General features: G+C 38.1%; 1 protein-coding gene across 1 annotated transcript; it reads right to left on the reverse strand.

Moving 5' to 3' along the window:
- Window positions 1-32,108: 32,108 nt before the first annotated feature.
- RPS6KA6 (ribosomal protein S6 kinase A6) lies at window positions 32,109-119,320 on the reverse strand. The gene is made up of 21 exons (XM_044682724.1): window positions 119,268-119,320; window positions 97,330-97,449; window positions 84,005-84,086; window positions 82,517-82,597; window positions 81,252-81,331; window positions 77,427-77,533; window positions 77,106-77,143; window positions 74,220-74,362; window positions 71,965-72,035; window positions 71,605-71,693; window positions 67,104-67,168; window positions 64,757-64,859; window positions 63,937-64,061; window positions 63,281-63,406; window positions 62,647-62,736; window positions 61,800-61,958; window positions 57,894-58,055; window positions 55,170-55,246; window positions 52,632-52,749; window positions 40,612-40,752; window positions 32,109-33,917 (listed from the first exon to the last, which is right to left on the reverse strand). The coding sequence occupies exons 1-21, from the start codon at window positions 119,307-119,309 to the stop codon at window positions 33,792-33,794; spliced, it is 2,145 nt and encodes a 714-aa protein (XP_044538659.1). The 5' UTR covers window positions 119,310-119,320; the 3' UTR covers window positions 32,109-33,791.
- Window positions 119,321-139,970: the final 20,650 nt, after the last annotated feature.

Consider the following 139,970-nt stretch of genomic DNA (forward strand, 5'->3'; position numbering starts at 1 on the left):
AAAATATATAGTCTATGTGTCATAGATTATATACTATATATAATGCATACATACAAAAATATATAGTATATAGCATATATACTATATATAATTATACATATTATATATATATTTAAAATATATATATATAACATGTTGAGGTAGGTTACACAAGCATTATCACCCTCCATTTTACAGATGACATCAGGGGGCAATGACTTGCCCAGGATGACAAGAGGGGTCTTTGCACCCATGCTCAGGGACTTGGTAGAAAAGAGGGCTGTATTGCTTGAGAGCTTGGACTAAGTCCCAGGGATTCTTCCATCTTTTGGGGGGTCCTGGACTGCTTTGATGATGATGTGATAAAGCCTATGGGCCGCTTCTCACAAATCTGAATAGTTTCTTTAAATGTGGACAATAAAATGCATAGGATTACAAAGGAGACCAATTATACTGACATACGATAATTAAAATTTGAAAAAGAAAAAAAAAGGAAAAACAACAACAAAAAACCAAGTTCATGAAACTCAGGTTAAGAACTCCTGGGCTCGGGAGGCATGTCAGGTCCATTTCATCTCTCCCATTCTGTAATTCTATGAGTCTATGAATTATTATTTATCTTTTCATATGTATATAATGTCTCCAGTTGGATTGTAAGAGTCTGTCTTAGGCTTTTTGTATCTCTGACAGCTCCTTTGCACAGGGTTAGATACTTAGAGGTACAAGAGAAATATTTACTAAATGAATGAATGGAACTGAACCAGTTACAGGGCCCCTATTGCCTCTTGTCTATTGAAACAGACAAGAGAGATGCATTTTCCAAAGGCCATTTTCTTAGCATCTCTGTGGCACTAAAATGCAGATGCTAAATTATTGGGCAAATTAACAAGCACACTCAGAATCAACCACAGAAGATGTTTTGTTTCTCTCTTAATTATATACAATGCATTATGAGGGCCAAAGAAAAGACGAGAAAGGAGATGGTGAACCCTGCCTAGTAAGGGGGGGCCGGGGGAGGGAGGGAGCATGGAGGAAGCTTCCTTGTCTTTCTTAGACCATGTGAAAAATGAACAAGATAAGCCATTTTCCTCTCTCTGTAGCAGCCGACTCTGTATTATGGGAGATAAGTTGTTTTTCTTTGTCCTCAGAAATGAACCTCATTTAGGTCAAGGTGTACCCTTGAAAAATGAGGCACTGGGTACATTGTGCCCCTGCTTCATGAAAACATCTTTCTGAAGTCTTGTTACTCAACAAAGAAGAGCTCATTGAGAGCCTGCTGCTAGTCCTGAGATTTCAATAGAGTCATAAACCCATTAATGATTTAATAAGAGTTAATCAAATCTTCGGTTGAGTCATTTTGTTATTACATTCAAATGATTTAGGGCCATGTTTTGAACAAAATGCAGCAAAGGCAACTATATGTTTTAGAAAATAAATCACGTTCTGGTGCTTATTGGCATTTCTGTTTAAGACACATTTTATAATTCATGAAACTACCTTCATACAAAAATGTATTTCTTTCCCCTCCTTTCTCGAAGGCTTACAGTATGTTTGGGTAAGAAAAGTGTGGTCAAGAAGAAATGCTGTTGTAGCAGGAAATATCCATGTGTCTATTGCACCAAAGGATATTTGTGTATCTCTGCATATATGGTTTGTTGTTCAAACGTGTCCCCGCTTTGGGATTTTCTTGGCAAAGTTACTGGGGTGGTTTCCTATTTCCTTCTCCGGCTCATCTGACAGATGAGGAAACCGAGGCCAGTAGAGTGAAGTCACTTGCCCAGGGTCACACAGCTAGTAAATGTCTGAAGCCAGATTTTAATGGGTTGTCCTGATTCCAGGAAAGTTTCTCGGTCCACTGGGCCACCTACTTGCCCATATACGTATATACATAGACACCCCAAAATGTTTGGTGCTACAAATATATATGTTTGGTTCTTTCTTTCTTTCTTTCTTTCTTTCTTTCTTTCTTTCTTTCTTTCTTTCTTTCTCTATCTATCTGTCTGTCTGTCTGTCTGACAGAGATAGATAGACATAGCTAGACAAGGGAGATAAACAGATAGATAGATAAATAGATATTTATCTTCCTTCAGATACACAGACAGACAGAAAGACAGATGGACAGAAAGACAGACAGACAGATAGACAGAGACAGATGTAGATAGGTAGATAGATAGATAGACAGACAGACAGACACAGACAGACAGACAGACAGATAGATAGAGATAAGACAGATAGATATATAAATAGAAAGATATCTGTCTATCTCTGTCTTAAAGAGATAGACAGGCAGCTAGATAGAGAGATAGGCAGATAGATAAACAGACAGAAAAACAGATCTATAGACAGACAGACAGATAGATAGGCAGATAAATAGACATACAGATAGACAGATAGACACACAGACACACAGACAGATAGACAGACAAGATAAACAGATAGACACACAGACAGATAGACAGATAGATATATAAATAGAAAGATATCTGTCTATCTCTGTCTTAAAGAGAGAGATAGACAGACAGATAGATAAACAGACTGATAGACAGACAGACAGAAAAATAGGTAGGCAGATAGATAGACAGTCAGAGATAGACAAACAGACAGACAGATAGACACACAGACAGATACACAGACACACAGATAGACAGACACACAGATAGACAGATAGATAGACATAGATAGATAGATAGATAGATAGATAGATAGATAGATAGATAGATANATAGATAGACATAGATAGATAGATAGATAGATAGATAGATAGATAGATAGATAGATAGAGATAAAACAGAGATAGACAGATATATAAATAGAAAGATATCTGTCTGTCTATCTCTGTCTTAAAGAGATAGACAGGCAGATAGCTAGACAGATAGATAAACAGACAGAAAAACTGATCTATAGACAGACAGACAGATAGATAGATAGGCAGATAGATAGAGAGACAGACAGATAGATAGACAGATAGACACACAGACAGATACACAGACAGACAGATAAACAGATAGACACACAGACAGATAGACAGAGATAGATAGAGATAAGACAGACAGACAGATAGATATATAAATAGAAAGATATCTGTCTCTCTGTCTTAAAGAGAGAGATAGACAGATAGATAAACAGACAGAAAAACAGATTGATAGACAGACAGACAGAAAGATAGATAGGCAGATAGATAGACAGACAGATAGACAAACAGACAGACAGATAGATAGACAGACAGACAGATAGACAGACAGACACACAGACAGATACACAGACAGATAGACAGATAGATAGACATAGATAGATAGATAGATGATAGATAGATAGATAGATATAAAACAGAAATAGACAGATATATAAATAGAAAGATATCTATCTCTGTCTAAAAGAGAGAGAGATAGATAAACAGACAGATAGGCAGATAGACAGAAAAACAGATCAATAGATAGACAGCAGACAGACAGACAGACAGATGGACATAAACAGATAGACAGACAGACAGACAGACAGAAAGATAGACAGACAGACAGACAGACAGATAGACACACAGACAGACATACAGACAGACATACAGACACATAGACAGATAGACAGACATACAGACACAAGACAGATAGACAGTCAGACAGACAAACAGATAGACAGACAGGTAGACAGACAGATGGACATAAACAGACAGAAAGATAGACAGACACACAGACAGATAGACAGACAGACAGAGGGATAGACAGACAGAAAGATAGACAGACAGATAGACAAACAGATAGAAAGACAGGCAGATAGACAGACAGACTAACAGATAGGCAGACAGAAAGACAGATAAACAGACACACAGACAGATTGACAGATAGACAGACAGACAAATAGACAGAGATAGACAGACAGATAGACAAACAGATAGACAGAAAGACAGATAGAAAGACAAGCAGATAGAAAGACAGACAGATAGACAGACAGACAGACACAAAGACAGACACAAAGACAGATAGACACACAGACAGATAGACAGACAGAGAGATAGACAGACACACAGACAGACAGACAGATTGACAGGCAGACAAATAGACAGACAGGTGGACAAATAGACAACCAGACAGATAGACAGACAGATAGACAGATAGGGCAGACAAATGGACAGATAATCAGAGCGACAGACAGACAGATACACAGACAGTGTCTGTCTATTTGTCTGTCTGTCTATCTGTCCATCTATCTGTCTTTCTATCTGTCTGACTATCTGTCTGTTTGTCTCTCTAATTTGTCTCTCAGTCTATCAATCTGTGTGTGTGTGTGTGTGTGTGTGTGTGTGTGTGTGTTTGTGCTTTTTCTGCCTATCAGAGTATAATCTCTGTGAGAACAAGGATTTTATCTTATTTAAAGGCTGTATCTCCATCATAGATTCCTGGGCACAGTAAATACGTGTTAAATGCTTGTGATATCAACAGCATGGAGGTCCATTCACTGAAGAATGAGAAGTGATCTTGTCTCAGTCACCTAGAGGTCAATTGCAATCTCATTTCTCTTGTTGCTCCAAATTTTCCTTCCATTTGCTGGGTGAAATGGAAAGCGCTTTGGATTTAGAGTAAGTGGAAGGGAGTCGAAATCCTTCCTCTGCCATCTGCCGTTCATGTGCCCTTACGTCCCCTCTTGGTGCCTCATTTTCCTCCCGTATGAAATGGAGGGGGATTGACTTAGAAGGTTTCCAAAGCCCTTTGCTACTTACAATCCTGGGTATCTCCAGGCTTGCCAAGGCTCTTTCACAGGAAACTTTTAGCACGGCTATCTACCACGAGATACGTTCTGGATCTGGTTTGTGGGAAATCAACCACATACCAAAGCCAATGAGAATACCACGTGACCTAATTTGCTTTTTTGAAGCCCCTCTCCTTTTCTGATCACACCCCTCCTGGTGGATATCTTTGATGCTACTTTGTGCTCAAAAGTCATCAACGGTCATTTGCCACACTCCATATATCTCCCCGTTGTCCTCGGTGTCACTTGCAATTTTTAATTCTTGGAAGATCGTGGTGATTACTATGATTGCAAAACTGTAGCATCATCAGGAGAAGATCACTGTTAAAATCAGGGACTTTAGTGCCAAGTAGCAGCTGAAAAGTCAACCCCAGGAAAGTTTTCCAAATAAGATTTCACCTGCTCTTTTCCTCCTATTCAAATCTAAGTCTAGCTCATTGGCCCTCTGCAGTGCTTGTACAGGCCTAATAATAATAACAATAACTAGCATTCACCTTACAAACATCTCATTTGATTTTCACAATAACCCCGTGAAAGAGACGCTACTATTATCTCCATTTTACAGATGTTGAAACCAAGGTAGCCAGGGGTTAAGTGACTCGCCCAGAGCCACCCAAGTGTCTGAGGATGGATTTGCACTCGGTCCTTTATGATTTCAGGTGTAGCGCTTCACCCACTGTACCATGTATGTACTGATAGACTAACTCTAAGGACTGGCTATCCAACGGAATGCCATAATCTGGGCAATCTGAAGTTGGGATCCACTGGCTCTTCTCCATATACACTGCTATGCTGATGTCTCTTGAGTGGCCACGGACCTCAGCAAGGACTCTATTCCAGAGCGGGGGGCAGTTGGGGGATCCTCGCTATCTACAGGTAACACTTGGACAGAAGACGGTTGGAGACATCATGGAGCAAACACCTTTGGTTGCTGTCCCTGCTTCACAATGTTAGAATAGCACTGAGCAGAGTCATGTTTGAGCTTGTGTCACTGAGGGAATCTAACATTATCTGAACATATTCATGGAAGGTGTCTTGTTGCAGGAGAACCTTTCGAAAACATCTCCCAGTCACCCAGGCTGCAACCTAGCTGTTATCTTCGACTGCTCATGATCTGTCTCCAGACTCATCCCTGGCTTTTAATCACTCAGAACCCAGCTTCCTTTATGTAAAACTCTTACCTTCTGTCTTAGAATAGATACTGTGTATTGGCTCCAAAGCAGAAGAGCGGTAAGGGTTAGGCAAGGGGGGTCAAGTGACTTGCCCAGGGAAACACAGCTGGGAAGTGTCTGAGGCCGGATTTGAACCAGGACCCCCTGTCTCTAGGCCTGGTGCTCTATCCACTGAACCACCCAGCTGCCCCTCAGTTCTTTTTAAATAGCTTTTCATTTTACCTTTCTGGGGTCATCAGCTACAACTTTGCCATCATTGGGCTCCATGTCCTTCCTTCTGGCCTCTCTTCTGTTTTTATCATGAGAACCATATTTACTTACTAAAGCACAGCCTTCTGTTGTTTGCGGGTTAATTGGGACAGACCGGGGTTCACTGAGCCCAACGTGAGGAGAATCAGCTGTGATGTTAGGGGAAAAGCAGGAGGCCTAGAGCAGTGGTTGGGGCAACCTTTTGAGCTTGATGTGTCAAAATTCGCCAAAAATCCAAGCCTAACTCGGGTGGTGTGTCACTTTGAGAAAAAAAAACACTATAATTTCTTTTTTTAAATTTTTTTTAATTTTAAACCCTTAACTTCTGTGTATTGACTTATAGGTGGAAGAGTGGTAAGGGTAGGCAATGGGGGTCAAGTGACTTGCCCAGGGTCACACAGCTGGGAAATGTCTGAGGCTGGATTTGAACCTAGGACCTCCTGTCTCTAGGCCTGGCTCTCAATCCACTGAGCTACCCAGCTGCCCCATAATTTCTTTTTTTTTAATTGATCTTTTCTTTTCTTTTCCTTTTAAAATTTTCTTTTAAATATTTCCCCCTAGTTACATGTTTCATGTTCTTTCCCTCTCCCCCAAGCCCCCCTAAACCCCCTTAGCCGATGCACAATTCCACTGGAAAAAACCATAATTTTGGCATGTAGCCCCATACTTCTCTGTATGCAGCTGTGTATCATTGAAAATGGCTACGTGTGTCAGTACTGACATGTGTGCCATAGGTTTGCCATCAAGGGCCTAGGGCCTGGTTCCAGTTTTGTACTTCTGCTGGGTCATTTCCTCTCTCTGATCCTTCATTTTCTTCTCTGTAAAATGAAGGGGATAGACTAGATAATCCCCAAGGTCCCTTCCAGATCTAGAATACCAAAGAAAGTGTAATGCACAAGATAGTGCTGTATTTGGCACTGGGAGAGGAGTTCAAATTTTGGTTCTAATTGTGTGACCTTGAGCAAGTTATATATATAGCATCATCCATATGATGGGAAACATACTATTTGTACCACCTACTTTCCAGGGGGTGTCATGTGGGAAAAGAAGTAATCATGTTTCCCCCATAGTTCCAAAGCAATCGTCTATCTTGAAAAAATAAAAAGAATGGTTATGATTTCTTGAATTTCCCTTTTCAAGGCCATTTCTTAGCTGGTCCTTCGCATGTCTCATCGCCTCTGCTGGCTCCACCCATCCTCCCTAGGCTGGACTGTCCCCAACCTGAAATCCACAGCAGGCTACGGCTCTCGTTTTCCTGTGTCACGATAATCCAGGGCACCATGTCCACAGCAGCCTGGTCAGTTGCTACACGAGGTTTCATTTCCCCTCTGGAGTCTTGGTACCTTATTATCTTTGTATTCAAACTGAATGGATGTTAGTCACAACAGCTAGTGGCCTTCCCCTAGACCAGTTACCCTTATCCCTAGTTACATTTACTCAGTTACCCAATAAAGTAGTTAGCAAATGACTGCTCTATGCCAGGCACTCTGAGAGGTGCTGGGGATACTCCCTGCTTCAAAGAGCTTACAGTCTAGCTGGGGGAGACAACATGAATCTACACCTACATACATACATATCTTTCTATCTGGCATCATCTATCTACTGTCCAAACACTACAGTAGAAACAAGATAATGATGGGAAGAAAACACTAGTACCTGGAGGGATCAGGAAAGGCTTTATTAAAAAGATGGTGCTTGAAGGGCAGCTAGGTGGTTCAATGGATAGAGAGCCAGACCTGGACATAAGAAGTCCTGGGTTCAAATGTGACTTCAGATACTTCTTAGCTGTGTGACCCTGGGCAAATCACTTAACCTCCACTGCCTAACTCTTAACCACTCTTCTGTCTTGGAGTATTGATTTTTTTTAAATTTTTATTTTGAATATTTCTCCATAGTTACATATTCATGTTCTTTCCCTCTCTCCCAACCCCCCAGCCCCCCTTAGCCGACACACAATTCCACTGGGTTTTACATGTATCATTGATTAAGACCTAATTCCATATTATTGATAGTTGGACTAGAGTTATCGTTTAGTGTCTCCATCCCCAATAATATCCCCATCAGCCTTTGTGTTCAAGCAGTCGTTTTTCTTCTGTGTTTCTGCCCCCACAGTTCTTCCTCTGAATGTGGATAGTTTTCTTTCTCATAAGTCCCTCAGCCTTGCTCTGGATCCTTGCATTGCTGCTAGTAGAGGAGTCCATTATGTTTGATTTTACCACAGTGTATCAGTCTCTGTGTACGTTGTCCTTCTGGCTCTGCTCCTTTCACTTTGCATCAATTCCTGGAGGTCATTCCAGTTCACATGGAATTCCTCCAGTTCATTATTCCTTTGAGCACAATAGTATTCCATCACCAACAGATACCACAATTTGTTCAGCCATTCCCCAATCAAAGGACATTCGTTGGGGTATTGATTTTAAGATGCAAGGTAGGAATTAAAAAAAAAAGAGATGGTACTTGGGCTGAACCTTAAAAGGATCTAGAGAACCTAAATGGCATTGGTAAGGAAAGAGTACATTCAAGACACATGGGACAACTATCCCAAGGGCCTATAAATGAGAGATAGAATGTTATATATGAGAAAGAGCTAGGACAGTGATGATGAAACTTTTAGAGACCGAGTGCCCAAACTGCAACCCTCATGCCGCATGAGGCTCCCCCCCCACCTCCACCCCTACCTTACCCCAGATAGGGGAGGGAAGAAGCACTCCCATTGGGCTCCTGGGCAGAAGGGTGGGTCACAGGAGAAACATCCTCAAGTGCATGGAGAGAGGGAAGGGAGCAGCCCACTCTGTGCCACTGGGGCACATGTGCCACACCTTCACCAACACAGTCGTAGAGGTAACAGAAAACTCCAGCCGTGGCTACAACCATTTGTTTGTATGACCATAGGCTTTGGAGCTAAAAGATAAGGAATATGAGATTAGGAGGTCATTATGAGACAATACCTAGTCCCAAACTCTTCATTTTACAGAGGAGGAAACTGAGGCTAAGAGGTGAAATAACTTGTGTAAAGTCACACAGGTAGGCATGACTTTATTCCACAGAATTCCAGAGTTAGATGGGACCTTAGAGGCCACCTAGTCAGAACTGTTCCCTCTTAGCCTACTTTCTTTCCAGACTATAGTCAAACTTACAAGACTAACATTCAGTCCTAAAATTGAAGCATTGTGCATGATTTTTGATGCAGAAGGAAAAGGCTGAGTCAATTTTTTAAAATTCTACCTTGCTCTTGTCTCATCCACTTAACCTTTGAAAGAAAGCGGGAGAATGACTCACTTCCACCTCCTTTCCAAGTAATCAGTGTGTCCAAAAGCCCTACGATTATGACGAATTAAGGCTTTTTCTGACTTGGAAAAATGATTAAATTGTGGTCATTTTGACCCAAGGACATGAGCTATTCATTCCCTGTTATTCATGAAAGTTACTTCGATTTTAGCTCTAATGAAGGCTTTGCTCCAAAGAGTCTCATGCTGCTTTTAAGGACATCTCTTGAACTCTAGACGGGGAGGGCTGGGGGAGGTGGTGAACAGGGGGCTGAATAAACAAATGCATGTCAGGGAACAGGACAGTGAGAACAAGGTTTTATCACTGAGGCTTTTAATCCCGAAAACCTAGTTGGGTCCTTGGTTCCCTCCTTTCCTGTTGCCCTCCAATTCTACCCTTAATAGTAATGGGAAGAAGAAAGCCTTCGATTTGCATCTGATGCCTAATTCACTTTAGTCCAATCCAGTGAGCATTTATTAAATCCCTCTTCTGCCCCAGCTGCAGTGTTAGGAGCTAGGGATACGAAACAAGAAAGAAGTCATTCCCCCTTACTTTTTCTTAGGGTGATACAACACATACTGAGACAAGTACACATGAGATAGAGAGCCACAGGAACAAGGAGGACAATGAAGGAAGTAATCCACAAAAACTCGAAGTGGCAAAGAACACTAATATGGAAGTGATGGTGGGTATAATCAAGGAAGGCTTTGTGAAGTATTCTGAGTCATGGATGAGGAGGAAGTATATTCCAAGCATGGAGGAGAGATTCGGCAAATGCATAGAGGGAGGAAATATAGCAATCTCGTGAAGGGGAGGACTATGAAACAAGAAGGAAAGGAAGATAGGAATCAGGTTGGGCCTTAAATGCCAGGTTAAGAGGCTGGTATCTTATCTTATTGGTAGTGGTGAACTATTGAAGATTTTTTGCCAAGTTCATTGGACCTTTGCCTTAAGAAGATCATTTTGGCAGGGCGGGGCGGTGGCTCGGAGGATTAAATGCCAGGCCTGCAGATGGGAGGTCCTGGGTTCAAATTTGACCCCGGACATTTCCTAGCTATGTGACCGTAGGCAAGTCACTTAACCCCAATCGCCTAGCCCAGTGATGGCCAAACTATAGCCTGCTGAAATGTTCTATCTGGCCCTGCAACATTATTCCTAATCTGATGAATACAATGAGTAGGATCCAATACAATGAAACTTTGAAAGAGTTGCCTTAGAAACAGACTGACAGAGGAGCAGTTCCTTTCCTTTGGTCCCCTCTTTAAAAAGTTTGCCCATCACTGGCCTACCCCTTACCGCTCTTCTGCTTTGGAACTGATACAAGGTATTGATTCTAAGATGGAAGGTGAGGGTCTTAAAAAATTATTTTGGTAGCTAGAGACTGGAAACAGGGAGACAGAACAGTTAGGAAGCTATTATAATAGTCCAGCTGAAAGGTAATAAAGCCCAGGTGGGAAGAAAAGTAGGAATGGATAAAAGAGTATGTAAATAGCATTAATAAGACTTGGCAGTTGACTGGAAGTGCTGAGCGATGGAGAGGAGGAGGGAAGAATTAAAGATGAGCCTGGGTGCCTGGGAAGGTGCTGGAGCTCTCAACATAAACAGGAAAGTTGAAGGGAGAGCAAGTTTTCAGGAGCTGGAGATGAGTTTGGTTTGGGACACACTGAGATTGATCTCCAAGGCCAGAGAGCAATGGATCCACAGACACTTATGTCTTAAGGGTCAGACACTATGCTGTGAATGAAAAACATAGGATTGGTGCTCTGTGGAAAGCTTGGAGGCAGAGATGGACACACAAGCATGCCAGAATCTCCAAGCTGTAAGGGATCTCTCGATAATCTCTCAGTGATCTCATCAGCTTGCTTTCCTGGCTCTTTTCTTTTCTTCTCTCTTTCAATACTTTCTCTCTTTGGCCTCATCATCTTTCTGGTTTCACTTATTAACTCTGCTTAAACAACTTCCAAATCGCCACGGCACAAGAGAATCTGAATCTTTCTCCTGAACTTCAGTCCCAAATCATCTCCACGTGGAGGCATGATAGGCACCTCAAACTCAATGTGTTTAAAACAAACCCCATCCCTTCGAAACCCATAGCTCTTCTTCATATTCCAATTTCTCTTAAAGCTAATCCTATCCTTCCAGTGAACCAGGAAAATTATCTTGGACTCTTTGCTCTCACTCCCACCCTGATTTCCAATCTGTTGCCAAATCTTGTCATTTCTACCATAACCCGACCTCACATGGATCCCCTTCCATCTCCTTACAAGGCTGCCCTCCTAGGGGAGGCCCTCCTCATGGCTCACCTGATTCATGGCAAGGGCCTTTTTGATTGCCCAGTTCATCTTCCTCTAAAGCAACGGTCGGCAACCTTTTTGGCCGTGAGAGCCATAAACACCTGCGGAAGGAGGAGGATGGAGGTGGAAGGCGCTGGAATATGGGGTGGGGGCTGAAGGGCCCCCTGGGGCACATCCTGGGGCTCTGCCCGGACTGGCTGGTCAGGAGGTGGAGCCAGATATGGCTCGAGAGCCATACGTTGCCCACCCCTGCTCTAAAGTCTATTGCTGGGTCAGCTATGGGAGGTGGAAGGTGGGAGTGGAGGGAAAGAGCATGAATCTTGTAACTATTGGAAAATATTCTAAATTAATTAATTAAATAAATGGAAGTTTTCCAAAAAATAAAAAATAAAATAAAGGAAAATAATCAGCAAATAATAATAATAATAATAATAATAATAATAATAAAGTCTATTGCTGGACTTGATGGTAATGCTGTAGACCAGTGGTTCCCAAACTTTTTTGGCCTCCCACCCCCTTTCCAGAAAAATTATTACTTAGCCCCCTGGAAATTAATTTTTAAAATTTTAATAGCAATTAATAGGAAAGATGTGGCCATCACCGCTTCCCTGGATCGCTGCAGCACCCACCAGGGGGCGGTGGCGCCCACTTTGGGAATCACTGCTGTAGACACTCAACATGTGTCTCAGTCTTCTCTCTTCAACTAGAGGCTCAGTGGAAGAGATGAGAACTGCATGTTTTCCTTCCTCTCTAGCCTCCACATTGCCTACCACAGAGTCGGACACTTGATGGAGACTCGAGATATGTTGGTCAATCATTTGGTAAAGAAGCCTCATTTTCTTTTTTACTCTCTCTGTAGGAGAGTCTTCCTGGGCACCAAGGCAGACCGAAACTCGCCCAGTCATTTGGTTGTTTCCGATAATGAGCTATGAGGCACATGTAGTTTCTCTCAGTTCCTCCAGGGTTTGATAATGCCTTTCGTTCTTACAGCACGTTATTTCTAAAGCTACCCCCGTGCCCCTATTACTCCCTCTCCTGTTCTGATAACAAAGAAAAACAATTAAGTAAAACCACTCCAAATGGTGACTGAGTTGGACGATGCAGACAACTCTCTGCCCAGGTAGAATCCCACATCTCGGGTGAGGGGAAGGAGCTTTGTTTCCTTATCTGTTCTCTGGGACCTTCCCAGCTCAAAGGGAGCTGAGAGCTGATGGATACATTGCTTTCTTTATTAAACGAGGGAGGTAAAAATCAATCAATACAGAAATGAAAATTTAAAAAAAAAATAAATGAGTGGGGAGCCTGCCTGAGGATCCCTACTGGCCCTTCCAGCTCTGATTGTCCATTTCTACAAAATAATATCCAAGGAAGGGTCCTGGCTCTTGGGAGCCAAGGGAGCTACTTCCAGGAAAAGTTCTCTTCATGCCTTGTGCACATCTTAATGTTTGGTGAATGAATGACTGATGGAAACCTACTCAGTTTTCAATTTTGCCTTATGGCTGCTAACAGAGGGGCCAAGCCTGTTCCAATTATGTGTCAGGGCCAGAGAAATTGATAGTTCTAGGACTCCGTGAAGAAAGATTACAGGAATCTATGAGTGTCACAGGAATGCATACTTGTCCTGCTCTCAGAGTAGCTTGAGGCTTTCAAAGTGCTATCCTGATAATAACCTGATAATATAATAGTAATAATAATAATAACAATTATTATCATTAATAATAAGTGTAAGAATTAGCCCCATTTTACAGACGATAAAACTGACTCAGAACAGAAAAGCCCAAGGTCATCTAGTAGAACAAATATTATTATTCCCATTCTTACCGATGAGGAAATGGAAGCTCGGAAAAGGGAAATGACTTGGGGAGGGTCCCCTAGCCAATAAGTATCATCTGTCATGGCTTGAACTAAGATCTCCTGTATCCTAGAGCTGTACTCCTTCTGCTACACCATAGTGCGGACTATCAGGAATTCTCTTCTCATGTTCTGAGCATCGGGAGATGAGTCAGCTTACCCGTCCAGAGCCACAATCATAGATAGGGGTGACCCGGACCTCGAGATTTTCAGATGACTTATTCTTGTGTCATCTCATTCCAATTATCGTCACCATTTGAATAAGCCCCCAGCCCCCCCCTCCAATATCACTCCCCAGGAAACAGCCAGTCGGTGGGGCATCCTAGCTGGGGAGCGGGTCTCTTAGGACAGGCAGATCCCCCATGCCTCTTGTAGGCCTCTGTCCATTTCCCAAACTCCAAGGATAGGGAGGCGCAGGAGAGGAAAGGCCAGCAATATGATCTGGATCTTTATGTGAAATTGTCTCAAGGGAGGGTATGTACTGCCCTGGGGGCTCTGCCAGGCCTAGAACCACAGCAGGAAAAGGCTGGCACAGGTTTAGAAGGAAAGGCATCGAGGTCAAAGACTTCCCACCAAGCCTGTTTCTAAATCCTTCTGGGTCCAGCCAGACTCCCCCCTTCCCCCCCATCCCACCTTTTCTATGTCCTTGGAAAAGCCCAAGAAGGGGCCAGCAAAACAAGCGAGCCTTTTGTACTAGAATCGTCTAGGGCAGCCCAAGCCAGCTGCCAAGTGTGAGGAAATGCTACCATCTCGTGGCCAAGAAGGGGGAAGCACATACCAGGGAAAGGAAAGAATCAAGTCTGTGCAGAGGCTGAAGGAGAAGAAAGGGGCCAAAGGAGGAAAGGTGGGGGAGCTTCGGGGGGAGGGAAAGAGAACTGCAAGGAACAAGGAGACGGAAGAGGAGAAGAGTCTTAATTCAGGCCCTGAACTTCTAAGCTTGCTAAGTTTCCCAGGACCATTCCATTCAGTGGAATGGGTGCCAGAGAAAACAGGGAGGCCCAATCAGAGCTCTGCCATGGGCTAGCCGTGTGATCCTGGGTAAGGCACCTAACCTCTCTCTGCCTCAGTTTCCTCACTTTCATCTAATGAGGGAGTTGCGTTGGACTGGGATCCACGACATACTGAGAACCAGTCTAGCAAGTATAAGATGTGGCATTCCAACCTAGTCCTAGGCTGTCTGGAAGTCTGGTGTGGTCCCACTCCCAAAGGTTCCTTTAGAACCAAGCTGCTTTTGTAGTTCGCCCCACTCCCAGAATCTAGAAAATGGCTCCCCTCTCAGCTCTCTCAGCACTGTTGCCCGGTTGAGCCTCTTCCCAGAAGGCATGATCTGGTCACAGTGATCTTGCACTACTACCCTTGGCCCCACTCGTACATCTGAACAGCACTCTGGAATCTGCAAAGTGCTTTAGGAACATGATCTCTTTTGGTCCTCACAACAGGGAGGAAGGTGCTCTTCTTAGCTCCATTTTACCAGTGAGGAAACTGAGGCTCCAAGAAGTTCAGTGAATGGACTCAGAAAGCTTAGTGGCAAGATCACAGTCTTTATCTCCTCCCCAGGTCTTGCCTTCAGACCAGGGGACTTCAGCACATATACTGATACTCCCTCAAATCTCCTTACCTCCTACTTCTACACCATGCTCATTTCCCATGATGCATTCCTCCACCTCTCCCATCATACAAAGGTGGCCATACCCTTGATCTTGCCATCCTTGCTTTCCGTGTTCAGGAACTCTGAAAATCCCTCACCTGAGCACAATCTATTTTTAGTCTCCTCCTCCCTCTCTTATAACCTTCCCCCCCCCAACCCTATTCTTTGTCTTCATCTTGACCTCCAGTCTCTCAACTCCTCAGCTCTTTCCTAGGCCATCCCCCTTGTACTGGCTACGTTCTTCTTCCAGCTCCATCCCCATCCTCTTTAGTGGACCAGTTCAACTCTACAATGACCTCTTCTTTGGAATCCCTATCCTCTCATCAATTCTGGCCTGCCAAGCCGTGGCCCTAGATTAATCCCACCATCTGCCTCGGTTCCTGCTCATGTGCTGCCGAACAAAGCTGGAAAAAATCAAGAAACCATACTGACTGGCTTCACTACAAAGATGTTGGAGAATCACAACTGGGCCCTTGCTGCTCCCAGAAAATCCTTCCCTACTTCCCTCATTGACTCACTTTCCCCCTCACCACAGTGGCTTTTCCAAATCTTTTCATTTCTTCTTACATCTCTCCCAACTCTCCTATCCCCTCCTCTCAAAGTTTGCCTCATATTCCATCGAGAAAACCGAAGCTGTTCACCAAAAGCTTCCTCTTAGGCAGTGCAGTGGAGAGGACACGGGGCCAGGAGTCAGGAAGACCTGAATTCAAATTTAGCCTTGGGCACTTTCTAGCTGTGTGATACTAGGCAAATCACTTGATTCTGTTGGCCTCGTGTTCCTCCTCTGTCAAGCGAGCTGGAGAAGGAAATGGCAAACCACTTCTGTGTCTATGCCAAGGAAACCCCAAAACGGCATCACCGAGAGTTGGACACAACTGAAAGGAATGCAAAACAACAACAAGGCAATAATAATAGCATCTAACTCCCAACGTTGTTGTGAGGATTGTGTAAGATAATCGTAAAGAACTTAGCACAGAGTCTGGTCCTTTGTAAGTGTAAGTATTTATTTAAAAATTCTTACCTTCTGTCTTAGAATCAATATTGGGTATCGGTCCCAAGGCCAGAGAGGTAAGGGCTAGGCAACTGGGCTAAAATGACTTGCCCAGGGTCATACAGATAGAAGTGTCTCAGACCAGATTTGAACCCAGGACCTCTGTCTACCCAGATTTGAACCCAGGACCTGGTGCTCTATCCACTAAGCCACCCAGCTGCCCTAGTGTTGGCTATTATTATCATTATCATTATTATTATTATTATTACTATTCACTCCTCCTCAACTTGAATTCCTCAGATGCCTTCCTCTATTAACTTCTTCACCCTTGTTTCACCCCAAGTGGTAGCCATTTTCCTTAACAAGACAAACTCTCTACAGGCAGGTGATCCCATTCCATCCACCCTTTTCCTTTCCCCCTCTGGTATCCCTACTCTATTGCTTATTTTCATTTTCACCCTATCTGTTGGCTTCTTCACTATTGCCTACAGACATGTTCATGTTCTCCCATCCTTAGAAAACAGCCACCTTATCCATATACCCCCGCTAGCTATTGTTCCATTTCTCTCTTCCCTTTCATTGCCAAACTCTTTGAGAAGGTCCTTTATGACTGGTGCCTCTCCTTCTTCTCCTCTCACTCTCTTCTCGTCTCCAGTTGGGCTTCCTTCCTACGTCATTGTTGAACTGAAGCTGCTCTCTCCAAAGTTGTGAATGATCTCTAAACTACAGCATCCAGTGGCCTTTTCTCAGTCCTCATCCATCTTGACTTTTGTAGCCTTTGATAAGAGTGGGTCACCCTCTTCACCCTGATGCTCTCTTCCCTCAAGCTCGTGTGACATTTCTTTCTCCAGGTCTTCTCCGATCCCTGTGACAGCTCCTGTCTTTCCTTTGGTGGATATTTATGCATGTCTCACTGGCTAACCCCAGGAGCTCCCCACGGTCTTCTGTCCTGAGCACTTTTCTCCCTTCTACAGTTTCACTTAATGATTTCATCAGCTCCCATGGAATCCGTGAGCATCTCTACGGTGGCGATTTTCAAATCTACTTATCCTGATTTACCTTCTTCACAGACCTCCAGTCGTGCACCTCCAAATACCTTTAGGCCATCTTGAACTGGATGTCCTGTAGACATCTTAAACTCAATTTATCCAGAAGTAAACTCATTCTCTCCCTTCAAGCCCTCCATTCTTCCCCAAACCGAAGTGTCATCTTTGGTTCCTCATACTCCCTTCTCAATCCCCCTCCTCCCATAACCAATCTGTTGCCAAGGCTTGTTGATTGCATTGTCACTCCCAACACCGCCATCACTCTAGTGCCGGCCCTCATCATCTCACGCCTGGACTATTTGATGGCCTGATGGCAGTTGGGTCCGCCTCAGGTCCCTTCCCACTCCAGTCTATCTATCTATCAGCTGTCAGTGATCTTCCTAAAGGGCAGGTCGCTTGTCTACTCAATAAACCCCAGGGGCTCCATATCGCATCCGGGATCAAATATAAAATCTTTTGGTTAGCATACCGTCATAACCTGGCCCTCAACTTCCCAGTCATTATATTCCTCCAAATTTGGGATCCAGTGACCCTAGCTTCCTTGCTTCTCTTCAACAAGACACTCTATCTCTTTACTGTGGGCATTCCCATTGGCTGTCCCCCATGTCTGGAATGCTCTCCCTCTCAAAGCCTTTTGGCTCCCCTGGTTTCCTTCAAGTCTCAGCTAAAATCCCACTTTCCTGGGAAGTTTTTCTTGTTCTCCCTTAATTCTAGTGCCTTCCCTCTGCTGATTATTACCAGTTTATCCTGTCTATATTTATTTGTAGGGAGTTGTTCATATTTTGTGTCCCCCATTAGACTGTGAGCTCCTAGAACACAGGGGCTACTTTTTACCTTTTTTTCGTATCTCTAGCACTTAGCACAGTGGCTGGCACATAGTGGGCACTTAGTGTTCCTTGACTAAGAAAACCAAGACTTGGAGCTGTTAACTGATTTGTCTAGGGTCACACAGCTAATATCTGAGACAGGATTCAAATACAAGCGTTAGACTAGAGTCCTAATTCCAATAGCTATATCTTGTTGCCTCTCAAACTCTAGCTATATTTCCACTAAACTGGACAACTCATTTTTTTGGGCAGCCTCTCAATCTTCCCCAGGGTATCTAGATGGTTCAGCGGATAGGGCCCTGGGCTTGGGTCAGGAAGACATGAATTCAAATCTGGCCTCAGATACTTACTAGCTGTGTGTCCCTGGGCAAGTCACTCAACTTCTGCTTGACTTAATCCACTGAGAAGGAAATGGCAAACCATGCCAGTATCTTTGCCAAGAAAACCTCATGGACGACATGGTCAACAGGGTCATGAAGGGTGAGACACAACAACCTCACCCCTTTGATCATACTCCCGTTCCTTCAATTTGCTGACATACTCTTTCCTCCAAAGGTAGCTTCAAATGCCCTCCCTGATCTCTTTAGCAAAAGTCAGGGCTCCCTCCTAGGGGCACTGTTGGCACTTCAGTTAGCCTCAATCACATCCGACCTTGGATTCGAGATATTTCTATATCTCTTCTCTCTTACTAGTCTGTAAACTCCCTGAGAGCAGGGCCCAGGCTTTATTTGACCGTGTATCTCTGGTACAAACCCTTGAACTAGAGGACTCCAGTCCAGACAATCACAGCTAAAGCCCTCTCTCCTCGGTGCCCAATTAGAATAATGCTCTGAGACTTGGGAGTCCCTCCAATCTTGTGATGCTCACAGTGAGGGAATGGGAAAAATACCAAGTTGTGTGGAATATTAGTAACGAAGAATGAAGGAAAGGGTGTCAAAAATAGAAAGTCACAGTGGAGGTGCTCATCACGGCACACTCAGAGCCCGAAAAAGTAGAACTTCCAACAAAAGAGATGATCAGAGGAGAGTGACAAGCAGCAATTAGAAGACACTGTCTTTAAACAAGAGAAGAGACTGAGAATAACAGAAAAGCCGTGCTAGGTCCAGAGGCCAATGAATTTCATTAGTAGAATCCTAGCTATCGAGCTTGAAGGAGCCTTTGAAGTCATCCTGTCCAACCACATTTGACAGATAAGGAAACTGAGGCCCCGAGAGTTTAGAAAACCTGCTCAAGGTCACTCAGATAATTAATGGGGCCCCAGGCAGGATTTGAGCCCATGTCCCAGAGCTCTCAATCCAGTTCTATTTCCACTGGGCTATGCTGCCAACAGACAGTTATCAAGAATCCATTATGTATACGTACTGGGTGCTGACATTACAATGACAAAGAATGAAGAGGACCCTACCTGTCTGGAGCTGGCCTTACATTCTGCTGGCCTTACGCTACGGAAGGTACAGGGTTCACAGGCCCACCTGGTGGCGTGTTCACTGTGGACAGTGGGGAGAGCTTTACTCTGCGACTAAGGCCTGCCTTTCAGCTGGTGGCCGAGCTCCCACCACCCCTGGCAGTGTCATCTCAGAAAATGGTTCCGTATTGTCCCGGCTGGGGCCCCAATTCATGGGCCTCCAGATAAGGGGTGAATCAAAAATGAATTTAAAAAATAACTAAATGATGCATCATAGCAAATCCTAGCTCCCCAAATCAGACTGCTCCTGGGGGAAGCTAGCCTTGCCCTGGCGTCTCCGTCAAGTGGCTCAGTGCCTCCCCATGCCATCACTTCTGGTGCCGAGCACTGAAGAATGAGAAGAAAATGGAGATGACTAATAACTAGAGGGCAGGAGAGGCTGTCCTTGGCAAATGAATAATGTGACAGGGAATAAAGTGCCTTATTTTCCTAGGGCACAAGGGTAATTTTGTCCTCAGACACTGCAATCCTTAGACGCAACTCTGGAGGGTGAGCTGGCTCTGCCTTCACCACTGTGTCTGGAAGGAAGTGCTGCTGAAGGAAGGCAGAATGCAGATGCTACATCCCTATGGCAACCCAGCACAGGGACGACGGCTTCAAGAGCCTAGTGATGAGGGAGGAAATGGGTCGGAGATCAGATGGAGGGGAGGACACCCATAGTCAGGCCCTCTGACCCAGCCACAAGCTCCAGAGAATGGGGAATCTGCCGTCCTCAAGGGGGAGACGCCCACCATGGAGCCACAGGCCCTTGCCCAGGACCTGAACTCAAGTGGTCTTTGGAGGACATGTACCCACTTCTGGTCATAGGAAATGTGGTTCTTTTCAGTTAAGCAGCATTTTACCCTTTGGAACCATTTAAAAGCTCATGAAGCTCACAGTAAGTGTGTGCCAAGGTTGTTAAACATCATTTTACACATTTGGAAATTGAGGCTACTGAAATAGAAATGATGAAACTGGTTGCTGCGAAAGAAATGTTGGGAATGTTGTGGGGAAGTTGCCATTCTTTTCTTTGTGAGAGAGGAGGGAAACTAGGCATAGTTTAAAATGTGCCCTAAGTTTGAGGAGGACAGCTGTCAAAGAATCCTGAGGAAGACGAAGTAGCATCCCATGGAATGAAATACTACAGGTTAAGTCAGCCCAGGAGGGATGGTATTCTCAAGAATGGAAATGTAAGGACACAATTTGACAAAGAAAAATAGAAATTGTCTATTGCAGGGCTTCTATGCCTTTTTTGGATTCTGAACCCCTTCGATAGAATCCTATGGGGGCAACTAGATGGTTCAGTGGGTAGAAATCCATGTCTGGAGATGGGATGTCCTGGGTTCAAATCTGGCCTCAGATACTTCCTAGCTGTGTGACCCTGGGTAAGTCTCTTACCTCTAGTTGCCTAGCCCTTACCATTTTTCGACCTCAGAACCAATATTTTAGTATTGATTACAAGACAGAAGATAAAGGTTAAAAAAAAAGAATCCTATGGACCTCTCCCCATCTTCTCAGAATAATGTTTTTAAATGTACAGAATAAAATATGCAGGATTATAAAGGAAGATGGAAACACAATTAACAAAATATATTTTATTTTTTTAAACCTTCACCTTCCATCTTGGAGTCAATACTGTGTATTGGCTCCAAGGCAGAAGAGTGGTAAGAGTAGGCAATGGAGGTCAAGTGACTTGCCCAGGGTCACCCAGCTGGGAAATGCCTGAGGCCAGATTTGAACCCAGGACCTCCCATCTCTAGGCCTGGCTTTCAATCCACTGAGCTACCCAGCTGCCAACAAAATATATTTTAAAAGTTGGTGGAGAAATCTCACGTGAGGAAGAGAAGTATTAGGAGTGCTGAAGTTTCGAAGAAGTTTAGTGAGGAAAGTAAAGACAACAAAAGGGGGCTCTCCAAAGGAAAAGAGGCAGCCACTATGCAGGGTCCTCAAGTGCAATATCTGATGACAGAGAAGGCCAAGTTGTTTTTCCTCTCTTTGATCTTTTGTTTTCTATTCCAATTTATGAGGACTAATCTTTGGAATGGAAAGGACCAAACAAAACTTACTGAGACAGCTGAAAAGCAAGTCAAAATGGGAAAAATAAAAGAACCGTGCTGCTCTCGTCATTTGAAGTCCCTGGGCCAGGATGAACTGTATCCCAGGGTACTAGGACAATTGGCAGACGAGAAAGCTGAGCCCCCATCAGTGAGCTTTGGAAGAAAGAGGAGAAAGAGATAGGTTCTACAGAACTGGAAGACAAACAAATGCATCCATTGTCAAAATAGTAAAGGCAGTGAGTGTGTACATTACAGACGCATAGGCTGGATGAATTCCTGGCAAAATCCTATAATATATCATTAAAGCGATGGTTAATGAACATCTAGAAAAGGAAGCAGTGATCACAAAGCACCAAGGACTTTGTCAAGAACAGTGCATGCCAGGCTAACGTCACTTCCTTTTCTGACAGAGTTTATATGCTGGGGAACGCTATATAGTTTACTTTGATTTTAGACGTGATTTGCCCTTTCTCATGCTGTCCTGTCAGACACTTAGGTGATTTTGGAACTAGATAAATAGTTAACCAATGGTTGAGTGTCAACTTGGAAGGAAGTCTATAGAGGTGGGCCCCAGGGATCTTTGCTTGTCTCGGTGCTCTTCTACCACTTTTATCAAGGATTTGAATGTGGATCCAAGCCTGTCTGTATATCTGGTAGCTCTTTTTTGCTTTGTTTTTACTGACCAGTATTCTGCCTAACGTTTGCTTTTGTGATGGGCATACTGCATAGCACACTCATGGTTGTGAAAATAGTAGAGCAAAAACAAAATCCCTGGTTATTGACATACTAGATTTGTGTCTGTCTTTTAAACAGTTCTAGTTTCACCTTACATGGAATTATCAGGAAGAGTGTAAAAGAATTCAAAAGTGAAATAAAAAAATGTTATCAGTTAAAAATATAGATAGAATGCCCATCAAATATACAGACGACACAAAGCTAGACAGGATAGCTAACTCTGACATCTGTCAGGATCCAAAAAGACTCTGACAAGGCTGAACATTAGCCTGAATCGAATACAACCAAATTCAGTAGGGACAAATGTAAAGGCTTACACTTGGGTTTTAAAAAAAATCACCTTCACAAGTACAAGATGGGGAAGGTATGCCTAGCTTTCAGTTCATCTGGCCCTAGGGTTTTAGAACAGTAATAGCTAACATTTATATGCCACTTTACAAATAATCTCATTTTATTCTCACAATAACCCTGGCAAATAGGTGCTATTACTATCCTTATTTTTAAAGATGAGGAAACTGAGGCAGGCCACAACTAAGTGAGTTGCCCAGAGTCATACTACTAGTGTCTGAGACTGAATTTGAACTCAGAACCAACACATTATCCATTGCGCAGCCTAGCTGCCTTCAATATAAGGGAACTGAAAACTCATTATAATAAGTTCATTGTTTTGCTATTAGATCTCATTGGCATAGGGAACACCGTCTGGGAATTCTCTCTTGGAACCTACTCTACCACTTTTGTGTAGAGTTCCTGAGGCACTAAGAGGTTAAATGATTTGCCCAGAGTCTTTTTCCTGTAGGCGGGTAGGAAGCAGCTGAATGACTTTTTAAATCAGGGATGGCCTGTCAATAGAAATTAATAGTGCACTGTGCTAGCCAGAACCCAAAAAGGGGCTCAGGCCATGTTGAGAGACATCCTTTCCAGGAATAAGAGAGTGAGTTCCATTGTGCTCTGCCCTGGGCAGACAACATTTGGAGGGTGTATTCAGTTAAGGGAACCACATTTTAAGTAAGAAGATTGACAGGCCACAGCCATGCATGCCTTGGCAAGCATGGAGGGGGCTGCTCTCCTCCCTCTCTCCATGCACCCGAGGACATTTCTCCCCATCACCCCCTTCAAGCAGCCCACTTGTCTGGGGTAAGGTGCTGGGGAGTGGGGTGCAGCATGAGGATGCAATTTGGGCACTTGGTCTCTAAAGGGTTCACCAAAGCTGGGCCACAGAGATCAGGAGAATAAACAACAGGCATTATCATGGCATATGACAATTGGTTGAAGGAAGTGGGCATGTTTAGCATGGACGAGAGAAGATCTAGGAGGGCTATGAGAAACGTCTTCACATAGAAATGTAAATGACTGTCAGGTAGATGAGGGACTGGATTTATTCAGTTTGGCCCCAGAAGCTAGAACCAGGAGAAGTAGAAGTTTCCAAGAGACACATTTAGGCTAGATGCCAGGAAAACCTTAACTTTCTGAGCTGTGCAAACATGGAATGGCCTGCACTGGAAGAGATGACTTCCCAAGAGGCCTTTGGGCAAAAATTGGATGACCACTGCTTAGAGGGGATTCGGTTAGAGACGATGCTTCTTTGGGTACAGGTCCCTTCCAAATCTGATGTTCTATGATTTGGGGAGGCCAAGATAATTGCTCAAGATTAGTCAGCTCATATGTGTCAAAGCTGGGATTCAAACCCAGTAGTACGCTTACCATTATACCATACACTCTCTCTGCAGAGGCAATATGGCTGAGGAAATGCCTTCCACACTCAGCTTTTCCGCCAGAAGGTAGAAGTAGCTATGCGCTGTCCAAGAAAAAGGCTTTCATTAGGACTAACCTTTCCTTTATGATATTACCTGCATAGGGAACTCCCAGTGTATAAACTTTCCCCCTGGTGCTGATCTGTGCTTGAGTATTTAAATCAGAGGTTAAGTGACTTGTCCAGGGTCACACTGCTCAAATGTATCAGCACTGGCATTCAAGCCCAGGTCTTCCTGCCTTTGAGCATGGCACTGGATCCACTACATCACACTGCCTCTCAGTATTAATGACGTCAGATCACATTTCCATGTTACTTAAGGTTTACAAAGCACTTCCTTACAAAAGCTGCGTCCAGTAGGCAATGCAAATATTAGCGGCTTCACGTCAAAGCCAAGGAAACCAATTATACATATCAGGCTGTGCCACTTGCCCAGATCGCACATCTATTTATGATAAGCTATTGTTTTTTCATCATGACAAGCCTGTAAAGTGCTACTATTATTATTCTTCACATTTTACAGGAGGGAAAACTGAGGCTGAAGGAGGTTGGGTAATTTGCTTAGGTCACATGCCTAGTAAGAGACAGAGCAGGGATGTACCCCCCACCTCGTCTCCTACGTAAAGACCCAGTGTCTTTGCCACTAGACTAGGCTGTGTTTACTCAAATAAAGTAATCCATGGAAAGCAACAGTTCCTTCAAATCACTGCCAGGTGGCATACTTGACTTAGCAAAGACTTGCTGTTCTAAGACTCCCAGAGCCTAAATCTCACCAAGCTGTGTCTGATTGTCTGAGCCCGCTGGCCCTGCCTCTCTCCCATCAATCCGTGGTCTGACCCTGTCTCATGGCCCACCTCGTCCCAAGGGTAGTCGGCTCTGTCGCCCATGGCAAGGCTAGCCCTACAGAACCCAATCTCTGCTCAGGCTCTGGTTATACAACGAGCTGTGCCTTGGGAGCAGCAAGATGGGGTTGGTGAGAGAAACACAGGATGCCAAAGGCATCTCCCAGGAAAGCCCAGAAACCCTCATCTTTCATTTGAAACAGTTGTTGCCTCGGGTAGTATCTATGACGGGGGACAACTAAGACCTCCTCTGGGGCGGCTTTAATTGAACTTACTTTGGGACAAATTTACTAATACGAAGCCTCAGGGAGCAACATGGATGAAAGATGACGTGGCTGTTGTTTTCGTCTCTTCATTTCTAGCCATCTCCCAGCTAAGAAGGCAGTCAACATGCAATGCAGCAGCTTGGACAGGACCAAATCTGCCATAGGGTGTTAGTGAACAATCCGGAACAGAAGGAAAAAAAATCACGTACACTAGCTTAGGAATGGTGGGGCAGAATTACAAACCACAGACTGACCGCTGCTTGGCAGGCACCTGCAGCTGGCCATAGCAGGGCAGGGGAATGCTCTGGCTGCAACTTCCTGCCCTCTCTTAAACCACAGGCATTTGTGGTAACCCATCCTTTAAGGCAAGGCCTTTGACTCTGGTTTCTTTTCATCAGGAAGAGTCTAGCAGCATAGGCTCTGATCCTGGTCCTGGAACTAATTGGCAGGGAGACCTCAGGGAAGTCACCATACCTCCCCAAGCCTCCTATTCCCCGTCTGTAAAACAGAAGAAACCAGCTCCCCCTACCCGTACCCTCACCTCCAGTGGTGAGAGGGGAGTGACAAAACCGTGTATCTATCTATAGACCTAAGGTACCTTCATTATTCCTCCTGGGGAAGCTACGGGAGCTTAATGCCATGCTAGAGCTACTGCCCTTACAGTCCTTTTCCTCCCCCCCGCCTGGATTGATTTCCTAATAGAATGGGAAATGAGTCAAACCTGCTGCTGTTGCTAATTAAAATGATCTTAGAGCTGAAGGAACACAGTGGCCACCCATGGTTGGGGGTGGCAGTGGTGGAGGATCAATTCATTGTGCAGAAAAACAATTTCCTGGAACTCCTGAAGCCTCTGAGGCTCCTTTTGTCCCAGCATCAGAGGAAGCTACTTCAGTGGTTTGCCAAGCAGTTTTCTCTTCTGCTTTGCAAAGGTAGCCGAGAATGGAGGGAACTTTATAGCATGGAGATGTATGAAAGAGATCCCCTGAAAGAGCAGTCCACTGATGTTCTAAATTCTTCACTGGCCATGAAACGGAAATGTGAATGTCCCAGAGCAGTGGTTACCCTACCTTAGTCCACCCCCTGCATGGGGGTCGATGGGGAATTTTCATACATTGTCTTCCCATTCCTCTTTTGTGAGGGACGAGAAATAAAAAATTCCTTTTATAGTCTCTCCCTGTCCTACCCTTGCAGCTTACATGTCCCACAGGTACATTGGCCAAGAGCAGGTATGGCTTGGGACCAGAGGAGCGTGTGAGGAGAGCGAAGAGAAACAGAAACAGGGCCACTTTCCTCTTGTCATCTTTCAGCATGTGTGTGCGTGTGCATGTAGTGGGAGAGTAGGAGAGAGTGGTACTGCTTCTACCATAGGGAGGTGCCGAGGCAGATCATCGGGAGAGAAGCCAAAGAAGTCATTAAAGGGGATGGAAAGAGAAGCAGAGCCGGGGCGAGAGGTTAAGGATGAAAAAGCAATGGGGGAGGGCAGAGATATTTGAATGAATGGCTGTGATCCAGCCCACCCAAAAGGCCAAATTGGTAGATATTTCATTTTTCCCATACCCATTTTAGAGTAAAAATAGGGGGAAGTATTTAGCTAAACATGATGTTAATTGGACATTTTATTTAAATTGTTACCTTCTCATAACAACTGCTTTTAGTGCGCTTTTGACAGTAAGGAGAGAAAAGGACAGCGAGCCTCTCTGTGATGAGGGGGAAAAAAACCAAATCAACATGGCAGACCTTACACCTTTTTCCAGGGACTGCTGTTTACCTTGAACCGAGCTGGGAGAAATGTATGTGGAATATGTAACCACATACATCTGTAACTGAATTTTTCGGTGTTTTAATTTTTTTGGAGGGCTTGGGTATATAGGGGAAGGAATGATGACCACTTTAATATAGAGGCCCTTCTTCGTTCTCTGGGGATTCTTTATATATAACTGCAGATCACAGGGCACCACAACCTCCAAAAGAATCAAAATGATGGGTCATCCAAAGGGCAACGGAGAAGATACGGTGGGTGTGAGAAGGCTACAGCACATTACCAACAATGACTCACACACTCTAGGGGCAAAAAATCCATCATCCAGAAAATGTATAATCAAAAAAGGTGTCAAATCAGGAATAAGTTATGAACAGTCTGAGTATTGCACTGGTGCCCATGGACTATTAAAGGATGCGGAGGAAGGCCCGTAGTACAACGGACATATCCTTCACAGAGGATTTATGGGAGGGCACAGGATAAGAAGGCCAAACATAAGTGTGCTCTGCCCCGCTAGAGAGAGAGCACTCACACTGAGATCACAGATTCTAACTAATGCAATGCTCATTTTTCACTGACTAGTCATGTAGCCCTCAAGGAATGCTCGATTTCTATGACAATATTTGATTCAAAGCATTAATAACTATGAACCAATGCCACAACCTCACCTTGATTAGTATTTACCCTAGGAAAGAAGACTGGTTCTCCAACATGAAGTCATGCTGATAGCCCCCACCTGAGGCCTAAACATTTCCTGTGCTCTCATACTTCTAATAACTCGAGTTCTCTCACTTTGTAAATAAAAAGAAATCAGTGGAATGTCCTAAGAGGAGAGAGATCGTAAAAAAACAAAAACAAAAACAGAAGTAAACAGCTATATTCTGAAACACTTTCACAAGGGGATTGTGAACACAGGGTAAAGGGTGAAGAATCATCCGGTGAGCAGTACGAGGTTAATGAAAACAGTAGTCTCAAAGTTTGATACCCACATACCCATAAATGATCAAGTGTGGTCAATTATAAGGTATTATAAAGTTGCAGCCTTTTTATTCTAGTACCCAGAGAATGCCAGTAATTGAACATGGTATCTCCAAAATTGTAGATCACAGAGTTTCAACAAGAACAAAAATAAATACAATTTCTATGTTGTCTTTGGCATGTTGTAGATTCAAAGTGAGAGCTGTTTCTCAGCAGCACTGCACAAGGAGAGACAAACTGTAAAATGCACTATGGATTCAGCCTGACAAGAAGAATGTAGTACAATGCAAACTCGAATGTCAACATGTACAGTGCTTTAAAGAAAACATTGAAAAATTAAGCAAAATAAATATGATATAAACTCCACCATATATTTATAGAAGGAATTAAGAACTACAATAGCTAAACACCGGGGACCCTTTATTCCATAGCAGTTTTTAAGTACCATAGCATGTACATTAAATTGCATACAACTTCCACTTAATGCCCTTTTCCATATTGAAGATCGCAGTGAGAACATGCCAGTACAATACTTCAGTCTAATCAGAGTATCAGATGTGCAAGAATGCCAAAGTGCTCGAGAAATGTCAAGAAAGCAACAGAGAGATCCTCACGGAACAAATGTGCCCAGAGAGCCTACCGAACTCAAGGAGAACAGAGGGCTTCCTCTGGAAAAGAACATATTCTCCTTAAACTTTTGGACTCTGTGGAATTTAGCTCAAAATCCCTTTTTGTTTTGGAAAAGCCAGCATGAAAACATTTCACTGAAGGGGAAAGATAATGCATGTGACATCCTTACAACTTGTTTCTGTGGAGATTGTTTTCACCGACTTTAGGTGCTCAATAGAGAATTGCTGAGCTTGGGCGAATTCCTGAGGTTTAAAAGCAATCAGATGTCACACAATGCATGAAACTTACACTTCCGTTCAGCGTTTGTTTTTTGTTTTTTGTTTTTTGTTTTTTGTTTTGTCTTGTTTTGTTTTTTGTTTTTTAAGCACACGGTAACTTAGGAGGATGACAAGAGAAGGGATTCAAATATTCAGAACACAATCTAAATCATATTGACAGAGGAGGGCAGAAAGAGGCCATTACACTTAAAAGGTCATAGTTTTTAAGATGTTAATACACGTTAGCAGTTAGTACAATGCCTACTAGCATGGCATCTCACAATTAGCTCCTTAATGTCTTCAAATAGTAAATTAGTTTATGTAATTAGACAACTAGAAGGAAATAACCCCAGTATCCAAAATAAGTCTGGTCTGTAAGTTTTTTTGCCTATGTGTCTGCCTCTTGGGGTTGGCGAGTTTTGTGAATAACCCTAAATAGGACATTACAGAAATATTTATAAGTGTTTAGCTAACAAACTGCCTTGCTCTTCAGTAAACACGGAGGTGACACCTTGCATATACAATGTAAGCAAACTTAACTTTTAGGGGATTTTGTTTGTTTTCAACTGTATTTTCTTTCATCTATAGGGAAGCCTACATAATAAGTTAAAGTTTCAATATCTACATTCAGGAAACACTGCTTCTTTAACGATACTTTCTATAGAATATCCACATGGATTAGTAACCCAAATGAATTGAGGGGGCCAAAATCATGTGATATTGTTTAGCATCAGCACTTGATTTTTTTAGTTATATAATGCACTTCAATAAAATATATTAACACCAAAACCAGAGACAGCACATCCTCAAAGGTACAGTGTGGGTTGCTAACATTTCCTTGCAAGGGATAGCAAGTACCACTACACACACACACACACACACACACACACATACATATAATATATAATTAAACATGACATTTAATTATATGTAATATATAATCAAAATTATATATAGTTATTCTGCAAATGCATGAATCAACTGAAATTTAGAATGCATTTTTCAAAGCATTTAATAGTAGTTGGCCCTCCTAGGTTTAGTATTGCTTGAAATCTTACTGAAAAGGTAATGAATGTCATGACAGGATCTCCATGACCAAAAGAATAGCTTAGTGGACAGAGCACTAGACTCAAAATAATAACAGGACAGTCCACACTTAAAACACTGAAGTTTAAAAAGCACTTCTGGAAACTTGACCTCCAATGCCAATTCACTGTGTGAACCTCTCAGGCCTGTTTGTAAAAAGGACAATCTTACAGGAAAGCTTTGTAAGGAATTGGAACACAGACCTGCTTCAACTGACATTTCTCCTATCACAGAAAAGCTTTTAAATAATCCTTAGGATCAAGAAAGTAAGAAGGGATGAAGTTGAGAAAAACCAAAGCACTTTAGGGCAGATGACTGGGGGACACACTCCCAGATAGGGCTGGCCTCCTCTATGGGGTAACCCATTAGACTGAAAAATAGCTCCCTCTTCTCAATCAATATTTTTTCATTTTCACTAGAGTGAAGTGATCTAATGAGTTTTTGTCATTTAAAAATGCAAATTCCTTTTTTAGTTACTCACACATTAATGTGAATTCGTTCAAATAAGATCAGATTCTTCCCAATACTTGGTGCACTGAGAGAACGGTCATTTTGACTGAGGAGATGGGAGGCAGAAAACTTTGTATCTTGGAACTTTGGAGGGCAGGGGGAAGGTAAGCTGAGGCAGTGGTATCCCTGGGGAAACATCAGGTCACATGAGAACATTGGTAGAGAAGAAGTACAGACAGGGGAAGTAGATGACAAAGATAATCTTTGTCCATTTCAATTTTTTTTTTTTTGCCTAGAGCTTAGCCTGTACCCAGAAAAGGAGACTGAGGGGCAGGGAAGGGGAAAGGGGGAGGACGCTTTTCTTTTGCCTTTCCCCTCTATCGTATGGCCCTCTGTCCCCAGAATGTAGAACTCAAGACCAGTACTCTAGTACTACATCATAGGTTAAGCCGTGTTGATGGAAAATGGATTTGAATCTTCAACTATCTTAACAAATGAACTTTGGGAACACAGCCTGTGTTTTCTAGACTGGGGAATACTGATATATGTGAAAGCTCTTTGAGCTCCCTGGAAGAAAGCTGCTATCAAATCTACATTTTTATTGTGGAAAATGTTTCACTGTTTTGATACCAACCATAAGAAAGTATATGAATTCAATGCATAAGCATTTCTGGGTCTAAAAAATAGGCTGAAGCTTAATCTTCACAGAAGGACAGAAGTCGTTTCCCCCCCTCACGAAATTACTACCACCAGCACTAGACTTACGTATATCTTAACTCGTAAATATTTTCCTGAGTTTTCTCATGGTAAGATGTGCTTTAGGACTTAAAGATAGTTGTTTTGAGCAAAACTGGTATTGGTTTGAAAAAGATAAATTAAATGTTTCCTCTATATATCCCCTTTCCCACTCCAATAATGCAAAACTTAACTGTCATTAAATACTTCCAAGAACTCCATTTTTGTTCACTTGAAGGAAGATCCCACAAAAAGTGAACATGTCAAAGAGATAACAAAAGAGATCACAAGAGGAACATGGTGAATTTTGTAGAATGTGAAGATTAGTTCAACAAAAAACCCATGTCCTGTCCTACCTTAGCCACTCGTATGCCTTCTTTCAATTTGCATTTGTAGAAGTGAAAAGATGGTCGACCAACTAGGCATTCCTTTTACAAAATGAGTTCTACATTCGTTGAAATAAATCATAGTTCAGACTTTAAACTGCTAGATTAGCATGTCTGAATTTACAAGGAAACTTTGGGTAATCCAAACACCAGAAAGTGGCACATCTAAGAGATTATCTATGTGCTCCTTACAAAGTGTCAACTGGAGGGATCACGTCAGATGAAGAATCCTTTGTCTAATACCGACTGTGTGCTTTTATAAATAGCATGATTGTATGACATAGTCCTTCTGGATATGAAATAAGTTCCATAAAAATCCTCCTTTTTTTCTTTTTGTTTTAAAACAAAAGATTGCCTGTAGGAAATTGGCAAGTTTTAGGATTGTTTCCATTTCCTTTCCCAATTTTATTCCTACAGAAATATGCACAAAAAAGGATCTTTAAATTCCAAAAATCCAACACTGAAGCTATACTTTTGAACTTTTGATCTCAATTTCAATAGGACGATGACCTAACAGGACAAGTAAGATGATGACAAGGTGGGTAATAAGTTGGGAGATATGAACAGATTGTTGTCACATGCAAGCACTTCCAATAACAACAAAACAAAATGAGAGAAGAAAAAGCCAAAGTGACAGAAAAAGCCACCAGATAAGACACCAGTATAGCTGTTTCTAAACGATGTATTCCATGTGGCATTGGATGCTCTTTAATGTCTTTCAAGTATTTCAAATAGACAATTCAAAATAAGAGATACAAACTTTCACACAACACACCCAAGAAACAGATCTTGGTGCACTGGGCATATATCATTTATATAATGAAAAGAATATGTTTTCCTTTATTAAATATCAAGCCTCCAAGTCTCTCAACCTAAATGGCATATTTCTGCACGCAGAAGTAAATTTCCTGCTCTCAGCTGAATAAAATTAACACACACAGCAAACAGTACTCCTAGCACACACAAGTAGTTCACAGATATTCACAAAGCAAAATCTGAATATCTTCCAGTTTACATTCATGAGTTCCTTCTGCCAGTAGTAATAGTAGTTATGGCATCATCTTAAAAATGTTTCACTTAGTTTTTTTTTTCATTTTTCTTAGAGAGTCCATCACTGAGAAAACAATACCCACTACAGAAGTGGTTCTGAATCATAAATTCAATGACCTCAGACCAGTTTGGCTTTTTGATGAAGTCTGATTTTAAAATGTGCTCAAATTTAGATGTTCACCATTAATGTCTCTATTTAAAATACTATTCATCTTAATGAATTTAAACTATTATGTAATATTTTCTAAAATTCACTGAAATGCACACTATATCACTTCTGCAAAGTGCACAGGCATACTACATTAAGATGTCATGTAGATTACCATACATTTCAGGGAAGATTACCATGGCATACTGCAATCCAAAGCACAAGGCAGTCAGAAAAAACAGCAGTGTGATTCATGTGTAAAGGGGGCAGGTAACAATTCAAGCTGGCTGGTTAAGTTGAAAGAGTGACACATAACCAAGTCAGTGCCAACACTAGACTCAGAGTCTCAAAGGTTGAATCCTGTTTAATATATTGTACCATTTGGCAAAAGACTGGTGGGGAAAAGTCTCTGGTTTTCCCAGAAAGCTCCCAATTAAGATTTAAATTTTATAGATGTTTGATGGACTCCCTTCTATCTAGATAAAGTCATTCAGTGACTTGACTTGACTTGACTAGATAGCACGCAGACTTAAGTAGCATGTCTTGTCTTAGCCAATCCTTGTACTGAGGCCTTGGCACCAGGCAGACTGGGAGTTCTCACACTAGCACTAATGCAGTTTGCACCGGCACCAAGTTGCCAAGTTTACACTTCAGCAGCTATCGAGTTAAATAGAGTTCACTGATTAGGGAAAACAACAAGTTTCTACACTTGTTTAAAATAGACACCGAATTTTCTAGCAGGGCTTGAGGTTTAAAAAAATACTGATACTGCTTGGCATCATACTTCTTTATGTGCAACCTGGTCAATGGAAATGGTCACCCCCAAACCATTCTTTACGAAACCAGAGAAACCAATAATAATATATCCATAGCTGGAACAAACTTCTGAGAAGTCAGTTTGCTGGATTTCTTTTAGGGTCTCAACATACCCTATATGTTTAACTTAAAACACACAGACACTGCCGTGAAACAACATTGTATGAATTTTGTGGACCTGTGGTGGTTTTTAAAAATTGTTTTCTACAAAAAAGGACTTATACAGAATTTTCAAGTAGTGTAGCAGAAAACTATATATATGCCTTTGATCACTGATTAGGCAGAGAGAAGAGAGAGCCATTCCTTAGATTTTCCCTTCCTCCAGTTTGGCAATCTTACAAGTCTGTGGATGTTAGCTTTTTCATGCTCCTCCGTTGAGCTAAACTCGAAGCAGCAACAGGCTCCAAGACTGGCTGAAAGGTCTTGTGATTCAGTGCTGAGTATGTAGCAGCCATTGCTCCCTGAAATAATAATAGAAAAACATTACAATCTGAAAGACTGCTGAGAGAAATAAATAACTTCTATATTGATTTTTTTGCATTATTTAAATGAGAACAAAAGCCACCTTCCCATGGTCCTGGCCTGCTCTTTTCCACCACTTCCTACCATTATCCTCAAAAACTTGGACACACACAAACATTGGTGGCCTATCCAACACAAGGGCCATAATTTTTTGGCCAGTGTCACTACTGTACTTTGGTTACTCATCAGCACAGAGGTACCCATAGTCTCGTCATTTCTTTACCTTCAACGTCTTAAGTTCTCCAAAATTTCCTCTCTGACCACATCATTTCCCTCTCTTCTACTGAACCTGTTGTTCCATTTCCTCCAGGGCCTCCAGTTACTCAACACTGCCCTATTATCTTAACCACCCCAATTTTTGCTTCACTTAGTTTTCTATTTAACAGCAACCCCATAGTTTCAAAGACATGCTCCCCCAGCACCTCAGAATCCTGTTTGACACCTTGATCTACCATTATTCTCCCTTTGCCAGTCCAAAACTTTGCTCTTTTTCCTCTCATTTACCCAAGTGTCATTGCACAGAGTTTGTCAATCTTGCTGGGGGCTTTGCAAATTCATGCTAATAATCATCCTCTTCACAGTAATTATTCTGAACCTATCCCCAATTCTCCTAGAGAGACTAATCATGTTCCTCTCACTTTGCAAATAACCTTACCTGTTGCTCTGAGGCGACTGACTTCCCTCAACTTGTTTCCAAATTTTTCTGGGTCTTAATTCACCCTTTCTTCTGAATTGTTCTGAAAAAGGTTTCCTTCCTTGTCAAAGCAACTCCTCTCTCTGCCTGAGCTCTTCTTCATATTCTCCATTATTAACTTGTCAGGCCCTCTTTTCTTTCATCACTCTCACCAAAGAGGCAATCTCATCCATTCTCATGACTTCAATGACCTTATCTTATCTGGAGAACTCCCCCAACTCGACTTTATGAACTGTCCTTTCTCCTGAATTTCCTACTATTTGCTGAACTTCATCATCTGGATGTCTTGTTGGCTCCTCAAGTTCAATATGTCCAAAATGGAAATCATTCCATTTCACTCAATAAATAATAGCCAACTAACCATAGCTTCCTTCTGACATCTCTATTTCTGCTAATCTTCCCAGACACAGAGAGTCTTTGGTTCCTTCTTCTCCCTTACCCTAACGTCCAATCACCTGTCAAGTCCCCCTCCACACATTTCTCAAATTTATTTTTTCCTGTCCATTCCCACTTTTATGTCTCTAGTTCAGGTCTTTATCTCTTGTCTGAACCACTGTCATAGCTTCCTTTTGTCCCAAAGGAAATAAATTATATTGAAACACAATTATTAATTTTTTAAAAAATCCATCTCCAAACTTCTCCAAACTTAATTTTTCTCATGTTTGGACCATTCGGTGCCAAGCCTATACTTGAACTCTTTAAATGTAATCTGACCTCAGGGAACATGAAAAGACATATAATGTCCAAAGGAAATAAATTGAATAAAAACTTATTAAGTGGCTACTATGTGCAGAGAAACAATAGGTGCTGAGAGAGAAACCACGGCATAAAGATTTATTGAAAGAAAAAACTGAGGGTGATTAATCTGGTGAAAAGAAACTTGGGAACATAAGCATTGTTTTTAAATATCTGAAGGACTGTCCTTTTGAAGAGAAATTAGCTATTTTCTTTGTTGTATGGAGGGAAGAATTAGGAAAAGTTAGTGTTAACAGGAAGGTATATGTAAAACTCAGTATGAACAAAATTTAAATTAAACTCAACTTTCATGTTCATGAACTCTGAAATCCTCTTTTCTGAACGACCTATTCTCAGTCTCTCTCTCTCTGCCTTGCAACCACAAGTCCTTTTCTTTGTCCCCACTGTGACCTTCAATCCCTTCAGTTCTTAGTTCTTTCCCAGGTCACTACTCTTATACTGGCTACACTCTTTTCTCTTCTCCATCTTAAGTCCTACGTTCCCTTACCTATTGAGGCTCTTCCCTGCTAAGCTTCAGCCTTAGATCATTACTACTAGCCTCTGCATTCATTCCTTCTTCTGCTGCTGGACAAAGCTGGAGTAAATCACAAATGATACTGGGCTGAGTCCACTATGGAGGCTCTTGCAAACCTTTTCCTCCCTCCTCAAATTTCCCATGGCTTTTCCCTACTCCTACCATCTCAGCAGAGAACCTCGACTCGTAATTTACTGAAAAAATTGAGACCATTCACCTGTGAGCTTCCTCTTTTCCCCTCTTACTCATCTCACATCCTTCAGATGTCTTCAGCCATTATCTTCTGCACCCATCTCACAAGAAAAGCTGGTCCTTCTTCTTGCCAAGGAAAAATCTTTCTACATGAATAAGCAATCTTAGTTCATGCCATTTCTTTCACTTATCGTCAACATCTCCTTGTCTACTGCCTACAGACCCACTCATGATTCCCTCATCCTCAAAAAACTCTCATTTGATGCATCTATTCCTGCTAGTTATCATGCCATATCTTTCCTACAATTCATAGCTAATTCCTTGATATCTTAAACTCAATAAGTCCAAAAATGAATTTATCTTTCCCCCTAACCTCACTCTTTCATTCCTTTCTTATTAATACTGTAGGCACAATTATCTTCTCTAGGCTTGAAACTCTTGTGGAAAGTTAATATTAATGTGTACCCCTTTTTTGCCCCCCCAAACAAATTAGATTTTAAAGCTAAAACATTTGATTTTAGGGCTGTAGCTCCCTGAAGACATAAGTAAGTTCTCTCTTCTGTCTAGAACATTTGTCTTTCATAAGGGCTGGCAGGGTAGGACCTGTTCTTTGTTTATCTGTAAATAAGAAGTCTCTTGGTTGGTGAAGTAATTAAATGAGCTAGGCAGATCTAGGTGAAAAGTGCACATGAGCCATTCTAAATGCCAGTGTGGTTACTCCTAGCATCCAGAATACCTGTCTCTTATCCTGACTAAGGTCTAAGTCCTCCAATCAGAGAGTATTGGAAAAGTGACATCACTGTACATTTTCTGTGGTTCCTTAATTACTTTTTATGCTTCCATTGACTCCTGTGTTTGTATGTAAATTTTCTTTTTGGCTCTTGCCTTTTTGTCAATTAATGCTTAGAAGTCCTATGCTGTTCAAGGTCCATTAAGGTTGTATTATAGACAGTTTTGCTGGTTAAGTTGCTGTTGTTTTGAGACTAGATCTTTTGCTCTCTGAAATATCATATTCCAAGCTCTCTGTTCCTTGGGACTGGTGACTGCTAAGTCTTGTGCAGAGTGCAGGTGCAGGAAGAGATAACTCTTAAACTCGGTTGCCTATTATCCAGTTCCTGATCAGACTGAGTGGGGAAGAGGGAATCTTCGAATCCTCAAGGATCCTATCTGTGTCCTCTCAAGTTCTTTAATTCTTTCTTTCTGGCTACTTGCATAATTTTTTTGACCTGTGAGCTCTAGATTTTAGCTACAATATTCCTGTGAGTTTTCATTTTGAGGTTTCTTTCAGGAGGTAACTGATGGATTCCTTCAATTTCTAATTTGCCCTTTGGTTTTAAGAGTTCTGGGCAGTTCTAACTTATAATTACTTGAAATATGATGGTTGTTGCTCTTTTTTAAGTCATGACTTTCAGGGTCTATGCTCTTTTATTATCTTGGCTTTTGGGTATCTCTCCTCTCTATTTTTTCTAGGTCAGTTGTTTTTCCTCTGAGATACCTCAATATCTTCTTTTTTTCAGTCTTTGGACTTTTAAAAGAATGTTTCTTATAATGTCTCATGGAGTCATTAGATCCTGTTTTATCCATTCTAATTTTCAGACCGTTATATTTTCTTGGGTAAGGTTTTGTACCTCTTCCAAGGTGTTAATTATTTTTTCATCTTTCTTTCACCAATCATTTCTTTTCCAATTTTTTCTACTACTCTCATTTTGTTTTTAAAATCGTTTTTTCAGATATTCTTTTTTAAACTCTTGATTTAATTCTTCCAGGAATTCTTATTGGCCTTTGTGCCCAACATGCATTTTTATTTGAGGCTTTTCGTATAGATTGCTTTCTTTTGAGTTTATGTCTTAATATTCCCTGTTGCCATAATAGCTCTTTATGTTGGGATTTTTTGTTTGTTCACTCATTGTTTCAGCTGACTTCTTAACTTTGGAATTTATATTAGTTCTAGGAACTGTTTGGCCTGGGCATCTGTTTTTTTATGCCCTTCTGCTGCTTTCACAACTTAGTTTGGAGGCCTGCAAGATTTAAGTGTGCCCAATGTGATGTGAAAGGGATAAAGTCACCTTTGTGGCCCACATATGAGTTCTGAAAGTTCCTAACCGAGGTTTGAGTTTTTCAGTTTATCTTGGTTAGGAGTTTCTGTAGACTACTCCTGGATTTAGCCACCATTAACCCATCAGGACGCTCTGCAAGTTCAGAGGGACTGACCTGTAGGTACTCCCTTGGTCTAGGACAGTGATGGTGAACCTTTTAGAGACAGAGTGCTAGGCCCCACCCCTGCTCCCCCCACTGAGTGCCGGGCATGCCCTCCCCATCTTTGGCTCCTGTGCCATAGGTTTATCATCACTGGTCTAAGACTTTTTCCCTGATTAATTTACTATGGGCTCCCATCCTAGGCTGGAACCCCTGTTCTGCTGCTGGGATCAGAAACACACAGAGCTCCTGGTAGCTTCCAAACCTGTTCCTTGTTCAGTACACAGCTAAGGACCAATAATGATTGAGATCCTTTCCTCCCTAACCCAGTCTGACCATCAAGTGGATAGTGTGCAACTGAGCTACCAGACAGTACCTGTTACTGTACCCTGTCCTATTTTAGGGATCCTGTGACTTCTCTTTCTGCCCAGGTGCCCAGTATTGGCTCTCTTTGCATCTCTTAGCACTAGTGCATACGTGTCCCCAGCATGTACAGAAATCTTTCTGTCTCCACAAACTGTCCTGGCTGAAAAAAATGACCTTTTTTCTTGGCTTTCTTGATTCACAATTTAGTCGTGTGGTTTTTACATCTTTGTGAAGGAGGTTTGGAGTTAGAATTAGGCTAACCTTCTTCCTCCTACCATGTCATGTTGATTCAGCCTTCTCTACTGTCATAGCCTTTTCAGTGGTCCCCTCCTGAAAGGTACAGCATTTGTACCTTTGATTATTTCTTTTTTCTGCCTGGAATGTTCTTTTTCCCATTACTATTGTGATATTGGAAATTTGGGAGTCCTTGGACTTAATATTGAGATCCATGATATAAAATTCCTGTGGACATTTAGGGGACTTGAAAATTACATTTCCCATGATTCCTATTACGTAATACAGATGGGCAGGAAGTGTGATTACGTGGACAGAGGTATAAAGACTCAGAACTTGATTGGGATGTTCTCATTCCTATGAAGCAGCCAGGGGGAAAGCATGGCAGGGCATTTGAATTAGATCTTAGCAGGCATGTGGTTTTTTTTTAAATTATCAATATGAGGGGCAGCTGGGTAGCTCAATGGATTGAGAGCCAGGCCTAGAGACGGGAGGTCCTAGGTTCAAATCCGGCCTCAGACACTTCCCAGCTGTGTGACCCTGGGCAAGTCACTTGACCTCTATTGCCTACCCTTACCACTCTTCCACCTATAAGTCAATACACACAGAAGGGTTTAAAATAAAAAAAAATTATCAATATGGATTACAACAAAATCCTAATATTTTTAAATATATCCTTCTATATTAATTTTATTTGTAACACTATGTGTCAAAAATTTACCCATTATTCAAACTCAAATACCCAACTTCTCCATGAAACCTTTTCTAACGCTCTCCAATTGGATTTCTATCCATGATTTCTCCATATTATGAAATCTTTTTAACATTTAGAACCTATCTTATAGCACTGAATTATAATATGATGCATCAAAGTAATTGAAGAAAAGAATAGGCCGTGAGATTTGTTTTTGTGTCAGACTGGTTCAAAAGACTGTTTGGGTGATAATTTAATCATTAAGTCTAATTTGGTTGGAAATTTAAAGCATAACACACAGGAGTCTAAACTAGTAAGTTTGTGTTCTATGACGAATAAATTAGTACTAATTCCTTATTTGGTAATATCAACTTATGTATTCTTTCCCCATTGATATCTAGACTGAGCAGTATACCTCAAAAGACAGCATAAGACACAAAAACAAATGGTCAAAGTGAAGTGATATTTGAAAAAACAACAAACTAAAATTAAAGTTCAATTTTTGAAGAAGTACAAAAGAAAGTTGTAGGGAAGATTTTCTATCCTTAGGCAGGTCACTTCACTACTTTTATTCCATTAACACTGTAGATTTTCCCCATGACATCCTTTATTCTCATACTGTATACGATGGAAGGAACAAGCCCTAGCTGTCAGTTGTGTCAATAGTTGTGTCAGTTTTCATTTCCTTTGTTCTGTCCACTGCCACAAATAATCTACTTAAAAGAAAACAAAAGCAGGATCTCTTAAGGTGTCCAGAAGCTTTTCTTTCATTACAAGGAAAAGAAAAACTAAAGAATGCCAAGAAGTGTTTAAAAGTTACTGTTTAAAAATAAGTTTAAAAAGAAGTTAAAATAATACCTCAAGGCAGCTTTGTATCTGTTAAAATAACATTTTAAGAGAATTATCTTTCTGTGGTCAAAACAATGACTTGTTTGGATATTAAATATAGATTATTAAATATTAACAGTTTAAAAATAATTATTTTACCTTTACTAGATGTGGTGCATCTTGCCTGTTGAGCTGATAATGGGGTAGCTGGTCCCTACAGGTTATCCATGAGTGTTTTAATACTTGTTCAGCAGTATACCGTTGATGTGGGTCTACATGAAGCATATGGGAGAGCAAATCCTAAATAAAAATGAAAAAAAATTTAGTTGAACCAAACATGAAATAAATAAAAGACATCATTTCATATTTTCTTAAATATAAATGTCTGGAGTTTCATAACTTCTCTTTGGACATCAGCTGAGAGGACTACCGCATATATTGAAAATAGTCAAATGGTAAAAGACAAATTCCTAAAATATATCCACTTTGGTTGTCCTCATTCACTAGGAAAAGTCACATGTGTGAAGTTGTGATTTGGTAAGAGAAGGAGAAGGGGAAGTCATTTTCAGGAAATGGCTATAAAGCAGCAACCACCTACCCTGAAATATGGGACGTGGTCACAAAGAAAGCAACTTTAGAACTATACTAGTAATATGACACCAAAAGCAAATGACTAAAACATTTGGAGATAGGAAAGAAGAAGGTTTCCATGTGGCTAACTTAGTTGAAAACTGGGATTTTACTGTTAAGAAAGCAATGATCTAAATCTAGTGTTTACTCTTAACAATCACCCTATTGTGTAATGCTTAAAATGCTGCACTGCTAAGTTCTTCTATGACAACAATTGTGAATGCCCTTACAGTATATCAAACATATATATTACCTCTACATTCTTTTACCTTACACATGTATATTACATATATGTATATCAACACTTGTGAATACTCTTAATTTCAATGTGATAGTAAAATGAATGTGTATGTATATATTACACACACACACTCTCTCACACTCACGCACACACACCTGGACCTGGGATTCCATAAGCTTGGGGAACTCCCAGTGTGAAGCCTCCTTTAATTCATCATCCAGTTACGTGTGATTTACAGTTTTAGAAAATGGTAAAGGGGTACTAAGAGACGAGGTGACTTGCTATGGGTCCCAAGCAAGAATGTCTGAGAGCAGCAAGACTGAACCCAACTCTTCCTAACTCAAGGCCACACCTGTATCAACACTATGTAATACAGCCTCTCATAATTAAGACAAAGTAAAATAATTTTTAAAATGTGATAATACTATTTTAAACCCCATATAGTCTTCTCAGATTTAAAATGAATGAACTTTTCAAGTTGTGGTAAATTTCTTCTCTTCTCCACTAAAGTGTCTTCTGGGAGGTGGGTGGGGTTGGGGGGGTGGGGAGGATGTCGGGTATTAATTTAGATTTAACAGAAATCAGTGATAGTACCAAACTGTCAAAGAAGTAAGAGCAGGATAATTATGGAAATTACTGAAACACCCAAGTAAAAGCAGCAATATGGAAGAAAGAGAAATAAAGCTCAAATCAATATGGTAGAACTGAATGCAGAATGCAACATATAATGGAGCCAAATGCAAATGATCACAACTGATTTTCACTGAATCTTTATCATTAGAAAAGTCCCCTCTGATCATTAAATACCTTTAAATAAACCATACAGACAGAAAAAACCAAAACCTCACTCCCCTAGCCTGTTGCTAATTATACTTGACCAGTTGCTTTTTCCTTTGAATTTTGGGAGAGGGAGAAAGAGTTAAGAAAGAACGCAGGGCATGTGGGCTTTTGTAAAACTGGGACCATAGTGCTGTACTATGGACTCTCTCCTTTCAGTTGGAAAATATCCATGAAGGCCAGTTAGATAAGGAAAATATTTATAGTCAAAGAAAGTGAAGGAAGAAAATAAGGCAAAGACTAGCAGTCTGGTTCTGAAGACAAGGTACTAAAATCATAGAAAGTTTGAGCTAAAAGAGAATTTAGGGACTATCTAATCTAGTACTCTCATTTGACAAGTGGGAAAACTGAGGCCCAGAGAAGGGGCGACTTAAGCTAGTTGGTAATAAAAATCAAGACCAGAACTCAAGGCTCAACTTCTAGTCCTGTGTTCTTTTCATTATACCCCATTTTACAGAAATGGGAAATCTATTCTGATTCGTACTAGCCTGGGGTCATCCCCATTCTAAAGAACCCCAAGGTGATTAGGTCCAGTTCTAAGGTTGCTTCTATGGCTTTGACTGTATGTTCTTGGGTGAGATCCCAGAATAAGAGCAATAAGGGACCATGGCAGTCACTGAAATTTTACAGATGAGGAAATTTAAGGCTTCTGCCACTCTCTCCTCCTTCACTGTCTCGCATAATGAAGTGGCCTTAATCCTAATCCAAGGCTAACCCCTCTACCTGTTTAAATGAATCCATTCCATCCCCTCTCCTCCAAGGGATTGCACACTCTGTCATTCCCACCCTTCACTTATTTTCAATCTTTCCCTGGCTATCGGATCCTTCCCTACTGCTTACAAACACGCCCATGTCTTTTCCATCCTGAAGAAATCCCCACTTAATCCTCATTCCTGCTATCTGTCATTCTATTTCTTCTGCCCTTTGTAGCCAAATTCCTCCCAAAAGGCCATCTTTAACAGGCACTTTTGATAATTCCAGTAAAAAAAACTGATCTTTTCCAAAGTTCCTAATGATCACTTAGTTCCCAAATCCAAATGGGTTTTCTCAATACTCATTCTCCTTAATCCCTCTGCAGGGATAACTCTCTCCTCTTCGGTCCTCTCTTCTCTCCAAGTTTTTAGGACACTGCTCTCTCTTCATTCTCCTCCTACGTATTTGACCACCTTCTCTGTATCTACTGGATCTTCTTCCAGATCACACACTCTAACAGTAGATGCCATCAGGGTTCTCTCTTGGGCCCTTTTCTCTTCTTTCTCTACCCTATTTCACTTAATGATCTCACTTGATAAGCTCACATGGATTTAATGACCACCTTGATGCTGATGATTCTCATATCCATCTATCCTATTATGATCTCTCTGCTGACCTCCAGGCCCACATCTCTAATTCCCTTTCAGACCTTGAATTTGATGTCCAATAGACATCTTAAGTTCAATATGTCCAAAACAGAACTCATTCTCTTTTCCCCTCTATTCCCCCACCCCAGCTACTACCATCTCTATTACTGTAGAAGACAAAACCATCTTCACAATCCTTCAGGCTCACAACCCAGGAGTCATCCTGGACATGTCACTATCCCTCACCCCCATATCCAAGGTGTTGCCAAGGCCTGTCAGTTACATCTTTGCAACATCTCTTGAATGTGTCCCCTTCTGTCCCCTGACACTGCCACCATCCTGGTGCAGGCCCTCATACCCTCAGATCTGGATTACTGCAATAGTTACTGGTGGGTCTGTCTGACTCCAATCTCTCCCTACCAGCCACTAAAGTGATTGTTGATCAAATACAAAATTCTCTGGCATTCAAAGTACTTCCTAAGCTGGTCCTCTCCTACCTTTCTAGTCTTCTTATACATTACTCTCCCAACATATACTCTTTGATCCAGTGACACTGGCCTCCTGACTATTTCATGAACAAGACCTCTGTCTCTCAGGTCTGGCCATTCTCTCTGGCTCTCTCTCCTTCACTCTGAGGACTGACTTCCTCGGCCTCCTTTAAGATCCAACTAAAATTCCTCCTTCTATAAGAAGTTTTCCCCAACTCCTCTTAATTCCCTCTATTATTTCATTCTTAACCTGTATATAGTTTGTATATTGGGTACATATCTTACATATCCTATACATAACTTATTAGTATATATTCATTTGTATATTGTCTCCTCCATTAGATTGTGAGCTCAAGGTTACTTCTTTGCCTCTTTTTGGGTCCCTAGAGCTTAGTAGAGTGGCTGGCACATAGTAGGCACTTAATAAATGTTTATTGATTAATCAGTGACTTATGCAAAGTCATAAAGCTACTAAATCCATGAGGCAGGATTTGAACCCAAGTCTTCCTTACTCCAAGTACAATACTGTTTACTACGTTATGTTACATCAGATAGATCTGGATGGTTTCAAGATAGTTATAACAGAAATAGAACCCTGAGCCTAACTAAGAGTTGGAAATGGAAACATTTATCAGTCAGAATGAAAACAAAAAGTTCCTAATTCAACTGGTTGGGTCAGGGACAAACCCGTGTGTGAGGGTTGGGTAGTTGGATGTGCTAACCACTGGTATACATGATATTCTCATTCAAATGTTTGTCAGCCTTTGACATTATACTCACTAAACTTGATAAACAATGGCAAACATTCACTGTTCTCTGTTTAAAGGCATTGATTATTTAGGACTTATTCAGAAAGTACTAGCATCATCCCATGAGGTTTTTCCTCTATGTTTTTGCACAGGAAAGAGAGTATTTGGTCTTATTGAGTGAAGAAACTAAGAATAGTTAATGCAGGAAGGAAATAATTACTTTTAAGTCAAAATTTGGTTAAGCATCTAGGATTAATGTACTTTTATAAGTGTCCCACAGGAGCCTTGGTAGACAATGAAGAATAATAAAACCTAGTAAATTAATATCTGGAAATAAGGATTGATTTTTCAACAGTAAAGTGGTTTCTCCTGAGGTGTAGAACAAAAAATAACTAATAAATGGTGTCATCCAAGTAACTCTTACATGATTCTATGGTCAATATTTGTTCAACTGGAAAGGTTTGAATAGAATGCTCTTTAGTTTATGATAAATGGCTTCAGAGCAGAGATTTAATACAAAGTTTTATAACTTTCTTCTATAGAGTTCAAAGTATTTCATAAAGAACCTCATTAATCTTATAATTTTTCAGCATTTCTTTCAAGTAAGAGGTATGTTTTCCTTGGCAGAATGACAAGATGAAGACAGATAACAAATAAAAATGTCATTAACTTAATATTCACTGAATTTTCATAATAGTTCAGATTAGAGGAAAATGAACTCATTCATGGGTCACAAAACAAAATCTGTCACCTCCATATTAACATTTTCCAGTTTTGCAGAGTGGTCTTGGCAGAGCCGATTAAGAAAAAGAAAGGATATAAGATTGTACCGCTGTAAGAAATAATCATTGGAGAAGCCATTTGGAAGATATATTTAGAAGAAAATCATTACTAACTCAAAGTCATTAAACTTAATTCAACATGATTTTCAGAACTTTGTTATTCTTATATTCAATAAAGTCAAGAAAACTCCCAAGTAGTCAGGCTGCATGTGATTAATAATCATGTTGGCTATACTGCTTGGAGTTCTGAAGGAGGTATAATCTCATTTGTAAATAGGTATGATCAACCGGGAAATTAATCAATCAGGATCCAAACACTTCTACTGTCTACTTTAATTTTGAATTATTAATCATTATTCCAATTAGTGACTATCAACATAAGGACGCTGTATCTGAATTTTCACAAAGACGTTATAAGTCCAGGTTTTGGTATTTGGGATCAAAGAGGAAATATTTTTATAGATTGATCATTACTTTCATAGACTGAACCATTTAAGAAAGACATGTCTTGATTTCAGGTAAAAGCATATGATCATTCTTCATAAATAGAATTCTAACATCAAGATTCTAATTAACAAATTTTCTAGGCTAGCTTCCTGGCTGGGTTTATCCAGGACTATATTCAGAAGAAGAATTTAGTATTCAGTAGAACCTGTCCAATGCCAAGGTTTACAGAAAGTACTAGGAAGTCTTCATAGCAACCTATAAATGTCACCAAAAATGGCCAAGCAATATGGATGATGACAGAATAGGGCCTGTAAAAGTCTTTAATATATTTAAATTGTAGAAATAGGACAATCAAAATGGAGTTTAGTTTAAGGCTTTTACTACTTACATATCAAAGTTGAAAATGTTTGCCAAGTAAAACTTAATTTTTCAAAGATTTAAGTTGTATCTGGAACTAGAAAAAATGTTGAAATACAAGTTGAAAACCTGACTAATTCTGACATTATTAATTTAGTCATTCAGACAAGGAACTGGGATGACATTTACCTTTCTTCTCATCTATGAAAAAAGGGCACCAAGTACAAATGGAAATATAAACCAGACTTCAGGAAAGGATTAAAGTGATTAGGAAAAGTATGTCCCAACACTTTTGAAGTATCATTTTCATACAGTTGATGGACTCGTTGTAAATTATACTCCCATACTGACTGCTGATAGGCAATACTTGGCCATGTTATATAAACTAAACTACTAAGTCTGTTTTTAAAAGACTTCTAAAGCTCCTTGAGAATAGGGATTGCTTCTTTCTTGGTGTCTGTATTCCAAGCATGGTGCCTGGTACCCAGGAAGCACTGCAAATAAAAAGAATAAAACAATCTCTACTTGCAAGGACCTCATCTTCTAATGGAGGAGAAAACAAGCACGCTGAAAATTCATACAGCATAAATATAAAGTGAATATAAATATATACAAAATTATTAAAGACAAGGTAGTTTGAGATTAATGGCACTAGCAGGCTAGGAGAATAAGAAAAAACTGCAGAAGGTGGAGTCTGAGCTGCATCTTAAAGGAAGACAGGTTCTCTATGAGATAAAGAGGAAGTGCATTCCAGGCATGAAGGATGGCCAGTGAGAAGGTACTGAGATGGGAAATGGCATGTTCAAGGAGCTAGAAACCGTCTTGAGGCCAGATTTGAACCCAGGTCTGTAAGGAAACGAGAGGTCAATTTGGCTGGATGGGGGAGGGTAAAATGGGACTAATGTTCAAGGAGGCTGAAAAGCTAGGTCAGGAGCAGGTTGCAGAAGATTTTGTGTTTATATTTTACCCTAGAAGCAATGATACCTGTCTATAGAAGGCAGATTTTATTGACTTCCACTTCATTTGGGTTAATAACAAACATTCATCCATTCCTTGGATTTCATTCTTTTCCTTCCTGACTTTATGAGGATAAGAATAAAGATGGGAAGTAAGCTGCTTTGGGGCTCAGGGAAAGAAAGCATCAGCCATTAATCATTGGGGCTCCAGGCATTTCTCTGTGCACCATCTCTCTCAGAACAATCCGCTTTCTCTTGGTGGCTACGGTGGTCTAGGTCCAGGACCTTTCTCAATTTCTTAAGCAAATTCATAAAGCTTTTCCATTCCAGCCTCTATTGCCACAATTCCCCTACTCTCCCTGAAACACGTTATCTTGTAAGGAATTCATTTCCATCTGTGCTCAATTATGTAGTGTTAAAGCATTCTCCATCTTTCAGACAAGTTCATGAAGAACTCTCTTCTGAGAGGCAGGCGATAAAAGCAGCCTGTCACTACCAGAGTTTTGCTAAAAGAAATACTACTCTATGCTACTATATGTAAAATCATTTAAATCAGTTTAGAGATAAAGTGCTGAGGGCAGGAAAGCTGCATGACTCTTCATTCGTTCATTTATTCCTTAAAAATGACTTAAGTGCCTAGTCTTCTTCTTCTTTAAAAAACCAACCAAACAAAAAACCAAACTCTTACTTTCTGAATTAGTATCAGTTCTAAGGCAGAAGAGTGGCTAGGGCTAGGCAACTGAGATTAAGTGGTTTGCAGAGGGTCACATAGCTAGAAACCATCTTGAGGCCAGATTTGAACCCAGGTCCTCCCAACTTGAGTCCTGGCTCTTAATCCACTGAGGCACTTAGTAGCCCCATACCTAGTCTTCTTGAAGCAATCATTTTTTAAGAGTAAGTAGACATTTTCTTTATTCTGCTTGGAGAGATTTTAATCATCTCAGGGTGGGTGGGAGAGGTGGGTTCTACATGGTAATCCCTTCATAATAGAGCACTTAGGAAAAATCCTCTAAGCCAAAGTCACATATAGCAGTTAAGAAGTTGCAGTGTCTTTATATATTTTTCAAGATCATCATTCACAGCCTTCTTCACTTTCTTGCTATAACATCAGCAATTTTTTATTGTAATCACATTTCATTTGTTGTCATCACAAAAGACTAGCAATGAAGTTTATATTTCTTTAAAAAATTAAAAAAATGCTACAACTCTGGTTACTTCCCACTCAAAACAGTAAGTAATGAACATCTACTGATAAATAGGCCTATCAAAACTAATAGAAGGGGGCAATTAGGTAGTTTAGTGGACAGAGTGTCAGACCTAGAGATGGGAGGTCCTGGGTTCAAATCTGACCTCAGATACTTCCTACCTGTGGCACTTAACTTTGCCTCTCCTTTAAAAAAACACTAGAAGGAGCTATGGTGTAGGACACATCAAACAATGCAAAAAATCAATCCTATTTCAAAATGAGCTTTTCCCCCAGTTGATTTATCTTGCTAATTACACCTGGCTTAGCTAGTACTGAAATCTGTTTACATTCCATGAACAGATATGATTTGCTAACAGGGGGACATGACTCAGAACTATGGCAGGGCAAAGTCAGGCTAGAATTAAAATGGAATTGTTGATAATCCACATAGGGCTAATTGTGTTACCTGCATTCAAGACTGAAATACGGGCAGAGAAAAAGCATCAAATACTCTGTAAACCCCTAATCTGCTAATATGATTGAACAAATTTAATTAGTATTTTACAAACATTTGATTCCACAGACATTTATTAGGTACCTACTAGGTGTGAGGCACTCAGCCTTGGTGATAGGAAGCCCAAAGCAGAGCCACCAAGCTTATCTTTGACTAGAGGGATCCTCCTCCTCCACTGAGATAGTGTGATAAGGGAGAAAGCACTAACAAGGGGTTAGTGGTAATAGATTGGTAAAGGCTGCATGCAGAAAGAGATGTGTGAGCTAGGTCTTAGGGAAAGTTTGGGGTACAAAGAGGTCAGGAACGAGTACTTTCAAGAAATAGAGAAACAGAGAACATGTCTGTCCAGAGGTTCAGAAGAGTCAGATGGAATGTCAAGTTTGGGGAATGGCTTCAGTGTAGGTGGGAGCCAGATTCTGAGGCCCTTGAGTGCCAGGATGAGGAGTTTATAGCTTCTCAGGAGCCGATGAAGATTTCTGAGGAGGAAAATGACATGGCGGTATCTGTCTTAGGAATATTAACTTTGGGACTGGGCAGGAGGTATATATGGAAAGACGAGAGCCTGAGGTGGTGGTGGTGGGAGAAAGAATGAAGACTAGAATTAGAAAGACAAATTAGGAGGCTAAGAAAATAGTCCAGGTGAGAGATGAGGGCCTGAACGAGGCTGGTCATATAAATGGAGAGAAGGCAAGGGATCATAAGCTTAGAATTGGAAAAGCCCTTAGAGATAGCTTACTCCAACCTCCTTCATTTCATAGAGGAATAACAAGAGAAAGTGACATGAGAAGAAAGTGACATGCTCAAGGACATTTGGGAAATAAGTGGTAGGGCCAGGATTTGAACCCAAGTTCCTTGATTTCAGAGCCATTGCCCTTTCTTAATGAATCATGGATATGGAACTAGAATTGACAAGACTCCATAACTGGACATGGATGGTTAAAGACAAATGAAGCTCTTCCTCCAGAATGACCTGGAGGAGGACAGGTAGGCCCAGGGGAGAGGCCAACTGAGCCTCAAATTGGATGTATTAAGTTTGAGATGTTGATGGCTCATCCAGGTAGAGACTCCTGGCAGGCATTTTACTAGAGTTTAGAAGAACGATAAAGTCCACATATAGACAGATTTGGGAGTTACCTGGATAAAAATAATTACTTTTATATGGGATGAGATCACCAAGGAAGATAGCTTTAAAAGATAACAGAAGGTCAAGGATAGGGCCTCAGGGGAAATACCTCTGATTATTGAACAAAAGATGGATGACCATCCAGCAAATGAGCCTGAAGAGAACCCAGACAAAAAGGTAAACCAAAAGAGAAAAATGTAACAGAAGACATAGGAATAGAGAATATTTGGGGGTGGGGGAGGGGGCAAGGAAAACAAATGTTCAAAACTGTGGAAAGGTAAAAAAGGATGGGAAGTAAGGAAATGCCACTGGATGTGGCAGTCAAGGTATGACTAGATGACTTGAAGGCATGTGCCAAAACATCATGATTTTTAGTTATTATTACTGTGTAACATTTTGAAAACTGTAACTAGGATCCTTTGGACTATTGGACTAGGTCATCAGTCTTGTTGCTGTGCCTTTGGGACCAGAAACCATGACTTAACCTCTCTGCTTCAGAACCACTCACCACATCCCAATCCCATGAATATGGCCATATTTCACATCCCAACCTCGTCATTTTCTTGCCATCTATCCAGATTCTGTGTGTGTATTCTCTTCCCACTTCCACTGCTTTCTAGCTTTGAAGTCATGACCAAACCAGTACTGTCCACTGCTTCTGCAAAGTGTATGTCAACCAACTCCCCTAGGACTCCACTCAACACCCTTTTGGTGACTTCCCAAACCCAAATATCCTCCCTGGTCACCAATTCTCTATATGTGTTCTCTACCCTATTAGCTCTTTCAATTAATCAAGCAAGCAAGCAATCAACAAGCATTTATTAAAGGCCTACTATCTATCAGGCACTGTGCTAAGAACTGGGAATTCAAAGAGAAGACAGTTTCTGTCCTCAAGGAGTTTACAATCTAATAGGGGAGAGAGGAGCCCAGGACAATAAATAAACAAATATATACAATGTTATATGGAGGACAAATAGGAAAAAATAACAGAGGGAAGGCACTAGACTTGAGAGAATTTGGTGAAGGCTATCTGCAAAAGCTGAGATTTGAATTGGGATTTAAAGAAGCCAGGGAATGGAGAGGAGGAGGGAGAATGTTCAAGGCTTGAAGGACAGTTAGAGAAAATGCCCAGAGTCAAGATACGGATTATTTTATACTCAGGAAAGCCAGGAGACTAGTGTAACTAGGCTGAAAAGTACATGTAAGGGACTAAGGTATAAGAAGACTGAAAAAGGCAGGAAGGGATTAGGTTCCAAAGGCTTTGAATGCCAAAGCATTTTGCACTTCATCCTGGAAGTGAGGAGTCTCTGGAGTATAATGTATAAGGGAGTGAACAGAGTCAGACCCATTCTTTAGGAAAATCATTTTGGTGGCTGAATGGGCAGTGGACTAGAGTGGGTCACCCACAGGCTATTGCAGTAGTCCAGGGTTGAGGTGAAGAGGGCCTGCAGCAGGGCGGAATACATAAGAGAGATGTTGTAGGTCTTGGCAACAGCCTGAATATGGAGGGGTGAGAGGTAGTAAGGAGTTGAGGATGGCCCCTAGATTGCAAACCCTAGGGCGGAGGTTGGCAACTTTTTTGACCGTGAGAGCCATAAATGCCACCTTTTTTTTTTTTTTTTTTTTTAAATTTTAAACCCTTAACTTCTGTGTATTATTGACTTATAGGTGGAAGAGTGGTAAGGGTAGGCAATGGGGGTCAAGTGACTTGCCCAGGGTCACACAGCTGGGAAGTGTCTGAGGCCGGATTTGAACCTAGGACCTCCTGTCTCCAGGCCTGACTCTCAATCCACTGAGCTACCCAGCTGCCCCCCGCCACCTTTTTTAAAATGTAATTTCGTGAGAGCCGTACAGTGCTCACAGTGCCGCTCCTGTAACAGTGCCTGAAAAAAATGGACTTTATGGCTTCTGCAGAAAAAGCCATATCTGGCCCTCAAAAGAGCCAGATATGGCTCGAGATCCATACGTTGCCGACCCCTGCCCTAGGGACTAAGAAGATAGTGTTGCCTTCTACAGTAACAGAGAAGGCAGGAGGTGGGAGGAGGGTTTAGGGTGAAAGATAATGAGTTGTTTTGACATGTTAAATTTAAAGGGAATACTGGACATTTAGTTTGAGATGTCTAAAAGGCAGTTGGAGATGTGGAACTGGAGGTCAGCAGAGAAGCTGAGGCAGGTTGGATAGCTTTGAGAATGTCAGCATAAAGATGGCAATTAAATCCCTAGAAGCTGATGAGATCACCAAGTGAAGCTGTGTAGAAAAAGAAGAGGGCCCAGGAAAGAACTCTGAGAGACTTCTATGATTAGAGGGTGTGAACTGGTTGTGAGCTAGTGGAGGAGCTGAGAGTGGTAAGAGGAGAATCAGAAGAGGGATAAAAACTATTTTTCATTTGTATTTGTATTTCCAATGCTAAGCACAGTGCTTGACAAATAAGTAAATGCTTAATAATTGCTCATTCATTCATCCATTCATTCAGTAGTCCCCAGTAGATGTTTAGGCCTTAAGAATGTTATAACAAAACATATTTACACCTTTGCTGCATCTGAAACAGTGTCCCAGTTGCCACCACTTAGAGAGAATTTTCCGCTACCTATCCGTAACAGGATTTCTTCAGGAGTATCATTGGGACCATTAGCGAAAGGAGTATAGCTATAAAAAAAAAAAAAGAACACACATTTTAGGAACCAATAAAGGATTACATATATAATAAATTTAATTTTAAAAGATGGCTATTAGACTTCAGGAAAATATTTACTAAAGAATGAAGATTAACTTCCCAATACTCAATTTTGTTATTACCCACAACTCTTTTTCTATCACAAAGACCAGAACATCAGATCCATTGCCAAAGTGTTCCACACACAGTTGAATCTTACAAAATGTTTGCTGTATTTCAAGTTAATAAGAATATTACATGCACCTGGAGGGGGGAAAGCTTATGTGCTTTACATTCACTAATCTAACTTGTACTGAAGAACTTATAACTTAAAATCAAACCAGAAGATAATGCTAATGTTGTAATTTTCCCCTAAGAACTTTTAAACCAAACTACATATTCCTAACTAGAGTAAAGTTTGTAGTTTACATACATTTCCTGAGTCAATAAGTTTTAGTAAATGGATTCTCATTCAAGTAAAACATTTTAGCATTAATCTATAAAGAGAGCCACTATTTAAATTTAGGGTTTGACTATTTCAGAAATTGAAAAACAAGCTTTCACAGTCCAGGACCTTTTTCTTGACACTATTCAGGTTAACACTGTATACAGAGGTTGTTTGCCTTAATATTGGAAACTATAAATTTCCTATTTATGAACTAAAGACACGATACATGCCTAGGGGAATGAAAATTTGCATTCAGGTTTGACATTATTTGATTTTTAAAAAATCACATAAACTGGTACTTTCTTTCATTTTTGGAGAGGTAGAGTGGGCAGACAGCCTTGGAGGCCCACCTCTCATCCATTATGGCTATGTGATCCTGGGCAGGTCACTTCCCCTTTCAGGGTCTCAGGCAGCTCTCTAAGGTAGTAAATTGCACAAGAGACTTATCTGCATGGGTAGAGTAAGTTTCCTCAATGGAGTCTGCTATAACCAATGAAATCAGGTCTTCTCAAAAACACCCCCACACCCTCCCCAAATCCACCCAATTCTTTGGAAAAGGAACAACAAATGGGTATACCAACATCTGAGCAGATGGCAATGCATCCACTGTTTGGGTTTGAAAAAGCTTATTTATGTTTAAAAAAAAGGGGGGGTATAACAACATTTCTATAATTAATGTCAAAAGATTTAATTAACTGATGTTCCATCTAAAAATCAGTCAACTGTGGACAAAAATAAACTTAAACCTAGAATTTTCCCCCAACCATGGAGTATATAATAGACTTGAATCTAATGAGTTAGAAATAGTATTTAGGGATAGAAAACTTTTATGCTGATCACACATTTGGAGTAGTTCATCTTGGTATACCAAGTCCTATATGCAGCCTTTTAGTAATGCAAGTACTAAATTTAACGATAAGCACTTTACTGCGCTTTTGATAATGATTTTGAATACAAGTTCATGACAAATTCTCTAAACTGATAATTATAAAACATTTTAAAGCCATACTTTTCATATGAAAGAAGTACTTATGGTAGTATACTTTTGCTACGTCCTCAGCATTATATCCCAATTATTCTAAATGCACTCTTGTAAACCAGTACACATCCCGAGATGCCAGTCACCCATTTTTATACATTTTAAGCCTTGTGCAACTCTTTATTAGACACTGAACTCCTCCAGGGCAGGACTGTCTTTTGTGTTTCTTTGTATCCTCAGTGCTTAGAACTGAGCCTGACACATAGTAGGTGCTTAGGAAATGCTGGCTGAATGACTAAATTAGTCATTATTTCCCTCCTAAATTTCTCTCAGAACAAACTTGACAGCAAGAAACATTGTTTTCACTTCTAAACAAACCTACTCAAAAAAAAAAAAACAAACCTCAAGGTCAAGGGCCACAAGAAAACTGTTATCAACTATATTTGGCCAACATTAAAACCAGCAATCCTTATCACATTTCAAATTTTCAGGCATTTTATTAAAGCCCTTTCAAGGCAAGCACAGGTCTCAGTTTAAACTGATACAAGTTATTTGCTGATCTTATCAAGGATTCCTTCTGTATTATTAAGAGTCCCATTTTACTTCTAGCCCTTTAAGAAGACTCAGTAGCAACAAACTGGTTACCTTCTTGCATGTTGCATGCCTCTTATTTTCTCATCAAATATTACTTTCACAAAGTTTAAAAAATAGACTATTATATCAAATGAATATTAGATCCCAAAAGGTAATCTAATTTGAATGTATCCTTTTGTCCAAGGGTTGAAATTTGGGGCTTGATCAAAGGATTATGAAGTGACTCCAAAAGGCCAAGTCATCTAAGTCAGTAAGTTATCTATTAGGACGCAGTATTCGTATCTATTTGAGAAAAGAAAGTGTAGAATCTTTAACAAATGAATACTGGGTTTCTCTCTAGGGTTATTTTCATCCCAAACAATGACAGTAAGTGAGGCCTGAATGTTTCTTACCCAGCCAGCATTGTATAAAACAGGACACCCAAACTCCAAATATCGCAAGCAGCATCATAACCCTGCCTCATGAGAACCTAAGAAACACAAATAAGAGGTACAGAGAAGCAACATTAGAAGTGTTAGCTGCAGATTAAAAATTCAATACAATAGTTTTTCTATCCCAAATCAAGTGGAATGACTTCCTGAATGAGAATGTCAAGAATATGAGGGATATAAAAGAGCCTACAGAGGAAGCTCTAGGAGTTATAGAAAGAATGCTTGGCCAGGAGTGAGCAAGTAAGTGAGTGCTTGCTGGTTAAGCTTGGGCAAGCCCCTCATCTTCTCTGAGCCTCAGTTTCCTCATGGGGATCTCTAGACCCTTCTAAGTGTAAAACTCTTGAGATCGTAATTTTAAAAAAGTTAACATCTTTTCAATTTTGAGCAAATATTCATTGAATGTTGTTTCAGCATGGGTGTGCTTATTCGTGGGGGGGTGGTATACACATGCGCAGTACTTTCTTAACTGTTACAGGGGGAAGAGCAGTTGTAAAACCCCAACATGAGTTCTAAAACATGCCCCCCCTTGGGGAGTTGACCCAAACCTACTTACAAAAGGTTAAACAACAAAAGGAGCCAAAAAAAATAATAGAAGGCAATTCAAGAAATGTCACAAGGCAACACAGGATCAGCATGAAAGCATGAAGGAATTTGCTCTATGTTTTGCAACACTTTCTTGAAAAAAGAGTCTATTCAGATCACAAACATTCAATGGATTAATTGTGAATGTCTTAGATAATCTGTCACAATTCTCTTGAGACTGGGGATAATATTAATTCAATCAAATAATAACTAAATAGCGGCTTCAGTTGCAAGTCTCCTATGAAATGAACATGAGCTTAAAAGTGTGTGAGAAAAAAACCCAAGGAAATGAAATAGTCATATTCTTTTCACTTAGAAAAATTAGTTCACTGCTAAAGCCTCCAGGCATATGGACAAAATAGAAACATTATTAATGCATTAACACAGAATTGCATAACAGCATAAAGTTTTCATAAAAAGACTAAGAAATCATATTTGGCTTTGACAGCTGGCAGACATGAGTAAGTATATAACTAACAAGTAATCCAAGATTAAAGTAGGTTTTTTTTTTAGCCAAAGAATTCAAAAACAAAAAGCAAAACCAAGTGGCTGAAGAGGCTTTCAACTTGTGTAATCAACTCCCACAAATAATACAAATAGAGATCCTAGATCCAGAAAATGAGGCATTGCCTTCCATTCAGTCAGAGCAGCTCTCACCCCCTTATCTGAAGAGAGAAATTAAGAATGATCTGGATTAAGGAGCATGGGGCACATTGCAGTCACATTAGGACTGTTAAAAGGATGGAAGAGGATCTGATCTATAATGGAGGCAATGGGAAAATTTTTGAGTATTAATAAAAGCTCTCTTTTATTAAAGGTTTGCCAAGGGCTTTGACAAACATCGTCTCACTTGATCCTTACAACAAGACCCCTACGGAACAGAGGCCACTGTTTAGTGACATTTTACAGATGAGGAAACTGAGGTTCAAAGAGGTTTAGTGACCTGTAAGGGTAGGAAGTATGTCAGGTGGGATATGAATCCAATTCTTCCTCCTCCAAGCACAAAACTCTATCTCTATGTCAGTGAATCTTTCCAAATAATTTCTTTCTTTGATGTGGCACTTTAAAGTTTACAAAATGTTTTCTTCACAATGTGGTGGCCCATACTCCTATTTTATAGCTGAAGGAAGAACTGAGGTAGAGAAAGGTAAAAGAACTTGCTCAAGAGTGAATCCTGGTGCTCTTCATCCTGCCATGTTGCTTTTCTTCACCTCTAACAAGCCTTCCCTTGACCCTTTCCTAAACAGGAGGAGGGGAATCAGCAAGTTGCCAGTGGCTTCTGTCACCCCCAGCACTTCCTTCATGCCACTTGCATACACAAGTGAGGCCTCCGTTCTCTCTTCATTAGGGTCAAGAATTCAAACCTTGCTGTACATTAAGAAAGAGGGAGTGTGGAATTCAGCTCAACAAATATGTATAGAGCACTTCTTGGACAGTGAAGGGCAAGGGAGGAGCTTAGGATGCACTGACCACTGCTCTGTCCATACTCACATTTGCCAGGCACCAGAGAAATGAAGGGTGTTAGAGCAGGGCTCTAGTAGCCCTAGGGCTGCTGCCCTCTACTCTATTGCTTATGCTGCCTTCTACACAGCAGGCACAGGACTGCAACTGTTGTATGCTTATCTACTATCACCTGATCAACTATCTACCCTGCCACTCCTTCTCTTGCTTATCTTCCTAAGGCATGAGTAACTGAAGAGAGACAGTATTTGTGGGTGAAAAGTCTCTATTTGGGAGGTAAAATCTTTTGGGGGCAGAGCTCTAACTTTTGAATTTATTTCTTTAAACCAAAAACGAGATTGGGAGTCTGGACACTTGGGATCTAGTCATAATTCTGCCGTTATAAGACTTGAAGAGCAAGTCATTTGACATTTCACGTCCTCATTGTTAACATTCCCCCACTGAAAATCATAATCCGTGATTCTCGAAGAGTGAAAGACTGAAGATTATTAGTATCAGAAGATAAGTGGTTGGAAAGATAAGATAAAAACAATTCTTACTCCATGTTATTTATTCTTTATTGATCACATCTAATCTTTTCAGTTAAAATTTAATCACTTGGCAAATCTAGAATTATAAAAAAATATATAATTTGAAAGTCACCTCAGGTGCTACAAAGTTGGCAGTATAACATGGAGTTAAGAGAAGTCCATTTTCTCCTCGAAGTTGTTTGGCAAACCCAAAATCACAGATCCTAATAGAATCAGCATTGGTCGAGTCATCCATATATAAAATATTACTAGGCTTAAGGTCTCGATGAACAACCTTGAAAATAAAATAAAATGAAAGACACTTTAAATGTTAGTTCCAAATAAACACCTGCAAAACAAAAATTCGTTCTAAGTATTTTTTCTTATTTACAAAACCTTTGTGTTTCTTTTGGCAATGCCACTTTCACTGAGAAAATGCAAAACTGGATTACCCATAAAGCAATTATTTAACCTCGATTTACCAAGGACTGTTTTAACCTCTATGCTTATTATGCTGTTCACATCAATTACTGGCCTCCTCCAGACATTCCTGTTCTTAGAGTATAAAATCTTATCTGTTGTCATCTTTGTCTGGGCCACTGCTGACCATTCTACTATAGTCATCATACATTATACTTTAAATCACAATTCAGGTGATGACTTGTGAGGTGAAAGCATTTGGAAACCACTTCTTTATTGATATGCAATGTTTAAAGAGTAAAAAACTATTTGACTCTATTTTGTGTGTAGTTTATGGGAAAAACACCCTAATTTGACATCTAATATAGATAAGAAAAAAAAAACACATAAGAGAAGGCACGATTTCTGCTCAGAAGAATCAACTATAGGTTACTCACAAGTGAATTATTCGTTGCAACCCAGAAAGTCTCATCTGCTATCAAATCAATAGAGTCCTGGGCTCAGGAGGGAATAACATCTGGCAATAGAAGGAATGACTACATATTTCTGTAGCTATAGTTCTTCTGACTATATTCCTAAATCAGGTTTTTAAAAAAAAATTAGTCATGTGAATCTGACAATTTTAGAGCTTGCAAGTCTTCTGGTTCAACCTCCTCATGTTAGAGATGAGGAAATAAAGAGGTTCAAGGTTACACAACCAATTAGTGGCAGAGCCAAGACCAGAACTCAGGTCTCCTGATTCCTAATCCAAATGCCTCCCACCATAGAATGCTGCTGCTGTTCAGTATTATTTCCCACATTACTTTCCTACATCAGTATGTTTTAATCAATCAAACTTTGTACAATTTAAAGCATTTCATCTTCTGTCTTCCTTATAAAAACTAAGCCATGATTTCTTCTTAATTTATTTCAGGATGTTCCCTATATAGCTACTCTTTCTTGATGTCAGACTTTTAATAAAATCCTTCACAAACCAAATTCCTTTAACTGATGGTATAATGGGAGGATATCCAGGCTCCCAAGCTCCCTCTGTCATTACTGCAGACACCAGGAAGAGAGATGTGTAGAGAATGAAATAATACAGCCTACCGACCAACAAACACTGTGTCTGCAGCCTCAATATTACTGTATAAGATGGAAATGTGCCATATGTGCCCTTACACAATTCTTTTATGTTTTACTGTTGAATTCAGAAGAGGTTTAGGAGGAAATTTAAATAATAATTAGGTAAGTGTTAGTTAACTGATTAAAAAGGAGTTAAATTAGGGCCCTCAGGCACAAAGCAGAGAATTAATAAGGCATACGTGGTTTCACTAATTCCTTAACCTTTCCAATATCATGAGTTCTATGACTATGATGCTCATAAAGTATCTAAGTGACATAAAATGTGATAGAAAGCTGAAGTTACATCACTTTCTATACAAGTGGGGGAAAACATTAATTTCATTGAGAACTACATTCTCTCGACACTCCTCCCCTGCCCTTGGACCCCCTCCCTGAAATGCTTAGGAAGCAGTGGTACAGGAGAAAACCACTGCATTTGAAGTCAGAAGTCTCTGCTTTGCCATTTACCACCTGAATGATCTCAGGCAAGTCACTTAACATTGCTAAGCTTCAGGTACCTCACCGGTAAAATGGGGTGGGAGTGGGGCAGGGAATGGAACATAGGCCTAAATCATGTCTCAAGTCTCCTCTAATTCTAAAATCCTCTGATCCTATTTATACTAAGTCAATCCAACCATGTCACTCCCTTGGCTTAAAAAGCTTTAGTAGCTCTTCTTTATCTATCAAATAAAGTCCAAATTCCTCGGCCTGGTATTTAGGGCCCTTCCTAATCTGACCCCGGACCTGCTTAGCCTAGTCTCATTCCCCTATCACTTCCCTCTGTATCTTATTTTCTAGCTAAAATGGACTACTTATCATTCTCCAGAACTTTCCACACTGGGTCATTTCTGAGCAGTTAGTGAAGTTAGTCCCCTCACCAGAAAGGTCTTCCCTCCCATCTTCATGTCTGTTCTCTAAAGTGCCATTCTTCAATAGCCAGTTTAAATGCAACCTCTTACGTGAAGTTGGAGTGATGAATCTTTCTCTTCAGAGTGCTTATACATTATTATTTGCACTTCTCTTATAACACTTACTAAATAGCATGCTATATAATATTTATAACTACATTTTATCTTCCTGAAGAGATCAGAAGCTCTTTGTGAGCTAGAACTGTAGCTCACCCATTTCTGAATCCAACTTCAGCAAAGATTTATTAAGCTCCTACTATGTGCCAGGAACTGTGCTAAACACCATGGATACAAAAAGAAGCAAAGAACAGTCCTTATCTTTTAGAGAGCTTACAACTGAATGGGGGGAAACAACAACTAAATATATACAAACAAACTATATGCAGGATAAGTGGGAAATAATTAAAAGAGAGAAGGTACCAGAATTAAGAGGGATTGGGAAAAGCTTCCTCTAGAAGAAGAGATTTTAGTTGGAACTTGAAACCAGGAAAGCCAGTAGGTAAAGATGAGAGGGGAAACGTGTTCTAGGTATAGGGGACAGCCAGAAAAAATGGCCAGAGCTGAGAGATGGAGTGCCTTATTTGTGGAACAGGAAGAAGGCCAGGGTTACTGGACTGAAGAATACATGGTGGCAAATAATTTGTAAGAAGTCATCTAGGTTGTGACCCTGAGTGACTGTTGGGATGGAGTTGTCCTCTACAGTAATAGGAAAGATAGGAGGAGGTGAGTATTTAGGGAGAAAGATATTGAGCTGTTTTGACACGCTGAGGTTACGACATTCGTTGGACATCCAGTTCAATATGTCTGAAAGGCAGTTGGAGATGCCAGATTAGAGGTCACCAGAGAGACTGGGGCAGACGAGGTAGACTTAAGAATCATCAGCATAGAGACGATCATTAAATCCATGGGAGCTCATTAATGAAATCACTAAATGAAAAAGCATAGTGGGAGAGAGAAGAAGAGAACCCAGGATAGAACCCTGCAGGGCACCTATGGTTGAAGGGTAGGATTTGAATGAGCATCCAACAAAAGAAATTGAGGAATGGTCCGATAGGCAGAAGGGGAACATGTATCTCTAAATGTGCCAAAAGTAGAAATGGACTAGATGGGCAGATGTAATTTAGTGGTACAACACTGCAATGGTTGTAACACTGGTTTTTAAGGTAGCCAGGTGGTGCAGCAGGCAGAGCCCCTGGCCTGGAGTCAGGAAGACTTAAGTTCAAATGAGGTCTTAGATACTTATTAGCTGTGTAAGAACTTGGGCAAGTCACCCGACCTCTGTTTGCCTGACCTTTCTCATCTATAAAACAGGTATAATAATAGCCCCTACCCCTCCCAGGGTTGTTGGAAGATGGTATAAGATAAAAATTGTAAAATGCTAAGCAGAGTGCTGCACAGATAGCACTATATAAATGTTAGTTATTGCCACCACTATTATTATTTAAATTGGATACAGTCACCTGCTTAGGATGGTTTTACTATATTTTAGTCTAAGGGAAGGAGAAGAATTGAGATGGTTTGCCAAAGTGCCCCTTCTATTCCATTCCTTTGAGTTTATACAAATAAGGCATCGGAATTAAATTGAATACAAGAATTTTATGACTTACTCCTTGACAATGAAGGTAGTCAACTGTTTTAGTTATTATATATAGTACATCACTAGCCTCCCGTTCTGAAAAATATTTTTGTCTGAGAATACGATCGAGTAGTTCTCCTCCCTTCATCAATTCGGTAACAAGGTAAACATATCTACCATCATCATAGACCTATTTTAAAAAAAAAAAGAAAGAAAGGTGATTTGAATTTTTATATTTTTACCATTACATTTCTTTCTTTAAATTACATTTTATTTTTTCCAATCACTGACAACATGCCTTCTCACTCTCCTATTGGGAGATGAAACACTTTTGTTACAAACACTTATTCAAGCAAAACAAATTACAGCACTAGCCATATCCACTAAAAATGCCTCAGTGTGCACTCTGAAGACATCACCTTCCTGTCGGGAGGTGAGCACTATGTTTCATTATGAGCTCTCGGGAACTGTAGTATTGTATCACATTCATATAGCATAACTTGGTCAGCCATTCTCCAATATCACCTATTTAAAGAAACTTAAAGAAACTTCATGACCCCAGTTTCTAAACACAATTGTCTAAAACCAAAAGTGATCCGACCAAAGGCCTGTGAGCCCTGTTTTGGCAAACACTACAATAGCCTACAAGCCCACACCAATAATGTATAGCAGCGGTTTGAGCAGGGCAGAGGTAGTGGTCAGGTTCTAAATAACTGGGAACCAGCTTTTGTCACTGGAATCCTCAGATTCTTCCAAGAAGCAGCTTGTACATGCTGTTTACAAAAATCAAACATATTTATATATGATCTAACACAAATCCAGAAAGCATTCATCAGACTGCTTAACATTCATTGGATTTTTAAAAAACTAATACCTACATCCTTTAAAGTGATAATGTTGGGGTGTTGTCCATAGCGCATCAAAATTTCGATTTCTTCTGAAGGATCTCTCTTACTTTTGTCAATTATCTGAGAAATAAAATGGGGGAGAAGCTCAGGTAAAGTAAAAATGTTATTTTCTTTATCATAAAAGCATCAAAAAGTATCATGAAAACTTTTCCAGTTATAGGATATAGGCATAGTCTGTAGCCTAGAAATACCTCACGATATTTACATTTGAACAAAGAAATATATTTTCCTTTTATTTTATCCTTTCTTTAAAAGAAAGTATAAAGGTATTGATGCAAATAGTAAATTAAAAGCTATGTTTTGACACATAATTTTCTACTTGAAACTATTTTAAATGCTGACCCAAGCGATTATTGAGCAATAATGAAGATTACTTTTCAATCACAATATGTTGTTTTTGAAAGTACTACATATTTTAAAGTAAGAATGAAAAATATGAAATTCACCGTTCTACAAAAGAAATTCTTGGCAAAATGAGATGTGAACTCAGATTCCTCTCCTTGATTTTCTTTCCCTCCGAACTACCCTGCTCCAGAGAGAAGCTAACCAAAGCAGATCACTTCAACTTTAAATATAGAAAAAAAAAGAAATTTAGAGCCTATACCTTCACTGCAAATTCCATGTTAGTAGCTGTGTGTATACATCGCTTGCAAACAGAATAGGAGCCAACACCAATATCCTCCTTTGGTTCATACACATCATTAAATTGTGCATTGCTTCCATGTAGTTGCTTTGAAAAAATAAGGGAAAATTTGGTAATACATTAAAAATGTATTTGGCCATCAAGGAAAACTGAAACTTGACTTCCTAAAATTTTCTGTGTTTATTTCCTAACTCTGCATTTAAGAGAAACCTTAAAAATCATGTAAAAAACTGAGTTTGAGAAAAGCATATGTTCACAATATAAACAGCTCAAATAAATGATCAACCAAGTTTAAATTACAGACACTCTGAATTCTTTTATAGGAGACTAATCAACAAACGTATAAAGCCCCAACTATGTTTCTAGTCCCAAAATAAACAAATCACCACAGTGCATCAGTCATATTGTCTATTTGTTTCTTTAAAGAATACTTCTTAATTTTAAAAATATGACCATTCTTCACATTTTCCCAAATGCAAAGTCGAAAAAAAATTTTTTTAAATACACTATCATAGAGAGCACTGATAATACAGGACGGTCAATGACATGCTTTAACAAACTCTTTTTTAAAGGAAAAATTGATTCTATAACTGGAAAAACAATTAGATGCGACTTACCTGTACTATTGGTAAAATATTTGTGAGGGGAGAAATTTTCTGATCTTCTATGGTGGTAGTGGCGACAAAGCTAAATCCTTTGAAAAGCTGATGTGCATTAGCACTGGGTGGAACTCCAGGGGAATCTAGTTTTTTACAAACACATATTTCATTAAAATTCAAAAATTTTCACAGCATATAATTTTACTCTTTTGGGCTGAAAGCAGATCTTGATTTTAAAAATGGAACTCTACTAAAACAAAGATGTTTTCACTTTTAAAATATAAGATTCATTAGTACAGAAGGCCTTATTCCCTTTTGTCCCAAATCCCTCCACTACTAAAACACTGAGAAGACTGAAGGAAATCTAAAATACATTTTTTTTTTTTAAAAATTCACATATCATGACCAGTCTTAGCTTTCTCCTCATTTTTTGCTCCTTTCCCTTCTAAATATCCCTATTTCAAAATTCCTCTTGACTCTAGTTCCTAAAGGCTACTGTCTAAACAAAAGTGATTCACCAAAAGGCTTCTGAGTCTGATTTTGGCAAACGCTATACGGGCCCCCACCAATGATGTAGCAACACACTCCAAGCAGGGCAGACATTGGTCAGGTTCTAAATAACTGGGAATTGGCTTTTATCACCACATTTCTCAGATTCTTCCAATAAGCTTGTATATTCTGTTTACAAAAATCAACTGTATTTATAGATGATCTGATGCTAAATAATCCATTAAGCATAATTATTTCACAGTCAAACTTTATATTTTTTTAACTTTTACCTGAGGAGTAAAATACTCATTTAATTAAACTTAACTTAATCCATATAAATGTGTTTTACCTTTGGGTGTTTTTGCAGTAAATTCAGGATCAAAACAAAATGTGTCTTCTGGTTTTCCAGAAGCAGGTTTGAATGGGGGTTGAATTTCTCTTCTATATAATTTCTAAAAGAAGCAGTAACAGGGCAATGCAAAAACTTACTACATGCACAAATTATTCTGTTTTCCAAGATAAAGAAGATGATAGTCATAGCTTAATATTAACAAGTCATACAAAATGACAATACATTAAGAGTACAAATGGAGCAGGAAATATTTACCATATAAATTTCAATAGACTTCAGATATCTGCTAATAAAATAAGTTCATTAAACCTGATAGATGATGTAGTAAACTCAATGAGCAGGCCAAGGAACATAATGAGGATGGAGATGCTAACAGTTACAATCATAAGAGCTGAGAATATTCAACTTCAAATTTTATTAAAAATTGGTCAAATTGCCTAGTGATGACTACACATACCCATATGGCCATGCAGGAATAACTAGTAAAATTCAAGGATTCTGAAGTAGCATTTCTATAACATGAAATTCTTCCATACTTTGTGATACCTGAAAACCTGAAATACATTTAGAATCTCAAAACGTTTCTGTGGTTTTTTTACGACCTAGGAAATATAAATGAAAACAGGCTGTTTTGTTTTCAGGTGAGACACATTAAAGAATTCTCAAATTTAACCTTGATCATCAGTACAACTGGATAAAGTTTATTTTTCAGACACACAAAACAGCCTGAAGGCAAGGTATGAAACACTGGGGTTTTTTCTACTAAAGAACCACTGACCTGCAGAACAAAATCAGAGATCAGTAAACATAAAGCAACTTTAATTTTATTTAGAAAAAACTTTTTTGCAAAATTAGAGACTATATAACTTTTAAATGAAAAAATAAAAAAATACTTTTTGTTCTCTATTATGACTAGTCAAGGGAAAGAAACAGTGTAGGGAAGAAGGAAGTAGGGAAGGAGATAGAGAAGAAAACCGAGAGAGAAATTTTCATGGAATACCGCCTATATCCTACAGTTCTTTAAGGTATCGTCTAAAGATTTTTAAACTGTTACATTTTTGCCTCCACATGCATAAGTCAAGGCAATGAATTATGTTACTTGCCCTGCAAGCCAGATGCAATAAAGCCAAGGGGGCAGGTAGTTTCCCATTTCCATCCCCATCCTAGAAAGTTTGCCAAAAACTTCTTCCGAGTATGACAAACAGGCCATTCCAAGCACAAAAATTATGCAATATGCCTAAATACTGCAATGATAAATATTACATATACATTTCAGTTCTTCAAGGGTCTGTGGTTTCACTGGAAGGAGTACTCCTTCCACTATGCAGACCACAACTCCTCCATTCCTAAGTGACAGTCTTTGAGCTGCTGTGGCCAAAAAAGTCATCACCTGGTGGCCAACACACTAATAATAAGCCTCTCCAAACTTAGCTACGACTGTCCTCAGACAACAGACACAAAGTCCATTGCCGGGCCTGTAAATCGAAGCTTTTCAAACTTGGTAGAACCTGCCAGAGCTTGTGCTCCACTGGCAGAGCCTTCAAGAACCCGGGGTCACCTCCACGCCACGATGAGGCATCAGAGTAGCACTTTAGTGGAGGACTACATACACAGAAAGTGAAGAGAAGAGTTGAGAGACAAATAAAAACAATGAAATTAGATTTTCTAAATGAAGAGTGCACAAGTGGGGGCCTTAACTCCTTTAAAACTTTTCTAAATATAACATTTCATTAAAAACTCAAATTACTTTCCCATCTTCATTCCTCTTTCTATTTGCCTTAATAAGTAACAATTGTTAGAAAGGATTTCAAGAGCATCTTGCAATTTCATTACAGAAATAGGGTCAAAATCTAAAGAGATTTAGAGTAGAGTAATGGAACTTCACAAACTGGAAAAGATCATCTAATAAAATGTTATTTTACATGTAAGAAAACTGGAGTACAGTCAGTTACTAAGTAAGTACCAAGGCTGAAATTTGAACCCAGGTCCCCAATCCTAAATCTAACTTCAATTCTTTCCACTCCACCACACTAGAAATCACTACAGATAGAAAAAAATTAAACATGAAGATTTTCTTAGAGTCTATTAACCATGAATCTACTGACCTACTAAGCTGAATTAAGCTGAACTGTTAAGTATTTGGGTCAATAGTCATTTTATAATGTACCTGTAAGTTAAAATGTCACACTGAAATTTAAATACAGAATTTGAATTTATCACTTAGTAAAGTACATACACAATTATCTTCTTTTCCAATCTACTTTGTTCATGTACTATAAAGCTATCTTCTAACAAGAGCTAGAAGAGTTATTTATTAATTCAAACTGCACTGCGCTATACTTACATTCCAGTCAATAGTTGAAAAGAAAAGATGTCTTTTGATTTCTTCCACTCCATCTGAACCAGCTCCTTTAAAAATGGAATAAATTTTTTTATTGGTATGGCTTTCTTATTCTTATTACTCCATTTCAAGGATCAATCCTATAGGTAAATCTTAAATCTTTCATTTCTAGGCAGTTGTGGTGTGCAAACTTTTATCTGGCAGTCTATCACCTAGAGTTTCTGCCTATCTATGGTACAATGATAACTGATATTCACAATGATTTTCAAGCATCATTGCTGAAGATACTGGCATACCTTCTAAATCAGTGGAAAGATTAAATTATGGTCAGTAGAGAGTTAGCACAAAAAAAAAAACATTTTATTTGTTCTAAATGAACAATCATAGCCAGTGTGCAGAATAGAGAAAATTTTAAAATCAATTTAAATTTCATTTCATACATATTATATTAGAATGTAAATTCCTTGCAAGTAGGGATCCCTTTATTCTTTATGTTTTTATCAGTAGTGCCTAGCACATAATAGGTGCAAAATAAATAGTTGTTGACAGAATACATATGGGAATAATGACTAGAATATAGAAATGGAAAGGCATATACCTTGTTCAAAAGAAACATCTAATAGAAGAGAGAGCAGCAGCAAGGGTTAAGAAGGTAGTTAATTGGGGGCAGGTGGGTGGCTCAGTAGATTGAGAGCCAGGCCTAGAGATGGGAGGCCCTGGGTTCAAATTTGGCCTCAGACACTTTCTAGTTGTGTGACCTTGGGCTTGGGCAAGTCACTTAACTCCTATTGTCTAGCCCTTACTGCTCTTCTGCCTTAGAATCAATATGCAGTATTGATTCTATGACAGAAGGTAAGGGTTTTTTTTAAAAAAGAAGGTTGCAATTATATGGAAATACATAAATTTAAGGGAATAGATTAGTGGATAGTATTTGAGTGAAAAGGAAGATAAAATAAGTGATGCGTGTTTGTTGTGGGGGTGTATTCTACAGATTGCCTAGCCAGATGGAAGATACAGATAATGTTTTGTTAATATAAATCCTGGTAGAGGCAAAGTACAATGTAGGTAGCTCTTGGTAAGTTGATTCTGGAGCTGCAAAGTAGGACAATAGACAGAGCAGCATCAGGCCTGGAGTTGGGAGGATCTGGGCTCAAATCTAGCATCAGACACTTCCTGACTGTGTGACCCTGGGAAAGTCATTTAACCCTGATTGCCTAGCCCTCACTGCTCTACTTTCTTAGAATGGACACTAAGGAGGGCAGCTAGGTGGTTCAATGGAATGAGAGCCAGGTCCAGAGATGAGAGGTCCTGGGTTCAAATTGGCCTCAGACATTTATTAGCTATGTGACTTTGGGCAAGTTACTTAACTCCCATTGCTTAGCTATTGCCACTCTTCTGCTTTAGAACCAACACATGATACTGGTTCTAAGATGGAAGGTAAGGGTTTAAAAAAAAGAATTGATACTAAGACAGAGTTTAAAACGACAGGGTTTAAGGGTTAAAAAGAAATGAAGAAAGGAAGCGAGACAAAGATGGAGGGAGATAAGGAGATAAGGCGGAGTGAGGGAAGAAGGAAGGAAGGAGATTCTATTAAAAATAAAACTGAGATTTTTTTTCACTTGTTTTGTCATGCTGACATTTTCACCATACAAAAGGATTGAAAGTCAATGGCTAACCAAGAAGGAAAAACTAGCTGGAAAAGTAAAAGTGGTTAAGAGAAAATGACCATGACATTTTGAAGTTCATAATGAGAGAAAGAGGGGAACTCCTCTCAGGGCATCATGCCCTCGACTTTAGAAAATCAGTAATATAAAAATTCAGAGAAAAGCTGACTTCTTTACAGATGAGCTATAAAAGGTAAACAGCTCAAGAGGAAGCATTTGTGACCACTTTAAAAGAACATGGTCATCAGTAGTCAACTAGAGCTATGCATAAATCATGTCATACTAGTTCATATTCCATTTCTGAAAGAACTTTCCCAGTTCCAGAGCTAGTAAGTGTGTGAGGCAAGATATAAATTCAGGCCTTCCTAACTCTAAGTCCTAACCCCCTATCTAATATGTCACTGAGCTGCCATCACTAATGTTGTTGTTTGATCACATCTGACTCTTTGTAATCCCTGTGTGGTATTTTCTTGGAAAAGATACTGGAATGGTTGGCCATTTCCTTTTCCAGCTCATTTTACAGATGAGGAAATTGAGGCAAACAGGGTTCAATGACGTGCCCAGAGTTGTACAAAAACTAAGTGTCTGAGGCTGCATTTGAACGCAGGTCTTCCTGACTCTAGGACCAGCCCCTCATCCACTCGGCCACCCAGTTGCCTCTACTAACATGTTACACTCCCTACCATAATCCTATAATTCAACCACCTTAGCTGAAATTATGATAATATTGATTTCACTTCTGTTTTTGATTTTCAAGTCCTTGTTCAGGGTTCCCTTATTTCAGCTGAACATCATATCCTTTAATCATTCTTATTTATTGCTATTTTTATCTGATTCTGATCTTACTTTTGACAAGACAACAAGCTGACTGACATATACCCTTGACTCAGGGATAATACGACTATGTCAATTACAAGTATTTTCTTTTCTGTTAAAACAAAATCAATTTCAATCTCTTAAGGTGTTATTTGGTTCTCAACATGTCTGGCACCTACCAATTTTTCTCTTGAAGAATATAATCTATAAGTCTTTGTCCTCCTACAATCTTTCTTCCTGAATTACACTTGCCTATTTATTTTCCCCATTCTCACCATTTTTCTACCTTCGTATGGAAGTCCCTAAGTACGAGAGTGCATGTTGATATAATTTGGAGAGCCTTTTGAAGTTATTCATTAAATTTTTCTTCCATTTCTTCTTCAGCCACCATGTTGGTGCATAGGTTATAATTATTTTTCATGGTGACATTTGTATAGATATTTTTCCTTATTAGTACTATAATGCATGATGTCCAAATATCCTACAAAATGTTTTGGGCTTCCTGTGGGCATACAATAAAATTCTGCATAAGACTATATTTATCCCTATTCAATTTAACCTTAAATTCAGCTGAAGTTTTGGTCCTATTGAGATTATTTTGGATTTAGGCTTTTAAAGGGTCAGGGTTCCTTTGGGATTTATGTCATTTGCAAATTTGATAAGGCTGCCATCAATTCCATTATCTTAGCTACTGATAAAAATGTTAGTCAGAACAGGACCAAGCCCAAGACATTCCACAGGAGACTTCTTTCCAATTTGATATCCATCTCTTAATGACTCCTCTTTCAGTCTTGTCATTCAGCCAGTTTCAAATTCACTTTCCTACAGTACTGACTACCTTATATTTCTTAATGCTGCACATGGGAATAGAATGGGTCAACAAGCATATGGCTAGCATTATTCTAGACATTAGATACACAAACACAAAGAGGACATGCAAGACTTGGTGACAAGCTTTTCTGAAATCTAGATCAATGGTATGTATAGCATTTCTCAGATCTACCAGTCTAAGAACCTTGTGGAAAAAGTAAATGAAGTAAATCTAGCCTTACCCACTCTTAATGAAGTCATGCTGGTCTTGGACATCGAAGTCAAGTTTACTGGTCTAAATTTTTCTGACTCTTTCCTTTTTTGAAAATGGGAACCAACATTTGTCCTCAAGTTCTACAGTCTCTCTCCCATTATCTCTGGCAATGGTTCGGAAATCAGAGGAGACTTGGACTTAACCACTATACATGTGGAAAAGAACTGGGAATTTTATTTGAAGACAAGTTCAATAGGGTCAACCCAGCTATTAGTAAACTAATGTCATTCTGGCCCTATAGATAAAGGGAAATCATTCTACTCTAGCATGTGTTAGTTGAGACACGTTTACACTACTGCATCTAGTTCAGGGAATCCCTCTTAAAGAAGAATTACAATGTTTACAGAGGACAACCAGTAAGAAAATTATGTCATATGAGGAACAGCTCAACAGACTAGGGCCATTAAACATGGAAAAGAGAAAGAGGTAAATGATTGCTGTCTTCAAATGTCCAAAGGACTATCATGTGTAAGAGAGAACATAACTGTCCTTTTTTCCCATGGATAGAAATTACTGGGAGAAGGAAAGATGTCCAGCAAAGCTTTGTAACAATAGCATGAGCTAGTAATGAGAGTGTTTAAGTAATGGCTGATCAATCATTTGTCATGGACATTATGGAGAAGAGTCTTATGCTGGAAAGAAAACTAACTTCTAGATGATTCATAAGGTCCCTTCTTTACAATCTTGTGACTTCTTTAAGAAACTGATGATCGATGTATATATGGCAATCTCTTACTATCCAAGACATTTGTTTAAGTGAGAATATTCATCCTTCAACACTGCAGAAAGTTCAACAAGTATTTTATCAATAGTCAAATCTGGAATTCAAACCATTAATGAATACCATTAAATTAAAATAAATCATAAAACTGAAAAATATCATCCACCTCAAAAAATATGCAGTACACTTTGCTACAGAAACTATGAAACATAAGAATACCTAATCTATTTGAAGGATTTCTTTTGAATAACATCCTTAGAAGACTTTGTGCTTCAGGGCTAAGAAACTGAGGCATTCCAAGTTTTGCTCTGGAAAATAAAATTTTAGGAAATTTAACTTAACAACAATCTGTACTTTAAAACTTACCATACAATAGACTTTTATACTCTGAGTATTTTTCACAATGGCAGATAGAATGTTCCCTTTATAGTACTAGCAAGAAAACAGTCTATAACTGAAAAATATCATTTTTATTTACATTTTTAACTATGATAAATTTCTAAAAGCAGGAGCTTCGATTGTTGTTGGGGGAGGGGGGGTAATGGTGTACCAAAAGAAAAATGTAAGAGTTATACTTACTTCAATATCATATTCATGGTCTCATTTCTGTCTTTACCTTGAAAAGGCAGAGTACCAGTGAGCATTTCAAACTACAACAAAAAATACCAAAAGTTCATTATTATGTATGATTGGGATACACGCATGACATTTTCTTTCAAAGTATGATCATGGGCAAAACTAGGACTAAGATACTGTATGCCTGACTTTCTGGAAACCACCTAACAACTGGTGTCTCTAGCTTCTTTCTGTATAACTCAAAGGTGGTAAATTAAACCAACCAAATACTCTAAGGTCCAAAGAAACCTATAAATCTCCAGAGATACATTATTTTTCTTCTAAAATAAAAATGAGTTACTTGAAAGAATGTAATGATCAAGGGAAATCATTACTTAAATACAAATTTAAAGATATTCAAGAAAGACTTAAGATATCTTGCATCCTTCCCATTCAAATATACCAGATGGGGAATAATTTTATTCCTGTTTATATATATATATATGTATATATATATATGTTTAAACATTATAATTGGGTAAAGTTCAGAATCAACATAATAAAATATTATGATAAAAGACATAAAGTAACTATAGCATAATATTAAGGAAATAAGTTTTCTAAAAAGATATTTAGAAAGATTGAAGACAGAAACAAAATAGAGTAGTCCCAATATTACACACCACCACAACTCATTAAATCATTTTTTTCAATGCTATACAAGTATTTTAAAATTTCAATTAGTCCTATTTAATTGTTAAAGAGTTAATTTAATAATGGCTTTGGCCTTGATCCTATATTCTCTCTCTAGATCTCATGAACTCATTTATTCTGTTGTATAGAGAGCATTCTTCACTCTAAGTCTCAAGCCTGGATACTTCTCTCACTCATGCTTCCATTTTGCATTTCTCAGAACAATGCTTTTTGGTGACAACTGCCATATATTCATTCCCAGATTATTACAATAGCCCCCTATATGGTTTCTCTGCCTCTAGTCTTCTAACCAATTAATCCATTTTACATAATGCTATAAGATTAACTTTTCAAAAAACAAAGCTTTCATTGCATATCTCACCTGCTTAAGAATCTTTAATAGCTCCTATACTGCCTATCTCTTCAAGGTCAAATTCTTTGGGCTTGGTTTTGAAAGCCCTCTCTCTATGACCTGATCCTACCTTATCAACTTAACCTCATTTCTTACAACCCCCAACACCGGCCTTGTGCAAGCCAGACAGATATTCCTCACTGCTCCCCACCCTCCCAAGCTGTGGTCATTCCCACGCCTATCTTTTCCAAAGGTATTCCTCCTCAGAGTAGTATTATCTACCTTGCCCAATTTTACTCATCCTTCCAAAGGTCCCACTCAAGCCTCAACTCACCTGCTGCAGAAGTCTCCTCCAGCTATTCTAAGTCATACTAATTTTATCCTTCTCTGAATCTTGTTGTATTTATGGTGAGCACTAAAAAGGTTTTCATTTCATTGTTCTCAGTGATGCATGCGCGTATGTGTATGTGTGTATATGTTTATATGCATTTATTTAGGCATGTGATCTGGAGGCAAGTCTTTGCTGTGGGCAATAATGTCATACATGCAGTAATGCCATACATGCCTATCAATACTAAGTGTACAATAGAGGCTTAGCATTTATTTCTAAGAGCACAGAAATTATATGGTGTTAAATGAACTAAAATTTAATAGCAAAATACCTCTGATGTAAAATGTTTTCATGAAAAACAAACACTTCCACAAATTTTATATATAATTATGTATCCAATCGATCAGGACATATTTGTTATACTACTGCTGATTAGCACTATGGGGCATATGAAATGAAAGGAAGACAGTCTCTGTCCTAAAGGAAATGACAAACATCCATAGGTTGGGTGTCTGTGTGTGTATGTGTGTTAGTTAAAATCTGTGGTAGCAACTCTAAGTATGACAACATATAATTGTTAAATGCTTTAGTTTTTCACCTAGAATCTGACAGATTCTAGAGGAGGACCTTTGAGTCTAAATAACAGTGTCCCTATTTACAACTATCTAGTAAGATAAAGACAAGATTAAGAACTTAAAGGTATCTAGTAACTCAGCACCAACTAATCACAAATTCTCAAAACGTTCCTCCATCCCCACTCCCCATCAGGTGACAAAGCATTTAAATAGAAAGCGGTAAAAAATACCAGTTTTCATTGTCTAACTATGGTCACAACCCAGAAAAGTAATGCCAAAAAATAGATGTTGAATCAGCATTTATGGAAGGACAGAACATGTAGCTTACCATTAAGACGCCAAATGACCACCAATCAGCACTCTGGGTATGGCCTCGCCTGTTTACCACTTCAGGAGCCATGTACTCTACTGTACCACAAAATGAGTAGGCCTTCTTTTCTTGGTCTACAGATTCTTTGCTGAGTCCAAAATCTAAAATAATAGTGTTATAAAAAAAGCCATTTGAAGATCTCCAGGATATCAAAATCTCCTGCAGAAGTACAACATGCTGTGGTGTCTTAAAGCAGTATATTTATGGACAGACAGATTTACTCTTAAAAGCATAGTAATGTGAGGACATTACAGATTTGCTAACATTAACATTATGAAATTCACTCTTATCAACGTCTACAAAAACTACATACGTTTAAAATTGGTTTGAAAAGTAAATATTTAAATGCTGAAGTGCTCAAAATATGTGTTTCTTAGGTCTCCACTCACAACTATAGCTTTTTTTTCTAAATGAGAACATCACAAACTACCTATTTGGAAGCCTACCATATTGATCTAAGTTTTGCTGCTTTAGACCAAAATGGAGGAGGCCATTTCAATGTTTCTTTTTGCAAAGGTAGGGGTGGCATTAAGAGGGAGGAAGGGGACAAAAATATTTGCTTTAGCCTGCCTGACTGTAGAGGATTTGCTGAGTCTTTCCTCTATTTTGTTAAATAATTATAAATTAGATTCTCAGTATCATTTTGTGTATTCATCTTTACAGTGGACTACTTTTATTTTGCTGTTCTAAGAAGTTTTAATTATCATGCCATCTACTTACAAAATGTAAACATCCTTGGCTCAATTCTCTTATTACCTCTACTCAGTCTAAAAATATACTTTCAAAGTCTTGAAAAGAGAATTAGCTATTCTTTTTTTCTTGGAGGAGGGGAAGGGAGAGGAGGGTGAGTAAGAAGGAAAAGGGGGTGGAAGTAAAGAAAAGAGAATGCTTTTACTTCCTCTGTTAAACTTCTGAAGGTTTGTCTCCAGAGTCTCATTCTTAGATTCCCATGCTGAGGAAGGTCTTCTGCTCATATTGTTTAACCCTGACAAAACGGATGTTTTTCACACGAATTTTTTTTTAGCAACAAATTTTTTAAAGGGAACGAAATACATAAAAAGACAATATCAAGAGTAAGCAACTGGGGGCAGCTAGGTGGCTCTGTGGATTGAGAGCAGAAAGTCAGGCCCAGAGATGGGAGGTCCTGATTCAAATCTGGTCTCAGCCATTTCCTAGCTGTGTGATCCTGAGCAAGTCACTTAACCCCCACTGCCTAGCTCTTACCACTTTTCTGCCAGTATTGATTCCAAGGCAGAAGGTAAAGACTTTTTTTTAAGTATAAGAGCAAATGAATTATTAAGTACAGGTCTTTTCTAAATTGCTCATGGGAGAAGAAAATATTTTCTCTGAAGAAAAGCTCTCAAAATAAATCCAAACTCTTCTCTGAATTATTTTTTTAAAACTGTAGCTGATTATGGCACCTTCACTAGTTCCTCCTAAGTGGCTTTTCTTTTCATACACATGCTCAGAAGAGAACTGTATGTTTTTAAATGCACACCATAATTTAACACTCGTTAATCTGACAAGAACCTTAGAAAAAGATTTAAAGATATAAGCATTAGTTTATGTGGGCATATTTTTCTCCAATTCCTTAAAGGAAACCTGGGGTTACAGGAGGTAAAGGTAAAAATGGCGAGTATTCCAAGCAAAGGAACATATATATATATATATATATATATATATATATATATATATATATATAGAGAGAGAGAGAGAGAGAGAGAGAGAGAGAGAGAGAGAGAGAGACAGGAGAGAGAGCATCACATATGAGGAACATGAAGGCCATTTTGTCAGACCTCACAGAAGAGAGTAACATAGAGAACTCGGCTGGAAAGGTAGGAGGGGTCAGATCATGGACTCTAAATGCCAAATAGAGGAATTTCCATTTGATCCTGGAGGCAATGGGGAGTCATTAGAGTTTTCTAAATGTGTCTGATGGGGTGGGGTCAGGTCTCTGCTTTAGTAAAATCACTTTGGTAGTTGTATGCTGGATAGGTTGGAAAAGGTAGAGATTTCATTCAGGTAGGAAGATCATTTAATATATCATAAGACTAAAGGCAGAAGTTACTTGGCACCATTTATTTACCCAAATAACCTTATGTCGTATGGAAACTTTAATGAAATCTGTCTCTGGTTGGCCCTAACCCAAAAGGAAAGGCATTAACTTTGCACACTGAGTTGTTACTTTAAAATTCAAATTATAGCTACATCACTACACAGCTTTCACCTCACACAGTTTCCTTTTTATCTTCCCCCAGCTCATTCCATTTCCTATATGCTCTTCCTAGAGACACACACAAAAAAGAGACTGAGGTTATGAATCAAAAGAACTCCCTAAGGCAACTTTGAACCTCGGCATTCATGGTATTAGCCCACGCTGCTATCTCAGAGTAGTATATTACAATACTGATGATTCTGTGGAAACTTACCTTTAAATTGCAGAGATCTCAAAAATTTCTGTAAAGACCATCAAGACTTAATCTTTTTTAAAAAATAATGTTGATGAGTAAAATAAAATATATGTCCTACTTAAAACATGACTTAGGGTCCAATAGATTTTAAAACACTAGCATTTCTCCCAGATGAAGAATTATGCAAATATGTCTGAACAGGACAGTATCAACTCCGTACATTTCATCCTTCCCCCTAAACTTACCAATATCCACTGCAATTAGAACAAATAGAGAGTTAACTTACCTACCATTTAAATGAATTAATTAATAGGTAAGATATAAATCCAAATCAAGAAATGGGGAAAGGGAAAATAAACCTAGACAAGTCAGTTATTGAAATAAGTGAAATATCCAGGTATAGAAAGATTAATTGTACTGAGAATTTACATACCTGTTAACTTGATATGTCCTGCTTCATCAAGCAAAATGCTGAAAATTAAAATTCACATTTACCAATGTATATAAGAGTAAAACATTTATACACAAAACATTTATTAAAACTATCACAAACTTAAGAAAAGCCAATTTCCAATGGTTAATTTGATGAAGTGGCAATTTATAAAAGTGACTAGCACAATTAAAATCAATGGATTACTTAAGAAATAAGACCTCTACTTTTTCACAAAACTAAGTAAAATATATAATAGAGAATGCAAAAGAACATTGAATTAGAACTTGAGTTAACAGTGGCTGTTTACAGCCGTTACTTTACTTTTCTGGCTTCAGGTCCCGGTATACAATCCCCAGGCTGTGCAGATGATCCAAAGCAAGGGCAAGTTCGGCAAGGTAGAATTTCACATCTTCCTCTGTAAACATAACCTAATAAAAACTGGAGAGATTTACTTTTTGATCTCTGCCTTAGTGGCTAAAAAAAATCACATTTTAAAAATTTGTTCTTCAAAATCAAAGAGCTGCAACATTAAGGAATGAATTATCTCAAAGAGAAATTCTCTGGAAAACTAAAATCTGCTCTTTTACACACTCAACCTTGTCTCCTATGAGCTTTTTTTTAAATGAAGATGTTTAAAAACCATCTCTTTGCTTTCTGAACTGAGGCTTCTCTGGATGCCTTAAGTCATTACTATGAAGCTGAATTATTATAGCATGAAATAAGTACGAGATGCCTTCAGGAGTTATTAGATAAGTGACTTTGCAGGAGAGCTGATGCTGCTGTGCTATCTTTCTCTTCTAAAGTTAATAATCTGCAATGTAAAACCATTATTTTACTGGGCTTACAATTTCACTAGAGTTGAGAATTCCCAGTGAAGAAACTCCCACCAACTGTTTTGCAACTTATAGAGTTATCTATGATCACTAAGGTGAAGTGACTTGCTCAGGATCACTTCCTTTATGTCAGAAGTGGGACAGGAAGCCAGGGATTTCTGACTTCTGGGCCAGCTTCCTATGCACTATACCACATTGCCTCTCCAGGAAAACCTAAGTATACCACTGTTCTTGAATATTAATTAAGAGTATATAAGCTACTTATTTCACTTGAGGGGAAGCCTCAAGAATCAGAAAGTTTGTTAAGGACTGATATATCATGAACTTTTGGAGTCCTGTCACCTGCCATACCCTTGCACACCAGAGGGCCCTTACTTAGCCTCCTTGGCATTGCCATTTGCCCTATAGTAGAAGCCTCTTCTGTGTGTGTTCTCCCCTACTCAGAATGTGAGGTCTTTGAGAACAGAGACTGCCTTAGTGGTCTTTATGTGTCACCAACCTTTAGTACGATGTCTGGCATAGAGTGGGCTTAAAATCAATGCTTACTGATACCATTTCATTCCATGAAGCTTGACAGATAGTGAAATGAATTACTAAATACAATAAACTTAAAGAAAAAAGGACTGTACACAACTAGACAGCAGGATTTAGAGCTTAAAGAAGTTCCTTATTTGTACATGCCTATTACCTTACTTAAAGAATATGTTATCTCTCAGAAGAAACTAGTCACAAAGATGCCAGGGCTACAGCCCTGCTCCTGCACTCTCACATCTGTCCTTACAATATCCTTTTCCGATATACAATTACAATGTCCTTTTCCAATATACTTTCTTGGCTAAATGAAGATCAAGGCTGTTCACTATTTTTATTGGAGGTATTTTCCTCTTTGTTTTTTTTTTGCTGGGTGGGGGGGAAGTGGGGGAAGGGGAGTAGAGGGAGGAGAATGCCAGGGGCTGCTTCATTCAAAAAACAAGACATACTTAGAAATACACAATAATATCACAATATTAGCCATCTTTACTGCCTTTAAAAAATTATGCTTTTTATACAAGTGTGGTATTACTATGAAAAAATTAACCAAGAACAGATTCTGTTCATACTATGAGCTAAGAGTCCTATAATTTAGAAACCAATCCAAACCAGAGGCTACAGATCCCATTTTCCTCCTGTCAGATAAATGAATGGCCTAGTTACTGATTTTCACGAGAATAGTATTAAAAGTGCTGGCTATTAATTCTCTAATACTCCAAGGTGAGCATTATCCAGATTTTACTGACTTGATCACAATTGAGCCTTTAGGAAGCAGAGATTTAGACAGTCTCTACTCAGGAGAATTTACCCCTAAGAGTTTGGGTGTGTTGCTGATTCACGCTGGGTAGTCAGGCTCCTGAAGGCTAGGACCCCTTTCTCAGAATCATGTGCTTAAATGAACAAAACAAAACACAAAGGATTGCAAAGGAAACTTATATGAGGTACTCCAAAAGCTTAGTGAAGATTCAGGCTTTAACAGCTTAACACCACACTAAGACTTTGGGGGCATTCTAATAAAATCCACTTGTCAAAGTATTTTTAAAAACCAATACCTGGACCCTAAGTTAAGAACCTCTAGTTTAGAAGAAAACTGAGATTGAATGTCAGAAAGAATGCCTTAAAGAACACATTTTATCAAGGTTCTTCTGTTAGGTAAAGAAGTTCCTCCTTTTCCTCCTCTCACCAACACTTATTACTTTTTAAAAATTTTAACAGCTGCAATTTATCTAGCATAATTTGGTTTATAAATATGGGATCCTTGACAGAATCTGCTATACAATGAATTCTATCTACTCAATACACTAATTGTCCACTGAATTTGGCAGTGGCACACTAAGTAACATCTGAGATAGGAAGGTATAAAGTGAGATTGGCCACCTAGAGGACGCCCTTAATTCTTGCTCCATATTTGCTTCCTCTTATCACCTCAGGAGTTACAAAATTCATAGAAATAAAAATAACTCATCCGTATTAACCCACTTAGAAATATGAAAGGAAGACCTGAGGCTTCTTATAGTCTTTCATGAATGCAAATCCTGAGGGCACTCGAGCAGCTTCTATATCCATAGTCTTAACCTTATCCCTACCAACTTTGTCCAACCATTTATGTTGCTTGAGAGCCTAGAACTGAAATACATCTCACATGTAATCATCAAAATGTTCTCCAAGACAGTCAGACACAAGACTCAATTAAAAGGCATATCCAGGAAGTAAAATAAACTGGGACTTGCAAAATCATTTAGACTGAATTTCCTAAAAAATTGTTGACAAGCCACTCCCCAATTGATAAATGGGCAAGGGACATGAAGAGGCAGTTTTCAGATGAAGAAATCAAAATTATCAATAAGCACATGAAAAAGTGTTCTAAATGCCTCCTGATTAGAGAAATGCAAATCAAAAGATTGGCCAATATGGCAGCAAAGGAAAGTGATAGATGTTGGAGGGGATATGGCAAAATTTGGATACTAATACACTGCTGGTGGAGTTGTAAATAGGTCCAACCATTCTGGAGGGCAATTTGGAATTATGTGTAAAGGGCTTTAAAAGAATGCCTGCCCCTTGATCCAGCCATACCACTGCTGACTTTGTACCCCAAAGAGATAATAAGGAAAAAGACTTGCACAAAAATATTTATAGCTGTGCTCTTTGTGGTAGCAAAACATTGGAAAATGAGGGAGTGTCCATCGATTGTGGAATGGCTGAACACATTGTGGTATCTGCTGGTGATGGAATACTATTGTGCTCAAAGGAATAATGAACTGGAGGAATTCCATGTGAACTGGAACTACCTCCAGGAATTGATGCAGAGTGAAAGGAGCAGAGCCAGAAGAACATTGTACACGGAGACTGATACATTATGGCACAATCAAATGTAATAGACTTTTCTACTAGTCGCAATGCAATGATCTAGGACAATCCAAAGGAACTTATGAGAAAGAAAGCTATCCACATCCAGAGAAAGAACTGTGGAAACAGAAATTCAGAAGAAAAACGTATGATTGATCACATAGTTCAATATGGATATGATTAGGGTTTTAATGTTAAAAGATCACTCTACTGCAAATATGAATAACATAGAAATAGGTTTTGAACAATGACACATGTATAACCCAGTGGAACTGCTTGTCAGTTCTGGGAGGGGGAGAGAAGGGAGGAGGAATCATGAATCATGTAACCATGGAAAAATATTATAAATAAAAAAATAAAAATAAAAAATGTTTTGGCATTGTTACCATTTTCAAATTAAAGGACCTATAGTATATAGTTATAAGTAGATGCTTACCTCTTTGGATAATCTTGTAAATACATCTCCTCCCCTGAGAAAATCCAATATTAAATACAGCTTCCCTTCAGTCTGAAAGGCTAATCAAAAATTAGAAATTTAGTGAAGAAGAAACTCTTACAAGATTAAATGTCTTTCTACTATTTACAAGTTTGTTTTTAAGGTAAAGTACTCAGGAACAGGAGGTCAATGGCATAATCCACTTTAAAGGACTACCATCAGATAACATTTCAAATCTGAAGTTAAGTCCAGTGTTGACTAGAGCTAGCTTCCTCTTCCCTGAAATTCAGGTCCTCATGTACAGGACTCCTTGGATAACTGCCCATAGCATGGAAAACTTGATTTTATAAAGGTGCATGCTTTATTACTCAACATCAGCCTAAGACTAAGAGGCAGGGAGATTGGGAACACTATCTGCCCTCATACATGCATTTCCATTAGGGAGTCAGACAATGAGAGATTAGTGTGGTTCTTAAAGCTGACTTTATATCATTATATCACCTAGCAAAATGCTTAAATGAATGTTAACATAAATATGTTATTTCTTAAAAGAACCTAGAAGAGAACAAAATCATTTTGGAGGTGAGGTGGAAAGGAGAGGGGTTATGTCAAAGTGTCATATACATTGCTCACATCTATTTCATTCTAAATCCAACCTAATAACCTGTTAAGCACCGATTAGATGTCACTCACTGGGTTAGATTAAACAAGTTATCTTTCACTGGTTTGATACTGACTTTATGTACTCTTAGCCTAGGAAAATGAAGAAACATTTTTAAGTTCAATGGCAGCTGAAACAAGTATAAATACTGTTTAGACTGCTTTGGGATTAAAGGAGAAATCTTGGTGGCTTTACTCTTCTATTTTCCTCTCATCACACACTTCCTCATATTATATTTAGCTGGGTACATGGGAAATAAAATGTCAAATGTAAGCCCCTTGAGGGTAGGGACGGCCGTTTTTCAGTTTTGTATTTCTAGCACCAAGCACAGTGTGCCTCACATGTAGTGAGCACATTTAATAAAAAGTATATTTGTTCTCCATTTATTTAGGAATTCCTGTCTACTAAACAGTATTTCATATTACAAAAGTTGATGCTATAAACTCAAAGTTTTCCATTATTCTCAAGAAAAAGGTGGCAGACTATCTAATTGTAGCTAGCAAGTAGATTATTCTGATGAGTTAGAATTATATTTGACTGTTGCTAATTAGAGATGGGAAGCACAATGCAGATTAGAAAATAGTGAAAAACAGACAATGCCTACCATAGTGCAATTTGACAATAAATGGATGATTTACTTCTACTAGTATATCCCTCTCCATCTTTGTACGAACTCTATCTCGAACTGAAAAGGAAAGATAGAAACAGTATTACTTTACATAAGTTTAACAAAAAAGAAATCCAACACTAAAACATTCAGTAGATATTTGTACAGAGAAGCAGCGTGGCTTTGGATACAGAGAGCTGGGCTCAAAAACAGGACAATGTGGGTTCAATTTCTGTCTCTGACACAGGCTGGTTATGTGACTCTGGGCAAGTCATTTAACTTGAAGAACCTTCACAACTCTAGAATTATAAGGTGCAGAGAAGGTGCTGACCTGCCAATACTTGTAGAAGAAATCCCCTCAGAAAGTAGTTCCCTATACAGATGAAATCACAGGTCCAGTTCCCAGCCTTATACATTTTTCACATTTACAGGTAGCTGAAATCTATACTTAACAATATATAGTTTAAAGTTGAAAAAACTAATAGTTAAGTAATTGTTTTTAAGTAAACAAAAAACTTAAGTAAACAAACAAAAGACGTCTTATATGATTAATGAAATGTTTCCAAATGCTTACTATTTGGCGATGCCACGTTTAGCCCTTAAAAAGCCATAAAACTGAGTTAAATGTGAGAAATCTCATTGAAAACCATAACAGATTAGCTTTAATCCGCCTCACAGAAAGAGATAAAGCAGTACAAATTAACACGTATTCATCAATGTACACATATGAATGCTTAAATGAGTTGGTGAAAGAAAGACCAAGGTGAATAAAATCTACTCAATTGATGAATATATGTGGGCCCTGATGAATATATGTAACTGTGATCCAAAATAAATGTATACAACTGTAGGCAAATGTTTTTGTATTCATGGCTTCTTTTAAAAAATTTTTAAATTTAAATTTCTATTTCTTTCTTTCTTTTTTATGTATTCATGATTCTAAAATGTTTATTCAAGAAGATGGAGTAAAGATGAAAGTACTGAAAGAATAATTTTAGGGAGAAGAGAAATAATTATGTATTAGTATATGCACCAGTCACATTTATATAGGATTTCAGAGTTTCAAAGCACTTTGCATTCACCATCTCATCTGGATCTCATAACAATCCTGACTTATGCAGCACAGATGTCATTACCCCCATTTTAGAGATGAGGAAACTGAGAGCAGCCCAAGATCTCACAGCTATTTTATCCATAAAAGTCCACATTTGAACTCTGGTCCTCTCATTACACATCCAATACTCTTATCACACCCCACTGTTCCTCAAATTCCAAATAACTGAATGGTATTTACATTACTTTGCAAGCTTAAAATTCCCAACAGGACAAAAACATACACACTAAAGGAATGCTTCATATAAATATTAACAAATTGAATTTTATAAGACAGTTGTTAAAAGATACAAAGACATCTAAGTTCTATAAGCATTATAAAACAAATTTTAAAACTCTCTTTTTCAAGTGATACTTCAATAAATGTTCTACCTTTTAAAGAAGCTTTTTTCAATACTTTCATTGCATAAAGCTGCCCAGCATCCGGACCAATTATCTTCCTTACAAGAAAAACCTGAGGTTGGGGGGAGAAAAATAACATTCCTTTCAGGTTAATATTATCATAAAAGCACAAACATTTACAGATTTCCAATTTTGAAGATGTCTGCTCCTTTCATAAGTTACATTACGTTCTTGAGCTGCTTAATTACTTCATTTTCTTCATTACTTCCACAAGAACTTATTAAACCTTGCCTGCACGCATTGTACTATAGTCAGTCATCAAGAATTTATTAAATACCGACTACGGAACAGGCATAGTACTTTACTGTGTTACCAGCCAAAGGTATAAAAAAAGGCAAAAGACAGTCGACTAGTCTCTGCTATCAAAGAACTCATAGCCTAAGGGGGGAGGCAACGTGCAAACACCTATGTACAAACAAGCCATAGGCGGGATAAATTGGAGATAATTGGTTGAGGGAAGACATTAACATTAAATGAGATCAGGAAAACCTTGTTAAAGAAGAGGGAAATTTAGCTTGAAGTTGAAAGAAGCCGGGGGAGCAAGGAGGTAGAGATGAAGAAGGAGAACATTGCAGGTACCAGGGACAGACACTGAAAATGCCTGGGAAATGGTTGGAATGTCTTGTGCAAAGAACAGCAAAGAGGCCAGGGTCATTGGATCAGAAGACTGGAAAGGCAGGGAGGGGCCAGACAGTGACGAGCCTTGAATGCCAAACAGAGGACCTTATATTTGATCCTGGGGATAACAGAGAGTCACTAGCACTTATACAATTGGAGAGCCTTGAGTATGAAGGAAGAGAGAGAATGAGGAGGATAATAATTCCTGAATACCTACCACAACGTGTTGTAATAAGGCTCAAATGCTTGCATAAAGTATGTAAACCTTACAGCATGCTGTCAGTTATTATTTTATTATTATTAAATGTGAGGTGTTATTATTAACAGAGTTCATTCATGGCCTAAAGTAATTATTTGTTAGTCTGTTATTTTTAAGGCTCAGTATTATTCATTCAGGCCTTTGATATGGGCTCATGTGAACAAGATGGTTTTCTGGAAAGAAAGCTGGTTCTGGAGTTCAAGTGCCTGGCACATGTTATGTACTTGATAAATTGGCAATTTCTATCTACAAGACTTTGAGCAAATCACTTAAAACCTCCTTGTTGAGCCTCAGTTTCCACAACCATAAAATAAAAGAATTGGACTAGATGGTCTTTAAAGATCCCTTCTAACTCTATATCTTGGATCCTATGAATATTATTCTTCTGTCCCCCATGAACAGCTATAGGAGAAAGAAGAAACATATGGCTTCAAATTTTCATCCTTAAAAACAAAAGCCTATGTTATCATACAGGCTCTTGCAGTTGTCCATTAGGAACACAGCTGAGCAACCAAGATGAGAAGGAAAGCAGAAAATTGGAGAAAAATATTTACAGCATGTTTTTCTGAGAAAACCTTCATTTCTCAAATATATAGAAAACTGGGTCAAATTTATAATACAGGTCATTCTCCAATTGATAAATGATCAAAGGATATGAATAGGCAATTTTCAGAAGAAGAAATCAAAGCTATCTATTGTTGTCATTCCGTCGTGTCCAATTCTCTGTGAATTCATGGACTATAGCTCATCAGACCTTCTATCCTCCAATATTTCTCAAAGTCCAAGTTTACGTTCATTATTTCCATGACAGTATCAATCCATCTCAGTCTCTGCTATTCCCTTTTCCTTTTACCTTCAGTCTTTCCTAACATCAGGATATTTTCCAATGAGTCCTGTCTTTTCATTAGGTGGCCAAAATACTTAAGTTTCAGCTTTAGCATTTGACCTTCCATTGAATAGTCTGAATTAATTTCTTTAAGTATTGACTGATTTGATGTCCTTGCTGTTGAGGGGACTCTCAAAAGTCATCTCTAGCACCACAATTTGAAAGTGTCAATTCTATGGTGCTCAGTTATCTATAATCATGTGAAAAAATTATCAAAATCATTACTGATTAGAGAAATGCAAATTAAAACAACTCTGAAGTACCACCTCATACCCATCAGATTGGCTAATAGGACAGAAAAGGAAAATGACATATGGTAGAGAGGATGTGGAAAAACTAGGACACTAATGCACTGCTGATGGAGTTATAAATGGATTCAACCATTCCATACAACAACATGGAACTGAGGTCAAAGAGCTGTATTGATCCAACAATGCCACTTCTAGATCTGTATCCCAAAGAGCTCACAGAAAAGGAAAAGGACCTATTTATACAAAAATATTTCTAGTAGTTCTTTTTGTGGTGACAAAGAATTAGAACTCAAAGGGATGTCCATCAATTGAGGAATGGCTGAACAAATTGTGGTATATGATCATGATGGAATATTATTATGCTTTAAGAAATGATGAGTGAAATGCTCTCAGAAAAACCTGGGAGGCTTATATAAACTGAAGTGAGCAGAACCAGAAGAACATTGTACACAGTAAGAGAAATATAATAAAGATGATCAACTGTGAAAAATGTATCTATTCTCATTAAGACAATGACCCAAGACAATTCCAAACGACTTATAATAAAAAATGTTGTCCACCTCCAGAGAGAAAATTGATGAAATCTGAATGCCAACTGAACAGGCTTTTCTTTTTACTTTTTCTTTTTTTGTTGTTTCTGTTATCTTTCACAACATGGCTAATATGGAAATATGTTTTGCATGAAGGCAAATGTATAATTTTTATCAAATTGCTTGTCTTCTCAAGGAGAGAGGAGTGGAGAGAGGGTGGGAGAGAATTTGGAATCCAAAATTTTACAAAATGAATGTTAAAAATTGTTTTTAAATGTAATTAGGAAAAATTAAAATTTTCTCACATGCAAAAAAGAACACAATATGAAGAGAATGAAGAACATAGGATCGAATTTAATGGCAATTAGTAGGGGCAACTAAGGGGCTCAGTGGAGAGTCAGGCCTGGAGATGGAAGGTCTTGGGCTCAAATCTGACCTCAAACACTTCCTAGCTGTGTGACTTTAGGCAAGTCTCTTAATCCCAGTAGTCTAGCCTTTTCCCCCTCTTCTACACCTTGGAACTAATACTTAGTATTGATTCTAAGACAGAAGGTAAGGGTTTTAGAGATAAATAAATACTAAAGGTAATTAGTGCTTTGGGTAAATACAGGATATAACAACTGGAAAATAATGAAGGCAGAAAGACTAAAGGGCATTTTTTAACAATGGGTATAAGTGACTTGGAATGTTGTATTTCAAACCAGACCAAACCTAAGAGTCCTATCAAGAGTATTACAATTATGCTTTATATGATTCACTGAAGCCACATCTAACACTAAAGGGAAGATTCAAGGTCTATACTACTCATCTCAGTTGCTTTTGACTAAAGCAGCTGTAGAAAGGTTTAATACCTTAAGGCTGTGTTATATGGTCTAGAATCCCATTGGTAGCATTTTAACAATGGAGCATTCGAAGTAAAACCTAAATCAAGACTCGGCAACCCAAAATTTCTTGGAATTGCTCCTACACTGATTTGATTCATAGCTTTGGCCAGATTCCTACTTAGATCCAGCATATAACAAGTCACACCTACACAATGCCTACACAAATGATGAAATACTGATAACCAAGCATATTCTCATACTGACATATACAGGAGGCAAAAATGAAACCACCCCCATAATAGTTCAACTTCCAAGTCAGTGACAGAAATGAAGCAGGCATCAGATGAACCTAACAAGGATTCCTAGGCACTATCCTGTTAAAGCTCCTATCTTATGTAGGCTTCTATGTTATTCCTCTCTTGCACACAGTAGTGCCTCTAAGTCAGCTATAAAAACCTATTTTTGCCTGAAAAAATATCCCAAATTTTGAAAGGTAGCAGTTCACAAGTGCAATTCTATATAATGGAATGCTTAATCAAATTTCCTTTTTCAAAAATTATGATTGGATTCTCCATATATCATGAAAGAAGTACTAGTCTACTACTGATACAAAAACCTTCAAATACTTAAAAACATAAACATAAAATCTTCAGTGATTCCTATGAAATCTAAAGTTCCAAGTAAAACTCTTAAAAGCAGAAATAGTAGCAAAGTTTGTAATATAATCACCTAGTGGAGGAATAAGAATAATGAAGTTTTTTAGAGCAGCTTAGATTCTGAAAGTCTGTCCATCATGAACACAGTTTAAGAAAGGGCCAACTTTAGGACACATTTAAATAATGTTTCTCTAAACAATCATTTACAAACTAAGGTTTTAATTTTTTGAAAGTTCATTTTATACAAATCAAAACAATGCTGAGGCACCACCTCACACCTAGCAGATTGGCCAATATGACAGTAAAGGAAAGTAATAATGTTGGAGGGGATGTGGCAAAATTGGGACACTAATGCATTGCTGGTGGAGTTGTGAGTTAATTCAGCCATTCTGGAGGGCAATTTGGAACTATGGCCAAAGGGCTTTAAAAGGCTGCCTATCCTTTGACACAGCCATAACACTGCTGGGTTTGTACCCCCAAAGAGATAAGGAAAAAGACTTGTACAAAAATATTCATAGCCACACTCTTTGTGGTGGCAAAAAATTGGAAAATGAGGGGATGCCCTTCAATTGGGGAATGGGTGAACAAATTGTGGTATATAATGGTAAAGGAAGATTATTGTGCTGTAAGGAATGATGATCTGGAGGCTTTCCATATGAAATGAGAGAACCCTCAATGAACTGATGCAGAGTGAAATGAGCAGAAAACCAAGAGAACATTGTATACAGAAAGTAAAACATTGTGGAACAATTCAATGTAATGGACTTTGCTACTAGTAGCAATGCAACAAGCCAGGACATTCCTGAAGGATTTCTGTAAAAGAATGCTATCCACATTGAGAGAAAGAACTATGGGAGTAGAAATGCAAAAGCAAAACATATGACATCACTTATCACATGTATATATGGGGATGTGATCTGGGGTTTAAGCTTTAAGAAATAGCTCTATAGCAAAAATGAATAATATGGAAATAGGTATCAAGTGACAACATTTGTACAACCCAGTAGAACTGCTGGTCAGCTCTGGGAGGGGGAGGAAGGGAGGGAAAGAAAATGAATCATGTAAACATGGAAAAATAGCTTTTAAAAATAAGCAAATAAATAAAATTTTAAAAAAAGGAAAGTCCATTTTAAAATATTATACTTAATATCTTTACAAAATATCTTTACAAAATACAAAAAAAAATTTACAAAAGCAGTGGATCTATGCCTTTAATTTAGGCTAAGAAGATTCCTTTATACATAACTTCTGTGGAAACAGACAGAACCAGATATCCTTTTTGGTTAGTAAAAAGGTAAACTGTATTAGATCACTATTCCATATATTAGTCTTGAAATAAAAATTTTAAAGGTTTCAGTGATAGGTCCTGCTTCCAACTTCATCAGTTAAATAAAATGGCTTTTTGGGGCAGCTGAGTGGCTCAGATGATAGAGGCCTGGAGATGGGAGGTCCTGGGCTCAGATATGGCCTCAGATACTGCCTTAGCTGTGTGATCCTGGGAAAGTTACTTAACCCTGATTGCTGGTCCTTACCACTCTACTGTCTTGGAACTGATACTTTATAGAATCAATTCTAAGAGAGAAAAGTCTAAGGGTTTAAAAAAATAAATGAAATGACTCTCCAAAGTTACTAATGAACTTGCCAAATCTACCTCTGACATCTTCTCAATTGTAATCTCTTTTGATCTCTCTGGAGCCTCTGATAGTATTGATGGCCTTCTTCTTTCCAGATTTTCTTATCCTTGATCTCTCCTGGCTCTCCTTCTGCCTGTCTGGCCTTTCCTCTGTCTCCTCTGCTGGCTCTTCACCCATGTCATGCCGACCCACTGTGAGAATTCCCCAAGGCTCTGTCTTTCTGTATCTTCTCCCTTTATGCTATTTTACTCTGCTAAATGATTTTTAAATGTTCATTTCTATATAGATAATTCTCAAATCTATTTGTCCAGCCCTAACCTCTCTCCCTATCTCTAGTCTTAAATCTCTAAATGCCTATTGACCCTATTTAAATGGATGTCCAATAGACTAGACTAGTACAAAACTGAACTTACTGCCTTTCCTTTCAAACCTTCTCCTTTTTCCAAAACTTCCCTATTACTTTCCAGAGTATCACCATCTTCCCAGTCACCTAGACTCATAGCCTAGGTGTCATCCCTCTCCCATATGCAATCTGTTGAAAAGTCCTACCAATTTTACCTTGGTAATATCATTCATATATGCCCCTTTCTTTCCTCTGACTCTGCCACCACCCTGGTGCAGTCCCTATCACCTCTTGTCAGAACTACTAATGCAATAGCCCACTGGTTGGTCCCCCTGCCTCAAGTCTTTTTCCCTACTCCAGTCCATCCTACACTCTACTGTCAAAATGATCTTCCTAAAGTGCAGGTCTGACCATATTACACCCTATTTAATAAACTCAAGTATCTCTATTGTCTCAAGGATCACATATAAAATCCTCTAATTGCAGATAAAATCCCATCTTTTCCAAGAAACCTTAATGCTAGTGCCTTCCGTCTGAGATGATCTCCAATTTATCCTGTATAGATCTTGTTTGGACATATTTGTTTATATGTCATCTCTCCCATTAGATTCTGAGCTCCTTAGAGGCAAGGCTTGTTGTGTGTGTGTGTGTGTGTGTGTGTGTGTGTGTGTGTGTGTGTGTGTGTGTGTGTTTTGTATCCCTGGCATTCATCAAAGTAATAGGGCATCGCTGGAGTTTATTGAATGGGGGTGGTGACATGGTAAGACTTGCCCTTTAAGAAGATCAATAACAGGCCGAGTAGAGAATGGATTGGTGTAGAAAGAGACTTGACAGTTTTCCAAACAATTCTTAACAAAGAGAGAGTTCTTTCCTATAGAAGTTATGGTTTTGGTTATTCTGAACAGTGGGTTATTGAATTTCATTATTTGAGTGACCTTTGCCCAGGCTACTCCTCTGCTTTTTTTTTGATTCATCTGATGCATAAGCAATTTTGTTCTAGTTGCTTATATTTATTCCTGAGCTCTCTCTTCTAAACAATTTCTCTTTTATTGCCTTTGTAGACCTTTGTCCCTTTTTTTGGTTGTGATTTACTCTTAGAAGCATCAATTCATGGAGGTAAAATCAATATCCTGTGGTAAAAATTTCCATATGTCTTAAATTGCACAGTCTAATTCTACCTACCTTCCTAACCCTACCTTCCCCATGATCAGTCTCTTTTCCATTTGCCATGTAACCTCATTTCTGAGGTTCATGTCCTTCTACCTTACTGGGTACTGGCTGTCCCAAGAAGCTCTAATTTTCCCTCTCCTGAGGCAAGATACTGTACAAGGAAGCATAACACTCAGAGCAAGTAGTCTCTCCATGCATTAATTCCTTCCAGATTAAAGCTAACATAATGCCATAGTATATATAACTCTCACCTCATGAATGTTCTCTTTAGTGGAACCCCTTGTCCCTTACTGGGCTGAAGTTTCCCCCCATCGTTCACTCAATTTTGACTCCTTCCTTCTGCCACCTCTTTCATTCTGCTGCAGCTTCTGGTTAAAAAACCACAGAAGCTATCTTTCCTTCATTATTCACCCAGGGACTTCTGCCCTTCACCTAGTCTTTCTACACTTATGTACCTTCCCATTCAGCACTGTCTCAGAAAATACATTGAGATTCTCCTATAGTGAGGGGGATTAAGTTAATAGGGCCTCTTTTCTGTTCTTCTAACTTCACTTCCATTTCTCTAAATTCTGCTTTCTTCTTTTTACCCTTGTACACTTTTTTAACCCTCCTGATTAGTTATTCTCTCTCTTGAAAGAGAACAGCTTTAGAAACGAGATGATTGATTTCTTAACTTATTATTTCATTGGTAATTACATGTATATACCTTTCTTGTGTTTCTATCGAGGTGTTTACAAGTCAGCTCAAATCTGGTTATTTTTTCAGGATACTTTAAATAAGTCTCCTTTGCTAAACATTTATCCCTTAAAATTATTTATAAGACTTAGGTTTGCAAAGTGTAGTTTGGGGAAACATTTTGAGCTTTTCCCTCTTGGAATATATTATTTTATTCCATTTGTCAGTGTCTAGTGGGTATAGAATAATTTTGTTTTATTCAGATTTCCTTTCCTTTATATTTAGAGATCATTCTGGTCACTTGCAGAATTAGTTGCTTGTCACTGGAATTATTCAATTTAGTCACTATGTGTCTTGGAGTTTAAAATATAACTATTTTTTTTCCTGGATGTAACCTGTGGATTCTTTTGATTGGTCCTTTGTTTTCTATATTGAGAATTTCTGAGCAGTTTTCTTGCATTACTTCCTGCATTATGGTGTCATGTTCTTCTGGGACACATCTGATTCTTAGTTTTTTGTTGTTTTTTTTTTTTGGGGGGGGGGGTTCTGTGAATCCTGCATTTAGAGTCGGTAGCTTTCGCTTACATAGAGATCATTTGTTCAATATTACTGCTTTTTGATTCTTTTCTTCTTAATCCTTAAATCCTTAAATCATTTAATGATTCTTACAATATGTCAGGCACTCTTATAAAAACTGGGGAGCTGACATTCTAATGAGAGAAAAAATTCGAAAACAACCATGCACAAACAAGGTACATACAAGATAAGCTGAAGATAATCAATGGAAGCAAGGCACTAACATTAAGAGAGACCAGGAAAGGCTTGGTACAGAAGGTTGGATTTTATCTGGGACTTGAAGCCAAGGAAGCCAGGAGAGAGAGATGAGGAAGGAGAGTATTACATACAAAGAGCCAGTGAAAATGTCTACAGTCAGGAGATGGAGTATTTTATGTGAGGACCAGCAAGGAGGACAGTGTCACTGGATTGCAGGATATGCGCAAGGGAGCAAATTGTAAGAATGCAAAGGAACATGGGGCCCAGGTTATGAAGGACTTTAAATGCTGAAAAGAAGCCTCTGTATTTGATCCTAGAGATGATAGGGAGTCCCTGGTATTTACTGAATGGGAGACAGGAGAAGATACACAGATCTGCCCATCAGGAAGATTCATTTGAAAGCTGAGTGTGAGAAGAACTATTAAAGGGATAAATTTCGGGCAGAGAGACCCACCAGCAGGCTACTGCTAAGCATGAGGTGATGAGGACCTACAGCAAGGAAGTAGCAAGTGTCAGAAGAGAGAAGGGGATGTGTGAACAAGAGATGTTACAAAGGTAAAATCAACAGGACTTGGAATTAGATTAGAAAGGAGAATGAAGAGTTCAGGATGACATTTAGATTGCAAGTTTGCATGACTGGGAAGATAGTAATACCCTCAACAGTAATAGGGAAGTTTGGAAGGAGAATTTGAATGAAAAGATAACAAGTTTAGTTTTGTACATATTGAATTTAAGATGTCTACAAGAAACTCAGTTTGAGATATCCAATAGGCATTTGGAGATGCTAGTATATTTGTAATCCAAATCTACTGTTCTATCTTTTGCTTCTTTAGAGAAACTTGCCACCATGAATTTTTTTTCTTATTCTGCTGTTTATTTCTGCTATGAAGGCTTTATTTAACCTCTGATATTTATTCCCTTCTAATGTCTCATAGCTGTCATTTCTCTTGTGATCAATTCTTGAATACAATTTTTATTTATTAAAATATAATCAATTTTATTTGGGGATTACATTATTTGGTAAGCAACATGGCCAGTGTATCCAGATTTTTTTTATTTTTCATTTTAAAAATAAATGTTTATTAATATCTTTTGTTTCTTAAATCATTCAAATATTTCTCAATACCATTCTTTTCCTTTCCAAAGAGTTATCCCATACAAGAAAAAAAGTTTAATTTTTTAAAAAGGAAGAAGAAACATCGCAAAACTGGACAATACATTGAAAAAGTCTGAAAATATACGAACTGTTTCAAACCCATGGACCTCCTATCTTTTTTAAGGAATGAGGTGGGAGTGTCTTCTCATATCTCTTCCTTGAAACCATGCTTATTCTTTGTAGTCATGCAACATTTACTGCAGATTGTTTTGTGGTTGTTTAAATTTACATTTGCATTGTGGTAGTTTTTATGTATATAGTTTTCTTGGATCTAATTACTTTACTATGCATCAAATTCATGTAAAACTTTTCATGCTTCTCCATATTCATCATTTTTATGGCCCAGTAATACTTCACTGGGGCATCAGCTAGGTGGCATGGGGGATAGTGCCAGATGGGGAGTCATGAAGATTTATCAGTTCAAATATGGCCTCAGAAACTAGTTGTGTGACCCTAGGCAAGTCACTTAACTCTTTCTCAGTTTTCACATCTGTAAAATTATCTGGAGAAGGAAATGGCAAACCATTCATTCCAGTATCTTTGCCAAGTATCCTGCATCTTTGCAAGAACACCTCACATGGTGTCATGAAAAGTCAGACACAACTGAAAAATACTTTATAACATTCTCATATCACATTTTGCATAGCCATTCCCCAACTGATAGGCATCAATTTCGTTTCCATTTATTTTGCTACCACAAAAAGGGCTGCTTATCAATATTTTGTGTATATAGTGACCTTGTTCATATCAACTATATTCTTAGAGTATAAACTTGGTAATGGACTCTGTGAATCAAAAGGTATAGTCATTTTGGTCACTTTATTTGTATAATTCCAAAATGCTTTCTAAAACAATGATACTGATTCACATAGTGACTAACAACATTCTAGTGATGCCCACCTTCCCCCAACTCCTCCAACATTAGCCATTCCCACCTTTGGGAATCTTTGCCACTTTGTAGGGAATATGAAACCTTAGAGTTATTTTGATTTTCATTTCACTCATGAATCTTAGTAATCTAGAACATGATTTTATATGGTTATTAATAGTCACTAATTCTTCTTTTGAAAAGTATTGAGAACTCTGCATAGCCTTTGACCAGTTAGCTTCTGGTTATATGTGTGGGTATATGTTAGTTGTCCACATAGGGTACCCCAAAAATCTTAGGATTCCTTCAGGTTTTAATGCTTTAGAAAATAGGTGTCACATATACAGAACTGCAAAATTTCCAAGTGTGGTCTGAACTACATTAAAATATAAGTTAGAAATAGTTAACAAAATAAATAAAAATACAACATGGGTAATGTTAATTTATAGTTTTCTAAGTAAATATGAGCCCATTCAGGATCCATTTCTATTTGAGTTTGATACCGCTACATTAGAAGGACACTAAGACTTTTAGAACACATTGTATATCTTGGATACCAAAATCTTATCTGAGAAATTTGGTGCCAGACATTCTGGAACATCTTGTTATTTTATCCTCTTGGGATTCTACAAGGTTCTCTGCTTAATCAGGCATTGGCTAAATTCTCTTTTGCAAAACAATATTTGTTAAGGCCATAAATTTCTTTGAGGAAATAATACTTAACTTTCATACTTGTTTTAGTATTCTCTATTTTGATTCATTTGCTTGGGTCCTGGTTTGAAATTGAATTTTCTTCCTCTTGAGATGTGGTTTTTCAGCCTTTTGTTCTTTATATTTCCCTGTCACTCACTCTTTGACTCCCTCACCTCTGACAGTCAGTATAATCCTTGGGGAACAGACTACAAAACTGCTTCATATTCTGCCTTTGTTGGGGGATTCACTTTTCAAAGGCCTTGGTCTCTGTACTAAGTATCTTCAGGTGAACTTACCCCAGCTGAATTTCAGTCATCTTTCATCCAGGCCCAGTGTGACCATCCACATTTGATCCCTGTCCTAGTTCCTTCTTTAGTTGGACTAAATTAGACTTTTGCAGAGTGGCACTAGGCTAGAATGGGTACTCTGAACAGAGTCTCTGCAGCCTTGGGATTCTTTAACATAAACACCATCCCAGTCAGTAGGGAGGCCTATTCCTCCCACCTCTCCTCATGTAGCTGGACTGAATTAATGCTTGCTACTTCTTAGAGATAAGATGCGCCTCCAAAGTCTCTTCAACAGGGAATCCCCATTGCAGCCTCCAGGTACAAGCCTGTAGGTGGGTATGTATTTCTCTGATGGAGCATGCAAGCTAGTGGGAGGGGGTGCTGAGAGAACAACTGAAGGATTGGCATTCTCCAGTTTTAACTCATAAGACTATTACCTTATTGGAATTATTGTTTTCTTGCCTATCAATTCAGCTCTAATTGCTTTCTTTCTAGAGCACGATCTCTCTTTTGGAGGAGTTTTTGAGAGTAAAAAAAAAAAAAGACTGGAAAAATGATCTAGTTTGGCAGCTTGATGGACACATCTGAAGGCTATTTCTTAATACCAATATGTAATATTTTCATGTCTTCAAAGGAACACTCCCTGAAATCAGGAATCAAATCTATATAGTTCTCCTTACATGTCACACCGCAAGTTAAGAGATAAAGTTGAATACATTTTTTTCTATATATATAGATTTCTTCCCTTTCAAATCTGAACTCTCTGAATGTAGGATCCATTTGGCTTATTACCTAGCCCTTTCCATGATGCTCTTCACACATGCTGATTAACAAATGACATATGAATCATTTTTGCCCTTCACAATCCGGCTCTAGCCTACCTTTCCAGGCTTACTGCACAATACATGTCTTACAATCCAGACAAACTGGCCTAACTACTATTTTTCTAATGGGAAATCCCATCTCTCACCTCTGTGCCTTTGTACAGGCTGTCCTCAAGTCTGAAATTCTCTGTCTTCTTACCTCTGACTTATCAAAGTCTTAGCTTCCTTAAAGGCTCAGGTCAAGTAGTATCACCTACAGGTGGCCCATCTAGACCTCTTCCACCCCATTTCCAGTACCACCCTCAAATACTTTGTGTGTGTGTTGTATTTTCTTATTTGTGTTCAGACTGTTTTCTCCCATTAGAACTCAAGAGATACCTGACTGTGAGGACTTTTTAATTTTTGTCTTTGTATCCCCTGGGTAGTATCTGGCACAGAGTGGCACTTGATGATTGCTTGCTGAATGGGTGAATCAACAGATAAACTTCCTCTAACTTCTGTGGTATAGTTAGGAGAACAAAAGACAGGAAACAGAGAGCAAAGATTGTATGCTGGCACGTATATGAGGAGACAAAAAGAACCTTTAAAAAAATTAAATGGCCTTAACCAACAGCACACTGAATAGTCTGTACATCAGAGAAAGAAATTAGTAAAGACTGGTAAGAGGTGATACACAGAATAATACAAAAAAGTGTAAAAAGCAAGTGAAAGCTACAGGAAAATTAAAGAAAAGGGAAAATTATAGAGCTGTCTTTATATGTCTGTCTTCTAGGACATTCTCTGTATGAATACACAGATTTTGCTTTAACGTCTAGTGAATCAACAAAGGAAAAAATGATGTTTTTACCTTTCCAAACGATCCCTGACCAAGAACCTTGAGTAACTCGAATTGAGCAGGATCTGCTTTTTCACATCCTTCTTTTACGTGGTGGGTAATAGGAATTTCTTTAATACTTTCTTCGTCCTGCTGAAGGAAAGTTTAAATGCAACTTTAGTTACAATACTCTACTTAGTTCCTCATATTAAGCCCACCCTCACACCAAGTTCATTTCTTCTTTCTTTTTTTAAACCTCTACCTTGTGTTTTAGAATTGATACTACGTATTGGTTCTGAGGCAGAAAAGCAGTAAAGGCTAGGCAATAGGGGTTGAGTGACTTGCCCAGAGTCACACAGCAAGGAAGTTATCTGAGGCCAGATCTGAATCTAGGACCTCCTGTCTCCAAGAATGGCACCCTATCCACTGAGCCACCTAGTTGCTCCTAGTTCATTTCTATTATTACCAATTTGTTAAATTTTTCATAAGATCATAGGAACCAAAATACAGAAATATTCAGGGCTCAGACATAATTGCCTGATCTTTGGCTATGATACCGAACTATGGTTATCCATCTAAATACCTTCATTAATGTCGCATATCTTTTCCTACTGAATGCTCTCATGCAAGTACAGCATGTATTCATGTTTCAGATTGGCTTTTTATTGATGTGGCAAAAAAAAGAACATTAAGTAATGGTGACAAGTGAGTCTCTGTAAGATCACTGGGAAGCATGATGATAAGTTAGGAGTCTATAACTATACTTGGAAGATAGATATAAATGCACATTAGGAGGACTGATAAATATTGTAAGCCTCAAACTTTTTAAAAAAATAAAACAATCAATTCAATTAGTGACATCAAGAGAAGAAAAAACAATGGTATAGAGCAGTGATGGGCAAACTACGGCCTGCGGGCCAGATGCGGCCCCCTGAAATGTCCTATCCGGCTGCGAGACATTATTCCTAATCTGACAAATACAATGAGTAGGATACAATACAATGAAACTTGGAAAGAGTTGCCTTAGAAACAGACTGACAGATGAGCATTTCCTTTCTTTTGGCCCCCTCTTTAAAAAGTTTGCCCATCACTGGTATAGAGCAAAGGTCAAACGTGATGCCTATAGGCCACGACACTTCCCAATGTGGCCCAAACAGAATAAAATGCAATTGGGAAATATTTAACAAAATAAATAAAAAATGGAACATAGAGAATATTAATATGTGATTTTCTAAGTAAAAATGTAACCCATATGGTTTAGTGGCTCCATTTCTATTTAAGTTAGACACCACTGGTATAAAAAAAAAAACCAACCCAAAATTTGTAGATGATACATCCTGCTGGTTCTAAGGCCCTATGTCTAATGAAATGGGACAGACAAAAAAAATAATCCAGTTCCCTTTAGCTAGATTGAGGCATAAGGGCTGGCTCTCCAAAGAATGTTGCTCATGAAGAACAACAAGTAGGCCACTACGTAGAATGCATGAGAAAGAGGAATATTTAAGAAGACTGGAGAAGTAGAAAGGCTGTAAAGATCTTTATCTACTAAAAAGTTCCTTTCAGATCTAACATTATGATATTCTGATTCTCTCTTTTCTTATATACCGTGTATACACTTATACACTTAAGCATACATATGCTTAAAGGAAGGTATTTGGTTAAGAATTTGATCAGACTTTGTCTGCAGATGGAGCTCAGAATAAAGTATCACAACTTGAAATATGCAACCCAACTAACTCTTCTAAGACTTCCTATAACATATGTAGAATAGGTTAAATTAATGGGCCCTAATGTTTACTAACTGTGCCTCTATGGTCAAGTCACTTAACCAAGGCTCATTTGTAAAATGAGAGGGTTGTATTCAATGACCTCTTAAGTCTCTTCAATCCAGCTCAAAAATTAAGATTACATATTTTGAATTAGACTGTAAAAAGGTGAAGAGTTTATCTACGCATTCTCTAGATGGACATTTTACATGTGGAAAAATAGACTACCCTTCCAGTCATGTAGATGTAGGTAGAGGAGGAGAACCTCAGAGTCTTTTCAACTTTTTTCTCCTACTCTTTCTTCTCTCATCTTATCAGGAGCCAAATCTTATCATTTCTAACATACATCCTCTTTACTCACACAGCCACCACTATAGTGCTTTAGACCAGTGGTGTCAAATTCAAATAGAAATAGGGGCCACTAAACCAAACAAAGAGAACCCTATGGACTGCACAGTGACTTAGAAAACCACATATTAACATTATCTATGTTCTATTGTATTTTTTGTTTATGTTGTTAAATATTTCCCAGTTATAATTTAATCTTCACTTTTTCTTTTTTAATTAAGTTTAATTAATTAATTGATTGAGTTTGAATATTTTTCCATGGTTACACAATTCGTGTTCTTTCCTTCCCCTCCTCCTACACCACCTCCTGTAGCCAACGAGCAAATCCACTGGGTTTTACATGTGTCATGGTTAATCTTCATTTTGGACTGTTTGTAGGCTGCCCGTTTCAGATTTGACAACTCTGATGTAGAATACTGTGGTGGTCTCCTAGTTGGTCACCCTGGCTTTAAGTGATACCCTCTCCAATTCATTCAACGGAAAACTTGCAAAATGATAGTCATAAAGTACAGGTCAGTCCATATTACTACCTGGCTAAAGAAGTTTCAGTGGTTCCTACTGCCTCTAGGATAAGATACCAACTTAAACTGATATTCAAAGCTCTATACCATATTACACAAACTTATCTTTCCAGGCTGATTTCATATTACTCCTCCTCATATACTACTTTTTCCCTGTCAATGACACTCCAATTCCCATTTCTGTGCATATGCCCAGTTTATGTCCAGTTTTCCTTCCACTTATCATCCATCCCTACTTTCAAGACTATACTCAAAGGGAGCAGCTAGGTGGCTCAGTGGATAGAGGGTTAGGTATACTCTTTGCTTTTAAAAAATCTACAGAAAAATCATCATCTTTTCATTTTATCTTAAATATGTAATAATATACTTGAACTGAAAAGTGGTATAGTAGGAATTCCTGCCACTATCAGTTAATGAAAATATTATTCAAAGAAAGGTCTTTTTCACATTAAAAATAAGGGATTACAGTCAATTTAGCAAGCATTTATTAAGCACCTAATATATGCAAGGTACTCTGCTAGATGCTTGAGATACAAAAATGAAAAACAGTGCCTGTTCTCAGGAAATTTACAATTCAGAATGAAAATAATGAGAAACACTTTTAAAATGGACTATGTACCTCAATCTCCCTTTGTAACAAAAATATTCAATATTTTTTCCAAATTGAAGGATGTCAGAAGAGTATCAATTAACTAAATGGTAAAAATGCAATATGGCTGCTGAAGTTTTCCTTAGTAATATCCTAAAAGTTCACAGGATGGAGATATTCTAAGAAAGAGAAGACTCCTTTATTTTTGAGTAACCACTTCATTGGAGGTGTCAAACTTAGAGCCACAAAACATCTGAGTACAGCTTGAACCAGATTAAAATATAATTGGGAGGGGGCAGCTGGGTGGTTCAGTGGATTGAGAGTCAGGCCTAGAGACGGGAGGTCCTAGGTTCAAATCTGGCTTCAGACACTTCCCAGCTGTGTGACCCCGGGCAAGTCACTTGACCCCCATTGCCCACCCTTCTTCCACCTAAGAACCAATACATAGAAGTTAAGGGTTAAAAAAAAAAGAAAAAAATAAAAAATAAAATATAATTGGGAAATGTTTAACAAATAAATATATAATACAACATAGATAATGCTAATTTCTGTCTTTCTATTTGAGTTTGCCACCATTGCACTACATATGTTATCAGAATGCAATTTAGCATCCTGGTAGAATAAGGAAAACCAAAGAAATTTATCATGCAATTCATTCAACTTTATTTAAAACACCTTTATTTACATTTTTTATATCACTTATGTTTTCAAATATTCCCCTCCCCAATGAGACACACCTTGTAACAAGATACAAAAATGAATGAGGAAAAAAAAACAACAAAAAGCATCTCAGCCAAACTACTTTATCAGCTGGGTTTGATGGCATATGTAGTGTTCCAAAGTTCCCCACCTCTACAAAGAAAAAGAAGTACATTACCTCATCACTTCTTCATGGACAAGCTTGGTCATTATAATTATACACTGCTCAAGTAAAACTTGTCCTTTCCAGGTACGTTTTAGTCATTTTTTAGAAGTCTTTATTTTATTGAGATAAATCCAATAAAATCACTAATAGTGGTTACATATACAATCAATTGGCCCTTCTGAAATGAACATTTGTATTTCATTTTAAACCATAGTTATTTTTAATTTAAAAAAAAACTCTATAGGGTAGCTAGGTGGCTCAATAGATAGAGAGCCTGGCCTGGAGACAGAAGGTCCTGGGTTAAATCTGGCTTCAGACACTTCCTAGCTGTGCATCCCTGGGCAAGTCACTTAACCTCAACTCCCTAGCCCTTACTGCTGTTATGCCTTCAAATTGTTTCTCAGTATTGATTCTAAGGCAGAAAGTAAGGGTTCAAAAAAATACCTAAAATTAAATGGGTAAGGTATTGCCAACTATTAGAATTTAATAAAAATAGCTCACTCTCTTAATAAAATCAACCCACAGAAATTATAGATTGGCTAATAAAAAACATACTTTCCATTTGGGACCTCTTTAATTCACAGAATCAAATGTACTAGAGCCAAAGAAAAAACTAAAGGATTGAATAGTTGGCTTACACAAATAAGAGTGACCAAAGAAGCTATCACCACTCATTCTTCTCACAAACCAAACTATAACCACCACAAAATGAAGAGGCAGTGACTTTTTGATGGTGACATTACTCATACCCAAACAAAAAAGATGGAGATGTTCCAGAATTAACTATGCTTAAAAAAACAAATCTGCACTTAGAGAATGTTATGTTAACAATACAGGAGAAAGGTAAAAACAGTGTTATGTACTACTTGGTCTTTAAATTTCTTTTACTTTAAAATTTTCCCTAGCTGGTACCTCATTAGTTTTGGGTCTCTCAATTTTCTGATAGGTTTTCTTATTTCACTTAATCTTGTTTTGTTTCAGCTTTGCCTTTGGCTCCCTTGCTATATTCACTTCCTTTGAGTTCCAAATATATCTCTCTCCTTCCTTCCCCAAAGAACCACCTCTTGTAACAAAGAACAAAAGTAAAGCAAAAAAATAGTTCAGCCAAATTAACACATTAACTGAGAACAAGAATGTAAGGCTCCATATTTGTAGACTCCTAATTCCATAAAGGAGGCAGGGAATCATACTTTTTAAAAATGTCATCTTTCTAATTAAGCTTGGTTATTATAATTATATAGCATTCAGGTTTTTTTATACTTACAATGTTGTAATCCTGATGTATATTCTTTTCCTTGGTCTACTTACTTCAATTTGAATCAGTTCATAGAAGTTTTCTCACACTTCTCTGTATTTAGCACAGTAGTATTCCAATACATTTAAGTACCAATCTGTTCAATCATTGCTCAAGAGACTTTGTTTCCAGTTCTCTGCTACCACTTTAGGTGAAGCCCTGTTGACCTCTCACCTGGAATATTGCAACACCTTTCTATGATTTGTCTCTTTGCTTGAAGTCTTCCTGTACTCCAGTCTATTGTTCATGATGCTGCCAAAATGATTTTCCTTAAGAGCATATTTGACCAGGTTACTTCCCCTACTCAATCAACTCTACTGACTCACTATTTCATGTAAAGTGAAAATGGAGCTTTAAAAACCCTTTACAACCTGGCACCAACCTATCTTTCCAGTCTAATTGTGTATTACTCACCTCTCTCTCTGTACTCTGCTCCAGCTCAACTGATCTTCTTTCTCTGTTCCTTACACTTGGCACTCCTACCTTGTCACGGTGCCTTTGTAGTGGCTCTGTGCCACGCAAGGAATACATTCTCTCCTTCCCTCCATATATAGAATCCCTCTCTTCTTCAAGACACAGATCAAGCACCACTTTCTATATAAAACTTTTCCTGTTTCCTACAATTATTATTGCTCTATCTTGAGTTTACTTTCTTTACATTTTTTCTATGTATACATCTCAGAGTGATAGATTAGAAATCAGGATGACCTGAATTCAAATTCCACTTCAGACACATTAGCTGTGTGACCTTGGACAAGTCACTTAACTTTCCTCAACTTCAGTTTTTTCATCTGTAAAATGAGGATAATGGTACCTACCATATAGAGTTGTTGTGAGAATCAAATAAGATATGTGTACAGTGCTTTGCAGACCTTAAAAGTAACTATTATGCTATTATTACTTATCTATGTACTTGTTTCTCTACCAGAATATAAGCTTTTTGAGAGTATGTACTGTTTTATATTTTTTAATTTGCATCCTCAACAGCTAACACAGTGACAAATAGCAGGCCATTAAGAAATTTGCTTCCAGAAAAATACTGTTATAAATATTCCTATACACATGACTCTTTGCTTTTGTCACTGACCTTCTCCAAATATATAATTAGCAACCACATCTCTACATTAAAGGGTATGGTCATTTTAGTCACTCTCTTAGCATAAATCCAAATTGCTTTCCAGATGGGCTGGACTGATTTCACAGCTCCAGCAGGATATTAGCAAACCTGTTTTCCCATTGCTTCTCCAACATAGACAAGTTCCACCTTTCTGTTGTCTTTGTCAATTTGATGACTACAGGGTAGAAGAGCTATTTTGATTATTTGTCATCTCACTGGTAATTTGGAACTACCCTTCATATGATTTTGAGTAGTTTGCAATTCTTTTGAGAACTCTTTGTTCACATCTTTAAAAAAATCCTCATCTTCCATCTTAGAATCAACACTGTATGTATATTGAGTCAAAGGCAGAAGAGTAGTAAAAAGCTATGCAATGGGGGTTAAGTGACTTGCCCAAGGTCACATAGCTAGGAAGTATCTGAGGCCACATTTGAACCCAGGACTTCCCATCTCTAGACCTGGCTATCAAGCCACTGAGCCACCTAGCTGCTCCCCAGTAATAAAGTCTTGACATTTATTGTTTTATATTATAATTCAAGGTTTGGACTTACTATTTCTCTCTTTATTTGTTTTATTTTAAGTTTTTTTTTTCTCCTGAGATTCTAGACTTTAATCTTACTCCCACTGAATTTTATCTAGCTCTGTGAAGCATTCTTTTGGCAATTTGGTAGAGCACTGGATTTTGTAAATTAATTTTGGTGTTATTTTTGTTATATTGGCACAACCCAAACTTAACAATGGATATCTCTCCAATTTTTTTAAAGTTGTTCTTTATTCCTCCAAAGAGTGTCTCATAATTGCACTGATAATAAGTCTTTAGGGTTTGACTAGCAGTCATTTATTTTATAAGTTATAAAATATATACTCTCACTCTTTATTTCCTCCTGGATTTTGTTAATGCTATGCAGAAATGCTATTGGTTTGTATGGATTTGTTTTGTAGCTTGCCACTTTGCAAAAGTGACTGTCTCACTTTGAAAACCTCAGAAAAACATCAAGAAACTAAATACATCAATCTAAAAATGTATTGCCCATATTCCAGGCACTAAGTTCAAGGAGCTAGACATGCAAAGACCAAAATTAAATACTCCCTGCTCTTGAGAAGCTTACAATCTAGGCAAGGTAGACAGCATATACGTATATAGTTATATACACAACACATTTAAAAGAGATGTAAAGGACCAGCTAGATAGTACAGTGGATAGAGAACCAGTCCTGAAGTCTGGTTCTGTGTGATTCTGGGAAAGTCATTTAACCCCAATTGTTTAGCCTTGTTTAACACTTTTCTGCCTTAGAATCAGAACACAAGGGTTTAAAAATAAAGAAAGAGATTCTGGGAAGATGGCGGCTTAGACAGAGCAAAACTTCAGACCTCCATACCCTTCCACACCGAGATAAAAAACAAAGCGCTTCGAGGGGAAAGAAACCCAAATCTAACAACAGGACAGAGTTGGGGGATCCTACTGCTGGACAGCTCAAGAGGTACGCCAAGAAAAATAATGAAAGAAAATAGAATAGATACAAAATAATTTGAAAGAAGGACACTAGTGGCTACAGGGCATCAGGAAAGGATTCATGAAGAACCTGGGTTCTTACTTAGCCTAGGGCCACAGATCTTCAAGAGTTTTGTGGATATGATCTCATAAAAGTTTAGTAGTATTATCTTTATCCATTTTTGAGAATAATTTCTGTGGTAAAGTATTGATTATAATTATTTTTATATATTCAAAACAATACACAAATTCATCTGGACTAGATTTTTAAAGTAACTTTTTCTGGATAATTCAATATTATTTTCTGAGGGTTAAAATCTCTATTTCACATTCTCTAAATATGGGTATTTTAAGTTTCTGTAGGTCAGTTTTATGTGTTTTCCCTTTTATCTTTTTGCTCGATGTCCAATTCTGAGAATATTAAAGTCTCTGTAATTGAGTCAACTTTTCTTTTGTGAATTTAGATGCTATGCCATTTGGAGCATATATGTTTAGTATTGATGAGGGAAGAAGAGGACAATAAGCTGGAGACCTTCCTCTATATCTCTGAGCACTGCATGGAGACCAATGAACATATGGGCTTCCCATGATCCCTTGTTTTTGTTATATGACTGGCCTACAACCTTTTCCAATCATAAATCTTCTCTGATGCTATGAACTCCTCTCCTACACAATTCTTCAATGTTAATATGCCACAGCCTACTAACAACCACCATGCGCTTCTCCATTGCCCTTTAGGTGACTCATAGCTTTAATTCTTTGGAGACTGATAATAGTCTATGACTTGCAGCCACATAGCATCACTAGAAGATTATTAATGTTAAAAAGATGAACTTTCCTTTGAGGGAGAAGCTTGGAGTCATTCAGAACACTGCATCATTCCCCCAATTCACTCTAACCTGCTTTCTTATTTATTTCCATATAGATAATCAGTTGTTTTGTTAGATATTTATTAGATACTTTCATTTTGTGGCCTTATTTGGTATTCACCATGTCCTGCACCTGCAGACTTTTTTCTTGCAAAAAGTACTCAGCCATAGGCAGGAAGAATCTGTATATTCAACACACTTTTCACCTTTCTCATTTCTTTCTTCTAAATCATGATTTCCAACACATTTTTGTAATCTTTTTCTAGGCCCGCCTTTGGATTGAAGTCACAAGTATTAAAGTACGCACTGATTTAATTTGGAAGGTATTTTCAAGTTCTGTGTAGAATTTCCCTAACTAGCCTCTAAGCTGGTCCTCAGAAACTAGTCTGTTGTTGGTACTGGATATGAAGTGATTCCATTATGGTACAGTCTTCTAGACTTTGTACTCTGCTGGCATATAGACATACAACAAACTGAAATCTCATGCATTAAATGGATTTGGTATATGATATATGAAGATATGACATCCCAGAAATTTTAGGTTCTTGGAAATATTTTAGGGTAACATAGGTTATACTTACTTCCTGCTTTATGGAATCTCAAAGGTAAATTCTACCTGGTGGGACCTAGGGCTATAAAATTCTGCCCATGATATTATCACAGGATGACTTTCTCTAACACCGCTAGCTCCTCTCCACTTCCCAAGAAGTTCTGCCACAGTATAATTGGGCAGCTGTTTCCTATATGCCCACAACTGATAGCTGCAAATGAATTTCTGGATGAAGACATCAAACTAATATACATGGAAGATAGCTAGAAATAATTCAGTATGTTAAATAATAGTATCTCATCATTCACATAGACCCTGCAAACTTTTAATGATTCCAAAGTGTTCTGATCCAGGGCAGAACTTGCTTGCCTCCTCTATGATCTCAACTATACAAGTTCCTGACCAAGGTTTGGGTCTGAGCAATAGCAGAATGCTGCTTAACTCAGCCCCTATCAGCCAGTTTAGGAAGCTTTGTTGGTTCAGAGGACAGAAATGAAAGCTCCCCTCTGGTCTGGTATTCCTTCCCTAGTTAAAACTCAGTAGATTAAACTAAATGCTGGAAATGAGAACCCATTCTGCTCCTGAGGGCTGAACCCTAGCACCGCTTCTTGCTCATGCCACCCAGGGCCTTTCTACCAGGGAACATTCCCCAAGGGAAAATTCTCTTCTTAGTCTGCCTTAAACTGTACCCTAAAACTGGGAAGTGGATGACAGAGCTGTTCGTTGGCATGTGTCTCCATCTCAGTAACCAACATAGAATAGTCTGGTGATGCCCTGTTATGGGTCTGGGACATCCTCTTGTCCTGGTTCATAGTCTCTCCCTCTTGCCATGGGAGTGCCAGCAGGTCAATGAGCTCATGGCTTAACCCCATCCCTAGTGTCCACAAACATCTTTGTCTCTCTATGAAGACCCTGACTGGACAAATTATTCATTTTGACTTTTTCTGGATCTCTCCTTCAGAATTAGATCTAGTGCATTTTTTTTAGATTTGTATGGAAGAGTATGTCAGTTTTTTGGTTGGGGGGGGGGTGTCTCTCTTATACTTTCTGCTATTCCACCATTATTTTGCACATGAAAATACTGACACTTAAAGGTGGCAAGTGACTTACAACAGCCTCCTAAGTGGTCTCTCTGCTTCTAGGTTCTCACCACCAGCCCATGCATCCCTTAGCTGCCAAAGCACTTTATCTTAAGTGCAGATCTAAGCATGTCATGTCCCCTCTTCAATCACCTTCAGTGGCTCCTTACTGTCTCTAAAATAAAGTATAAAACATCACCTCTTCTGTTGACCTTTTAAAACCCTTCACCATCTGGTTCCAAGCCATTTTCCCAGCCTAATTTGGATATTACTACCAAATTGTGCTACAACCCAAATGGCCTCTCTGTTCTTCACACGACACTCTATCTCCATCCTTCTGTACTGGCTAGCATTCAAGCCTAGAATGCATGACTCTTGCCCCTGACTCAAAGAATTTGTCTTTTCTTTTCAAGTTGCAGCTCAAGCACCACTCTCGATATAAAGCCTTTCCTGATCTCCCACCTACTAGTACCCTCTCTCCCAAATTATCTTGTATATTCTTTTTTCTTTTTATTCTGCATGCACTTACTTATGTACTTCTTGTCTTCTCATTTAGAGTCCAAGCACCTTAAGATCAGGGAATTTTTTTTTAAAAAAACATTGTTTTTATTTGTATACCAGAGCCTAACAGAGTACATGCTTAGTAAACGCTTATTGACTGACTAATTGCCCGATGTCACACACAGAGATAATCTGACTTCTACTCCAATGTGCTACTATATCACACTTTCATATGTAAATGGATAGTCCTGGAATTTTTAATAGATAGCAATGAAATATGCCCAATATGTTTGATTCCAAATCACTCAAAAATAAATTGCTGAAAAAATTAAATAGGAGAGTCCATCTATAAGATATTTAGTCCTTCATTTCTGCCTTCATGACTGCATAGAAACATTCAGCATGCTGCAAGAAATAAGCAAGAGACTATTTGATCAAATACCTAGTAAAATGATAGAGACAAAGTTTGACTAAAACAAAAGAAGAACCAAAAATCTTATAAGCTATTAATTTTTGATAACTATCTTAATGTTACCATATATACAAGAAGTCACTGGTTTTTTCCATAATACAGTATAATGCTTAGTTTACATACTTCAAATATTTTGATACTTTGATACATTTGTAGTAAATATGCAAACAAAAATTTAATGCACCTTCTCTTCATGTCAAAACAAGATGCTGTTAAATTAGAGGATAAGTTTTTAAAGGAATGAACATAATTTATGCTAAAACTATAAGAAATTTCATTTAGTCAAGTTATAAGAGTATGTGTCAGAAAGCAATATTTGTGGTATGACATGTGTATTGACTCACAAAACTGCAACACATTTAATTAGTCTTTTTCAGCTTAATGATTTTTTAAACCCAAGAGACAAAAGACTTCCTAAATAAACCATCTAATTTTCATGCTATGATATATATTGTGGCAGTCAGTCCCAAAGAAATAGGGTGGTCAAGCAGTAATCCAAACTGCTTTCAAGGAGTACACTGAGGCTATATTTAGCTTGTCTATCATAGACCCCATATTACCTCCTGTTCCCATCCTTCTTCTGGATTTACAAGCTTCAGGACAATCTCACTCAGGCACAGGGCAATTGTCTATATTCAGATCTCTGAGGTTAGAATATACACATCTAAGGCTACATAAACTTGTAGTGTCATACTATTGTCAGAAAACTAAGGAATATAAGTGGTGTTTTAAAGAGGAAATGGAAAAACAAAGTAGAGACTGAAAAACCAGAGACTGAGCAGATCAGGAAGGGAGGATACAAAACAGAACAACAAGACTGCTTCTCAACTGAATGGAAGCTGACCAGTCGGTAGGTGAAATCATCACAGAAGACCCACAAAGACAGCACGCCCTCCTACCTGTAAGCAACAAAGGGTCCTTCAGAAGGGACTCAACTAGTTTCATTGCTCCTACCATGTACTTTCAACATCAAACATAGAGCATATGGGATAACAGATATAAGCCCATTTTCCTAGCAGAGGCCTCTGACACATATTGGCTGTGTGACCCTAGCCAAGTTACTGAACCTATAAATGCCTCCAGGAAATACTACAAATAAAGTTGTAGAGCAGGTGCCATTTTGCTTTGATGGAAGGACTTCTTCACCAAGATGAAATCACAGGTCTGAAGCTAAAAAAAAGGAGGTGGGGGGCATTTGAAAGGTAGGCTCCATCTGGAGTTCAAATTAGGGCAAGGAAATAAGAATAGAGAAGGAATTAAGATTAAGAATTCTCAACCACGCCATGTAGTATTCCAGCAATATGTCAGTCTACAAGCATTTAAGTATTTGTTATAATGCCAGGCACTGTGCTAAGAACTGGGAATAAAAATAAAAGTAGAAAAACGGTACCTGCTTTCAAGGTACTTACATTCTAATGGGGGAAGACAACATATCAAAAGAGCTGAGAGGTTGGCAGGAGGCAAAGGGAGTGGTATGAGAGGGGGATTCAGACACCATCACTTCTTTCTCTGGAGGTAAAGAGCATTTTTCATCTTAAGTCCCTTTGGAATTGTCTTGGATCATTGAATTGCTGAGAACAGCCAAGTCAGTATACAATATTGCTGTTACTGTGCACAATATTCTCCTGGTTCTGTTCATTTCATGACATCAGTTCAGGTAAGTCTTACCAGTTTATTTTGAAATCATCCTGCTCATCATTTCTTATAGTTCAGTATTATTCCATCACAATCATATACCACAAATTGTTCAGTCATTCTCCAATTGAATTCTCCTATGCCACCACAAAAAGGGTTGCTATAAATATTTTTGTACAAATAGGTCATTTTCCCTTTTACAAAATCTCTTTGGAAAATAGACTCAGTAGTGGTATTTCTGGGCCAAAGGGTATGAAGGTTTTTAGCTATTTGGACATAATTCCAAATTGTTCTGAGAATGGCTGTATCATTTCATAAGTCTACCAAAAGTGAATTAGCATTCCAATTTTCCCCTTCCCCTCTAAGATGTGTCATTTTCCTTTATTGTCATATTAGCCAATATTATAACTATAAGGTGATACCTCAGAGTTGTTTTAATTAGCATTTCTCTAATCAAGAGTGTTTTAGAGCATCTTTCATATGACTACAGATAGCTTTGATTTCTTCTTTTGAAAACTACCTATTCATATTTTTGACCATTTATTAGTTGGGGAATGACATGTTATAAATTTGACTCAGTTCTCTATTTGAGAAATGAAACCTTTAGCAGAGATATTTACTGAAAAAAACTTTTTCCAGCTTTCTGCTTTCCTTCTAATCTTGTCTACATTGGTTATGTTTGGGCAAAACCTTTTTAATTTAATATAATCAAAATTATACATCTTACATCTCATAATACTCTCTATCTCTTATTTTGTCATAAATTCTTCCTTTGACCATAGATCTGGCAAGTAAACTATTCCTTGCTCCCCTAATCTGCTTATGTTATCACCGTTTATGTCTAAATCATATATCCATTTTTTTTTAACTTATCCTGGTATACTGTGAGATGTTGGTCTATACCTAGTTCCCGCCATACTTTCCCAGTTTTCCCAGCAGTTTTTGTCAAACAGTAAGTTCTTTTCTCAAAAGCTTAAGTCTTTGGGTTTATCAAACACTAGACTGTTCTGGATTGCTATGGTCATTTACTACTGTGTATTGTGTACCTAATCTATTCCACTGACTTACCACTCTATTTCTTAGCCAGTATCAGATTGTTTTGAGGATTACCACTTTATAATACAGTTTGCCATCTGGTACAGCTAAGCCATCTTTCTTTACATTTTTTCCATTAATTCCTTTTATATTCTTGACCTTTTCTTTTCTTCTTCCAGATGAATTTTATTTTTTCCCTAGCTCTATGAAATAATTCGGGGGTAGTTTGGTTTGTATGGTACTGAATAAGTAAAATAATTTAGGTAGAATTGTCATTTTTATTACATTGGCTCAGCCTACCCATCAGCATGAATATTTTTCCAGTTGTTTAGATGTGACTTTATTTCTGTGAAAAATGTTTTGTAATTGTGTTCATATAGTTCCTGGGTTTGTCTTGGTAGGTAGAATCCCAGGTATTTTATACTGTCTATAGCTATTTTAAAGGGAATTTTTCTTTCTATTCTCTTCTTGCTGGACTTTGTTAGTAATATATAGGAATGCTGATGATTTACATGGGTTTATGTCCTAGTTTTTAATTGATTCTCTAAGTATACCATTATATCACCTATAAAGATGATAGTTTTGTTTCCTCGCTGCCTATTCTAATACTTTCAATTTCTTTTTCTTCTCTTACTGCTATATCTAGCATTTATAATGTAATATTTAATAATAGTGGTGATAATGCACATCCACAGGTCTCCCCTGACTTTATTAGGAAAGCTCCTAGCTTTTCCCCATTACAGATAATGTCCACTAATGGTTTTATGTAGATATTACTTATCATTTTAAGGAAAGCTCCACTAATTCCTATGCTTTCTAGTACTTTTTAATAGGACTGAGTGTTGCATTTTGTAAAAAAAAATTCTGCACCTCTTGAGATAATGGTTTTTGTTGGTTTTGTTATTGATATGGTCAATTATGATAAATTTCCTAATACTGATCCAGTCGTGCATTCCTATTATAATTGCTGTTACTTCATACCTGTAAAATATCTAAATGATCTACTTTTGGATGCTCTGCCCTCCACAGATCAGTGTTCAGCTCTCCTTGGCTCAAGGGATAAGGAAATAGAGTCCCTGCAAGGACCAGGAAGTGTATGTTTGGCACAGAGGGCTGAAGTTGTCGATTTTTTTTTAAATTGTAGGTTTTATAAAATAAGAACCTTTGGTAGTAAAGCTTTGCAATTAGGCTCATAGGACCACAGTTGGGAAACTGATCTAGAAACAAATGTAGTATTTACCTAGTGTTAATGGAACATAACAATTTAATTGATAGCTCAGTCATCTTAAAAAATTACTATGATTTTGGCATTTTAAAAACAATCTTCTGTCAAGGCATAAAGCATTTAATGAATAAGATAAACGCTGCATAAATCACCAAATCACTAGGTATGATCAATGAAAGACAATTATCATGCTTACTCTGGAAACTATATTAAAAAAAAAGTTTACTCGTGTCAGCTACCATTCCCACAAAAGCATCATATCAAATAACAGGTGAACAGAAGTAACTACAAAAACATCTCATTTGTTATTAGATGGTTCCCCTATTTCATCAACTATGAAAGAAAAGCAATATGACATTTTCTTCCCTAACATTTATGTTGCTATTCAATCATTATATGGGAGAAGCAAAAGGTGAGAGATGTGAATGACATTTCTCTATGATAAGGCCACTTTTAGATAATTAGCAAAGACTTTTTAACTCATAACTTACCAAAATGGGAAGACATATTTGAATTAAAAAGTATTTGTTTGTGGTAAATCTGGCTCTTAACTTGAAGCCTGTGAGCTTATTTTTTATATTACATATACGTATACATATATGTATATACATACATACATATATATGTATAACTCAATATCATTGGTTTCTTTTTGAATGGTACATATTTTATTTTATGCGTCTGAAACCATTAATCTCAGATCTAGAGATATCAAGATTACTTTGTGCTACATTTCATCCTAATTTCATCATAGGCTCAAAAAATAACAAAGTGTTAAAACATCTTATGTGGGGGCAGCTGGGTAGCTCAGTGGATTGAGAGTCAGGCCTAGAGATGGGAGGTCCTAGGTTCAAATCCAGCCTCAGACATTTCCCAGATGTGTGACTCTGGGCAAGTCACTTGACCCCCATTGCCCACCCTAACCACTCTTCCACCTAGGAGCCAATATATAGAAGTTAAGGGTTTAAAAAAAATCTTATGTGACATGGCAAATTCTTCTAAGCAATCATATTAATCTACAAAATTAAAAATAGAAGACAGTGAATGGTTGAACTAAAATAATCAATCATAAGGCTAAAAAGGCTACAAAGCAGTATTAGGCTACAAAAGTACAACAAGTTCACATTCTGAGAGCAGTATGAAATACTGTTGAAAGGCCTCTGCAACACAACACTAAACTATTATCATCAGAATTTAAGATACTGATCAGCATCATCGCCATAGAATATAACACATTTAGAGTGGAGATTATTAAACAAAAAGGTGAACATTATGTATTTATTAGGTAGGCTACCCTGGCATTTTAGAATTTTAATTTTAAAAAATTAGCATTTTAGCCTAAGAGACTCAAAATTAAAAGGTTAATTGACCAGACACTGTCCCCTCTCATATACCCTGCTGGAAAGAGAAAATTACAAATTCTTAGAAGTCTACCTAGGGCTTTGTTGTTGCTGATTTCCTGGTGTGACTTGGAACAAATCCCTTCACCTCTCTGGACCTCAGTTTCTGTATCTATAGAATTAGAGGCTGAGTCAGTTGACCACTAAGATGTCTTTTAGCTTTGGCAATATAAAATATTAAAAAAAAAAAGATTTTTTGTTGTGGTTCACAGCATCTGTTAATATACATCAGAATTGAAATCAATCCAACAGTTATTAATTGCCTGTTATGTGCAATGTACTGTGCAACTGAAACAAGACATAGTATTTTCCTTAAAGGAGTTTATATTCCAATAGGAGGGACAAGACACATACACGAATAAATCATGTTATAAGAATAAAATGACAGAGTCAAGAAGGAAGACATTTTGTATAAGTGGGAAAGTTTCACCAAGGAGGTCGCATTTAAGCTGGACCTTAAAGGAAAATAATAAGCAGGGAAGTGAGTAGGCCATTCAAAGCCAAGAAGCAGGGTCAAGAATGGCAGGACCCAATTAGAGAGTGGCCAGTAGTCCTGTTTTTGGACAAGAGAGTGATATGGTCCAACATTTGAATCAAGATCACTTTAGCAGTCATGTAAAGGATGGACTGAAGAGAAGAAGCAGTTAGTCCAGTTGAGAAGCTATTACCTCTAGGGGAAAGGTAGTAAGGGCCTGAACTAGGGTGGTAGCCGTAGGAGTTGTTACTATTGTGCTGTTCGTTCTAGTTTTTGTTTACCCAATCTCTTTATTGAAACCTGAGTTCCAAATACATAACTACCTCTCCACCCTTCTACATTATAAACATCAGCGACATTCCATTTGCTTATTACCACATTATACTTTGCTCAAGATAACTAAGACAACCTTCTTGTTTGCCCTGTTTATTTCTTCATGCTCCCTACAAGTGGATAAACAACAAAGCAAATTAATATTCCTGTTGGCTCATATTATGTAATACATCTTAGACAACCTTGATTTGCAGTTTATTTACACTAATGAAATAATATCAAGGGTTAGAATAGTTATTAATATGTTATTCGTGAAAGCATAAATCTCTAAAAAGCTAAAATGGCAACACTCTTACTTTGATTTTGCTAGAAATGAGTGAACATAACAAGGTTACCAGTGCCAGTGTTGGAAAATTTTTACAAATATATATTTCAAAGAAATGTCCTGGCTACAAAGGGCTACAAAACAGTACATACCCTTTGACCCAGAAATATCATTGGTTTGTACAAGGTTTATATCCCAAAGAGATAAAAAACAAAAAGGGGAAGGACTTATATGTACAAAAATATATGAAGCAGCTCTTTTTATGGGAATAAAGAATTGGAAAGTGAGAAGATACCCAACAATTGGGGAATGGCTGAGTAAGTTATAGTCTATGATTGTAATGGAATACCATTGAGCTGTAAGAAATAACGACCAGGAGGGGCTCAGAAAAAAACTGGACTTGCACAAGCTGAATTAGAGTGAAGTAAGCAGAACCAGAAGAACATTGTACAGTGACAGGAATACTGTACAATAAACAACTGTGAAAAACTTAGCTATTTATACTCGGCAATACAATGATTCAAAACAATCCCAAAGGACTCATGATAAAAAATGCCATCTGCTTCCAGAGGAAGAACCTATGAAGTCTGAATCCAGACCAAAGCAAACTTTTTTCACTATCTTTCTTAAACTTTTTTCTTAGTTTCATTCCACAAAAGGATTAATATGGGAAAATATTTTACAAGATTGCACATGGAAAATTTAGATCAGATTCGCGACTATCTCAGTGGAGGAGTGGGAGGTAGGGAGATTAAAGACTCAAAATTCTTTTTAAAATGTTGGAAATTGTTTTACATGTAATTAGGGAAAAATTAAATTAAAAAAGAATATTCTTGGCTATTAGCTTTAGTATTTTAAGAATATCATTTCCTTTGGGTATTTTTTTTTCAGTGACAAATCAAGATTTGCTGTGGACAAGGCAAAGAATTGGCCTGGAGGCTAATCTTCTGGTGATAATTAGCTAAATTGTTCTTTGGATAACAGATACATAGTTCATACTTTGCACCTTTTAAACTTAGTAGGACCTTTACAGTTTACATTGTACTGGAATATGCTTGAAGAATCCAGTGTCACCTTCATGGACTATTGAAGCCTTGACTACAATCCAATATGAATTCCTTTACTGACTATAGTGAGAGAAAGATATCTGCAAATTGTCCATGAAAAAGAAAAATAAGAATTCTAGAAGGTTGATTCTGTCCTCATCCAATCTATAAAACATGGGTACTTCTCTACTCCTTTCTGAACTAGAAGTATCTGAATAGAGAGAAGATGGGGAAGGAGTATGGTGCAATGCAAGGAATGGTAGAACCTGGGTTCTATCATTTACTATCTAGTCAAGTCACCCTTCACTGGGCCCCAGTTTCCTAATCTATAAAATGAGGGTGTTGTACTAGATTCCTTTTAAGGTTCATACCAGTAACAAATCTATGATCTTAAGAATGTTATATGCAGAAAATAAAATTTCGTAGCAATAGTAACTGATAATTATACAGTGTTTTGAAGCTAGTGCTAAGTGTTACAAATATATAATCTCATTTAAGCTACTAACAATTTGAAAGTAGATTATCACCAGAACAAGACTATCCTATGGATCTTAAATACAGAATCAGGTTTTGAATGAACTTTTTTGATAAAAGGAATCCAACAGGCACCTTGATGGTTGAAAGGGCAGAGAACCAGGCCTGGAGACAAGAGGTCCCGAGTCCAAATCTAGCCTCACATACTTCCTAGCTGTGTGGCCCTAGACAAGTCACTTACCCCAATTGCCTGGCCCTTACTGCTCTTTTGCCTTGGAACCTATACTGAGGATCAATTCTAAGATAGAAGGTAATTGTTTAAAAAAAAAAAAAAGAAAAAAAGGAATCCCTGAAGTCTTAACACAGAGACCTCATAGCTGGGCAACTTCTTTTTGCTCTCCACCTTTTGTCAAAGAGAGAATTACAAAAGAAAGAATCAGGGTCTTAGCAAAAATTCTCAGAGGGCCCGCAAAAACATTTAAGGTCTAATGCCTGAGGTAGTGATATCTTCCCTAAAAAAAGATCTTCCAACAAAAGTTGGATAAGCCATGTGGTAAAAGGAACTTCTCAATGGGTATAGGTTGGCCTTGAAAGACTATCAGGGTCCTTCTAACACCAAAATTCTTCGAACATTCCCAATTAAGAGCCAGTATTATTTGAATTTATCGATCAGCTCAAATAGGCAACTAGTTGTTCCACAGAGACACAGATAATGGAACATCAACTGCAACTTAATATATTGCTCTCTCTAGTAAACACATATAGACAGACATGTCCACATACCCCCTATAGTAAGTAGCCAAAGAAAACATAAGGCAAGAAATATAGTTTCCAACTTAAGTGTTCATCTTTTAAGATAAATGAGAAACCAGTCAAAATTACAAAAAAATCAAGCCATTCCCCAATCAACAAATGGTCGAGGGATATGAATAGGCAGTTCTCAGATGAAGAAATCAAAACTACCAATAATCACATGAAAAAGTATTCTAAATTCCTCCTGATTAGAGAAATGCAAGTCAAAACAACTCTGAGGTGCCACCTTACACCTATCAGATTGGCCAATATGGCATCAAAGGAAAGTGATAAATGTTGGAGGGGATGTGGCAAAATTGGGACACTAATACACTGCTGATGGAGTTGTGAATTGGTCCAACCATTCTGGAGGGCAATTTGAAATTATGCACAAAGGGCTTTAAAAGAATGCCTGCCCTTTGATCCAGCCATGTCACTGCTGGGTTTGTACCCCAAAAAGATAAGGAAAAAGACTTGCACAAAAATATTTAGAGCTGCACTATTTGTGGTTGCAAAAAATTGGAAAATGAAGGGGTGTCCATCGATTGGTAAACGGTTGAACGAATTGTGATTATCTGTTGGTGATGGAATACTATTGTGCTGAAAGGAAGAATGAACTGGAGGGATTCCATGTGAACTGGAAAGACCTCCAGGAATGGATGCAGAGAGAAAGGAACAGAACCAGGAGAACATTGTACACAGAGCCTGATACATTATGGCACAATCGAATGTAATAGACTTTGCTACTAGCAGCAATGCAATGACCCAGGACAATGCAGAGGAACTTATGAGAAAGAAAGCTATCCACATCCAGAGAAAGAACTGTGGGAGCAGAAATACAGAAGAAAAACATATGATTGATCACGTACTTTGATGGGGTTATGATTAGGGTTTTGCTGTTAAAAGATCAATCTACTGCAAATATGAATAACATGGAAATAGGTTTTGAACAATGATACATGTATAACCCAGTGGAAATGCTCATAGGCTCTGGGAGGAGGGAGGAAAGAGGGGTGGGAAAAATCATGAATCATATAACCATGGAAAAAATATTCTAAATAAATAAATAATTTTTTTAAAAAAGGAAGATAAGTGAGAAACCAATGAAATGATAGAAGTTAACCAAAAATAATGTGAGGTTAAAATTAAAATTTTCTATTACCAAGACAATAACCCTTTAAACCACATCTCAGGATAATACTAGATAGAATCAATCTAAAAGGTCTTAATGTCAACAGTATTGCTACAGTTCAACTTTCCTATAGGGTAAGCAGTTTGCTTTCATGACAACAATCAGTCTGAAAGGCCAGGACTGGATTTTTAAAAAAAAAAAATTAAGGTCTCTGTACCTAATGAAAGACCTAACACATGTGGGTTCGATCTGAGGAGAATTTCTAGGAGGATGTGGCCAAGATCTCAGGGTAATAGCTCTAGATCTAGAAAGACTCTTAGAAGCTTCTTGTTTTACAGATGAAGAAGTGGAGGCCCAGAGAACAAAGGTAACTTGCCTGAAGTAAGAAAGCCAGGAAGTGGCCTAGCCAGGCCTCAAAATGAGCTCCTCTCATTCCAAAATGGAACATCAAGACAAAACAGAATGCAAGCTGTACTACTGGAAAGAATGGCCACAGCACCAAATCTTTGATCTCACCTAAATATCAAAGTATTTAGAAGAGAAAGCTTTGTTTCTACATTTCAGAGAAAGCTACAAGATCTTTTGAAATAAGAAAACCTAAACAGGCAAGTGTTAGGCACATATTACCAAGTTAAAAAAAATCTATGTGCAAAAACTTTTGAGATAAGAAAAAAACTTGTCATTAAGAATACTTACATGGTAGGTATATGGTTCCCCTTCTTCCATTGGCTCAACCATTTTAAGACCATTCAGCTGAAAAACATATTTAAAAATTGAAGTTTCAAAGTATTAATTTAAAAATAAAAACCACTTAGAACAAAGATGTAATTCTCAGAGGCATTACATTTTACAACTTAATGAGTTTAATGCCTATTAAAACATAAACAAAAGGCCACGGAGCTAAAAATATTATGATGATGAAAATAACACTAATCAAAGATGCTGAGAGTTTTTTTTTAACACTTACCTTCCGTCTTGGAGTCAATACTGAGTATTGGCTCCAAGGCAGAAAAGTGGTAAGGGTAGGCAATGGGGGTCAAGTGACTTTCCCAGGGTCACACAGCTGGGAGGTGTCTGAGGTCAGATTTGAACCTAGGACCTCCCGTCTCTAGGCCTGGCTCTCAATCCACTAAGCTACCCAGCTGCCCCCATGCTGAGAGTTTTTGAAGAAGAACTGATTGCAATGATTTTACAGTCCATTTCAAATAATACTGTGCAATTCTTTCCTAATAAAACCAACAATATGTAATAAGTAACTAGAACTATATGACCTATGTTGTGAGAATTACAGCAAGATGAAGTTTTTTTTTCCTAACAGCTAATTACTTAGTGAGTTCTATTCAAGACTGCCACTAGCCAAATAACTGATGAGAAAATGAAAAAAGAAAATATGCCACGGAAGGCACCTATTCCAAGGTATATTTGAAAGAAATTAGGTAAGAAATAGTTTTATACATTTGAGCTAGGCTGGATCCCTCCTTTTCCATTATATTCAATTAAATGTTATGATAATATACCTAACAAAGCATGGAAAATAGAAATAACTGGTCATGTTAACAAAAATGGGTTAGGTTAAACAAGGTTTAATGCATATATTAACTCTCCAAGTATTACATCGAAGGCCTAGTAGACACAAAGAATTTTATATTTGAGGAAAACGCATGATACCAGTACCATAATGTCTGGAAAATGAGAATTCATGGTGGCTCTTACCTAATAGGAGTTAACTGGCTATCTTTCAGAAAAAAATCATTTCCTATATTTACTAAATATCTATGTTCTAAAGAATTAAAGGTCCAATATACATCAAGAAAGATTTAACTACTCACTGTTAAATATTTTACTCTAGTTGTTACTTTAAAAATGAAACCAAATTGGAAGGGTGATTTGTACTACAAAAACTTCCACAATACAAAGGGACTAGACACTTCCAGTTTTTAACTAACATAATTCCTTTTGGCAATAATTCCATGGCAAACCAAATTCAAGGCAGGTATTTTATTCAGTTCACTATAGAAATTAATTAGAGCAAAAATGTTAAAGCAATTATCACAACACTGCTACCCTTGTGTATTTTTACATACTGTCTTCAGTAAAAAGATAAAATATTGCTCAATACTGCCCCATTTCTTCCCTATCCTAGCATACGAACAGTACAAGACATGTTTTGACCCACAAAGTATGATTTCTAACTAGTCTTTTTGAAGAAAAACATTTCAAGTTTTAGTAAAAGACTGCCTAAAGGGGTATGCAAACTCAAAGTTGTAGTCACTTGAAACTTATTACCAACCCTATAGAAGATGCATGAAATATGTTTGATTAAAGAAAAACCATCACCATGAATGTACCAGGAAGATCCTGGAGCAGCTACTTCAATAAGCATTTATAATATACCTATATACGGATAACGCATTATACTAGACTATGAGGGATATAAAGGAAGGCAAGAGGTTCCTATATTATTCACAATTCATCTTAGCAGAAAGGGGAATCACTTAGCAATTTGATCTAAATATACCAAAATCTTGTCAGTTATGTTTGTACAAGGAAATTCATTTTTGGTTGTGGGTTATGCTAAGATGGGCAGTGATGCCCCTTCCAACTCTGAAATTTTGACTTGAGTGAAACTATAAATAGAAGGTCCAGATAACTGAAGTTGCACTATATAATCAACTCTCTTTACTACCTACAGGGAGGGCCAATATTACTTTTTTAATTGTTGATGAAACTCCAACTGTCCTGCTCTTCAAACCTAGTATTGACTTACTCAACATGAAGCTGCAGTCCTAAAAAAACAGGAGGAAAATCAATCAGAGATTTGAAGAGGCCACTAGATCCTGGGATCATATACTAACTATCAAGAAAAACACTTATTTTCATTTTATTGATCCTCAAACAATATGTGCCCACCAACACTAATAATTGTATAGAACACTAAAATGGATAGGGAAAGGGTTCATATGACGACTTTTTAGAGAGGGAAAGAACACCTATTTATAGAGAGTTTAAATCTAGGTGCCAGATCCTTATCTTGGGATATGCTGGAATTGAGGTGAAAGAAGGAAATTATTTAGCTGGGCAGTAGAAAGAAATTGAAGAGTCTGTAGGCTACTTTTGAGTTGGTAGTGAAAAATGTGGCTTCTTTTTTTTCCATTTCAAGGAATGCCATTTTATTATTAAATATTCTGGGCAAATGCATTTCTGCATACATTATACATGTATTATTACCAATGAAATACCAGCCTACATAACTCCCCTATATATATTCCACAGTCCAGAATAAAAGGCCTTCTTACTGTTCTTTACAAATGATGACCACCACCCCCCAACCTCCATTTTTCCCTCTTAGAATTCTTAGTTCCCTTCAAAGATAAACTCAAGTGACATCTTTAATGTGAGACCTTTCCTGATTCCTACCCCAGTTGCTGATGTTCCCTACCCCACTGCAAATAACCCTGTATTAGTTTTGTATATAATTATATTAAGTATATGCTATCTCAGATAGAGGGCAGCTAGGTGGTGCAGTGCTGGGCCTCAACTTGGGAAGACTCATCTTCCTGAGTTCAAGTCTGTCCTCAGACACTTACTAGTTGTATGATCCTGGGCAAGTCCCTTAACCCTGTTTGCCTCAGTTTCCTTATCTGTATAATGACTTGGAGGAGGAAATAGCAAACCACTGCAGTATCTCTTCCAAGTAAATCCCAAATAAGATCACAAAGACTCAGATATGAATGAAAAATGACTAAACAATAACAATTTCTGATAGAATGTAAACTCCTTGTGGGCAGAGACTTTCATTTTGCCTTTATTTCTAGTACCTACCACAGTACTTGGCATATAAGTCATGATTAATTATCCATCTTTATGTAGATATAACCAAAAGCAATGAAACCATACTTTCATTTCATATAATATTTATTTAAAACCTAATATACATAAGAAACTGTGTTAGGTATAATGGAGAATATATAAATGAATAATGGCCCCTGCTTTCAGGGAGCTTATAATTTAGTAGAGGAGAAAAGACATATTATATTATATCCTATTATATGAATCTGCAAGTAATAACTACCATAAGAAAGGTGGCATACCAAGTAGTAATGGCTCTTCTAGTTTAGAGGTAGAGGGGAGAAGAGTAAAGACAAGAAAGAAAGAAATCTGGAAAAGCTTCTTTGAAAATGATATTTGAAATAGGACTAGGGTGACAGAGGCAAAATTTCAACATGTGATGATGGAGAGAAGAAAAATATAGATGACCATAGGAAAAGATAGGTTGCATTTAGTAAATCAGAAGAAGTCAACTTAGAGCATAGATTACAAATAGGAGAGTAATGGGAAATAAGGATAGAAAAGTAAGTTTGGGGTCAAATTGAGGAATTACTTTATCCTTCAGGCAATGAGGAGCTACTGAATATTTTTGAGCAATTAAATGGCATGGTCAGAATTCTATTTTGGGAGATTTATGCTGGTAACAAATATGAAGGATTAGAAAACTATGCAATAGTGGAGGCAAGAAATAACATGGGCCTGAACTAGGGTGGTGGTTATAAGAATGAAATGAAAGGAACAGATTTGAGATAGAGTGTGGAAAAGAAATAACAAATTTATAGTGAGGAGAGGAAGGAGACACAGAATTTTGGAGTGAAAAGAAACCACAGTAGCCACTTAGGCCACAACCTATTTGAAAAAAAAAACCTCCTCTATTACATACCCAACAAGTGGTCATTCAACTTCTCCTTGAAGACCCCCTACTCAATGAGAAAGGAAGTCACAACCTACCAAGACAGTCTGTTTCACTTACACGAAAGGTATTTGAATGTTTTTTTTTCTGTAGCCTAAATTTATCTCTTTGTAACCTTTTGCTCCTAGTTCTGCGCTCTACAGCCAAACAGAACAAAATATGATGCCTCCATAGAATGGTCCTTCAAATACTTGAAGATAACTATCGTGTCTCTGAGTCTTCTCTATTCCAGAATGACCATCACTGCTCCCTTCAGTCAATCATGATGTGATATAGACTCAAGGTCCCTTGCCATTCTAACTGGCTTTCTTTGGACACTTTCCAGCTGTACTTCCTAGATTGTGCTACCCAGAGCTAAGCATGAATGTCTAGGATATAGTCTGAACAAAGCAGAGCACAACAGGACTATCACTTAATTGTAACACTACCTCCTCAGTCCTGGATGATGTGCCTTCTCTGACAGTATAGTAGAAAGACTGCTAGATTTGGAACAATGGGACTTGGTTTCCACTCCCATCTCAACCACTAACTACTATTGATGAAGGGCCTTGAATGATTGAATGACTCAGTTGAGCTATCTGGACCTTAGTTTTGTCATCCAGAAAATAAGGGGTTTATTCTCAGTGATCTATGGGGTTCCAGCTCTAAATCCATGGTCCTATGATTCTATATGTAATGATGGAGTGATTGGTCAAGAATCTTCTGGAATGCTTTATCTAAGAAGAAAGAACAGGCGAGGTAGGTGATATATTCCTCAAGAAGCAGATGCCAGAAAAAAATCAAATTGGAGAACCCCCCTCAAAAAATGAGTTCAAACTGAGAAGAATAAAGCTTAGTCAAAAAAGCTGGTGGTTTTCTGAACAATTACAGTTAAAGATAAAAATAGTAATGCATTGTGACAAAACATTTCCAGTAATGTATTGCAGTTGACATTGTTAATGTAAACATAATACAAGTAAGCAGAATAATGGTTAAGTATACCCAAAGTAATAAGAACATTATGTATAATATGCATTATAGGTATAGGCAGAGTGGTATACTAGATAGAGAAAAGGCTTTGAAGTTAGGAAGACCGGGGTTCAAGTCACTAACAAATTGGCTTTGTGACCCTAGACAAATTCTTTTAGTACTCTAGGCCAGAAGTATCATACTTAGTATCTTGCAGAACCATATATAAATGTAATGGGGAAGTATTTCACAAAATAAATAAAAATACAATAGAATATGGATAATGTTAACATGAGGTTGCCTAAGTCAAAATGTAGCCTTCGGGGATCCTTATGGATAGTTTAGTGACCCCATTTCTATTTGATTCTGACACTACTATAGGTTTAATACCCTATCTTAATCCTTAGGTAAAATACACATGATATGTATATCATGAAGGCCATAATGATTTAGAACAGTGATTCCCAAAGTGGGCGCTACCGCCCCCTAGTGGGTGCTGCAGTGATCCAGGGAAGCGGTGATGGCCACAGGTGCATTTATTTTTCCTATTAAATGCTATTAAAATTTTTCAAAAATTAATTTCCAGGGGGCTAAGTAATATTTTTTTCTGGAAAGGGGGCGGTAGGCCAAAAAAGTTTGGGAACCACTGATTTAGAATATCAATTCAACTATAAAATTATGAATAGGATTGCTTAATGAGCCAGTGAGCAACAAAGGAAAAAAATCAGTTTTATGGGGAGACATCATGGTACAACAGAAAGAATGCTAGTTTTGGCATCAGAGAACTTTCATTGTGATTCCCTACTATGTCATTTACTACTTGCTACATAACCTTTCTAGGCCAGTTTCCTCATCTATATAAGGTGCCTTCTGGATGGGTGCCTTCTAAGGCTCCTTAGAACTCTAGATCTTTGAATGTATGATCCATTTTAAAGAAAACATGGTGAGAAACCCAATTAAGCAAGTTTATGAAGGGGGGGTAGTGGTAGAAGGCCACTTAAATTGCACCAGGAATAAAGGCAATAGACAGTCAAAAGATAGGCAAGATATACAAGATTTCTGGAACCAACTCTTTTCACTGGAAAAGCCAATGGAGTTCTATGTGGAATCTACTCTTAGGGCCCAATTATGTTTATTAAGGAAGTGGAAATGGCGGTGAAGAAAACAGAGATGTGAAAAGCAGCCAGACTTGAGTAAGGCTATCCAAAGGGACTCATTTATAAGTGCCAATCAAGAAAACATGGAAGGAACATGTATTCAAGGTATCTGAAGGAGAGGAAGAATACCAAGGCATGGAGAAAGAAATCTTGGATTTGATTATAATTTTTTTAAAAGAGAGAACATAACAAACTATGTGTCCTAAGGTCTACTTTACCACTTATAGAACATTTTTAGGAAAATAGTCTACACATGTATCTAAGGTAAAGGGTTATCAGAAGGGAATAGAGAGCTTCAAAGTATCATTCCAGAGGAGAGGGTATCTTTATCACCCCACAAGTGTCTGAAAGGTATCAAGAATATAAGATTTCACCTGCACTTAATGCGTTCTGGACTTTTAAAAAAGTATTAGACTCAAGCCTGGGTGACTAGAAGGCTTTAAAAGAAATAGAAAAATCAGAAAGAGAATAGAAACATTTAATAAATAAAAGTGTGCTGAATTTGAACTTAGAAGAAGTTTTGAGGAAAGCTAAATAGTGAGTTAATTTTTTACCACCTTGAATTTGAGGTACTAACAGAAAAACTTAGGTGTAGATTTTAAATGTAGATTGTTAGCATTTGAAAATACAAGTTAGAGTGAAGATGGAGATTCTGAGATCTCAGAAGTGGAATGAGTTCTAGGTGCTAACAGCCAATTATTAGTCATTTTTTGAACACAAAACATCAGATAACCCAACTTTTACATCATCACGAATGCCTACATCATCTACTATAACCTTCATAAAATTATTCTCTCTCAAATGCTGAAATGTATCTGCAATTAATTTGAAGATCACAGCCTGACCATCCTGTGTGACTTTTGTCCATGCACTCCCAGAAGTTTGCCACAAGAGGTCAACCCAAAGTGCTGATGGCCTTGCTATCTCTCAAATATCCTGAATTTCCATATAAATTCCTTGCTTTTCCCAAGTGATCAGTCCATCTTCTCTTTCTATCCTATAATTTCTTTATAACATTTTTGTAGCTATATATGGCAGCCTCATCAACTTACCATGCCCCTTTCTAACTACCCTCCACATAATGCTCATCTTTAGTTCTTTGGAGACATACTGTTACAACCAGTAAAATGTTTGTATTGAAAAAATGGGCATTTACTGTTATGAGAAGCTTGGTGGCAGTACAAGTACTTTGCAATTTTCCAAAAGCAATTCAATTTGCACACCTCCTTTTCAACTATGGGCCAAGCTCATTGACTATCTGTATCATTTGTCCCAAGTATACATGTTATTGGAGAAGCTCTAGAGATTCTGGGCAATTAATTGCCTTCATTCATTTTGCCTTTCCTCTGTGGACAGATAGGCCAACCATTCTCCCCTGAATGACTGCAAGTCTCTTCTAGGGGACTCTGCAGTATTTTAGAGCTTAATACAATCAATTTAACATCATTCCAAAATTATGTATACAGCAAAATAAGTAATGAGCCTACTTTCTAAGGCAAACAAGAACATCAATTTCACTGCTTTATAATAAGGTCTCACGTTATTTTAAAAATGATTTGCTATTGTATATATTCATGGTTCCTGGCTAATGAGTCCAATTCCTACATGTGCCAGTTTAGGTTCACTATTACATAGCTAAAAACTATACCCTGAAACAAAAAGTTTCCTGAAAATTGTTCATAAAGCAGAATTTGAATGAATCAGAACAAATTCCATCAACACTTTTAAAAATAAGATACATATTCTGATGTCAGCAGCTATGTCTTCCCATCTGATAGCATTCCTATATCGGCATATTTAACAAAGTTATCTATATGAACAATACCTTCTAGTGACATGAATTATGACAAATAAATCCAAAATAATGATTAATTTATCACCCATTAGCCTAGATCAGTGATGGTGAACCTTTTAGAGGAGTGGGTAATATGAGAAATGTCCTCAAGTGTACATGGAAAGGGAAAACAGCTCAACCCCGAGTCCCTATATCTTTCTAGTAACAAACTCTGTGCTGGGGTAACAGCACATATGCCCACAGAAAGGGCTCTGAGTGTCCCCTCTGGCATGCATGCCATAGGTTCACCACCATGGGCCTAGCTTCTTTAATGTATATTAAATCTGTATAGCAATATTTCTTAAAACTTGTTATTGGTCAAAGGAGATATAAAGTGACATAGAGGATAGTCAAGCCTTGCAATTAGAAAGACTTGGTTGTTCAAGTCCTGCTTTTGCAACACAATAGCTGTATGATCAAGGACAAGTCATTTAAGTGTCTGTGCTCCTGGCAAGTCTCTAAGATTATAAATTACATATTTTTATCAGTAGAGGGAGTTTCTGCACCCAGATTTCTTTCAACAGATGAGATCACTGGTTCAGCCAAAAATAAAATGGACAAAAACAATATGTGTTATTTCTTAAACTTAAGTAGCATTTTCAGACGCACTTTTGAAAATGCTATTCAACTGGAAACTGCATTTTATCCTCATATACAAAAAGGACTGTGAATCAAATCAAATAGAACCTCTTGGGAAAAAATTGATGGCCTAAACAAAAATTATTAATAATAAAATGACAAACACAAATCAAGGAAGCTTTTGAAAATCAATATCTGTGTGACCTTGATTAAGTCACTCAATCTATGTTAGACTGTTTCCTCAAATGTAAAATGGGGATAATAGTCCCTAATTCCCAAGGTTGTCGAAAGGATCAAAGAGATATTTGTAAATAGCTCTTTGCACAAGACCTAGCACATAGTAGTCACTATATAGGATTAGTTACTATCATTGTGATCTTGATCAGTAGTATTAGACAAAAAGTTATCCTGGATACAAATTTAAAATATTCATCTAAAGGGGGCAGCTGGGTAGCTTAGTGGATTGAGAGCCGGGCCTAGAGACGGGAGGTCCTAGGTTCAAATCTGGCCTCAGTCACTTCCCAGCTGTGTGACCCTGGGCAAGTCACTTGACCCCCATTGCCTAGCCCTTACCACTCTTCTGCCTTGGAGCCAATACACAGTATTGACTCCAAGACAGAAGGTAAGGGTTTTAATAAAAAAAAAATTCAACTAAGAAATTTTAACCTGAATTAAAAGATTACTAATGATAATTTAAACATCTCAGCAGGACTTAAGTAGCCTAATATCCCACATTTACACAGTTCACAAAGTAGTTAATATAGGTTTTCTACTTGATTCTGAAAAACAACTTTTATGGTGGATGGTGAAGGTAGGTGTATCCCTATTTTACAGATGAGGAAACTGAGGCTAAGTGGTTTTCCAGGGTCACAGAGCTAGTAAAGGCAAAGCTCAAACAAAAACCCAAGGTTTCTGACTTCAAGACCAGTGCTCTTCCCATTACTCCAAAAAGATTCATGAGAGTTTTAACACTATTCAAAATTACCTGGAAACAGCTAGAAGATATATAGGCTTATTCAGCCACCACATTTATTCACCTGACTTTTCCTCAAATATTTTTCTGCAAAAACCTGGCAAAGTTATATCCCACAAGCATCAAAAGTCCCTTCTGATACTGCCAAGGTTTCTGGTCATCTCAGTTAAAGATGTGTGATTGGTGGTGAACCCATTTATTTCAAGAGTCTTTACTGAGTTATTTTGTGGTTCCTTCTTCACTATGTTTCATCCTCCCTAGGGTGCAAACATTTTGTGGGTCACCAGAGCAGAAGAATTCGATACCCGGTGGCCAACCTTCTGATGATGCCACATGGCTATGAATCACAGGACATTACAATTTCCAAAGCACCAAAATTGTGGATGGCCCAAGAGCAATGGAAAGATTCATAATAGGCATATGCAGGCTGAAGCACATTACTAATAATGATCTGTAAAAAAGTAGAACAGGAGAAATCATAATATATATAATTAGAAAAGGAGGGAGGCAAGTCATGTAATAAAAATGAGAGATATCAGACAGATAGCCCAAGTGTGGCTAGTATCCACAAAATAAATATTAAAAGACCTGGGGGAATGTCTCCAGCTAGATGGGTAGATTCTCAGTGGGAGATTTATGTGAGGAAATAGACAAGAATAACCCAAGATAAGAAGATATGGATAAGCTGTGATCTATACTAATGGAGGGAATATGCATATTGATGAGCTCACAAATCCGTGCAAGTACCCAAGGCAATAACTAGAACAAATAAAATTCCATTTTTGGAAAAATTTCAAAACACAAATGATCATTCCTAACAATAGTAAAGCACTATAGAATGCAAGCAGTCTCGTTTCTCATAGATTAAGCTTTTGAATGTCAAAACAATGTTCAGACCATAATCATATAAATTCAGAGCCACTTCCAGAAGTGCATTTCTTACACTTTTGAATCATTCTTTGATTCATGTCCTATCCTTAAGAATTCCACTGAAGAATAGCTTTTATTTCACAAATAAATATCCAAGGTGGAAAATAAAGAGATGTACTGTTGTTGTCAATCTGATGTTGAAATCATATGAAAATAACTTTCTGTAGTAGAAAATTCCTTAAGAACTCAAAAGCATTTTCCAAAGTAGAGCCAATAGATGATGTTCTATAGCATAAACAATGAAATAAAGAGCAGTTTGGGTCTGACTTGCATATATCAGTCTACTGTAAGATTTTTGAAAACTTCTATTTGCACAGAAAAAAGAAAATAAATTATTTCCAAGCATTCATCTAAGCATACTATATATTAATTTTGCTGCAATGGTCTAGTCTCATAAAATTCCAGGAGTCACTTGAAATCTATTACCACTATATATTGTTTTTGTCAATAGAGGACACAAGCTTCCCCCCCCAAATCCTTGTATATATATAAATATATGCATGGTTTTATACAAAGGCCTATGATCAGTGCTAAAGTTCAGTATGTACTTTTTTTCTTTTCACAGAAATTCCATTTTAGGGATGCCACCTACATTTAGATTATTAGATCATTGGCTTGCTGCTGTTATTGCTGCTAATGGCAATCATCAAGGTGGAAAAATCATATTGGGGGGAGGAATCTTTACTTTCTCAAAACTGAAAGGTTGGAGAAAATATTTAAGAGAAGAAAGGGCACAAGTAAGTATGGTTTCTAGTTTGTGGTTTACTGATAAAGAACAGGCCTACAGAAAATTTATATACCCTATTTCACAGTATTATATAAATAATAATATGTGCAAAATCCTTAGAGGGAGGGTGATAGGAAGAGATTGAGAGCAAAAGAGAGAGTAGATGAACAGATGATAAGGGAGAATATAGGAGGGGAGTAGTCAGGAAAAAAGGAGGTAAACAGGCAAGAATGAAAAGTTAACAAGATGAGTAAAACAAAGCAACACCAGAAAACCATTCTTCACAATAAAATTTTACAAAAAATCCCTGTGCTCTCTAAAATTGATCAAGTAAGTAAAAATCAATATTTCTATGACTTATAAGAGGGAGCATGGCGCAGGAGATAAGAGGGCAGGCTAAGGAACCAAGGAGAGCCAGCCTCCAGTCCTTTCTGACACCTAATAGATGAATGACCCTGGACAAGTCACTTAACTTCTTAGAGCCCTCGGAGAACCAGTAAAACTATCAATTACCAACAAGGTGCCAAATGTACTATCCAAACCAGGAAATCGATGGAATCACAGGCTTGGCCTCCCTGTCCCAAGAGAGGCATAAATTAAATTAAATTTAAATTTATGGGGTAGTGAAGTAGATATTGTCAGGCCTGAAGTCAGGAAGACCCAAGTTCAAATCCAGCTTCAGGACAATTACTAGATGTGTGACCCTGGGCAAGTCACTTAACCACTGTCAGCCTCAGTTTCCTCATCTTTTTTAAATGAGAATAATAATAGCACTTACCTCCAAGAGTTATTGTGAAGATAAAATGAGATATTAATTATAAAGTGCTTAGCACAGTGCCTGGCACATAGGAAGCACTAAAAATGTTAGTTATCATCATCATTATTAAACAATTTTTGTAAAAAGTTAAAATTCTAAAAAATACCTGTTGATTGCAATTAAATAACTTTCCAATTGTGATATATCAAACCCAAATAACTCTCCTTAAAGAAAAGTTCAGGTTTCTTTCCAACCTAAATAAACTACTGAGAACTAAATCAATATATCAGCTCAGGCTCATGCCACATCTGCTTCAGTACACAGAACTTTGTGTGTATCCTTATTAATGAAGCACTGAAAAAGAAGTCCTGAGCAGACGAAAACAAATCTACATGATTTAATACTGTGGGGACTAAATTTTCTATCATTTTACATTCCCCACAAACAAACTTAATTTTATCATTTGAGTTCATCATAAAATAATCTTTAGGAATGCCTAAGAGGCTCAACAGATACAGAGCCAGGCCTGGAGAAGGGAGGTCCTGGGTTCAAATTTGACCTGAGACATTTCCTAGCTATGTGACCCTGGGCAAGTCACATTCTAAAACAGAAGATAAGAATTTTAAGGGAAAAAATAGATAAAATGATCTTTGCTTGTTTGTGTGAGCATGAAGCCATCTGATAATGAATAGCTAAGGAAGATTTAGTACAATAAAATGCAATGTAAATTTTGTCAAATTTAGTAATATATTTTCCTAATTAACAAGGAGAATATATCAAATATTTTGATATATTGGAGGATGATTGTGGATGGGATTTTGGATCCTATTTTGGAGGATGATTCTGGATACTGCAATGATTTCATTATTTTATGAACACAAAACCTAATTTAATATTACATAGTACGATGGAAGGTACTTATCTGTCATTGGGGCAAGATCTGCATGGAGCCTTACACATAGCTTACAAGTGGTTTTCTTGAATAATTCTCTAATATCAGCCTATTTTGTCATTTTTCAAGCTAACAATTTATTAAGTGCCTATTATAAGAAAGGTACAATGCTAGGCATTGGGGATATAAATATAAAACATGACAGTTACTGCCTTGAAGGAGGGGGAGGGGCAGAGATATGGCATAGGCATGGTTAAGAACAAAACAACATAAGGGCAAAGCAGAAATCCAGAAAGGGATGTAAGAAAACGTTTCCTACAACTGGCATGTTAAGTGGAGGCAAGGAAGTGGAGGTCCTAGTTAATCACGGTTTTACTGCAGATAACTAATACAACTCTCTGAAGGATCAAAACTTGTTGCTACATCATTAACAACCCCAAATCCTGATTTAACTTCAATCTGTCATACTATTCTGGGAAGGCTAAACAAATTACTTTTAAGACAGTGACACCTGCTTCATTTGGGGAAAGAATTTTAAAAGAATATTTTCTAATCTATGTATATGTGCGCATGCACACACACACACACACATACACACACCCTTATCTTAACAAACCAAATGAGAAAGTATTCCAAAGTATTTTTATTAAAGTACCTATTATGTCAATTTCTTCAATACTAACAGAGCAGGTGAATTTTTTTATATATTTGAAGATTTAGGGGGAAATTAGCTTCATTGAACTTTTTCTTCACCTTGTTTTAACTGAACTGTATACAGTAAACTTGCTTGCATATTGGACAAATCTTGCTTTTAAATTCAATAGGACATACAATATCCTTTTTAAATGATTTGTTCAGAGGTTTCTCTTTTTGCCTCCAGGCTTTCAGTTCGTAGTTAGTTAACAAGCAGCTTAGACTCCAACAGAGAAGCCTTTTGAAACCCAAACATGTAACCCCTAACCTGTTCAAAAGAGGGCTAAGAGAAAAAAGTTCAGCCTTTAGGTTGGTATTTCCAAGCCTTTAGAGCAGAGAGAGGGTATAATCATTTGGTTTTCTAGCAGGCAAAGGGAGTGAATTAAACTGAATTAAAACATATTCAAATCATGAAACACAATGGTCTCTGGAGAAACAGACTTTTTCGGTTACCTGTGCTTCACTCCAAATATGAGAATCAAATCTATTAAGTTTATAGGAACTAATTTAGACAATAAATACCTACAGTATGACTTTATTAGATAGGTAATTTTCCTAGCTAGAATGTTTAGGACAAAATTTATAAAGTCTTTCATAAAGTAAGATTTCATCTAAGGGTGATTTTTCTAATCATTTTTTAAAAGTTCTAATCCCAGGACATATTTGAATTCAATTATTTTAAACAAGTTATGCCAAAAAAACAAAAAGAAACAAAAAGACCCCATACCTAAGAGTTCCTTTTATTCACAAGGATAAATTTAGAAAAATACACATCTGAGTTTCTGGCTTCCTCTTTTCCTTTCTTAAAAGATTCTATGCCCTACAAGGCTTTCCCCAGTCTAATGTCTAATACTGAATACTGTCCACCAGCTAAGTACAAGTCTAACTTTTCAAAAGCCATGCTTAGAACAATTGTCTACTGTGAGTAGAGTCCACTTTTGGGGTAATTAATAGGAGTATAAATTAAAAATATGCACAAGAAAGTATACTGAGTTGCCTCAGCAACAGAAGAGCAACCTAAAAATAGACACTCTATGAATATATGGTTGTAAGCCACACAGTATGCACAGGACATTGCAATACACAGCACATATTCACAAACACCCCAAAACAGGAAGAGCATTGTCCTACTTACCTCTTATCTCAGTGTCTTTAAGATCTTCATGAATGAAGGCACTGGAAGAAGAACACTTTATCTTTCCTACTTTGTGAAAGCCAATGAGGAGGCACCAGCACCCTTATTGGCAGGGATATGCAAAAACACCTCCCTATGGGTAGGAGGATGCCTACATTGAGATCTTAGAAGGTTTGAGAACTAAAAATAAGTGAGTGGTAAGAGGTGGGGGTAGGAGGCAGGGATATTTGGGAAGCGAATAGTCTATCTGAATCACCTTCAATGTTTCGGAGCACACAAACCATACTAAGTGTATCAGTAAAAGTAAAAAGATGAAATTAAGATTTTCGACCACAAAGAACTTCTCATTTAAGAATGCACTAAACTGTAACAGTGAGAATAAAATCATTTCCTTTCTAGTAAATCAAAGTAATGAGCCTCAAAAGTTAAGCAACTTAACTAAATGTAAAATATTCCCACCAACTACCATCCTGTTTCAAACAACCCACTGCCCATTTAGCCATGTATTCTTTTCTCGAAAATGGTCATATTGTGGCCAGCACACACACACACACACACACACACACACACACACACACACACACACACACACACACGCAGCCCTATTAAAGCTAACTTCCTCCATGATCCTGAGGGGGCACTGATAGACAGGATATACACAGTATATACTGATATACAAGTGGTCGGTCACATAAGCTGGGGAGGGGCAGCTGTTACTCATCTTATTGTCTGGGTACTGAACACTCCCCTCATGACATACCTAGGAAAACGATGAGAGAAGGTCCAAACACCAAATTCTATACAGTTGCTACAACAAAGCAGTTTGGAAAACGCACGATTACATTCTCTGGCATACTCCCTGTTCACACCTCAGCAATTAGGAGGTGGCAATCCCTACCTCAACTGAATTGAGAAATATCACTAGCAACTGGGAGGGTTAGACTTGCTGACCCAGAAACTCGACTTCCAGAAAGTCACTACTCCTCATTCTCTCAGGAATATAGCAATCCTAGGTCCTGAGCACTAGCAAATCTAAATATAAGAGGTGGGCAGGCAAGGATAATTGTGAAGATGGCTTTTGGTCACCTAAAGAAAACCAATACTGGATAAACACAGGGACTGCATATGCCAAATCATAAATTGGTCCTGACCTCCATAATCTATTGTTGAATTCATACTAAGTCAAAGCGAATTGCCCTCACATTACTGCCCTTTTCTTACTGAGTAACTACCTGAATAAGAGAAAAATAAGCTGCTGATAAGAAAAATAAAAGAATAGAGACAATCAGTGAATCTAATATCATGGGATTGGAGAATTAAGGAGGAAGGAGAGGGGTGTTCAGTATGGTGAACTCCTGATATGGAAACTACTTCTACAGAGGCAGACCAACAATATACACATATATATTGTCTTAGAGAAGGCCATGAGGGATTAAATAATTTGCCCAGATCTTAAGATAGTATGTGGAAATGGCATGATTTGAACTCAGGTTTTCCTTGAATGCCAATGTCAATGCCAACTCTATACCACACAGGAAAAAAAGGAGAAATTTTAGTTTTTCTTTTTTAAAAAATCCTTACTTTCCATCTTAGATACAATACTGTGTATTGGTCCAAAGTAGAAGAGTGAAAGGGATATGCAGTGGGGGTTATGTGACTTCTCCAGGGTCACACAGCTAGGAAGCTTCTGAGGCTAGATTTGAACCCAGATCTTCAGTCTTGAGCTCTCAATCCACTGAGCCACCTAGCTGCCCTGAGAAATTCTCTTTACAATTTAAATTTGTTGGACTATATAACATAATGATACAAAGTTCTTCTGTTCATCAGACATTTGTTTTATGGTTTGGGGAGGGATAGGCTAATAAGTGGAAAGATAATTGCTTCTGGGGTACTTCAGGACCTTAACTGTGTATTTGTTAGGAAGGTCCTCTTGCAAAATTCATATAGACACTGTTACTAATTACCCCAGTACATCCCCCACACAAATGCACATAGAAGGGTATCAAAATCATTTGATGAATTAATAAAAAAGAAACTGTAAATGAGCATATTTTACTAGAAGGCCTTTGGATTCCCTAAATTCCTATGATTTAAACTGAAAATCAACCAAATGTCTACAAACTTTAAAAGATAGGTCTTAGTCATGCAAATGTCTAGTTACTACAGAGATTTTAATTTAGAAGATCAAAATAATGTACTATTTAGGAGGTTCCTGTGGAATTTTAGAAGTTTAGTTTAATGACTTGAGAAAGGCAGCTAAACTATTTCCTACTAGGCAGGGATTGGTTTTTTTTCTGCTTAGCTCAAGTTAGTACTAATGACTTTAATGGTTCTCAGGGGCTCCAAAGAGCTTCCCCCAAAAAAGGCATGCTGCAACTTGTATCTTAAAATACACACATCACTAGGAAAAGACATATGTGTGTGTGTGTGTGTGTGTGTGTGTGTGTGTGTGTGTGTGTATTCCCCCTAGGGATAGCTATTCTTCACAAATGGACTTATTGTATTAATCCACTTGATAAATGACTATCTTGGGGAGGTTAGAAAGAAGTAGTGATCCATTGAAATATATATCTGGGTGAAAACTTTATCTGGAAAGCCAATGTGTTTTCTAAGTTCCAGATGCCATGATTCTGAAAGGATACTATCAAGCTGGAGCACCAATTATAAGGGCATTTGAAATGAGTGAGCAAAATGGTGAGGAAATTGGAGATCATGTCATTTCATGACTGGTAGAAGGAATTGGGGTTAGCTCTATCAGTTATGAGAAAAAAATGAATTCTCCCTTTAAAACATAGTATTTCTATTTTACTACAAACCTAAAGTTTACAAACCCATCTAAATCCCTATGTTATAAACTGAAAATCAATCAAATGTCAATCATCATTTTGAGGATTCTGTATGATTACTACACAATTTGATTATTCAGAGAATGGCATTTAATTTGCATCATTTTCTCTTTGATTCTATGTTGTATGCTCTGTAGTTCACCTTCTAAACTTACTACACACTACTTTTGCCTTGGTAAGGCAGCTTTGTTGTATCCCCGTTCATTCTTCATTAAAGAGGATGCTGCTTTTTTTCACTGTTTTTGTTTTCTGCAGGCTATTGATTCATAATTTCCTTCAGCCAGCCTCCAATTAAGAAGTGTCTATTGTCAGAATAGCACATTATCAGGACATGACACTAAGCCCATAGTTAGTGTAACTGCTGTCTCCTTTGGAGATTTTCCATGAAAACTCATTTTGTTTTTTTCTCTCATCTCTGCACTGCTGCCATTATTCCTGAAATGACTAAGGAATAGAGCAATGTTGTGAAGGGAGGTATTAAGGCAAAACAGCTCCATGTACCTGGCATATAGTAGGTTGAAATGACTTTGCTGAATACATTCATTCATCAGTGGCACTGGGGAGCAAAAAAAAAACCCTGTAAAATAACAGAAGGCCAAAGGGTAGATCCCTGAGGCATTCCACTAGAGACTGATTTCCAAGTTGACATTAACTTTTTAAAGACTACTTTTGAAAGATGGTCAAAATGTAGGTTTAGCTAATCTTTCTATAGCGTTCCCTGATCTATCATCTACTCTGCTAGTTACTCTGTCAAAAAGGGAAATTCAGTTAGTTTGGCATGACTTGTTATTGATGGGGACATGTTAGTATCTAGAAGTGACTGATTATTGTTTCTCTTTTGTAAATTTCCCAAAGCATCTCTTTGATTCTGTTTCTAGAATTCTGCAATAATAGAAGGGATATAAGAAAGGAAACAAGGATTTATTAAGTTCCTACTATGTGACAGGCTCTGTGCTAATTAAGCATTTCAAAAAAATCTCATTTGATTTACAAAGATTATCTCACTAAACTATAATGGGCTAACTAAGAAAGTATATGGAAATAACTCCCTGTTATAACATTTTCTATGATAAAAATGCTTTTCAGATTTCAATAAACTTACAACCAACCTTCTGGAAGGCAACCTGTTAGGCTTCTGGAAACTGCCCATCCTCAAATAAGAGAAATACAAAGAACTGACAAAAGCTATCAAAAATATAAATCTACTCCCACTTTATTTTTGGATTCCAAGGTTCACTACATATATATTTCATTGCTATTTCCTAGGGCTTAAAAAGCAAAGAGATTCTTATATTTTCTCTAAATACAGTAATTTTAAAAACATGATCTACAATAAAAAAACTCACTGGTTCTATAGAGAATTATTTGATTGAAAGCAGTGATTAAGAAACATAAAATTTCTACATCAACAACAGTCTGGTAAGACATGAATTATAAATAAATAAAATAAAGAAGCAGGAAATCCATCTTTTCTGTTATCAAAAAAAAATTCCCAAGAAACAATAAATCACCCCAAAATACAAACTATACATTCGCCTTTCTCTTGGAGTACCGAATTAGACTGACTTTAGTGTTCAATTTGGCCAACAATAAATCGTTTTAAACAAAAATTCATCTTCTCATTATTGGCACTTTAATCTTACAGCGGTCCAACAATTTCTACTTGAATGTTTGTTCTAAACACCGAGGTAGCTAGGACATAATTAAGTGCTAAATCACAACAATATTTTAAAATCACAGTGAATTAATATCAGAAGGCATATATGTGGACTAGTCAAAGGAAGAGAAAAAACTCACTTGGCATGCTAAAGGCTCTCACTCTGCCATGTTTTCAAAATATTTTTAAATGTGAAATTACTTGCATAAACTTCTTTTATAGAAAAGAGCTGCTACAAAACGTTTTAGTCATCCCTGTATGACAGAAACTTTATTGAATAGAAAACGGAACGGCATTCCAAGGAACAAATTAACCTCTACCACGTTTTCTGATGCAAAACATAAAATGGTATTTCTGAACTGCCTACACCACTAGGAAAAGCCATCTAGCACAATATTTCCCAGGAATACTGAAGCGCCAACTTCAACCTAGCTCTGTCTTCACATCTAATATAGATGTTCATTAAAAATTAATGTGGCAAACTACGTCTGACCTCTAATTCAACTGGAATAAAAGAAAAAGGGAACGATAGTTTAGTCAAGCATACGGTTTTTTGTTTTTTTGTTTTTTTGTTTTAAACTGAACTAGTTCTTGAAAGTAAAGGTGCTTGCTGGGCACCAGACCTCTGTGGAACCTCAAAATCCTCTATTGTAAAGCACCTCGGTGGGAAATGACTTTTTAAGAGGAATGTGGTGGCCTCTGCTGGTTCATTTACACGAAAGGAAAAAAAAAAACACCCCAGCAATTAGAAAAGTAAGATGTGTAATAAAATGATGACAGCAGAGGCATCTCACACTTCGAAGGCTTACACATTTGTACAATCCACATCTTTCGCTCGAGATCGTAGCCCAACATTGTCCTTTGAGGCTTTGACAATGAGCCTAGGCACAGCGGGAGCACACCACATAGGGAAATCACGTTGGGAAGGGGCACGGCCTCAAAGGGTCTAACTGAAAAGCCGCCTATATTTTCTTAAAAGTACTTTTGAAAAATCCGAGCCTGACTTTTTGAGATTCTGTATCAAGGAAAGAGGAAAGAGAAAAATTGCCGGGATCGCCAGCATTCTAGGGAGTGTGGAGAAAGGGAAAGAAGAGCTCGGCCAGACTGAGCTGAGTGACCCGGGCAGCTACTGCCTCAAGGTATTAGCAGCCCAGGAGTGGGCTAAGGGAAGGAAGTTGGAGAGGAGCGCGCGTCCCTAAGTGCCCAGAGCTACTCAGCTACCTGGGCTGCTTTACGGTTTTGTTCGCGGCTGTCAGCGGCTGCTGGGGCTACGCTGCGGCTGCTCCTCTAAAGTGCACTCGGACGATCCCCGGCCAGAGTTCCGCGCCGGGGTCCCCTCCACCCCCCGGCCCACTCTAGATGGGCCGGGGGGCAAAGTTAGCGGCTCGAGCAGCAGCAGCATGAGCAGCAGCAGCCGCACGCCAGCCGCGCGCTCGCTGGCTCCGAGATCCAAGCTCCAAACGTCCCGAGTCCTGGCTCCCCTACCTCTACCCCCGGGGCGCCTCCTGGGGACTGGGGAAGAGGGCCAGG

This window comes from Gracilinanus agilis, chromosome X, assembly GCF_016433145.1.
Source record: "Gracilinanus agilis isolate LMUSP501 chromosome X, AgileGrace, whole genome shotgun sequence".
Taxonomy (NCBI): Eukaryota; Metazoa; Chordata; class Mammalia; order Didelphimorphia; family Didelphidae; genus Gracilinanus; species Gracilinanus agilis.

What these genes read in the sequence shown, in the direction of transcription:
- RPS6KA6 (XM_044682724.1), bottom strand. Translation starts at nt 119,309, where the DNA reads ATGGTTGAGCCAATGGAAGAAGGGGAACCATATACCTACCAT. An exon ending in TTTCAACTATTGACTGGAAT is followed by an intron (nt 64,860 to 67,103) that starts GTAAGTATAGCG and finishes TGCTTCTTTTAG; the next exon opens with AAATTATATAGAAGAGAAAT. An exon ending in CTGTTTCAGATGCAGCAAAG is followed by an intron (nt 40,753 to 52,631) that starts GTGTAAATATGT and finishes ATTTTTATTTAG; the next exon opens with GATTTGCTCTCCCATATGCT.